Raw genomic sequence first — 144,179 nt, 5'->3', positions numbered from 1 at the left:
ATTTGAATACCTTCGTGATTGTGTTACCTCAATCAGGATGATGCTCTCCAGGTCCATCCATTTGCCTAGGAATTTCATAAATTCATTCTTTTTAATAGCTGAGTAGTACTCCATTGTGTAGATGTACCACATTTTTTGTATCCATTACTCTGTTGAGGGGCATCTGGGTTCTTTCCAGCTTCTGGCTATTATAAATAAGGCTGCTATGAACATAGTGGAGCATGTGTCCTTCTTACCTGTTGGGACATCTTCTGGATATATACCCAGGAGAGGTATTGCGGGATCCTCCGGTAGTACTATGTTCAATTTTCTGAGGAACCGCCAGACTGATTTCCAGAGTGGTTGTACAAGCTTGCAATTCCACCAACAATGGAGGAGTGTTCCTCTTTCTCCACATCCTCGCCAGCATCTGCTGTCACCTGAATTTTTGATCTTAGCCATTCTGAACGGTGTGAGATGGAATCTCAGGGTTGTTTTGATTTGCATTTCTCTGATGACTAAGGATGCTGAGCATTTTTTCAGGTGCTTCTCAGCCATTCGTATTCCTCAGGTGAGAATTCTTTGTTTAGCTCTGAGCCCCATTTTTAATGGGGTTATTTGATTTTGTGGAGTCCACCTTCTTGAGTTCTTTATATGTATTGGATATTAGACCCCTATCTGATTTAGGATAGGTAAAGATCCTTTCCCAATCTGTTGGTGACCTTTTTGTCTTATTGACAGTGTCTTTTGCCTGACAGAAGTTTGCAGTTTCATGAGGTCCCATTTGTCAATTCTCGATCTTACAGCACAAGCCATTGCTGTTCTATTCAGGAATTTTTCCCCTGAGCCGATATATTCTAGGCTTTTCCCCACTTTCTTCTCTATAAGTTTCAGTGTCTCTAATTTTATGTGAAGTTCTTTGATCCACTTAGATTTGACCTTAGTACAAGGAGATAGGAATGGATACGTTCCCATTCTTCTGCATCTTAACAACCAGTTGTGCCAGCACCATTTGTTGAAAATGCTGTCTTTCTTCCACTTGATGGTTTTAGCTCCCTTGTCGAAGATCAAGTGACCATAGGTGTGTGGGTTCATTTCTGGGTCTTCAATTCTATTCCATTGGTCTACTTGTCTGTCATTATACCAGTACTATGCAGTTTTTATCACAATTGCTCTGTAGTAAAGCTTTAGGTCAGGCATGGTGATTCCACCAGAGGTTCTTTTATCCTTGAGAAGAGTTTTTGCTATCCTAGGTTTTTTGTTATTCCAGATGAATTTGCAGATTGCTCTTTCTAATTCGTTGAAGAATTGAGTTGGAATTTTGGTGGGGATTGCATTGAATCTGTAGATTGCTTTTGGCAAGATAGCCATTTTTACAATGTTGATCCTGCCAATTCATGAGCATGGGAGATCTTTCCATCTTCTGAGATCTTCTTTAATTTCTTTCTTCAGAGACTTGAAGTTCTTATCATACAGATCTTTCACTTCCTTAGTTAGAGTTACACGAAGATATTTTATAATCTTTGTGACTATTGAGAAGGGTGTTGTTTCCCTAATTTCTTTCTCAGCCTGTTTATTCTTTGTGTAGAGAAAGGCCATTAGCTTGTTTGAGTTAATTTTATATCCAGCTACTTTATCGAAGCTGTTTATCAGGTTTAGGAGTTCTCTGGTGGAATTTTTAGGGTTACTTATATATACTATCATATCATCTGCAAATAGTGATATTTTGACTTCATCTTTTCCAATTTGTATCCCCTTGATCTCCTTTTGTTGTCTAATTGCTCTCGCTAGGACTTCAAGTACAATGTTGAATAGGTAGGGCGAGAGTGGACAGCCTTGTCTAGTCCCTGATTTTAGTGGGATTGCTTCTAGCTTCTCACCATTTACTTTGATGTTGGCTACTGGTTTGCTCTAGATTGCTTTTATCATGTTTAGGTATGGGCCTTGAATTCCTGATATTTCCAAGACTTTTATCATGAATGGGTGTTGGATTTTGTCAAATGCTTTCTCGGCATCTAATTGTATGATCATGTGGATTTGTCTTTTAGTTTGTTTATATACTGGATTACGTTGATGGATTTCCGTATATTAAGCCATCCCTGCATCCCTGGAATAAAACCTACTTGGTCAGGATGGATGATTGCTTTAATGTGTTCTTGGATTCGGTTAGCAAGAACTTTATTGAGTATTTTTGCATCGATATTCATAAGGGAAATTGGTCTGAAGTTCTCTATCTTTGTTGGATCTTTCTGTGGTTTAGGTATCAGAGTAATTGTGGCTTCATAGAATGAGTTGGGTAGAGTACCTTCTACTTCTATTTTGTGGAATTGTTTGTGCAGCACTGGAATTAGATCTTCTTTGAAGGTCTGATAGAACTCTGCACTAAACCCATCTGGTCCTGGGCTTTTTTTTTGGCTGGGAGACTATTAATGACTGCTTCTATTTCTTTAGGGGATATGGGACAGTTTAGATTGTTAAATTGATCCTGATTTAACTTTGGTACCTGGTATCTATCTAGAAATTTGTCCATTTCCTCCAGGTTTTCCAGTTTTGTTGAGTATAGCCTTTTGTAGAAGGATCTGATGGTGTTTTGGATTTTTTTAGGATCTGTTGTTATGTCTCCCTTTTCATTTCTGATTTTGTTAATTAGGATGCTGTCCTCGTGCATTAGAATTTGTCTGCCCTTACATTTGGAGCATAGATATTCAGAATTGAGAGTTCCTCTTGGAGGATTTTACCTTTGATGACTATGAAGTGTCCCTCCTTGTCTTTTTTGAAAACTTTGGGTTGGAAGTTGATTTTATTTGATATTAGAATGGCTACTCCAGCTTCTTTCTTCAAACCATTTGCTTGGAAAATTGTTTTCCAGCCTTTCACTCTGAGGTAGTGTCTGTCTTTTTCCCTGAGATGGGTTTCCTGTAAGCAGCAGAATGTTGGGTCCTGTTTGTGTGGCCAGTCTGTTAGTCTATGTCTTTTTATTGGGGAATTGAGTCCATTGATATTAAGAGATATTAAGGAAAAGTAATTTTTGCTTTGTTTTATTTTTGTTGTTAGAGTTGGCATTCTTTTCTTGTGGCTGTCTTCTTTTTGGTTTGTTGAGGGATTACTTTCTTGCTTTTTCTAGGGCATGATTTTTGTCCTTGTATTGGTTTTTTCCTGTTATTATCCTTTGAAGGGCTGGATTCGTGGAAAGATAATGTGTGAATTTGGTTTTGTCGTGGAATACTTTGGTTTCTCCATCTACGGTAATTGAGAGTTTGGCCGGGTATAGTAGCCTGGGCTGGCATTTGTGTTCTCTTAGTGTCTGTATAACATCTGTCCAGGCTCTTCTGGCTTTCATAATCTCTGGTGAAAAGTCTGGTGTAATTCTGATAGGCTGCCTTTATATGTTACTTGACCTTTCTCCCTTACTGCTTTTAATATTCTATCTTTATTTAGTGCATTTGTTGTTCTGATTATTATGTGTTGGGAGGAATTTCTTTTCTGGTTCAGTCTACTTGGAGTTCTGTAGGCTTCTTGTATATTCATGGGCATGTCATTCTCTACGTTTGGGGAGTTTTCTTCTAAAATTTTGTTGAAGATATTTGCCGGCCCATTAAGTTGAAAATCTTCATTCTCATCAACTCCCATTATCCGTAGGTTTGGTCTTCTCATTGTGTCCTGGATTACCTGGATGTTTTGAGTTAGGATCTTTTTGCGTTTTGTATTATCATTGATTGTTGTGCTGATGTTCTCTATGGAATCTTCTGCACCTGAGATTCTCTCTTCCATTTCTGGTATTCTGTTGCTGATGCTCATGTCTATGGTTCCAGATTTCTTTCCTATGGTTTCTATCTCCAACGTTGCCTCACTTTGGGTTTTCTTTATTGTGTCTACTTCCCTTTTTAGCTCTAGTATGGTTTTGTTCATTTCCATCACCTGTTTGGATGTGTTTTCCTGTTTTTCTATAAGGACTTCTACCTGTTTGGTTGTGTTTTCCTGTTTTTCTTTAAGGACTTGTAACTCTTTAGCAGTGTTCTCCTGTATTTCTTTAAGTGAGTTATTAAATTCCTTCTTGATGTCCTCTCCCATCATCATGAGATATGCTTTTAAATCCGGGTCTAGCTTTTTGGTTATGTTGGGGTGCCCAGGACTAGATGGAGTGGGAGTGCTGTGTTCTGATGATGGTGAGTGGTCTTGGTTTCTGTTAGTAGGATTCTTGCATTTGCCTTTTGCCATCTGCTATTCTCTGGAGCTAGTTGTCATAGTTGTCTCTGGTTAGAGTTTGTTTCTCAGATGATTTTGTTAGCCTCTATCAGCAGAGGTGGGAGACTAGCTCTATCCTTAGTTTCAGTGGTCAGAGTACTCTCTGCTGGCCAGCTCCCCTCTTGCAGGGAAGGTGCCCAGATATCTGGTGTTCGAACCTGCCTCCTGGCAGAAGTTGTGTTCCGTTCACCAGAGATCTTAAGATCCCGTGGAGGGTCCTGTGAGGACCTTGGGGGTATCCAGAAACTCCATGCACAAGGAAGTCCACTGCTGGAGTGAAGTGGAAGGGACTTGTGCCCTAGTTAATGCAGTCTCAGGTCCTGCGCGATTGGATTGGAGCAGAAGCTGTGTTCCACTCACCAGAGGTCTTAGGATCCCGTGGGGAATCCTGTGTGGTTCCTTGTGGGTGTCCGGAAACTCCGCGGGCAAGGCACCCTGGTGCTGGAGTGGGCTGGAAGGGCACCTATACCACTTCACATTCTTTCTCTTTCTGAAAAAAGTTAAAACTAAGCCAAGTAAAACAAACATCACACACACACACACACATACACACACACACACACACACACACAGAGAGAGAGAGACACACACGTAAACAAAAAGTCAAAACAACACATGGAACCTCTTTTGTCTTGGCTGTGAGGTTGATCCTTTATGTTCATTTCCCTTCTCAGTGCAGGGATTTCTGTCTGATTTGAACTTGTGCAGTTCTCGTGCATGCTGTTGCAATCCCCATGAGTTCATGTGGAAATCGGCTATGCCGTGTCTGAAAATATTCTTTCTCGGAGTCATCTACCATATCTGGCTCTTAGGATCTTTCTACTTTGTCCTCAGCATGGATCTTGGTGCCTGGAGGGAATCACATGTGGCACAGTCATTCCATTTAGGGCTTGTATTAGTTAGGGTTTTATTGCTGTGAACAGACACCATGACAAGGCAAGTCTTAATAAAACAACATTTAATTGGGGCTGGTTTACAGATTCAGAAGTTCAGTCCATTATCATCAAGGTTGGTGCATGGCAGTATCCAGGCAGGCATGGCACAGGTAGAGCTGAGAGTTCTATGTCTTCATCCAAAGGCTGCTAGTGGAAGACTGACTTCTAGGCAACTAGGGTGAGGATCTTATATCCACACCCACAGTGACACACCCATTCCAACCAGGTCACACCTATTCCAACAAGGTCACATCTTCAGATGGTGCCACTCCCTGGTCCAAGGATATACAAACCATCACAGGGCTGAATGCTCAAGTCTCTCATTCTCTTCATGTATGCTGTCCAGCTGTGGGTCTATGGGTATAGCAACATGCCATTGTGACTCATTTTATCACAATTTTTATTTAGCAGAATAATTGTAGTAGGTTTTGTTTTAGCGACATGACCTATCTAGGTTCAGGTTGCTTGCCATTTTCTCAGTATAGGTATGTCTTCTATCTCAGAGAATGGGCCTGAACTTTTTATTTTGTTAAAAAAAGTATACTTTTTAAATGAGGGAATTGTATTATGTTGTGTTTGGATTCTTTGTAATTTTTTTCTTTAGAAATATTTCTTTTTCCATAGCAATTACACAGGTGGCATTATGCTAATTGGTTTTTGCAATAAGTAGCATTGCCTCTAATGTCATCAGGAGGCATTTGTGTGTCAGAGAGTTGGAAATACATTCACAAAAGTTCAGGACACTTTCTGCAGTTAAATTTCTGGGGTCCCAGTGCTGTGTGGCACGTGGTGTGACATCTTCTGAGGTGAAGAGTAAGCTATTGCATATGAACTTTTAGAACCAAAAATAAACCAAATGTCCAGATGGCCTCTATACTCTAAAAAGTATATTTCTCATTTATTGAGTAAAATCTCTTTTAGATTTGAGTGAAGATTAGAATAAGCGAAATTTCTGCCACAGGTAAAGGCTACTGTGTGGATTACTGTGCTGGCTGTGTGATACCATCTCGAATATCCAATGATTCTTAAGGGCCAATGGTAGATGGTATTAGTATCTGGAATCTTTGACAGGTACCTACAATGGAACTGAAGCAAAGGCTTTTAGTATTTCTGAAATGATATGTACAATCTTCTAAATATAGGTATCCTTCTGAGAAATAGCTCTTGCCTAGATAACCGACCATAGCAGGAACTGAAGTCTTTTTGTAAAAAAACAACTTTAATTAGGGTTCTTTTTTTTTTTTTTGATATTTTCTTCATTTACATTTCAAATGCTTTCCCCTTTACAGGTCTCCCCTTTTGAAAACCCATCCCCTCCCTCATCCCCCTACCTCTAGGAGGGTGCTCCCCAACCCACTCCCATCTTTCTGCCCTGGCATTCCCCTACACTGAGGCATCAAAAACCTTCAGGCCAAAGGGCCTCTCCTCACACTGATGTCCAACAAGTCCAACTTTTGCCACATATGTGGCCAGAGCCATGGCTCCCTCCATGTGTACTCTTTGGTTGACAGTCCAGTCTGTGGGAGCTCCTGAGGGTCTGGCCAGTTGACACCGTTGCTCCCCCCATGGAACTGCAAACTTCCTCAGCTCCTTCAGTCCATTCTCCAACTCTTCCATCCAGGGCCCTGTGCTCAGTCCAGTGGTTGGCTGTGAGCATCTGCCTATGCATTTGTCAGGCTCTGGCAAAGCCTTTCAGGAGACAGGCATATCAGGCTCCTGTCAGCAAGCACTTTCCAGCATCCAAAATAGTGTCCAGGTTTGGTGGCTATATATGGGATGGACCCCCAAGTAGGGCAGTCTCTGGATGACCTTTTCTTCAGTCTCTGCCCCACACTTAATCTCCATATTTCCTCATGTGAATATTTTGTTCACCTTTCTAAGAAGCACTGAAGCATCCACATTTTGGTCTCCCTTTTCTTGGGCTTCATATGGTCTGTGAATTGAATCTTGGGTATTCCAAACTTTTGGTCTAATATCCAATTATGAGTGAGTACATACTGAGTGTGTTCTTTTGTGACTGAGTTACCTCACTCAGGATGATATTTTCAAGTTCCATCCATTTGCCTACGAATTTCATGAAGTCATTGTTTTTAATAGCTGAGTAGTACTCCATTGTGTAAATGTACCACATTTTATGTATCCATTCCTCTGCAGAGGGACTTTTGGGTTGTTTCCATCTTCTGGCTATTATAAATACGGCTGATATGAACATAGTGGAGCATGTGTCCATATTACATGTTGGACCATCTTCTGAGTATATGCTGGGTCCTGAGCCAGACTGATTTCCAGAGCGGTTGTACCAGCTTGCAATCCCACCAACAATGGAGGAGTGTTTCCCTTTCTCCACATCCTCACCAGTATCTGCTGTCACCTGAATTTTTGATCTTAGCCATTCTGACTGGTAGAATCTCAGGGTTGTTTTGATTTGCATTTCCCTGATGGCTAAGGATGTTGAACATTTCTTTAGGTGCTTATTAGTCATTTGAGTTTCCTCATTTGAAAATTCTGTTTACCTCTGTTCCCCAATTTTTAATAGGATTATTTGGTTCTCTGGAGTCTAACTACTTGAGTTCTTTTTATATATTGGATATTAGCCCTCTAACAGATATAGGATTGGTAAGGAGCTTTACCCAATCTGTTGACTGCCATTTGGTCTTTTTGACAGTGTCCTTTGCCCTACAGAAGCTTTATAATTTTATGACGTCCCATTTGTTGATTCTTGATCTAAGAGCTTAAGCCATTGCTGTTCTGTTCAGGAAATTTTCCCCTGTGCTCATGTGTTTGAGGATTTTCCCCACTTTCTTTTTTATTAGATTCAGTGTATCTGTTTTTATGTGGAGGTCCTTGATCCACTTGGAGTTGAGCTTTGTACAGGGAGATAAGAATGGATCAATTTGCATTTTTCTACATGTTGACCTCCACTTGAACCAATTCTATTTGTTGAAAATGCTGTCCTTTTTTTACTAGAGGGTTTAGCTCCTTTGTCAAAGATCAAGTGACCATAGATGTGTGGGTTCATTTCTGGATCTTTAATTCTATTCCATTGATCTACTGTCTATCACTGTACCAATACGTTCTGTACTCCAGCTTGAGGTTAGGGATGGTGATTCCCCCCAGAAGTTGTTTTATTATTGAGAATAGTTTTTGCTATCCTGCATTTTTGAAATTCCAAGTGAATCTGAGAATTGCTCTTTCTAACTCCATGAAGTTGGGATTTTGATAGGTATTGCATTGAATCTGTAGACTGCATTTGGCAAGATGGCCATTTTTACTACATTAATCCTGCCAATCCAAGAGCATTGGAGATCTTTCCATCTTCTGAGATCTTCTTCAGTTTCTTTCTTCAGAGACTTGAAGTTCTTGTTGTATAGATCTTTCACTTGTTTGGTCAGAGTCACACCAAGATATTTTATATTGTTTGTGACTCTTATGAAGGGTGTCATTTCCCTAATTTGTCTCTCAGCCCGTTTATCCTTTTAGTATAGGAAGGCTACTGGTTTGTTTGAGTTAACATTATCTCTGGCCACTTTGCTGAAGTTGTTTATCAGGTTTAGGAATTCTCTGGTGGAATTTTGGGGCCACTATCATATAATCTGCAAATAGTGATATTTTGTCTTCTTCCTTTCCAATCTATATCCCTTTGGCCTCCTTTTGTTAGCTTATACACCCAAGATGAGTAAATGGCAGGAAATAATCACACTCAGGGTAGAAATCAACCAAGTAGAAACAAAAAGAACTACACAAAGAATCAACAAAACCAGGAGCTGGTTCTTTGAGAGAATCAACAAGATAAATAAACCCTTAGCCAGCCTAACCCAGACACAGAGACAGTATCAAAATTACCAAATTCAGAAATGAAAAGGGAGACATAGCAACAGAAACTGAGGAAATTAAAAAAAATCATCAAATCCTACTACAAAAGCCTATATTCAACAAAACTGGAAAATCTGGATGAAATGAACACTTTTCTATACAGACACCAAATACCAAAGTTAAACTGTGATCAGATAAATGATCTAAACAGTCCCATAACCACTAAAGAAATAGAAGCAGTCATTAAGCCTTTCCCAACAACAAAAAACATAAAAGCCCAGGACCAGATGGATTTAGTGCAGAATTCTATCAGACCTTCAAAGAAGATCTAATACCAATACTCTTCAAATTCTTCCACAAAATAGAAATAGAAGGAATTGAACTCTTTTTAAAATTTAATTTATTTTTTATTTTTCCTTATTCTATTCCTGACTCACCCATCCACCCTCCAACTTTTCCACATCCGACACCTCCTCCCTACCACCTCTATCTCCACATGGATGCTCCCACCTCCCATAACACCTGATGTCTAACCTCCATGGGGCCTCCAGGCTCTTGAGGGTTAGGTGAATCATCTCTAAATGAACACAGACCTGGCATCCTCTACTGTATGTGTGTTGTGTTGGGGGGTCATATCAGCTGGTGTATGCTGCCTGTTTGGTGGTTCAGTGTTTGAGAGATCGTGGGGTCCAGATTACTTATGACTGCTGGTCCTCTGCCACACCACTCCAGTGGAGCCTGAATAACAAGTCCAAAAGCTTGCCCTCAGTCTTGAGGCACAGTTTCATGGAAACTGTTCTCCTGGAGAGTCTCTGGCATCCCATAAATGGATATGTTCCAGATTTGTCCTTGCAATAGTTGGTGAAGGGTTCTGCATGCTTTCCTTCAGTATTGTTTTACTATAGTTGTCCCCAAGAAATGATATGACAAATAGCTAGTTAGACTGAACATTGCTTCCTGCCCTCCACAGATGTCCCAATATCCTAGGCAGTCATTGAACTGACCCTAGGCTTGCAAATTTGTAAGAATGCTACTCATTCAGATGAAATGCCTCCAGTGTTGATGGTGAAAGAAATTAGGCATTGCAGTTTACTAGATAAGAGCTAGAAATCTCAGGGCTAGTTCAAGAAATAAACTTAGAATTCTCATTACTGTCATGTATAGCAGACTACATTACATAATAGTATAAAGAAGGTAGGTTGTGGTTTAAGGAGGAACTAGAGTATTGTATTATTCATGAAAATGTTAGTAGAATGGAACCCCCCTGGTGCATGTTTTTCACTAGGCCCAGAAGAATAGCATAACTAGGTATTTATTAAGTGACCTCTGGTGGTGGACTATACAGTAGACTAGAATTGCACCTGGGTGTATAGCCCTCTCACCTGGCTCCTACGAATAGCTGACTTTATATAGGGCTGATTTATCTCAGTTGCAAACACTGCCTGGTTCTATTATTTCTGCTGGCCCTCAGGGCTTCAGTCCTTTTCCCTCACCCAATACCCAAACCCAGATCAGGTTTTTATCTACCCTTCACCATCAGTCCACTTTCCCTCCCTCCCCACTTATGATTGCTTTCCTGGAGAGGATGTGGAGAAAGATGAACACTCCTCCATTGCTGGTGGGATTGCAAACTGGTACAACCACTCTGGAAATCAATCTGGAGGTTCATCAGAAAATTGCAAATAGATCTACCTGAAGACCCAGTTATACCACTCTTGGGAATGTACCCAAAAGATGCCCCACAATGCCACAGAGGCATGTGTTCCACTATGTTCATAGCAGCCTTATTTGTGATAGCCAGAAGCTGGAAATAACCCAGGTATCCCACGACAGAAAAATGGATACAGAAAATATGGTTCATTTACACAATGGAATACTATTCAGCTATTAAGAATAAAGACATCCTTAGTTTTGCAGGTAAATGGATGGAACTAGAAAATATCATCCTGAGTGAGGTAACTCAGACCCAAAAGAACGTGCATAGTATGTACTCAATTATAAGTGGATATTAGTAAAAAAAAAAAAGTACAGAATATTCAAGATACAGTCCACAGAACTCAAAAATGTCAACAAGTTGTAGTCCCCAAGTGAGGAACTGAACTTTTAATGGTGGACAAGTATGTGATATAATCTACTCATCATGTGTTGAGTAGATTGTATCACTGAACTATTGAAGTCAAGCCTGCACAGTAGCACTCTTCAAGGGGGAAGTGGTGTACAAGAGATCAGACCCATGCAATGCCGTGAAGGCACAGGTTATGTTATATGAAGAAGTAGCCCAATGCCTTTGATCTACACTCCTGATATACTACTTTCTCACAGCCAAATCAATGGCTTAGAGGGGATTTTCCTATCATAATCTCTATTCATTTCTGCCTTCCTCTTATTTTTAAAATTTTAAAATCTATATGTATATTAAATATCTTTATTTTCTTTCCAAACTCATTTCTTTACCATGTAAAGTAGATATATTGATTGTATATATCCACCTCATCATATCTAAGGATGATTCATTATATATCAGATATTGTACCCATTGGGATATCAGGGAGGAGGCACACCCTACTCTTTTATTTAAGTTGTTAATGTACTTTGTTTCTTTGCGGCATAGGTGTATCATATTAACCAGAACTGTGACTTTTAAATGTTTATTCTATAAGAATTAAATATGACTTAAGACCATACACATGGCTACCAAGTTCACGAAGGGCAGAATTACAATGGTCAATTTTACATGTCAATTTGGCCACTTGGAACCAAAATAACTTGGACCAATGTTATTCTGAGTATGTGTGTTAAATGTTTTATTGAATTAGTACAGTAGATTATAGAGAAGATCAGTACAGTTATATTTCCCTGTAATATTGATAGTGCTCACTGGATGGACTTCTGCTCCCCAGGCTGCTCTGTTGTCAGGTTTTTCTCTTCATAGACTGTCTTTTCTCCTAAGAAGTTGTTGTGTGCAACCCACTTTACAGAGTGGATGATATCAACATAAATTATTTGAAATTCTCCTAATGGCAACATTTATTTTTTCTCCTGAATTTATTTGTTTACCTAAACATTTTATATAGGCATGGACCTGTGGACTTACTTTAATATCTAGGCTATAATCCCGTAAGAACCTTTAAAAATTTGTTCAGTTGAGTGACATGTTGTTTGGACATGTCCTGCTCTATTTATTTGAGAACCGTACTTATGATTTTATAATATGGACCAAGCTTATCACATATACCTCATCCCTAGTTCTTCATTCAGGCATTTCCACACAGGTCACTGCCTCTTTTCATACAGAATCAACAATGGCATCAGAGTCTGAGATCTTGCTGTAAAGGGTCTTATGAATTTTGACTTTCATTCAGAGTGATAGTTGTAGAGTTGGGAAAGGAGAAAGATGGTGTGATGTGTCATTTAAAGTGTTTCCTCTGTATATGGTATTGATGATCAGACTACAGCATTTCAAAAATCAAAGGGACTAAAGGGCTAATGTAGGCATCCATAATGGAGGAAATTGCTTGGATAGGTGATAGCATCAGAGGTAAGGGAAAAGGCTTCATTATGACCCCTTAGAGTTTATCTCTATGACTATATTTTGATTTTGATTTTTTTCCTACTTCTCTTGGACATTTGCTTTCCATATATAAGATGATACTCAGTGGTCCTGTCTATATCTTATTCTTCATTTTCTGTCATTTTTTACTACATTAGGAGAGAATTTTTTTTAAATATTTTATATTACATATTTTCCTCAATTACATTTCCAATGCTATCCCAAAAGTCCCCCATGCCCCCCCCCCCCACTTAGCTACACACCCATTCTCATTTTTTTTTTTTTTTTTTTGGCCCTGGCGTTCCCCTGTACTGGGGCATATACAGTTTGCGTGTCCAATGGGCCTCTCTTTCCAGTGATGGCCAACTAGGCCATCTTTTGATATATATAATCAACCATTTAAATTCATTATATGATTGGTTATAATCTCTACGTCATGTATCCTATTTTATTCTTTGTGTTTTGTCTGACTGATAATATCTTCTAATTTGTGTTTTTATCAACTTATTACATTAGGTAAATGATACAATTTATTACATTATATTACAAATGTCTGTTTTTGTCACTGTTCTATTCCTATGACGAAACACCATGAACAAGCCAATATGTGAAATGAAATATTTCATCAGGGGCTTGCTTAGAGTTTTAGAAAAGTGGTCCATGATCATTGTGGCAGGAAATAGATAGGGATAATGCTGGAGATCTTTGCATCCTAATCTGCAGGCAGCAGACAGGGATAGAGAGTGAGACTCACACCATTTTGGCTTTTGAAACCTAAAAGCCCACTCCAAGTGAAACATCTATTCCAATAAGATCACATCTCCTAATATTTTCCAAAGAGTTCCACTAGTTCAAAGATATGAGGCTTCAAGCATTCAAAGATATGAGGCTTTTTCATTAAAACCACCAACGTATCTATCACTACCTTACTCTCTTAATGTCCTTTGCTTGGTTTTGAAATATTTTATATTTCATAGTTTTTCTCATTTTTCTCTTCGTCCATCTCGCCTGGTAATCTTTCCTCTTGGAGTGTTGGTTATTTTTATAATTTTTGTTTTATTTTTTACTGCTCTATCCTGGCAAATTGTTGTAGTCGATGAGCATAGTTGAAATTCAAGGATTGTTGAATGTGTGAAATGGTAGAAGACTGTTAGAAATCTATGCTACATTGAGAGTGGTATATGTCAATTATACACTGAGATGCAGGTGCAGCATCTATGTTTTGGAGCTTCAACTTAAGCTTCTTCAGTGACTAATGGTCACTATGTGTGTGGTCTTAAGCAGGGTTAATCTTGGTAACGTTTTGTCATGTAAGTGCTGTTTACATCCACCAGTATTTAAGGAAAAGGATGTTTAGTCTCTAGGATCGGTGCATGTGGATAGGAGGTGGAAGGTTCCTCTTCTGTTGAGTCTTTCTTCCTTCTGTTGGGCTTTAGGTTTGTGGCATTTATTTGCTGCATTTAGAGAGAACTAAATCATTAATGCCTTTTTGATTGTCTCCACATTGACTATAGCAATATTTTGGTAACTAGAAGAAAAAAAAACTTCTAGTAAATGCTACCTGCAAACTGTCTATTCTGTCTTCTTTTTTTCTTTCTTTTTCTTCCCACCTTTAGATATAAAGTATCTACTAAACTTGATACTCCTTTATTAACTAGATAGGCTGAGATCCAAGAATTCACTGTGTCTGAATCCACTCTACTAGGGCTATATATTTATGCAACCATACCTGTTTTATTTTAACATGAGTGCTAGACGTTTGAGCTAAAATACTAATGCTTGCATAAAAGACACTTTATCAACTAAGGCATTCTTTTGCTCCTACATCAACCTATTTCAATGGTGGTTAATATGAGATTCTTTCAGGTGTTTCAAAATCTCAGCACTGCAGACCACTAATTTTACTCAGTCTCAGACAGGTCCCACCACATCATCACATTCAGTTTATTTCTGTTATGTACATAGTTACATAAAGCAAGGCACGTATGTGTCTAGATCTTCGTGTCTTGATACCTCCAGTTTCAAATGGGTTTACGTTTTTATTTATGCAAAAAGTTTAAACAGGCATGCTTTATTCATCTGCACCTGAGCATTGATTTGTGTTTTTGTTTCGTTTTGTTTTGTTTTTTGCATTATCACCATTTCTCAGTGATTGCCAATTTATTTTTTTTTCTATGGCCTTGCAGTCCTAAAAACTGATACTGTTTGGGGGTCTAATTACCCATGCCTTTCCCAATTCCTTCTCCAATGTATTTCTTCCAAATTGCCTGCAGTTATGGCTCTGCCCCAAATTGCTTGTTCAGCCAAGATGCTTTCTCAGCACATCTTTCCACATTTCACCTTCAGTGAATTCTCTCTTTGCCCATGGGAAGCTCTGCATTTGCATTTACACATGTCAGCCAAATCATGCCCTTCTTTTGCACTTGGTGTTTTAATTAAGGGTTCTTTACCATGAAGTGTCCATAATTCAGAGGGAATTGGTCAGACAATGAAAATGAGAAACTAATGGCAAGATATGTTTTAAGATATAATCTAATTATTTATCTGTCCTCATGACTTTCTTACTGAACCACATTGTGTTTTTCTACATGAGTATTGTTATTTCTTAATAACTGAGCTTGTATAGGGTATATCTTAATTATATAACACATTTTTTTCTTAAAAGGATTAAAAACAATACTAGTCACATTCATTTCTTCCCAAAGTAAAGTTAAAGAGCTATTTTGGTGTACTCCATAGGAGTGTCACAGATCTTAGGAAAAAAGAATTCATAAATAGCACAAACAGCTTTGAGCATGAGTTTAGCTTCTAAACTCTGGAAGGTGCTGTTTTTACTCTGTTTATGTCATAACAACTCCCTGACCATGTCTCTATTTCAGGGCATATATTGTGATTAAGACATGTAGATTTTTAGATACCTTACTTAGTTAAATATGTAGCAATTTGAAGAATGAAATAATACTTACATATATTCAAACATGTTTCATTACAGTACAAAATATACAAAGTTCATATTTATTTCTGACATACACAACAGATCCTTCACACTAAGCATGCACTAGTTTCTCCACTTAGAGGACTTCCATAGCCTCTCAAAGATGTATAGATTCAATTATTTACCATCTATTGATATCCCACAGGACTGGAATGGATATTTAAAGCCATTAAATACCTGTGCCAACCATCCAGAGCTCAGTAGGATAGGGAGGAAGGATACACCAGAGTGTGTGAAATGTAACAGAAATTCTGAAAAAAAAAGGATGAATATATTTGATATTTTCAGATACCAAAAATTGGAAGAATAATTTAAACGTTCACTTTAAAAAGACACAAAAAGAGCATTAAACTGCTTCCTGGAAACCAGGACTATGGTACCTGTATATAGCAGCAATGAGTATCAGTTGCATTAACCAGTGTGACAGTAAAAGTTGGATAATATCGAATATCAGCAAGCACATTGGCAAGAGATACTCTTTTCACAGCTGCTGAGAAGATGCCTGAGAAACGAATCTGAACAGCTACTTGGCAGTTACTTTGTCAAGTTATATGTGTATATGCAAATTCTGTGCAATTCTATCTGGAAAGTAAAACCTCTCTAAGTCTTACAGAAAAACTTCCTGAGAAATGTGCAAGACTGTTCATTGCACACAAAATGAGGCCTGGGGATGCAACACACATGTTAAAAACATGTCAAGGCAACATTAAATACTTTTGAGGATAAACATATCTGAATAAATGTAGTTCATTTATTATATTAGTTTGAAAAGTAGAGTAAGATAATTTCTTAAAGAATTCAGATGCAAAGTGACACAAATAGAGCAGAAGTTTAGGTTTTAGGTGAAGATCTAGGAGTGAGGTGTCATATGTTGTCATCTATGCCTTACAAGGTCATTCCAAGGTTACTAACTCCATGGCCACTCACATCTTGGCTTCTGGAGTTAAGAATGCATACTTTCTTAGACCTGTGATCATTAATGAGAATTCTTTTTTCTTGGCCAGACCCTGAAGATTGCTTAATTTTAATGAGATGCAACCAATCTGCATGTGTATGGTGTATATAACTATGCTTTATTTTTATGTTTATATTTAAATTACATTTAAATGTAAGATCTGTAATTTATGTGACACAATTGTATATACTAATCTAGTTTGGGGACATAGCTGTGAGTAATTCTCCATGAACAAGTCACAACACAAATGCTAGGAAATGTATCTGTTACTCAGGCTTCACCAAGCAACACTGTATTTAATATCTCACTTTATTCCCATGGTTAAAATGTGTCTTTGTGGTGTTATTTCTTATTGTCTTCATAAGGCATACAGAAATTGATCCGAATTAGAAACCTCCCTGGTTGTCACAGACATGTCAAATGGATGTGACCACCGAAACCCTGATTTTTATAGAGGCAAAATTCGACCGTCACTGGCCATAACCCTATTGTGTCATAGTATCGTCTGCACGGTACCTGACATAAGTCCATAGTGCTACTGTCAACTCACCATCCAACCAGTCAACCAGCTGATGATTGTGCCCACCTCTAGTGGATAGAGTTAGAGTTTGCTCGATTCTCTGTGTCGATCCAATGTTAAGGCATCTTTACTGTTAGATAAGAAAGGTAAGACCAAAAAGGACATAAGAAGTAAATAGAGTTAAGGATCAAGGTACTGATACTTTGTGTATAAGGCGATTTAATATCCACCCACATTCCTGTATTTAGTACTACCAGTTTGTTTATTTGCTTTAGAGACCTTTTTCCCTTTGCGGTCAATGTAAGAATGATCACTATGACCCTAATTTTATTTATACTTGTGTCATGATTAATAGCACACCGTAGTCCATTTTGTTTTCTGTCATAACAATTTGTTGATTTATGGGTTGCCTTGGTCATATTATATGAATCTCACTACTCAATTTTCTGGGTCAGAATGAACAAAGTAGAGATTTGTTAGTGAGCTGTCAATCATGTAAATATTTTTTTAAAAAGTAACAGTACTGCTAGAGAGATTTAAAAAGTCTTTTTAATGTATTTCCTTAAACATGTAGGTAAATGTTTCCTAAAGTAAGGCTGTTATTGATTTTGCAATGAATTTTCTGTAAAAGCCATTACAAAACAGGAGCAATGGGGACTGAGGTGCTCCATTTTTAATCACGAAAATTAAGAGAGATTCTAAAAGAAAAAGATTCTAGGGTCTTTTGTCTGTTGCTATTGTTGTTGTTGCTGCTGCTTTATTTTTAGAGGTCACAGGTGCCTGATTCTGTGAAGAGCTTGAATTGGGCAAGGAAGCTGTACAGAGAACGGACCTGTGTGAACACTCACAGGAGTATGGGCCAGCATCTGGGAAATCTTTGCAAATCCTTTAAGCTTGAAAATAGGCTGAATTCCTACCCACAAGAACCAGAATGTCCTGAAAGTTTGCTGGGATAATTTTGTCCTTCATTCCACACTGGAAAAATGAAAACACTTCTCATACTAAAGGAGCTATTCTGTGTAATGGAGAAGTGTGGCTACCCTGCATTTCATGTAATAAAAACTTCAGTTGGGTTGGAGGCAGGAGACACAGCCATTCTAATGGGGACACTGTGTCTTTCTGAGATCTGATAATATGGTCTTTATTTTCCTAAGTAGAAACAACTCTCTTACCCACAGCCCAGGATCTATGGAGCTACATTGCCATTATTGGCCCCTTATTTATCCATAAGCTTGTCTTGAAGTGGCATTCTAGTGTTTAACTTGTGTATTACTACTAATAAAGTAATGAAATATGTGCATTTACTTGCTGTTCTTGTTGTTGAAGAAACAAATGAAGGTTAGCTGTTCCTAAAATCTCTGAACAAAACCTTCAGTCCCAGAGATGGGACACCCTTGGAGGAACTGTTGATCAGGGAGTTTCTAGAATGCCTTCAAAACAGAACATTCTTTAACCATTCCTCCTGGTTTTATATCAGAGCTAGCTGAGAAGATACTGTTGTTCAAGACACCATACACCTTAGTTGCATGGGAAAGAGAAATCAAATTGGAACTGGGATGGATGCTTGCTCTCAGCTGGGTAGCTTTTATAGACCAAGAAGTTGCCATGCTAACTTTTGGAGTTAAAAAGACATCAGTGGTTTTACCTAACTGTGCATTCTGTAACCAAGACCAACCATGCCAAGTGGGACATGCCTACTTATACAATAGTGACACTACTGTGATGAAGACAATCAACTAACTTCTGATTGGACTTGAGGCCCATCTCACAGGAGGAAATGCTGTTTTTATTGTTTATCCTGTTTATTGTTGTTTAGCTTAACTGATATATCAAACTTCCATCCATATATTTGTCTATACCCATAGACAAATGGAACTCTCAGAAAAGCCTCTCTTTCTAGAATGATGATGAATACAGAGATTTGTGTTTGTCCAACATACTGGAAATAAGGTAATAGATGAGAGCTCAGCCCAAAATAAGACCATCTTCTCTAAACCTCAGAGGGCAATGCAGAGTATGGGTATAAAGAACAAGACGTGGAAAAGAGAAAGGAAGGTTGCAGAGTGTCATCTTCTGGGCAAAGCATAACTATCACAATCAGTGATGCACAGTAAGTAGCTCCAAATGACAGCACTGGCTGTATTGAAGAATGGATGAGCCTATCAATAGCCAGGCATCAATGGAGGTTCCAGGTCACTACTCCTAATGCTGAAGTATTTGCTATTGATAGACTCATCAAATTCTCCCACTTGTTTTTTTAAATATCCAGAAATATAGAATGAAGATGTTCATGCTTTTATACTTATTAAAGACAGTGTGTGTGTGTGTGTGTGTGTGTGTGTGTGTGTGTGTGTGTGTGTGTGTTCCACCACTCTTGTCTTTGAAAACCTAGCAAAGGGGAAGATTGTAGGCTATTTATTAGATCTCAGAGTATGAGAACCAGGCTGTGGGTAGTGGCAAGATGGTATAATCAGAAGCCTGGAACAGTCCATGAGGCTGCAGGACAGTGAGAGCCCCTATGAATAAGCCAGGGTAGATCTGGATAAAAGAAGGAAAGTGAGCCACATTAGCAGCTTGCAATGACAGAGAAGTCACTCCGAGCTGACTTTGTAAGGAGTTCTGACCCAGCTACATGATACTGTGGCATAGAGAACCTTAACCAAAAAGGGGAACTGAGGAGGAACTCTGAGGTCCCAGAATACTAACCACTGGACCAGGAGAGTAACCAAGATATAGCCTTAGCATCAATTCCCAACAAATGGTAGGAATGGAAGGGAAAGCCTCTTATAAAGCAAGTTTCAGATGTATCAAATCATCTAGAATTAAATTTAGAAATGTTGAAATTGTAGCTAGCAGTTTAGGGAATATGTCAGCGGAGAGTTAAAGTTAATATGCTTCATTCTCTGAATGAATTTTAAGAATCAACTTCCTCCCTCTACTAGAAAGACACTTCCAGAAGACATGAATCTGTCTAACGAACATATCATCTATCTATCTATCTATCTATCTATCTATCTATCTATCTATCTATCTATCTATCTATCTATCTATCCATGTATATCATATATCTATATCTATATCATCTATCTATCTATCTATCTATCTATCTATCTATCTATCCATGTCTGTAATATATCTATATCATCTATCTATCTATCTATCTATCTATCTATCTATCTATCTATCTATCATCTACCTATCTATCTATCTGTCTGTCTGTCTATCTATCTATCCATATATATCATATATCTATATCATCTATCTATCTATCTATTTATCTATCTATCTATCTATCTATCTATCTATCTATCCATCCATCTGTTATCTTCTATTATTAGTCCACTATGTTGAGTGTCACCATTTACCTGTCTTATCTACACTCTATGAATCTGTCCTATCTTTAATTTTTTAAAAAAATATTTGTTTCTGTTGACTATGTCTCACTGATTCAAGGATCCATATTTTTATTTTTCAATTGTATACTTTAATGTCACCTAGGCTTACCCTGAGTTCATGATCCTCAGTGTCCTAAATTTTAGAATTATAGATTTGTACACTGTTATACCTTGCTCAGTACCTTAAAGCAATTCTGAACCTGTTTTTAGGTTTGAGGTTTCTGTTATCATTGTTTCTTGTCAGGTGTGCTCTATGCTTGAGAGTGTATGTCTGCTCTCAGTTGTTATTTTATATGTTCATATTTGCATCTCACTTTATCATTGGTGGGTTATTTAGACATCTAAGACTTATCGATCTGGTCACAGGAAGATTTTGAGAATAGTTACTTGTTACCTCACACATCCAGATCGTTCAGAATGTAGAAAATACATAAAATGTGTTGTTCTCAAACTCTGTAAGAAAATCCTTTCAAGTGACAAAAGAAATCTCATAGAGCTTATGGCCAAATCTCATAAATTTTACTTAGAGAAGAATCTTAAATATTGGGTATCAACTTTCCTAATATTGTGACCTTTAATTGCAGTTCCTCATGCTGTGGAACTCTACCATAAAATTATTTTTATTGCTGCTTCATAACTGTAATTTTGCTGCTGTTATGAATTGTAATGTAAATATCTGATATTCAGGATATCTGATATGTGACCCCTAAAGAAGGGTTCAGAGCCTCTGGCCTTAAGCACATTCTATCCAGACTTCATTAATATTTTTATACTTTTCATTCTGAAATTTTTCCTTTAAAATCCATCCCTTGGCCAAAATTGGTCACAGGAAAGACAGCTAATCTAGGCAGAGTAATTTTTTTAAAAGAACTGTCCTAACCTGAATTAGCATTCAGGTTAATACAAAATTAATTACATCATTTGCTTGAAGTTTTGCTCGACTAAATCTGTGAGGCTGTAATGGATGTTATTTTAAAGTTTGAAATGATAGCATAGAGTTGTCCAAAAGGCAGAGTCTGTTGGTCGCACCCTTTAAGCCTGTGTGTTCTAGCCAAGAAAAAACCCGACAAAAATAACTTCAATTCTGATGATTAATGAAGCTAGAAATATTAGCTTAAGAACGTATGAAATGGAGCAGTTAAAACTGCGCAATTAGCACGTTTTACTCTTGCCTGTTATTTAACTTGCTTTCCTATTTCTCTCAGTTTTTTTGATTACTGTTATAAGGTTTTTTTCTTATAGGATTTACCTCTTCTTACAATTGCATTCTTTTTACATTTTGGTTTCCAAATTTGTCTGCTTTATTTTTCTTTTTAAAACATTCATTTAATTTAAATATACTTCATTACTCTTTTGTCTCATCCTAGTCTCTCTCACTTATTTAACACCTTAGTGACTTTTTTTAAATGACAACCTTTCCAGAGCTGCATCAAGGATCAAATAAAACAAAACTCAGCAGAAACTCAAAACCAAAGATAATGCATTTAAACTGCCTCAAAGTGATATTTCACATCAGTTGGTTTGCCACCAGATCTCAAGGTCAGCTAGCTAGGTAATCTGCCTGACTGAGGAAGGCAGAGACTTGGAGAAAGAGTTGGGTTGTGGAGTTTTCACTTGTAGAAGTAGTCATAGGAGTGAAGGTGAAATTGAGTGAAACTTGATGAGGCTGTTTTGTGTTTATTTAAGGGCAATTGAGCTTTTGTGAATAACACTGCAGCTATTTCTTGTGACACTGCCTTTTTATTTGGGTGTGAGGATTCGGACTCTAGCCCTTGTGTTTACAGGACAAATACTTTACTGACCAAACCGTTTCTCCAGCCCACTGATCATTCTCATTCTTATAGTGGACCCTGGCCTGATTTCACATACTTATAACCTATGACACGGCAAGTCAAGTCGCGGTGCTGCCTGTGATGGAAACATGGAGCACACTGCTGAGCAGTGAGGGGGGATTGACCGTTGTCTGCAGTTTAGCGCTGCTTACATCACCTTTCTTCCCAAACAGAAGTCAGAGATCACGTGATCTCATCTTGGCTCTTACTTAATACAGGGGAAATTTTCTCCTTTGTAGAACGAGAGATCATAACATCACTTCAGAGGTTCTTTCCACATGTAGCATTTTTCTTTGATTGAAATACAACTGGCTAAATGTTACATTAAATAGTTTATGCTTTCTCATACTTTTATTTTTTCAAACCATGAATATGTTAAATGGTTCTGCCCCAGGACATAAAGAACACTTCCACTTGATGCAAAAAGACAGGATTTTAACTGGACAAAGCTGCTGAAGAGACACATTTCTTTAAAGACACACACACACACAAATGAACAATCAATATAAACTAAAAATAAAACACCCTTAAGTATGTTCATCATAAGAGAGGGGCAAAAATATTACATCAAGTTAATACTCTACAAATCCATTGTCTCCTTGATCTGGGTAGAAGGTGTGTGCATTTGTGCACGTAGCATGTAAAATAACAATCATTTTCTCCCTAGAGAAGAATTTGAGCACGTCTCCCATCTATGTCCTGGGAATGTAAAGTGACACAGCCACTGAGGGAAACGCTCTGTTAGTTCCTCAGCACATTTAAAGGAGTCGCCATGTTACCCATTCATTTCACGGTTGGATGTGCTCCCCCAAGACAAACAAAAATTAATATTCTCATAAAAGCTTGCACAGAAATTCCCTTAGCAGCATTATTTAGAATAGACAAAAAAAAAAAATAGAAGCAACCTGATAGCTCATCATCTGGTAATGAATAAGCAACCTTTAGTATATCCACAAAATAAAGCATTTCCCATAAAAATGGGAAATTAAAGCACACTGCAGTCACTGTTTTTTGAGCCATTCCATTTCTATATTCTGGAGGTCTTCCAAGGAGCCTCCCTCCATTTCTCCAACCCTGATTAATTCAGTGGGCCTAACTTAATTCTCTCATCCTTACACAGGGCCAAAGGGATATATGATTCTTCTGCTCTCCTCTGCTTCCACCACTGGCTCCCTGGGTGTGAGAAGCCCTAGACTGGCACTATAGATGTTGCTTCCCCATTCACCATACGGGTTGTTGGGGCAACTTTTAGCTGGGCAAATCATCTCCACCTTTAGCATGACTCTTTTTTTTTCATATTTTCCTTTTATTGGATATTTTCTTTATTTACATTTCAAATGTTATCCCCTTTCCCAGTTCCCCCTCCGAAACCCTCTATCCCATCCCCCCTTCTCCTGCTTCTATGAGGGTGTTCACCTACCCACCCACCCACTCTCCTTTCCTTCCCTGGCATTCCCCTACACTAGGGCATCAAGCCTTCACAGAACCAAAGGCCTCTCCTCCCATTCATGTCTGATAAGGCCATCCTCTTCTACATATGCAACTGGAGCCATGGGTCGACCAAATCCAGACACTATTGTGGATGCTAAGAAGTGCTTGCTGACAGGAGCTTGATATAACTGTCTCCTGAGAGGTTCTGCCAGAGCCTGATAAATACAGAGGCAAATGCTTGCAGCCATTCATTGGACTGAGCATGGGGTCCCCAAATGGAGGAGTTAGAGAAAGGACTGGAAGAGATGAAGGGGTTAGCCTGACTTTTGATGGAAAGAAATAGACCCTCCTTGCTCTTGGGGATACCTACCCTGGGGCAGGCTTCATTGTGTTTAACTGTGTTATTCTAATATGAATACTTTCCAGAACTTCCTTACCATACAGTTTTGCTTTCTGTTATTTTTTTTCTTTAGGAGTTATGTCTATGAGGAACCCAGACAGATCTCTCCTCCTGTTTTACCATTTTCTTATCTCCTCTAGGCTGCTTTCCCATTTTACAGACACTCTTCACATGCTGGTCTAAGTCACTGTTAATGCCCCATCTGCCTGTGGGATTATGGGTTTTCCTTATTTTTCTATTAATATTCAGACCTGAGAGGTAACTTGCATTGCTTTTACCATCTTTTCTTCATAATAGCATTTATCTAGCATATTTGCCAATCAGAGGTCAGCAAGAAGGATGCTGGCCTCACTTCTCTTTCTTGTTGCAATTCATCCTTTATTCAAACAAGTCATGACAGGTCACCCTCTTAGCACAAATACACACAACAAGTACAATTCTTACTACACACAACAGAGACAAGACAACCTTTGCCACTGCTTGCCCATAAACTTGATCCTTGTGTACTAAACAAAAAGACTGCAAAATTTCCTCTAAACCTTTAACTCTTTTCATAACATCTCCATTTTAATATAGTGGACCTACCTCACTTATAAAGCAGGCATTCTACTCCATACCACACAGAGAAGGCACATCATCCTAGAATTTCTCCCAAAGGCACTGATGGCTCAGCTTTAGTTCCATAGCTCACCACTCATAGCAAGAACCACACAACCACTGTCATAGCACAATGCCATTGCACATTAGCACATACCATACAGGAAAATAAAACTGGAAGTTCCTTTCTGGATGCTTCCCTCAGGCTCTTTGCCTGTGTGCCTATGCTATCTATAGTGAGGACCATGTTCTCACTTCTCCCTAGTTCATCTTTGGTTCTCTTGTGTTCCTCTTTGGGCACTAACAGGAGCTATGTTTCCTGGAGAGACACAACAAACACATCTATTCACTCCATATAGAAAGTCCATGATGGACCAATGTATGGATACTACTAAAGTCGAACCTGCTGAACCAATGAGTTTTATTGAAGTTATTTACAGGAAAATGGGTGAAAGGCTACTTACAAGAGCATCAACAACTCAAAGACAGCTGTATCACCAAGACCACCCCAGCATGGGCGACACTGCACAGCCTGCAGGCAGGTCAATTGCTCAGAGAGTGTCCTTTCCAAGTGCCTCAATTTGTCTAAACCTCTTTGAGCTGGTCTGGTCTCATAGTCTTCTTTGCATTATCATATCTGAGATTATTCTTTATAGTTTTCCTCTTCTAAGGAAGACTCTGCATCTTAGACTCTCAGCCAGCTTTACTGTTTATTCTGCATGGGAGGGGCCTAGTGAATAACATTAGTTTCAAGGACTTCATGAATGTATTTTGAGTTACTTTCTGGCTTAAGGGACTTGCCTACAAAAGAAAATGTTTAATTCTCAAGGCAACGGCTATAAACAGCTTCTTCTGATGATGTAAGGTAAGACGAAAAGTAAACACTTCCTGGCAACTTCAGTGTTTGGCTTTCACTCTGAAATGACACTGGGTGAGGGACCTCAGATTATCCGCAGTGGATAATGGAGAAATTGTCTCATTGTTAAAGGAGCCCTGGGCATGGCTAGGATTGGAAAGCTACTGAGTCACAGCTGAAGGAACAGAGGCACAGTGTGTGCTTCTTCCACAGTACAGAAAGTGACTTACTGGCTGAGCTGAGGACAGTGGAGACATTTATTTCTCAAGCCAGCCATTTTTTTTAAATGGGTTCCCTGGAGAACTGGAAATGAGGCTTGCATGTTGGGTGAGCCAAAGAGGATGTATAATACTCTCAACTTAACAAAGTATATCAGGCAATACTGTCCATCAAGAAAAGATTTAGTTGGAAGCTGAGAGCACATTCTTGAATTTGTAAAGTTTTATGGTACACCACAATGATTCATTCAGAGACCCGAAAAATATGTAGTTTCAGGAGAGAGAACATGAAAGCTTCTAGCTTAATTCAAGTCTTCTGTAAGTTATATTATTTCTTTGGAATTTCAAATGAAAGACAGAAACCAAAAATTACTAGAAGACAAGAAAATACTGGGAGTTGATCACACAGACTAGAGGGACAGAAGCCTACTATTTAAGGAACTCTGTCTGGGATATCCCATCTTTTGCTTTTGGACTCCATAGGCACTAGACACATAAGCAGTGCACTAGATAACATGCAGGTAAACTTTTACCACATAAAATAAAATAAGTGAATCTTTATAAAAATTATACATATTTTGATTCAGTTCAATTTCACAGTAGAAATTTAACTTAAAATTTATTTATGCTAATTTACATTTGCAGTGTTTGTAGGTGAAAATTGCAACAATTCAAATATTTATGGACGATTTGATATCATAACAATGGAAATTCTACCAAAATAGTATGAATTCAGTGAAATAGAAATTACTGACACTTCTTGAAATTTAGTTTGAAAAATACTTTGGGGGAGAGTTTGAAACAGGATCTTGTGTATAGCACAGGCTAGTTTTGCATTTGTTTCTTGGCCCAGTCTAACCTCAAGTTCACAGCCATTGCCTTGCTTTGACATGCTTCTCTTGTAAACTTCATTTGTAAGAGCAAATGTCTTTAAAAGTCAGTTGAAATGTTGGTGAAAAAGAATAATAATCAGAAGGCCTACTGCCAACGTCCAAATGAAATAAAGATGAGAGCTGAGATTGAATGGGATTAGTACATTAATGTGTTGCAGACTAATACAAGGTAGGGATGTCAGAGCAGCTTGTGTTTATATAGAAGTGCAATTTGTTCAAGGTTGTTTCATATCAGTAAGAAAGACAATATTCACTTAGAGGTAAAGAGACCCCATGCAATCTATTTGTGAAAGAATCAATTATTCCAGGGTGGTCTAAGAGCTACTTAGGTAAATTTCACATTCCTGAAATCGGTCTAAATCACTTAGTTAATAAAGACACATAGTTTGGGATCCTTTATGTTATTTCTTAGATATATGTGCAATATAATAATCACCTTGGTCTTAGACTAAGGAATTTATTGCTGGTCACTAGTTATCACAATGTAGAAGAATAAACTCGAAAAAGGTTAGGGATGCTTGTGTATGCACACATACATATACAGAGGCATGTGTATTGCAGGCGAAACCAGAGATGAAAATACAAGGAATTTATACATCATTGAGGCAAAATTCTATGTCTCATGTCCCCTTGCTGATCATCTCTCATGGGTGGAAAGCAACTCCCTCCACTCAAGTCACAGTCAGCTTTTCTCTGTTGCTTGTGTATCACTCAGGGACTCCAAGTTAAAACAAAAAGTTATCTTAAAAATTGTATTTATTATTTATTTATTCATTCATTCATTCATTCATTCATTCATTTATTGGTTTGTCCTGAAATTCTTTCTGTAGACCAGCTGGCCTCAAACCCTGCAGGTCTTCCTGCTTCTGCCCACTTGAGTGTTGGCCACCACTGTCTAGCCAGAGATTCCCGAGTTTTAATTCTTTCCTATCCTATTGGCCATGTTCATATTTATAATCTACCTAAGTGCCTTTGGCCAGCCGTCTCCTGAATGCAGGCTAGACGTGGGATGGTGTGTTTGCTGTGATGTTCTTTAGCTGCTTCAGCTTAGAGGTGCTTACAGGGAAGCAGGGAAAATTCAGAAAGGCGTCTTCAGCATTGTTTTGTTGTGAGCCTATCACCGAACTAAAAATAGCCTATCACATGAACATACGGATAAGGGCCTTGAGTGGTTAAGAGCATGCACAGCTCTTGCTGTGGAATTAAGTTAGTTAGTTCCAGAATCCATCAGGGTTACATTCCTCCATGGCCACATGCACTACACTACACACACACACACACTCACACACTATACTACATACACAATTAAAGATAATTTTTGTTGTTGTTGTTGTTGTTTGGTTTTTTGTTTGTTTTTCGAGACAGGGTTTCTCTGTGTAGCCCTGGCTGTCCTGGAACTCACTTTGTAGACCAGGCTGGCCTCGAACTCAGAAATCCGCCTGCCTCTGCCTCCTGAGTGCTGGGATTAAAGGTGTGCGCCAACACGCCTGGCTTAAAGATAATTTTAAAATTAAATTAAGTATAAGAAAGCCTATAGATGTTGTACTGATCACCTGGTACTTTAAATATACCCCCCAAATACTGTAAGAATGATGTCCCCCCAAATACTGTAAGAATGATGTCCCCTGAAATAGCACTGCAACCTTTAGTGCTCTTCCTGAGCTACACTCAAAATACACCCTGCTTTTACAAACTCAACTTCTTACGCGCTATCTTTTTTTTTAATTAGGTATTTATTTCATTTACATTTCCAATGCTATCCCAAAAGTCCCCCACACGCTCCCCTTCCCACTCCCCCACCCACCCACTCCCACTTCTTGGCCCTGGCGTTCCCCTGTACTGAGACATATAAAAAGTTTATGTGCTATCTTTGATGTACAGATTTGAAATGAAGTTTTATGCATAAAAATTACATGTACTGCAGAAAATGCATCCTGCAATGGCTCAGACACTCAGAAATGCAAAACTTGCAAGTTTCCTTAGAGCAGAATCTAGACAGGCTGCTATCCTGAGCCTTTGCATTTCTGGCTCCCTCTGCCTAGAGCACTGCTTTCCCAAATAGGTGGGTATTGATAGCTCTGTGCTCAAGTCTTCAGATATTCTGGTCAATGTGAAATTATTGGGATGCCTGGTGCTCTTTGATGTGCCATATAATTTATTGTGTCCTAATTGTCTTCAACAAACTAGGATGCAAGCTCCACAAAGAATTACTTTTCTACTTAGTCCATAGAATTGTTTTTGACAAAATGCCATAAAATTGCTTAGAAATAAATGACATAAATGACAAAAGTCCCATTTGGGTATATGGATCAGTGATGCCTTTAAAATAGCAAGGATCCTGTACTTAGAAAGACAAAGACAGTGTTACATCTCAGTTCTTGTAAAGCTTCCAAGGATTCCTCAAGGTTTTAGCTCCATGAATGAACAGGATTATGGTAAGCAAGTATGTAAAGATCTATAATACACAAACCTCAAATACTGAATCTCTTCAAACTGGCAAGTATTGTGGGTGCACAGGTAGATAAACACTGAGTTCTGACAGACTTAATCATTTTGATATTTAATTATTATATGAAAACATATATTAGTATAAGATTGCTTACTTCTGAAATAACCATTATATATGTGTAAATATATTTAAATAGCTATGCATGGGTTTGTTATAAATGTATAGATACAATCTATCTAAAAATTAATGGTTTACTAGTTTTCCTCTCTATATTTTTGAGTTTTACCTTTCAAATTAACTAAAATGATATGTTGAATATATCCACATATGTACATGTATATGTCTACATGTACACAGACACAGACACACACACACACACACACACACACACACACACACTCCACGGGGAAAGATTCACTCTATTGAAAAGCAATTCTATTCTAAGGCAAGGAGAACCAGACAGTCTCTTGGTAATAACTTTCTTACCTAGAATACAAAACAGGCCTTTCTGTTCTTTGCCAGATTGCAACTCTATCTGAATGCTGATTCACACAGTCAATAAAAAACAGAATGTAAATCATGCTAGATCTAAAACTAACCACACAAGTTTTCATGCTCACTCAGCACCTCTTCTCATTAAAAAAAAAAAAAAAAAAAAAAGAAGAAGAAGAAGAAGTTTTTTTTTTTTTTGCATAACATTAATTTGCTATTTCAAGCATTGGGTTGTTTTCTGCAGGCAACCATTGACTTTAATTAAGTTGATTGGCAGGTTGTACATGTAAGAAGCTTTTCAAAAAGTATTTGAATTAAATTAGACTCTAACCCTACTCTGCAAACCTTGAGTGGTTAAACACTATAAAATGATTGATTTTCCCCCCAATTCTTAGTGTAATGATTTTATTAATTAATTTAAACAATGTATTTTGATTCCACTTCTGGGTCTAGCATTAATGATGTTGAGTTCTAGGTTTGATTCCTAGAAGGGTGTGGCGTTTTTCAGAACGGAGCCTGCCTCATTCTCAGAAGGCCCTCATGAAGTCCTGTGATACTTTGCATAGTCTTAGTCTCAACAGCCCTTATTAAATCTCTGTAAGTTTTCTTATTCATCCTACTATTCATCATCGAGAAATGTCATAGAACAGGATGGACATTTCAGCTGGTTTTAATGACTTTACCAAACAGGAAGAGTTCTTTACAGCATAAAGAATAGACTTGTTCTTTGTGTAAGCAATATTTACTTCCTTTTCTGCCATTTTATATTGAATTCATTTCCTTGTGCATTAAGGTCCAGTCATACATACATATGGAGATTTCCAGCCAAGGCTTAAATTAACATTTATATATTTATGTGGTTTTACTGACCGCACCTAACTTGAAATTTGTTTCTTCTTATTCCCTATTTCAATAAATCATATTTTTGTTCTCACAGAAAGCCTGCCCTGCTCATTCTATCTTAAGAAGATTTGTATCTTGAAGCTGCAAATTTACTTTTATTTACACCTAAGGACCACAGTGGAAAGGGGTCCTTCCCTGTCATCCAAAATTGATGTCTGTTCAATGCAGAGCTATGCATTCTGTTTCAATATTTCCAGAAGGAAAATATGGTTAATACCTTAAAAAGTCCGTATATACTTGGAAGGACCTTCATTAGTTCATAAATTAAATGTGTTTCATTCTAAGCCCTTACAGTATGGACAAATTATCTTCTTGTTCACTCTATGGCAAGCATATTATTAGTCTCTCCTGGACTACAGAAGCACTCTTCTGATTTTGTTGGGATAAAACAGTTTTTGCTGTTCTTGACTATAGAAATGGCATACTGAGAATAGCCAGTTTCTAGAGAAACATAGTTAAAGCGTGTGCAAGGCCAGAAGAGCCTGGGAAAAGAACAAAGTAGTACAGGAGACTCCTATTTTCCACGGGAAGTAATGGGGGCTTGGCTAGTAAGGGTGGGTCTATGTTGGCAAGCAGGCACCTAATATGTCTCATGCTTTATGTGTGTTGCCTACAGAGAGCAGCTGAGGCTTTAGTTGCATTTTTGATAATATGATACATAGTTTTGATAATGTTTAATTTTTTATTAAGCAAATTTAAATCAATGGTTGCCTGCAGAAAACAAAACATAGTGTCAAAAAGACTAAAATTCTATCCCTTTTGGTGTCTGCCTGCTGAGAGCTCTCAAGCCTACTCTGTTCTTCCCTTTGGTCTTTAGTTCTGGGCATACAACTCAGCACCTAGGCACTGCCTCCTCTGGAACTACTGCTTTCATCAAGCTAGCTCCTGCCTGTTCATGGGACCCTTTACTTCTTTGGCAATGAAAATTCCAAGCATGATTTCAAGATCCTTTAGATATGGTTGTAAGGTTGCTCTGTTTTTCCCAGAAAAGCCTAAATGATAGAAGTAATGAACCTTGGAACATCCGCTTGGTATGTGACATGCTTAGTCTTCACATAATCTGAATATAACCTTGGTGCTTTCCAGATTTTTCCAAAAGCAAAGCTTTAACAACTAATGCTTAAGTTATACATTCTTCATATACATTTTAAGTGATTGGTATTTTTTTTATTTTTTTTTTATTTCGTATGTTCCTCAATTACATTTCCAATGCTATCCCAAAAGTCCCCCTCCACCCTCCCCCCCACCCCTCGCTCCCCTACCCACCCATTCCCATTTTTTGGCCCTGGCATTCCCCTGTACTGGGGCATATAAAGTTTGCCTGACCAATGGGCTTCTCTTTCCAGTGATGGCCGACTAGGCCATCTTTTGATACATATGCAGCTAGAGTCAAGAGCTCCGGGGTACTGGTTAGTTCATAATGTTGCACCTACAGGGTTGCAGATCTCTTTAGCTCCTTGGATACTTTCTCTAGCTCCACCATTGGGGGCCCTGTGATCCATCCAATACTTGACTGTGAGCATCCACTTCTGTGTTTGCTTGGCCCCAGCCTAGTCTCAAAAGAGACAGCTATATCACGATCCTTGCAACAAAGGCTTGCTGGTGTATGCAATGGTGTCATCGCTTGGAGGCTAATTATGGGATGGATCCCTGGATATGGCGGTCTCTAGATGGTCCATCCTTTTGTCTCAGCTCCAAAGTTTGTCTCTGTAACTCCTTCCATGGGTGATTGTTTCCAATTCTAAGAAGGAGCAAAGTGTCCATGCTTTGATCTTCGTTCTTCTTCAGTTTCATGTGTTTTGCATATTGTACCTTATATCTCGCTATACTAAGTTTCTGGGCTAATATCTACTTATCAGTGAGTACATTTCATTTGAGTTCTTTTGTGATTGGAATACCTCACTCAGGATGATGCCCTCCAGGTATATCCATTTGCCTAGGAATTTCATAAATTCATTCTTTTTAATAGCTGAGTAGTACTCCATTGTGTAAATGTACCACATTTTTTGTATCCATTCCTCTTTTGAGGGGCATCTGGGTTCTTTCCAGCTTCTGGCTATTATAAATAAGGCTGCTATGAACATAGTGGAGCATGCGTCCTTCTTACTGGTTGGGACATCTTCTGGATATATGCCCAGGAGAGGTATTGTAGGATCCTCCGGTAGTACTATGTACAATTTTCTGAGGAACCACCAGCCTGATTTCCAGAGTGGTTGTACAAGCTTGCAATCCCACCAACAATGGAGGAGTGTTCCTCTTTCTCCACATCCTCGCCAGCATCTGCTGTCACCTGAATTTTTCATCTTAGCCATTCTGACTGGAGTGAGGTGGAATCTCAGGATTGTTTTGATTTGCATTTCCCTGATGATTAAGGATGTTGAACATTTTTTCAGGTGTTTCTCTGCCTTTTGGTATTCCAAAAGGATTTTTGCATCGATATTCATAAGGGAAATTTGTCTGAAGTTCTCTATCTTTGTTGGATCTTTCTGTGGTTTAGGTATCAGAGTAATTGTGGCTTCATAGAATGAGTTGGGTAGAGTTCCCTCTACTTCTATTTTGTGGAATAGTTTGTGCAGAACTGGGATTAGATCTTCTTTGAAGGTCTGGTAGAACTCTGCACTAAACCCATCTGGTTCTGGGCTTTTTTTGGCTGGGAGACTATTAATGACTGCTTCCATTTCTTTAGGGGATATGGGACTGTTTAGATCATCAACTTGATCCTGATTTAACTTTGGTACCTGGTATCTGTCTAGAAACTTGTCCATTTCATCCAGGTTTTCCAGTTTTGTTGAGTATAGCTTTTTGTAGAAGGATCTGATGGTGTTTTGGATTTCTTCAGGATCTGTTGTTATGTCTCCCTTTTCATTTCTGATTTTGTTAATTAGGATTTTGTCCCTGTGCCCTCTAGTGAGTCTAGCTAAGGGTTTATCTATCTTGTTGATTTTCTCAAAGAACCAACTCCTCATTTGGTTAATTCTTTGAATAGTTCTTCTTGTTTCCACTTGGTTGATTTCACCCCTGAGTTTGATTACTTCCTGCCATCTACTCCTCTTGGGTGAATTTGCTTCCTTTTTTTCTAGAGCTGTTAGATGTGTTGTCAAGCTACTCGTATGTGCTCTCTCCCGTTTCTTCTTGGAGGCACTCAGAGCTATGAGTTTCCCTCTTAGAAATGCTTTCATTGTGTCCCATAGGTTTGGGTATGTTGTGGCTTCATTTTCATTAAACTCTAAAAAGTCTTTAATTTCTTTCTTTATTCCTTCCTTGACCAAGGTATCATTGAGAAGATTGTTGTTCAGTTTCCACATGAATGTTGGCTTTCCATTATTTATGTTGTTATTGAAGATCAACCTTAGGCCATGGTGGTCTGATAGGATACATGGGACAATTTCAATATTTTTGTATCTGTTGAGGCCTGTTTTGTGACCAATTATATGGTCAGTTTTGGAGAAGGTCCCGTGAGGTGCTGAGAAGAAGGTATATCCTTTTGTTTTAGGATAAAATGTTCTGTAGATATCTGTCAGATCCATTTGTTTCATAACTTCTGTTATTTTCACTGTGTCCCAGTTTAGTTTCTGTTTCCACGATCTGTCCATTGATGAAAGTGGTGTGTTGAAGTCTCCCACTATTATTGTGTGAGGTGTAATGAGTGCTTTGAGCTTTACTACAGTGATTGGTCTTAATATTTGTTATTTTTAAGACAAAGAGTGTGAGTTGTTAGTTTGAAATGACTTGCTTATTCTTATTCCACTGTAGCCCACCTGGTGATTGAGTATTGAGTTCCAATGGTCAAAGAAATATGAAGGCTTATTCTTATATTCTTATCTAAAGCACTTAACATAATATAGATGTTTTTAATGTCATATGTACAATCCAATAAATATTGGTGGCAACATTAGCATGGTGCTTGTTAATGGCAGATCTAGAATGTTAGTTTGTTTTGTTAAAAGTTCACAGATCATCGTCTACCCATGGATCAATGCAGGGTTCAATCCTCAGCTTACAAACTTCTATTGGTAGTAGATGATGACTAACCCAGAAACTTACCACTGGTCAATGTGCAGAGAATAAAAGACTCCAGAATGTTCAGTTTGAAAGAGAACATATATACCACACTTCTCTTCTAAAGGTTCTGTGATCATTGTGAAAGAGGGGACACCAAAATCCTAAGACCTAGCATTGTGTGTGGCTACAAGGAAATATTGGCTTCTAGATTCAGTAGGGCAGCTGCATAAATTAACTCATAGGGATTCCTAACAGCATGAAGAAAATCTATACAAAATTAAGCCAGACTAGATCTGAGCATGAAGAAAGGAATTGAACACACAATTCCAACCCTAGTAATGGCACTATCTGCAACTCTTAGCTACTGGGAAAAGGGGAGAGAGTTTTGTCTAAGAGAAAAAAAATCCCTCTACAGTGGAAGGCTACACATCAAAGAATATTTAGGTACCAAAAATTGGTCCTGAAGGATTAAAAAATGGACAGTGAAGAGGTGACCTGGACAGAGACAGGGAAAAGATTGAATGTAATCAAAACACATATGGAGCTTACAAAGAATAAATGAAAGTGTAAAAAAATGTTCAGAGATAACCTAATGGGACCAGTGTTTCCCCAAGAGATTTTGTGAGTTTAAGTTATGTATACTCAAGTTATTATACTATTATAACTACATATTTTCCACAGAATAAGCAACTGACATGTACAATCATTTGTGGTATTATTAAAAAAACAAACAAATAAAACAATAAACAAATAATAAACAAATAGAACAAATAAAATGATTCTTGTACCCTCTAGTCTTGGTCTAGGATCACACAAGTTGTCATTTGGAAATCAAAAGATCCAGCCTTGCCTGACTTTACATACTAATACCTGCTAAAGTTAATGTTGCATAAAATATATTCACAAAGAATCAAAGTGGCAATTTAGAAAAGTTATTCAATGTTTCATTTTGTCTTCATAAATTTGGATTTCCGTGTTACAAATTAACTCGTCTAAGTAGAAATATTCCTTCCCTTAAATTTGTTTTTGTTTTTGAGACAGGGTTTCTCTGTGTAGCCCTGCCTGTCCTGGAACTCACTCTGTAGACCAAGCTGGCATTGAACTCAGAAATATTCATGCCTCTGCCTCCCAAGTGCAGGGACTAAAGGCATGTGCCACCACGCCCGGCCCTTAAATTTTTTTAAAAAATTATAATGTTATATTATGAGAGCAATTCTTATTTTAGGATTCAGTAACTACTGAAAACACATGTACGTATTTTTTGATGTGTATACACATTTTATCAAAGCAGTACACACAACGTATCTATTCAAAGATCTTACAAAAACTGATATGAATCTCACATGGCTAATTGTTAGATTATCTTACAGCTTTAAAATCATTGTGACTCCATCCAACTTGAGGAGTTATAAAGGGAAAGAGAGCTAAAGTATCTTACAATGACAAAGAAAAGAGGAACCTTACATAGATTTCCTAAATGTGACAATTAGCCAAAAATATGTAAAATGTCTGAACCCATACTTTTACATTAAAATAAGAAAAACGATACAACCCCTCAGTCTGCTTATCATCAAACAGAAGATTTGACATTGGTGGGTTCATTGCCCCAGCTTCTCTGTGCCGGGGACCCTTCACCTGCTAGCAGTGGGACCCCAGTCACTCCTTGGTAAAGTTCCTCAGATAATTTCACTTGTACTTGGGATATCTGCTCTGCTCTATTGTAGAGCTGAAAAACCAAAAACTGAAACAAACAAACAAACAAACAAACAACGACAACAGCAACGCAATCCTCTTTGTATTTGTTCATGTGAATCTACAGATGTCTTTAATTTGTAATCAAGAAAAGTTAGGAATTCCCTGCAATCCATTACTAGTGGCATTGAAATTTGTGTACACTTGGCTTTTAAAGTCTATCTATCCACTTGGTAGATATGTGGTTTCTGTGGTATATTAATGAAATAACTGGAAATTCCAGACCTTGTGATGGTGCAGAGAGGTGTGGAATTTCAGGGAAAATAATGAACTTACTGCGGCTTGATTCCTCCTTTTTTAAATATAGTGATATCCTGGTGACAATAACAGGGAAAGTGGGCTCTGATCACAGAAGATGAGCAGCAGTCTGAATCCAGCAGGAGGGAAGCTAATTAGAAGAATGTCCTTGACTGCTGTGTAGAGCTAGAGAAGCTCTGGTTCTTGCTAGGAATTTCTTTGTAGTCATAATTTTAAAGAAAATAATCTTAGGTCTCTCCGGTTACCCAAGATGCCTTTGCCCTCGTCGGCATGGCATTGTCTTAGCTATGTGGGTTGTGTCCATAAAATGTAGTGGTTGATATTATACTGCATTGTGTTTGTAAGAAAAAGAGCTTGGAGCACCATTGCAATTAAGTTCAATTAAACCAAAATGTCACAGAAGTAATGGATGCAATTTCTGCTCTGCATGTTGCCACCTCAAGGCTTGCAGTTTGGCTCTCCACTCCAGCATCCTACCTTCATCCTGCCTCTCTTCTCACACCTGGGCTCCTCAGTGGTTATTACACATCTGTGTTAAAATTTTTAACTGCGGCTTCCCAGGGGCTGCCCTTGGTACATATTCCAAAAGAGACCCTGGTTTATCTCCTTGTTGTATCCATCTGCTTCTTTTACAGACTCCCATATTTTGTTCTCTTGGGTTTCCTTCTCCCCTCCCCTCCCCTCTCTTCCCCTCCCTTCCTCTCCTCTTTCTTCCCCTCCCCTCTCTCTATGCCCTTTTTACTACCACCCCCTTTACATTACATAACATCTTCAGTCCTTTTTTAATTATCTCTAAATGTCTTCAGTGAATGAGGCCCTCTTTGAGAATGATCCGTAAGTGGAACACAATTAATTATCTCTTTAAATTTGCTAAACATCACTGAACGTTACTGACAGGGAATGTGCTAGTTATTAAGTGAACAGGGTCACAGCGGTCAAGCAGCATGCCCAAAATAAAACTGGTGAGAGGATCAAATGAGGCTCAGATTCATATATTTTGATCATAAATATAATTATGCTCTGTTGTGTTGGAAACCAAAAAACAACAGCTCAGAGAAATGGATACCGGGACGGAGAAATGGATACCGGGACGAAGAGAAAGCAAAGCAAAATGAGGCTTCTGAGTACATTGCATCTACCCGAAAGCAATTAGCTCTGGAGGAGTTTGCTCCTGATACATTTTCTCCAAATGACAGGCAGCAGATTGTAATGAATACCTACACCACTGCTTCTTTTCTATATTGCTATTTTCTGTAGCTCAGTTTCTCTTGATGTCTTTAAATATTGTATTAACCTTCCAGTTGGTGTCAAAATGTGGCTAATTGGCAAAAAGGAAACATGCCTATGATATTTGTAATTGGAGCTTAAAGAAGTATATAACATCACCTCAACTTATAATTTCAATTCCTTTGAATAGACTTGCTAATATACATTCTCCACTGCTTAAATGATAGGATCCTTTACGTTTCCACTTGCAATTATATTACCTGAAAAGTTTTTCTTGTAATATCCAGAAGATGTCCCAACCGGTAAGAAGGACACATGCTCCACTATGTTCATAGCAGCCTTATTTATAATAGCTAGAAGCTGGAAAGAATCCAGATGCCCCTCAACAGAGGAATAGATACAGAAAATGTGGTACATTTACACAATGGAGTACTACTCAGCTATTAAAAAGAATGAATTTATGAAATTTCTAGGCAAATGGATGGACCTGGAGGGCATCATCCTGAGTGAGGTAACCCAATCACAAAGGAACTCTCACAATATGTACTCACTGATAAGTGGATATTAGCCCAGAAACTTAGGATACCCAAGATATAAGATACAATTTGCTAAACACATTAAACTCAAGAGAATGAAGACCAAAGTGTGGACACTTTGCCCCTTCTTAGAATAGGAAACAAAACACCCATGGAAGGAGTTACAGAGACAAAATTTGGAAGTGTGACGAAAGGATGGACCATCTAGTGATTGCCATATCCAGAGATCCATCCCATGATCAGCTTCCAAACGCTGACACCATTGCATATACTAGCAAGATTTTGCTGAAAGGACCCAGATATAGCTGTCTCTTGTGAGACTATGCCGGGGCCTAGCAAACACAGAAGTGGATGATCACAGTCAGCTATTGGATGGAACACAGGGCCCCCAATGGAGGAGCTAGAGAAAGCACCCAAGGAACTAAAGGGAACTGCAACCCTATAGGTGGAACAACAATATGAACTAACCAGTACCCTGGAGCTCTTGTCTCTAGCTGCATATGTACCAAAAGATGGCCTAATAGGCCATCACTTGAAAGAGAGGCCCATTGGACTTGCAAACTTTATATGCCCCAGTACAGGAGAACACCAGGGCCAAAAAGGGGGAGTGGGTGGGTAGGGGAGTAGGGGTGGGTGGGTATGGGGGACTTTTGGTATAGCATTGGAAATGTAAATGAGCTAAATACCTAATAAAAATGGGGAAAAAAGAATAAACAAACAAAAAAAAAGAATTAAAAAAAAAAGAAAGAAAAGAAAGTTCAAAATAGTAAAACTCTTACATAGTATTAAATCTAGGAGCCCCTGTACAACATTTTGAGCTCATTATTGTTTTAATCAGTTTGTTAATAGAGAGGCCTTTTTAAAAAATTCAAAAGCACAGTTTACTCTTAACTATAGTTGAAAATATCGTGAAGACATATATCCACCTGTGAATGCATGCTCAAAAAAGTATAATTGGATTTTAAGAAAATGAATTTAGGAAATATCATAGAAATTCCCCAAGAAGAAAATCTCAGTATCACCTTGTCTAGATCAAGTTTGCCACTGGTCTTGTCTTTGGAGATTATCTGATTATGTTAACTTAGATGGTCAGACATACCCACTACGGGTGGCATCATTCCCCAGATAGGGGAGTCTGGACTGTATAAAACTGAAGAAAAGGAGCTGAATAAAGCATGCACAAATTGTTCTCTGTTCCTGATTTTAGATGTAATATGACCAGCCCTTCAAGCTTCTGCTGTTGCTACTTACCTGCAGTGATTGACTAGAACTGAGAGCCAAATAAACCCTATCCACCCCCCCCCCCCCCAAATAGCTAAATTGTCACTTTCCTTTTTGTGGTCATTTGAATAAGAAATGGTCCTGAGTCTCAGACATTTGAAAACATGATTTAAGTTTGTGGTTCTGGAGTGGGGAACAGTAGGAGGTGGGTTAGATCTCAGTTGGTGGTTTTGTTGGGGGAAGGGAGTAGTTTATATATTAAGGGTTTGTTATAGACTGTATGTCACTGGGAACTGGCTTTGAGATTCAAACCCATGAATAGTTTCCAGTTCGCTCTGCTTCATGTTTTAGGTTCAAATCTTTCTGCATAACTGCCCATGTTTTCAGCCCACCACAAACTCCTGTCCCTTTAAATCCATAAGGCAAATAAGTTCTCTCTCTCTCTCTCTCTCTCTCTCTCTCTCTCTCTCTCTCTCTGTGTGTGTGTGTGTGTGTGTGTGTGTGTGTGTGTGTGTCTGTGTATGTATGTGTGTGTCTCCTTCCTTTGGTAATGGTGTTTTATCATAGTAACATAAACATAGCTAATACATTTTAAAACTATAGAATTTTTATTAATTCATTGAGAATTTCATATATTATCCCCCTTTGTCTTTAAAAGGTTGCATTCTCAACCTTCCTAGCTACTTTTTTCCAAATTTTTCTCTTTCCAAGTTTTAAAAACTGTAATTACCCAACATATTACATGTTTTATTCATTTATTTTCTTTTTTAGTAATTCATTAATTTATTTACTTTACATCCTAATATCAGATCCCTCTCCTTCCACTACCTCCTCACACAGATCCTCCTCCCATTGTTCCCTCCCCTTCTCCCCTGAGAAGGGAGAGCCCTCCACCCCTGGGTCTGGGTCCCTGTCCTGGAAATCAAGTCTTTGCAGGACTAGGTGCATCCTGTCTCACTGAGGGCTGCCCAGGTAGAGGAATGGGATCCACAGGCAGGCAACAGAGTCAGGGATAGTCCATGATTGATTTGTTAGGGGACCTGCATGAAAATCAAGCTGCACTTCTTCTACATATGTACAGGGGACCTAGGTCCAGCCCATGCTTGTTCTTTGGTTGATGGTTCAGTCTCTGGGAGACCCAAAGGGTCCAGATTAGTGGACTCTGTTGGTCTTTCTGTAGATTTCCTGTCTTCTTCTAGTTCATCATTCTTTTCCCTAACTCTTCCAAAAGACTTCTGGAACTCCATCTAATGTTTGTCTGTGGGTGTATGTGTTTCCTTTGGCTGCTAGGTGGAGCATACACTCCTGTCTGTAAGCATAACCAAGTGTTGTTAATAGTGTCGATTTTTTGACCGTTTGGGTAGGTCTCAATTTTGGCCAGTCATTGGTTGGCCATTCCATCCCTCTCTGTTCTCATTACCTCTGCACATCTTGTAAGCAGGACACATGTCAGGTCTAAGGTTTTGTGGGTGGGTTACTGTCCCTATCCCTTCTCTGGGAGTCCTGCCTGCCTACAGGAAGTGGCCAATTTAAGATCCATATTCCCCACTACTAGAGAGTTATTTAGAGTCACCTACAAAGCACCCTGCCGTCTCCCCATCCCTGTCCCAGATCTCTGGCAAGTCCTAGAGATGCCTCCTCCACCGATGATTTCAGTTTTATTCTCCCCTGTGCTCCCTATACTTGATCACCCTCGACTCCTCCCTCCTTGCCTCGCTCCCCTCTCCTCTCCCAACCATTTCTCTCCTTCTGTACATTCTTGATTATTTTACTTCCCCTTCGGAGGCTTCAACCAACCTCCCTTGGACTCTTGTTATTTTACCTCTTTGGGTCTGTGGATTACAGCATGGTTATGCTGTACTTTATAACTAATATTCACTTATAACTGAATACATACCATGCATATCCTTTTAGGTCTTGGTTACTTCACTCAGGATGATATTTTCTAGTTTTATCCATATTTGTTTTCTTAGTTCTGGTTCCTCTTGTGTGTTGAACAGCCTTTAAGGGCAGATTCTATGTTGTCTGATTTCTCTTCTATCCACAGTATGAAAAGTTTAGATCTTCGTGTATCTTCATGGTGTACCACTTCATTCCATGTGTCCAATGAAATAGCATAGAAAGAAAATAAATTTCCTTCTGCAATTGGATGAAAGAAATTAAGTTATTTTTGTCTAAAATAATAAATAAGTCCTTGGAACAAGAAACCTCTACATTCATTTAGATACATTGTCAAACCCCCTTTTTTTCCCCACACCAAAATCAATCCCTTTGCTGACAATTTTTACTCTGTGAGTTCTGATTAATCATCACATCATCTCAAAATGTTTAGTACCTGAGGTTTTAAATGTCTGGTTTTGTCAGGAAATAAATGCTTTTCTCAGTGCTGCCAAATCCCAGAAAATATAAAGAAAACAATATTTTCTCTTTCTTTTGGTACAAAGTAAAATTGCCACAGAAAGCGTGGGTTGATTTTGGAATTTATTATCAAGATATAGAGAAATTCATATGTCAGGAAGTTCATACCATTCCTTTTTATTCTTGCTTGCACAGAACTAGAAAACTAGCCCGGCTGATGACATTTAACGCTTTTCCTTTTCATTTCCCCTTTTATTTAATTTTTTACATTTTCATATTGATCTTCAAAAAACATTTCAAAACTTACTCTCTCCATGACACTGTAAACATAAGAATTTCAAAGTCAGGAGACTGTCAGAATTGAGTCATTCATCTATAACTATATTAAAATTATACAGAGCTTGACCTCTGGAAAGGCACAAAGGATTTCATGTATTCAGTAATTATGATCCAAGTAAATTTGTCCCTCATATGATATAGTAAGAAGGGTCACAAGCTTTGAATCCAGATGCAGATTTCAACCTCAATTTGGAGTTAAGTTAGTAATAGTAGTACTGAAAGATATTTGCTTGACTTTAAGATCATTAAATGTACAGTTTCATGCATATTTATAGGAATCATATTCACCCTATTGTGTTCTGTTATCTTCCTCCCACTTCTCCTGACTGCTTCTCCTTTCCAATTAGTCTTCCTCCTAGATTCACTTTTTTTTTTTTACTCACTGAGTTTAATTAGGGTTGATTAAAGTAGCATGAGTAGGAGTTATTTGTTTAGAGTAGTGGCACCTTACCAGTGACTACAACACTAAAGAAAATGATACTTGAACTTCAACTCAGCTATTAAGTGCCAATAGCTCCTTGAAGGGAAGTGGAACCTCATGAGACCTTCTCAGACCCATTATGGAAATGTTGAAGGGTCCATTATAAATGTTGCAGGAACTCAAATATGCAGTGTATTCATGACTGCGTGCATGGGACCTGAAGAAGACAGTTTCGTAACACTTCTGTCTCTTGACTCTTGCATGATTTGTGCCCATCAGTTTTGCCAGTATTCCCTGTGTTTTAGAAAGTGTGATAGACTGCACAGGACTGAGTATTCAACAGTCACTTATTCTCAGAACTATAACCACTTAGAAGTCTCTGTATTAGGTGGATGCTCACAGCCAACCATTGGACTGAGCACGGGGTCCCCAATGGAGGAGATAGAGAAAGGACTGAAGTTGCTGAAGGGGTTTGCAACCTTATAGGAAGAACCACAATATCAACTAAACAGAACACCCAGAGCTCCCAGAGACTAAACCACCAACCAAAGAGTTCATGGAGGTTTTCACGGCTCCAGCCGCTTATGTAGCAGAGGATGGCCTTGTCAGGCATCAATGAGAGGAGATGCCCTTGGTCTGTGACGGTTCGATGCCCAGTGTAGGAGAATACCAGGGCAGGGAGGCAGGAGTGGGTGGGTGGATAAGGAAACAACCCGCATAGAAGCAGGGGAGGGGGGTGATATACGGGGTTTCCGGGTGGCGTGGACAGGGAAAGTGGGTAACATTTGAAATTTAAATAAAGAAAATAACCAATAAAAAGAAAAAAATGAAGACGTCTCTGTATTAACTGATTGCCACTGAATCAAGAATCTTCTGACCAAGGGGTAGTCTGTGTGTACAAATAGAAAAGCTTCGCGTGTGTAGTTATTAAAACAGTAACTCTACTGCTAGGGTTTATAACTTGCCCAGCCATAGATTTTTTAAAAGGTTTATAGCACAAAGCATTCATTTCCTCCTATGGACAAGGCGTAAGATCGCATCATAAAGTGCTTGGTTATCCTCATACTGGTCCTGCCACTATTGCACTAGTGGGCACATCTTGGACCGCAGGTCATTACTGAGGCATGCAGGATCTAAAGATGAGTAAGATTGTTGGTGAGCTTCCTTCCCTGCAGCCTGTACGGACAATCTGGGACTGTGAACAGTGGCCTGCAGGGAGAAAGTTTCCAGCTCAGATCCAGGTTGACTTTCCTGTATCTTGTGTTATCTTCAGTAACAGGGTTTTACCATCTAATTCTGGTGGGTAATCAAAAGCAATGGCAATAACTTGTGTTACCTTGTCAGCCGTGGAGCTTCTTGGGACAACTTAAACAGAACTATCCTGTATCTGGCCCTGGAATTCTCACTGAAAAATTCATGACTTCTAGGAATTACATTGTTCACTTACAGGGCTATCTCCATCCACACTTGGTTTTTTTTGCTTTAATTATCTGTTTTAGATAGCTTATAAAGTAATCGCTTTTCCATAATTCATACTTTCAGTTAACCCCTTTTCAAATGCTCCTTTTCATATCTATATTTAAACCTTTCAAAGCCTAGTATTCCTCCTCTTTCTTTCCAATGAATGCTTAATGCACACACACACACTCATTCACACACACACTCACACACACACACACACACTCACACACACACACACACACTCACACACACACACACACACTCACACACACACACCACACACACACACACACACCACACACACACACACACACACACACACACACACACACACACTCACACTCACACACACACACACACACACACACACACACACACACACACACACAGCTTCTCTATTGATTTCTGGCTTCTGTAGGCATTCACTCCAGAGAAACACAGAAGCTCAAAGCTAAAACCCGCATGAGTGGGAACATACAGCAGTTATGTTACTCAGCATAATATTCTTCAGCTCTATCTATTTTCCTGGAAATTTTATTCTTCTTTGTAGTGCTGAATAAAATTTCTCTGTGTTTATTTTATCCATTTATCACTTGGTGACATTTAGTATGATTCCATTTCCCAAACACTGTGAATGGAATAGAAATAAACATGGATGTATAGGTATTCCTGTCCCAGGATATAAAGTCCCTTGGCTATATATCCAGGAGTGTTGCAGTTGGGTCAAATGGCTATTCTGTTTTTCTTAGTTTTTTGAAACACCCACAGTGATTTATAAAGGAGATGTGCAGTGTGCCTTTCATCCAATGGAGAATAAGATTTTTCCCTACCACTATTTAACCTTGCTAGCATTTACTTTCATTTCTTTTCTTGCTAATTGTCATCCTGAGTGGGATGATTTGGAGTCTCAATGTTTTTGAGGCATTTGTATGCCTTCATTTTAGAACTCTTTGTCCAGTCCATGGTCCATTTTTTAAAACTATACTGTTTGTTATCTTAATGTTTTAATTTTTTAAATCTTTGTATGTTCTAGATATATAACCATCTGTCAAATATATAAGTGGTAAAGTTTTTCTCCCACAATGTAGGCTGCTTTCTCACTCAGCTGACACTTTCTTTTATAGTATAAAAGGTTTTTGATTCCCTGTGGTCCCATTTGTCAATTGTTGATCTTAACTTTTTAATGGCCAGAGTCTTATTTAGAAAGTCCTTACCTATGTCTATGTCCTATAATGAACCTGTAATTTTTCTTCTAGAAGTTTGAGGATTTAGAAGCCCATTGTGGGTTTTTCATCCACTTGATTTTCTTATGCAGAATGAGATAAGAGGATCTTGATCCATTCTTCTACATATTGACACCCAGCTTTTCCAACACCATTTGTTGAACATGCTGCCTTTTCTCCAGTGTATACTTCTGGCTCCTCTACAAAACCTCAGGAGGCTATAGTTGTATGGGCTTATATAACTGTTCACTATTCTAGTCCATGAATAGATGATATAGATATAGATATAGATATAGATATAGATATAGATATAGATATAGATATAGATATAGATATAGATATAGATATAGATATAGATAGATATAGATACAGGTACAGGTATAGATATAGATGATATAGATGATATAAATATATTTTCCAGTACAATGTTGTTTATATTATAATATTTCTATAATATAGCAATGAGATCAATATTATGATATTCCCAGAAGTATTTTTTGTTCAATATTGTTTTTGCTACTAGGAATCTTTTGTTCATATGTTCATATGATTGTGGTTTTTTATATTTCTGTTAACAACAACACTAGATTAATCAGGGATAGAAAATTATATCTATATAGTACTTTTTTACATCTTCACAATATTAATTAATCTAATTAACTTCCACTCATCTCCATTACTGTGGAATTGCTAATTTGAGGAAGAGTAATATTATGCTGAATTTTTATAATTATTATGGTCCTACATTGGAAATTTGGCATTTGTAGTCAGTTTATTCTTTTGTAGAATAAACTACTTTCTCCTTGGGTGAATGTAGCTCAGTATCTACCTCAAGCTCAGGGTATGGAATGTGATCTCCTACACCATTCTGAGAGCAAATGACTACAGAAACACCAGAAGAAATGGATAGGTCTTTTATGAAAATACAATGATAGACAGTTAAAATCAATTGTTCCTCCAACTCTTGTAGTAACTTGGGGAGAATAATGGAACCAGGACTGTATGGTACATTCTACTAAATTATGTCTAATGATGCTAATGGAAATGAACAGGATGAACATGACAGGGGGTTTGTACTAGACAAAAAAAGAAAAACAAGGATTGGAAGGTGAGTAGAAAAAGAAAACCTGGAAAAGCAAGCCTATGAAAGCTGTCTAAACATTAGGAAAACTTGAGAAATTACAATTAAACAAAAAAAAATGTTCTGGTTAGTGTTGTGAAATTGAATTAATGTAAAAGTTTCTGTGAGAAGTGGGCCTCTGGGCATGCCTATGTTAATTAATGCCAAGAAGCCTATCTTAATTGTGAATGCCATCATTTCTTGAACAGGGAATCTATGCTGGTTAGCACTAAAATCAAAGCTTGCATTCATTTCTCTCTGCAGGTGCAATGTGGGGCAGTTGACTAAAGCTCCTACAGGCCTCATTTTCCTGCCATAATGAAATATATTTCTAATTGTGCGCTAAAATAAACCCTTCTATCCGTATGTTGCCTTTTGGTTAATTAGGTTTTGTCAAAAGAACAGGAAAAGAAACTAAGAAATTTGTCCTGAGAAGTAGGACAGTTGGTTTGATAAGACTGACCATGTGATTATTAGGCCTTTGCAACTAGTGCATGATGGCAAAGTAGAAGAATTTTGAACTTGCTCTTGCTCCTGCTCCTTTGCCTGCTTGCTGCGTGAGACTGAGTAACTGCTAGATCCTTGGACTTCCATTCACAGCTGCGACTGAACAATTGTTGGGAATTGGGCTGCCGACTGTAAGTCATCAATAAATTCCTTTACTATTTAGAAATTATCCATAAGTTCTGTGACTCTAGAGAACCCTGACTAATACAGAAGTTGGTATTAGCCATGGAGATACAGAGTTTGGAGTTTGCCCAGCTGGTTTCCTGCCTTGCTTTGGGGATTACAGTTAATTAAGTTGAATGAATCTCAGAAGAGACCTTGAACTTTGGACTTTTAACATTGTTGCAACTTCTATAGACTATGAGGACTTTGAAAGTTGGACTAAATGCATTTTGAATTATGCTATGTTTAAGTATGGCCCCCATAGACTCATGTTTTTGAACAAGTCTATGGGGACCAGGGAGTGGAATGTGATGGTTTGTATATCCTTGGACCAGGGAGTGGCACCATCTGGAGGTGTGGCCTTGTTGGAATAGGTGTGACCTGGTTGGAATGGGCGTGTCACTGTGGGTGTGGGTATAAGATCCTCACCCTAGTTGCCTGGAAGTCAGTCTTGCACTGGCAGCCTTTGGATGAAGACATAGAAATCTGAGTTATTATCAACTGAGCTTCATTGACCATGATGATGGGAGCTTGGAAATAAAGAATGCTGAGAGTAATGGGTAAAACGGGACCATTTCCTAAGGTTCTAAAGGGAACAAGGATTCTATCCCTGTCTGGACTGGTGGCCATCTGTGTGGTGCTTAATTCTTTCGGCCTGTATCCTGAAGCCAGTGAGAAGTGGAATTTAAACATAAATGCTAGGTCATAGACTTACTCTTTTAAATGACTGGATGCCACAACCCGATGAAATCAAACCATTCCTTTAGAAGTTTCTATCTTGGGCAGAGAGTTTAGAAACTCTACTATGTTTAAAATTTTAAAGCCTATAGTTTATGGTTACATCTGCTCCAAACTAAATAATGTGATATAGAACTTTCCATCATTCTCCTCAAAGTCAGATCTCTCTCTCTCTCTCTCTCTCTCTCTCACTCTCACTCTCTCTCTCTTGTGGCACTTCTCTGAGAAATCTCCTTTCTGGGCCCCTCTACAACATCCTGTCCACAGCAACTCCGTAAAACCCACACTGTGAAGTGTCATTTTTAGTGAAGTTCTTTTCCAGGTTGTAAAGGATGGTTTTTCTTCTATTTTAAGGCCCTGTTGTGCTCTTTCTAAAACATTGTGTGGGTCTATTTCTAGTAATTTGCCACTTCAAAGATATTTCTTTGTAATAAACCTCATTCCTGAAGGAAAATTATGTGTCAGGTTCCTTCATGGCCCAACACTGTGCTATTCCTTTCTTATTCCAATATTTAATAATAACATGTCTATCTATCTATCTATCTATCTATCTATCTATCTATCTATCTATCTAATTCAAGACAGGAGGTTAGTAAGGTTGGTATAAGAAAGTAGCTGTAATTCTACTTTTATTTTTAATTTTTATTAATTACTTATTTTTAACACGCCAAATGTTACCTCTTCCCAGTATTCCCTCTCAGAGTTCTTACCCACCTCCCCCTTCTCCTTTGCCTCCGAGAGGGTACCGCCCTCTGGTGTCTTCTTGCTATGGGGCATCAAGTCTCACTAAGATTAGGCACATCCTTTCCCACAGCCCTCTGCTACATATGAGGTACATATGGGGGTCTTGGACCAGACTATGTATGTATGCTCTTTGGTTGGTGGCTCAGTCTCTGGGAGCTCCCAGGCTCCAGGTTAGTTGATGTTATTGGTCTTCCTATGGGGTTGCCATCCCCTTCAGTTCTTTCAATCAATCCCCCAACTCTTCCATAGGGTTCCCTCCTCTGTCTGATGCTTGGCCATGGGTATCTGCATCTCTCTCAGTCACCTGCTAGTAGAGTCTCTCAGAGAACAGCCATGCTAGTTTCCTGTCTGCAAGCATAACATAGTATCAGTAATAGTGTCAGATATTGATGCCTGCCCATGGGATGGATCCCAAGTTAGGCAGATCACTGGCCATTTCTTCAATCTCTGCTCCATTTTTTGTCCCTACATTTCTATTAGACAGGAACAATTTTGGGTTGAATGTTTTATAGGTGGGTAGCTGTCCCCACCACTCCATTGAGGAAAAGATCTTCACTAACCCTACATCTGATAGAGGGCTAATATACAAAATATATAAAGAACTCAAGGAGTTAGATTCCAAAAACCAAAATAACCCAATTGAAAATGGAGTACACAGAGGGACCTTCCCAGAGCCTTCAGGACACAGGAACTGAGAAGCAGTCTGGGGCAGGATGCTGCCAGTTTCCATCTGTGCCAGGAGTTGATGATCCTTTGCCACAGTGTTCCAAACCCAAATACCATAGGGAGAGAGCTGGTTTTCCAGGAGTGTCAACACACCTGTGAGCACAGGTAAGACCACCACTTCTGCTCAAATTCCTGGCCCAAGAGGAACCTTCCCAGAGTCATCAGGACACAGGAATCAAAGAACAGCCAAGGACAGGATCCTTCTGGTTTCTATCTGCACCTAGGAGCTGACCCTGTGCCACAGCTTTCCATATCAAATTCCTCCTGGAGAGAACTGGTCTCCCAGGAATACTGACACATAGGCTTGCAGGAGGGAAAATCCACAGTCAGAGACAGCAAGACCAGCTAACACCAGAGATAACAAGATGGTGAGAAGCAAGGCAAGAACATAAATAACAGAAACCAAGGCTCCATGGCATCACCAGAGCCCAGTTCTCCTAACACAGTGATCCCTGTGTACCCCAACACATCAGAAAAGCAAGACTGATTTAAAAATCACATCTTATGATGATGCTAGATGGCTTTAAGAAGGGAATAAATTGCCCTTAAAGAAATACAGAGGAACACAGATAAACAGGTAGAAGTTCTTAAAGAAGAAACACAAAATTTCCTTAAAGAATTACAGGAAAACACAAACAAAAAGGTGAAGGATGTGAACAAAACCATCTAGGATCTAAAAATGGAAATAGAAACAATAAAGAAATCACAAAGGGAGACAACCCTTGAGATAGAAAACCTAGGAAAGAGATGAGGAGTCATAGATGTAAGCATCACCAACAGAATACAAGAGATAGAAGAGAGATCTCAGGTGCAGAGGATGCCATAGAAAGCATAGACACAACAGTCAAAGAAAATGAAAAATTCTCTCAACCCAACACACCCAGGAAATCCAGGACACAATGAGAAGATCAAACCTAAGGTTAATAGGTATGGAAGAGAGTGAAGATTCCCAACTAAAAGGGACAGTAAATATCTTCAACAAAATTATAGAAGAAAACTTCCCTAACCTAAAGAAAGAGATGCCCAGATACATACAAGAAGCCTGTAGAACCCCAAGTAGATTGGACCAGAAAAGAAATTCCTCCTGTAACATAAGAGTCAAAACTCCAAATGCACAAAACAAAAAAATAATATTAAAAGCAGTAAAGGAAAAGGGTCTAGTAACATATAAGGGCAGATTTATCCAATTTATACCAGACTTCTGACCAGAGATTATGAAACCCAGAAGATCCTGGGCAGATGTTATACAGACCTAAGAGAACACAAATGCCTGCCCAGGGTACTATGACCAGCTAAACTCTCAATGACCATAGATGGAGAAACCAAGATATTCCATGACAAAATCAAATTTACAAATGTCTTTCCACAAATCCAGCCCTAGAAAGGATAATAGACAGAAAACGCCAACATAAAAAGAGAAAATACACCCCTAGAAAAAGAAAGAAAGCAATCTTTCAACAAACCCAAATGAAGATAGCCACACAAACATAAACATAACATCAAAAATAGCAGGAACCAACAATTACTATTCCTTAATCTCTCTTAACATCAATGGACTCAATTCTCCAATAAATAGACATAGACTAACAGGCTAGATATGTAAACAGAACCCAGCATTTTGCTACATACAGGAAATGCACCTCAGTGTTAAAGAAAGACAATACCTCAGAGTAAAGGGCTGGAAAACAATTTTTCAAGCTAATGGTCTCAAGAAACAAGCTGGAATAGCCATTCTAATATCGAATAAAATCAACTTTCAACCAAAGTTATCAACAAGGTTAAGGAAGGACACTTCATACTCATCAAAGGAAAAAAAAATGTATCAAGAAGAACACTCTCAATTTTGAAAATGTAAATGCAAGGCCACCCACATTCATAAAAGAAACTTTAGTAAAGTTCAAAGCACACATTGTACCTCACACAATAATAATGGGAGACCTCAACACCCCACTCTCAGCAATGGACAGATCACATAAATACAAACTAAACAGATACACAGTGAAACTAAAAGAAGTTATGGACGAAATGGATTTAATAGATATCTATAGAACATTACATACTAAATCAAAGGAATATACCTTCTTCTCAGCACCTCATGGTACTGCCTCCAAAACTAACCAAATAATCAGTCATAAAGCAGGCCTCAACAGATACAAGAAGACTGAAATAATCCCATGTATCCGTTCAGATCACCAAGGACTAAGGCTGATCTTCAATATCAATGAAAACCACAGAAAGCCCACATATAATGATAACTTTGTCAAGGAAAGGAAGAAATAAAGACAGAAATTAAAGACTTTTTAGAATTTAATGAAAATAAAAGCATGACATACCCAAACTTATGGGACACAATGAGAGCAGTACTAAGAGGAAAACTCATAACTCTGAGTGCCTCTGTAAAGAAACTAGAGAGAGCACACACTAGCAGCTTGACAGCACACCTAAAAGCTCTAGAACAGCAAAAACCAAAACCACCCAAGAGGAGTAGATGGCAGGAAATAATCAGACTCAGGTCTGAAACCAACCAAGTAGAAACAAAAAGAACTATACAAATAATCAACAAAACCAGGAGCTGGTTCTTTGAGAAAATCAACAAAATAGACAAACCCTTATTAGACTATCCAGAGGTCACAGAGACAGTATTCAAATTAACAAAATAAGAAATGAAAAAGGAGATATAACAACAGAAACTGAGGGAATTAAAAAAATCATCAGATCCTAATGCAAAAGCCTATACTCAACAAAACTGGAAAATCTGGATGAAATGGAAGATTTTCTAGAAAGATACCAAATATCTAAGTTAAAGTCAGGATCAGATAAACCATCCAAATAGTCACATAATCCCTAAAGAAATACAAGCAGTTGTTAAAATTCTCCCAACCAAAAAAAGCCCAGATTCAGATGGGTTTAGTGCAGAATTGTACCATATCTTCAAAGAGTACCTAATACCAATACTCTTCAAACTATTCTATAAAACAGAAACAGAAGGACCACTACTCAGTTCATTCTCTGAAGCCACAATTATGCTGTGTATTCTCCCTTGGAAATGGAACAGTTTGTGTGTAATCAGGAACTTCTGACAATTTCCTTTCATAGAGGACTCCATAAGAGATTTTTTTCTACTTCTATAATGTTTAATGTTCCAAATAGATTTTTAAAACTGGTTGTTTGCATAATACCTTTAGCTTTAGTACATTTAAGAGGCATTTAACTATTATAAATTATTTTGATGACTTAAAAATGTCAATACTGAGTTGTATATTTTAAAATAAATTTTATTAGTTTAATAATAAACTAAAGGAAAAATGGAATACAAAGCTAAAAAAAGAGAATTCTCAACAGAGGAATCTCAAATGGCTAAGAAACACTTAAAGAAATGTTCAACATTCTTAGACATCAGAGAAATGCAAATCAAAACAATCCTGGCATTCCTCCTTACACCAATCAGAATAAATAAGATCAGAAACTCAATGTACTGGTGAGGATATAGGGAAAGAGGAACACCCCTTCATTGTTGGCAGGATTGTTAACTTGTACAACCACTCTGGAAATTAATCTTGCATTTCCTCAGAAAATTGAAAATAGTTCTACTTGAAGATTCAGCTATACTGTTCCTAGGCATATATCCTTTTGCTTTTCTACCATATCACAAGGACATATGCTCTATGATGTTCAAAGTAGCCTTATTCATAATAGCTAGAAACCAAAAGCAGCCTAGATGTCCCCCATGGCTCATTTACACAGGAATATTATTCAGCTATCAAAAATAAGGACATCATGAATTTTGCAGGCAAATGGATAGAAATATAAAATATCACCCTGAGTGAGGTAACCCAGACCCAAAATGACATGAATGATGTGTACTCATTTATAGGTGTATATTAGCCGAAAATTACAGAATACCCATGATATAATCCACAGACAATAAGAAGCTAAACAAGAAGGAAGGTCCAGTGGGGATACTTAAATCCCACTTAGCATGGAGAACAAAATAATCATGGAAGGAAGAGGGAGGGATAGAATTTGGAGGAAGTGGGGAGGAGAGGAAAAAGTGTGCCAAAATCAGGTATGGGGTAAGAAAGAGAGAGGTTCAGAGGTATAGCTGCAATTCGTTCAGAGTTGGGAGAACCTCTAGAAAGTTCCAGAGACCTGGGATGGGGAAGGCTCCCACAACTCAATGTGGTTGACCTTAGTCAAAATTTCCAACAGTAGAGATATGGAACCTGAAGAGACTACCTCCAGTAGTTATAATTCTTAAGGAGATTAGCTCTGCTGATCTAGGATGACAGGAAAGTTGCCCTATGAGCAAAACCCTCTGAAAGCAGAAGTTTGCAGTATCAGTTATGTGAGGTGGTTATGGAGGCATGGAACATATTTGTTGAGGTCATGGAGTCTTACTCCTCAATTACACAGAACAGCTGAGGCAGATGTGAGACACGATGAGTGTCCTTGAAAATAAGCTCCAAGAGGCCATTGTGTAGCGATTGGCAAGTGAAGATTAAGTTACAAGGGAGACCCGAGAATATTGGCGTGGGCATCCTGGAGGCCTTGAGTAGCATGTCAGAGAGTGCTTGCATTTACAGAGAATGCTTTGAGGACCATCGTTCAACATTATCACTGATAATTCCTATGTCTTTACAAGTCCCCATGCATGGAAGCTAACTTTGTAGACCCTTCTTTATACTCTGAGGCATGTTCCTCTTTTGCATAATCTCTAATTTCCTCTCAAGGATATGTGTCTCTTTTCAGTCATATAGGTACATGGATTTACCCATATGCCACTGAGAATAAAATATTTTACTTCTGACTGGACTTTAAGCCTTAATCACATCATGGTATTGTCACGAGGGCTAGGTTGTGAACCTCAATTACCTTAGTCAAGGCAAAAATAGTACTGCAATAATTCCCAAAGCCAGAACATTTGCAACAGGTATTCAAGTTTAGACTGTATAATTATTACAAGCAGATGAATTGTGTTAGGTTTTATTTTCAGTGATTTCATGTAGAGATTTATGTAAGCCTCAGTATGTCGAGGCTTACATAAATTATATAACTGTTAATTATATAATTTTGTCCAGTGACTGGAAATTTTTTTGGTAATGTGTCCAAAGAGAAGTTATCACTCACAAAATTGAAAATGTACTAATTTGGACCATTAGCTATTTGACAGTGAAATTCTTTTGCATTGAAGAAAAATACACAACATAGGTTTTTAAGAAATGTAATGTTTCTTATTTATAGATGCTAAGTGTAATTATGCTGTGTTTAAAGTAGTCTAGATACAGTATTTATTCTCAAGGACTCTGGCATAGTTAGCTTGGATACTCCACTTCATGGATGGTGGTAAGGAATAAAATCACAATTATCTCATACTATGGTTCCCTTGTCTATATGGTTTTCATAAAAATATGCAGGAGAAGATGGCTCAGCTGTTATAACCACTTGGTTCTATTGCTGGGGACATGGGTTCCTAGCACATGACAGCTCATACCCATATATAGTTCCCATTGTGGCATTTCTGCATCCTCTTCTGGACTCCCTGGGTGCTAGTTACATACAGGGTACCTACAAACATGCAGTAAAGCACTCGTTACAGGGACAAAGATGGAGCACAGAACAAGGGAATGGTCAAATAATCACTGGCCCAACTTGAGATCCATCCCTGGGCAAGAACCAATCCCTAACACTATAAATGAAACTGTATTATGCTTATATACAGGAATCTAGCATAACTGTCCTCTGAGAGGCTCCACCCAGCAGCTGACCAAAATAGATGCTGAAACCCACAGCCAAACATTAAGCCGAGCTTGGAAGTCCTGTGCAAGAACTGGGGGAAGGACTGAGGAATCTGGAGGGGATAGGCACTCCACAAGAAAATCAACAGAGTTAACTAACCTGGACCATTGAGGGTTCCCTGAGACTAAATCACAAACCAATGAGCATGCAAGGTCTGGGCCTTATCCCCGCCCACTTACATAGCAGATGTGCAGCTTGGTCTTCTTGTGGCTCTGATAACTAGAGTGAGCGCTTACCCTGACTCTGTTGCCTGCTAGTGGATTTGCTCCCCTAACTGGGCTGTCTTGTCTGTCCACAGTGGGAGAGGATGTGCTTAGTCCTGCAGTGACTTGTGGTGCCAGGGTGGGTTAGTACCCAGCGGGGACCTCACCCTTCTCAGAGGTGAAGGGGAGGAGGGGATGGAGGTAGATGTCATGTGAGGAGGACTGGGAAGAGGGCAGGACTGCATCTGGGATGTAAAGCTAATGAATAAATAAACGAAAGAATGAGTAGGAAAAATCAAAATAACAGTAAAAACTTCAAGAAAAGTTCATGGCTGTCTTAACTTTTGATTATCTAAATGCTAAAGTTTGTGATGAAGGTAGATTTTACATAGAAGCAAGTTTATTGAAAACATTTGTCAAGTAATTCACTTAAAAACATAGTAAGGTTTAATATTCATTAGACTTACTTTTAATTATGTTATTCAAGAATAATAAGTATTATCTGAATCTTAGTTTTCACAGCTTTTTGTCTTGAAATTAAATGATGCATTCCATATCATCTGCTGTAAAACAGATTTTAAGTTTCTAATTAAAACCTTTTATTCATCTGCCACAAACCTTCTGTATAATTTTAAAAAATTAAACATTTTAGCTTTAAGACACTGGTATTTTAGACGCAGGCCATCACTTAGTGTGACTAAGCTTCTCCCAAGTATGTTAAATGCCATCTTAGGAAGACATGATTCTGGGGACTTGAAGTTTCCAATTTCTTGAAACTATAAACACTGTGGAGTTTTCTAGTGAAGAGAATATGGTGAACGTGGTAGAATTTATACAAGAGTACCATGCTCATCTTGAGAACACACTCTCCTTTTCTGGCTTTGAGCAAACAGGATTCTTGCTGCCACATGGCAAGGAGCTAAGGCTGTTTAGCAAACAGTGGATCTCAGTCTGGCAGCTGGAAAGCCATTAAACTACAAATACATACATACGTAATACAATTGGGGGCCTATTTATTTGGTATCTTTCTAATTCAATTTGCAGAGATTTCACTGGTTTTGTTGCAATAATTTTAATGACTAATGAATTTAATGGGATGTATTATAAAATAAAGCATTTTGAGGACTTAATGCAACTTCAATAGTTTAGAGATCTTATATGTAAAATTTAATCAGTGACATAGGAGATATGATATTTAGTGACAAACACCATGGACCCTTTGGTTTTCTGGCCAGATGAATTATGCTGCTATGATTACTTTAAAAAGTATGTATCACTTAAGGAATTTTAGTGTATGGAACATAATATACAAGTTTCATTTTCATAAGCACCGCTGGCTCCCCGGAGATCGATGACTGAAAATAGGCCTTCAGATTTATATTGGATACTTTCATCATATGCATCTATCTGTCTATCTATCTATCTATCTATCTATCTATCTATCTATCTATCTATCATCTATCTACCCATCCATCCATCTATATACATATATGTGTGTGTATATGTGTATACACACACACATATATATATATACATATATATATATATATATATTTATTTATTTATATATATATTATTCAAAATTTGGCTAGACATTGTCCAGAGAGAGGGTTCATCAGTCGAGTATTGGCTGCCCTTGTGGAAAACCCAGGTTTAATTTCCAGTGCCTGCATAGTGACTCACAAACATCTGTACCTCCAGTTCTGGTGCCCTCTTTTGAACTCCATGGGTACCAGTCATGCATGGGGTACACATATGTACATAAAGGATTCAGTGCCCTCTTTGGTCTGCCACAGGCAACACATGCATGTGGTACACATATACTTAAAGGCAAAACACCCATACACATAAACTAAAATAAAAATATACAAATCTTTACAAAATGAGATACATGTATAAAAACAGTGGCTATATTAGTCTGACATATAGTTGCATCTAAAATTTTGTTTAGTTTTTGATTTTTACTAAGACATAGATCAAAAAAGAGTCAACACTTGTTGATAGTTTCGTCAGGATTTAGGATACAAGTGTCCTAGCACACCTCTCTCTCTCTCTCTCTCTCTCTCTCTCTCTCTCTCTCTCTCTCTCTCTTTCAATAATTTAACATTAGTTAAAAAACAGAGGTTTTTTTTTTTCATAGTTTAGATTCTATTTCAAATGAATATGTTTGGCCCGGAAAAATGGCTAAGTGGTTATGAGCACTGACTGCTCTTCCAGAGGTCCAGAGTTCAATTCCCAGCAACCACATGTTGGCTCACAACCATCTGTAATGGGAACCAATGCCCTCTCTGGTGTGTCTAAAGACAGCAATAGTGTACTCACATATATAAAATAAATAACTGTAACAACAACATCAAATGAATATGTTTTAATTCTCAAAGCAAAAATGTTTCCATAAATAAAGTTGATATTTGGTTTGCATATAGAATTTTTATATTTATATTTGTTTTTTGAATATTTATTATAATTGTCTTAGAAGTTCTTTTTTCTTTGATTTCTTTCTCTTCCTTCCTTCCTTCCTTCCTTCCTTCCTTCCTTCCTTCCTTCCTTCCTTCCTTTCTCCCTCCCTCCCTCTCTCTCTCCCTCTCTCTCTCTCTCTCTCTCTCTCACATTACTTTTGCTTTTTTATAGCCTAGTCATTAACCCCCTCCTGGTCTACCCTCCAACAGTTTCCTCATCCCATTCCTTTCACCCTGTCTGACCCCCCTGCACCTCCCCACACTACCTTACCTCCTCCTGGCCTCCCACTCCCTGGGGCCTCAAGTAATTCAAGGGCTTAGGTGCATCTTCTCTCACTGAGGCCAGACCAGGCAGCCCTCACAAAGCAGAGGCTTTGAGAACAGCATTTAATGTCACCTTCCTCTCAGCAGGAAGCACATCAGTCTCATAAAAATACTGTATGTCTTTTCCTTCTTTTATTTGAAAATTCCCTCTTTAGGGCAATTTTATTTTATAGGTCTTCTGGATTGAACTGTACCTCCAAGTACACTTATTTTTTACAGTCAATTATTTCGGTTTCTCACATATATTTAACTGAGCTGTTTAAGATATTTTCTTCATAAACATATGCATATGACCAGTTTAGCATTGGCTAATTCTGTTACACCCAATCTTTTGAGTCACCTATTTTTCAAAACATAAAATGTTGCTGGGGAATTGAATCACTGAGCAGTTTTTATTACTGACATTAGATCATGATTCTATATTTAATAAAAGGCCTGTTGTTATGCTCAGCCTGATGTATGATCCAATATATCTTTCTACAATCTACAGCAAAAGACCAGCTGCATAATATATTATTGTGGGATCCTGGGGAGAATGGACATGAATGTGCTTCCACAAATCATGAGGCTAAAGTCATTATCTTTCACTTTCTGTGCCACGTTGTCAATCTCATCTGAACCATAGAACAGTTATTGTGTCATTTCTCTGAGAAAAGGCAATTGATAACACTACTGGCATCTTCGTGGTAGGGAAGCAGCCATTTAATTTTCAGACTTTAAATTCATATCTTCGGAGAGCAAGGGATAGGAATATTTCTGCCAAGACAAGTGAATTCTCTCTCAAAAATAAAGAAATTGAGGAAGAAAATTTGGGGTCTTTAAATATATTTTCTGTGTTTTGTCCTCTATACACAATATAAATATACATATATATATATATACATGCATATATATATATGTATATGTGTGTATATTCATAAAAATAGTTTACATTTAAAATTCTTCATATTCATTTTCACATATCACTCTCTTATTCTGTAAGAAATGACTCAATTGAATTGGAATTGAATCACATCTGCTCATAAGTTGACCTCACTTTCCTGAGCCACTTAATCTCAAAATAATGTACATTTTTAGAAATATTACATTTTTATAAGATGACCTTTGTATCTATACTGTCATTTGTATTCATTTAAAACATAAGCATTCCTTTGTATTCAATAGTTATTGAATTCCAAAGTATTGCATGAAGATTACTTGAAAGAGGGTGATGTTGGTCAGTACTTCTTTTCTTTTATACTAATATTAATGAGACATATAGCATATGTTTGAAATATAATGTATTATATACATAAGTAAGTGCCTTTGGCATACCATCTAAGGGATCCTAGTACACAGAAAAATATTATAATAAATTTCCTTTTCATAAACATCACTAGATTCCCTGAAAGGAATAGGGAAGGAGAAAATAGGCTTAAAATAGATGACCATCTCTGCTGAAAGTCACAAATGATAAATGATAGATAGATTGATAGATAGATAGATAGATACATACATACATACATAGATAGATACATAGATACATAGATAGATACATAGATACATAGATAGGTACATAGATACATAGATAGATAGATAGATAGATAGATAGATAGATAGATAGATAGATAGTGTATTAGTCAGGGTTCTCTAGAGTCACAGAACTTATGGATAGTCTCTAGATAGTAAAGGAATTTATTGATGACTTACAGTCGGCAGCCCAATTCCCAACAATTGTTCAGTCGCAGCTGTGAATGGAAGTCCAAGGATCTAGCAGTTACTCAGTCTCACGCAGCAAGCAGGCGAAGGAGCAAGAGCAAGAGCTAGACTCCCTTCTTCCAATGTCCTTATATTGTCTCCAGCAGAAGGTGTAGCCCAGATTAAAGGTGTGTTCCTTAAACTTGGAGATTCAATCTTCTGGAATCCATAGCCACTGTGGCTCAAGATCTTCAAACCAAGATCCAGATAAGGATCTCCAAGCCTCCAGATAAGGGTCACTGGTGAGCCTTCCAATTCCTGATTGTAGTTCATTCCAAATATTGTCAAGTTGACAACCAGGAATAGCCACTACAATCCACCCCTTGTCAACTTGACACAAATAATATCTCATGTTCACATGAAACAATAACAAGGTTGTAAATACGCCTAACATGATATAACTATCCCTCGTACAATCGCAAACGCATTAGTAAATTTACAATGGGCATTCATATTACTTTATAATCCTCGTTTCTGCAACTGGTTACGTGGCCTTAATTGGTATTTATAACTACCTTCCTCTACTACCCATTCTGTATTTCCTTCACCTTCAGCCAGCACCTCAGCAGGTCTTGGCTCTTTTCCTGGAGGATTGACCCATACCTTCATTCCTGATGGGTCTGCGGCCTTTGTCATCCTGCTTGGATTAGGCTGTTGTAGTTTCCCATTGACTTTAATCACAGGACATGGTAGTACTAAGAGACACCCTAAGGGATCTCCTACACTCCAGACATAATCTTGCTTACCACCATTGTGAAGAGGTAATCCAATTTCCCCATGGTAATCTGGATCTATCACCCCTCCTAACACTGTTATTCCTTTTTTAGCCTGTTGGTTTAAGGGCATTAGTAGCCCAAAATGACCAGGGGGAAGTCTGAGCTTCCAGTTCAATGGAATGTTTGTTGTAGCTCCTGGTAGAAGCACTCCCCTCTCTGGAGCCAAAACTTCTAGGCCAGCAGAACCTAGAGTTATGGGGACAGGAAGCAAACATTTTCCTAGAGGGTCACTAGGAGTGATAGTAAGTGGAACTATTCCTTTTTCCACCCCTTGATTCCTGGACCCATGAATCCTGGCTATGGGTGAAACTGTACCATATATTGAGCGCTGATTCAAAGCATATACTGCCTTCTGAAGAACTCTGCCCCAGCCTTCCAAGCTGTTACCACCTAATTGGCGCTGTAACTGCGTCTTCAAAAGGCCATTCCATCTTTCTATCAGCCCAGCTGCTTCAGGATGATGGGGAATGTGGTAAGATCAGTGAATTCCATGATCGTGGGCCCACTGTCGTACTTCTCTGGCTGTGAAATGAGTTCCTTGGTCAGAAGCAATACTGTGTGGAATACCATGACGATAGATAAGACATTCTGTCAGTCCGTTAATGGTGGTTTTAGCAGAGGCATTACGTGCAGGAAAGGCAAATCCATAACCAGAATAAGTATCTACTCCAGTAAGAACAAAACGCTGTCCTTTCCACGAAGGAAGTGGTCCAATGTAGTCAACCTGCCACCAGGTTGCTGGCTGGTCACCTCGAGGAATGGTGCCATATCTGGGGCTCAGTGTTGGTTTCTGCTGTTGGCAGATCTGGCAATCAGCAGCAGCTGTAGCCAAGTCAGCTTTGGTGAGTGGAAGCCCGTGTTGCTGAGCCCAAGCATAACCTCCATCTCGACCACCATGGCCACTTTGTTCATGTGCCCATTGAGCAATGACAGGGATGGCTGGGGAGAGAGGCTGACTGTCCACAGAACGGGTCATCTTATCCACTTGATTATTGAACTCCTCCTCAGCTGAAGTCACCTTTTGGTGAGCATTTACATGGGACACAAATATCTTCACATCCTTTGCCCATTTGGAGAGATCTATCCACATACTTCTTCCCCAGATGTCTTTCTCACCAATTTTCCAATTGTGATCTTTCCAAGTCCCTGACCATCCAGCCAATCCATTGGCTACAGCCCATGAGTCAGTGAATAATCGTACATCTGGCCACTTCTTCTTACAAACAAACTGTAATACCATGTGTACTGCCCGAAGTTCTGCCCACTGTGAAGATTTCCCTTCACCTGTGTCTTTCAAGGTTGTCCCAGAAAGGGGTTGTAATGCTGCAGCTGTCCACTTCTGGGTGGTGCCTGCATAACGTGCAGAGCCATCAGTAAACCAGGCTCTAGTCTTCTCCTCTTCGGTCAGTTGATCATAGGGAACACCCCATGAGGCTATAGGCACATGTTTGGCAGCAGATGGCATTGTAACAGGAGTAGAAACCATAGGCATTTGAGCAACTTCTTCATGTAACTTGCTTGTGCCTTCAGGACCTGCTCTGGCCCGATCACGTATGTACCACTTCCATTTGATAATAGACTGCTGCTGTGCGCGTCCCACTTTATGACTTGCAGGGTCTGATAGTACCCAGCTCATGATGGGTAGTTCAGGTCGAATAGTAACTTGGTGTCCTATTGTCAAACGTTCAGTTTCCACTAAGGCCCAATAGCAGGCCAAGAGCTGTTTTTCAAAGGGAGAATAGTTTTCTGCAGATGATGGTAGAGCTTTGCTCCAAAATCCCAAAGGTCTTTTCTGTGATTCACCTACAGGAGCCTGCCAGAGGCTCCAAACAGCATCTCTATCAGCCATAGACACCTCAAGTACCATCGGGTCTGCTGGGTCATATGGTCCAAGTGGTAGAGCAGCCTGCACAGCAGCCTGGACCTGTTGAAGGGCCTTCTCCTGTTCCAGGCCCCACACAAAGCTAGCAGCTTTCCGAGTCACTTGGTAAATAGGCCTAAGTAACACACCCAAGTGAGGGATGTGTTGTCTCCAGAATCCAAATAGACCCACTAAACGTTGTGCTTCTGTCTTGGTTGTAGGAGGGGCCAGGTGCAATAACTTATCTTTCACCTTAGAAGGAATATCTCTGCATGCCCCACACCACTGGACTCCTAAGAATTTCACTGAGGTAGATGGTCCTTGAATTTTGGTTGGATTTATTTCCCATCCTCTGATACGCATATGTGTTACCAATGAGTTCAAAGTGGTTGCTACTTCCTGCTCACTTGGTCCAATCAGCATAATGTCATCAATATAGTGCACCAATGTGATATTTTGTGGAAGATCCAAACGATCAAGATCCCTTCTAACTAAATTATGACACAGGGCAGGAGAGTTAATATATCCTTGAGGCAAAACTGTGAAGGTATACTGTTGGCCTTGCCAACTGAAAGCAAATTGCTTCTGATGGTCCTTATGGACAGGTACTGAGAAGAAGGCATTTGCCAGATCAATAGCCGCATACCAGGTGCCAGGAGATGTGTTAATTTGCTCAAGTAACGAAACTACATCTGGTACAGCAGCTGCAATTGGAGTTACTACCTGATTTAGTTTTCGATAATCAACTGTCATTCTCCATGATCCATCTGTTTTCTGCACTGGCCAGATAGGAGAGTTAAACGGAGATGTGGTGGGAACCACCACCCCTGCATCTTTCAAGTCCTTGATAGTGGCAGTAATTTCTGCAATGCCTCCAGGAATACGATACTGTTTTTGATTCACTATTTTCTTTGGCAGAGGCAACTCTAAAGGCTTCCATTTGGCCTTTCCAACCATAATAGCCCTCACTTTACAGTTCAGGGAACCAATATGAGAATTCTGCCAATTTCTGAGTATATCTATCCCAATTATACATTCTGGAACTGGGGAAATCACCACAGGATGTGTCCAGGGACCTACTGGACCTACCGTGAGTCGGACATCAGTCAAAACTCCATTAATCACCTGCCCTCCATAAGCCCCTACTTTAACTGGAGGGCCACAATGTTTCTTGGGATCCCCTGGGATCAGTGTCAACTCAGAACCAGTATCCAGCAGACCCCGAAAAGTCTGATTATTTCCTTTTCCCCAGTGTACAGTTACCCTTGTAAAAGGCCGTAGGTCCCTCTGGGGAAGAACTGGAGAAAGGGTAACAGCAAAACCTTTGAGTGTCTTATCAAGATCCTTCCTCAGCGGAACCTGGCCACCCCTTCATTCAAGGGGTTCTGGATCTGCAAACTGTCTCAAGTCTGGAAATTGATTCACTGGCCGAGATTGCTGTTTACCACAATCTAATGTAGCCTTTCTTTCATTTGGCTGTTTACCACGATCTAATGTAGCCTTTCTTTCATTTGTTTGAGAATTTTTCTGCTTATACAGATCAAACAAATATGCAGTAGGCTTCCTATGTATTTCATTCCTGGAAACACCATGATTGGTTAGCCAGTACCAAAGGTCCAACCGAGTCATGCCATTATAAATTTCACCTCTCCTGTGCTGACCATTACTGGGTATGCTATTATAAACATTCTTTTGTCTACGCTGTCCATTATAATAACTAGAATCACCTTGTCTCCGGCGATTCAATGCTGCCACCTGGCCCTTGTTACCTCGGAATCCAACTAAACCCAGTGAATTTAATTCATCTAATTGAGCAGAAGCATCTCCAATGCTAAGATCTGGCACAAGGAAAAGGGAAAGAACAAAACCCTTCAAATGTGCTGGTGCCCCTCTCACCAATTTGTGTCTTATAGAGCTGGTGAAAGGCATATCTTCTGGACCTTCCCATTGTGGACAATTATGCTTTACACAATATATCCACTCTAGCATTGCAATTTCCCTAAGTCTTAAAATCCCTTCATCAACACTAAGCCACGGAATATCAGGCATCTCCAAGTCATTTCCAGTAGGCCATCTTTTGATAAACACCTCAGCCAACCATTCAAACAAACTTTTGACACCTTTTTTAACTATGCGAGCTTCTGTATTAAACCTAGAATCTCTACTCAGAGGACCCATGTCAATAAACTCAGCCTGCTCTAGTTTTATGTTCCTTCCACCCTTATCCCACACCCTTAAAATCCATTCCCACACATATTCACCAGGTTTCTGCTTGAATGAATTAGCAAACTCATTAAGCTCCTTAGTAGTGTAGCGAATTTCTTCATGGACTACACTTTCTACCTCCCCTCTAGGAGCCTGTTTTGCTTTGAGTCTGGTTACAGGTCTAGAAGAAACTATTGGTGGGCCTTGAGAAACATCAGTAGTGAAAGTCATTGCTGGTTTATCAGACTCTGCAAAATTAATTTCCTCATGTGGGGAAGGCATTATTTCAAGGGGTGGGGCTGAGGGTACTACTTCCTCAGGTGGGGCAAACCCTTGAGAATCTGAAGATTCAAAATTCTCAGCTTCAACATGGTCTTCCCACACATCCCCGTCCCATGTTGTAGGATCCCATTCTTTGCCAATTAGAGCCCTTACTTTAACTGTCGACACACTCTGAGGCTGAGACTTGAATTTTCGCTGTAGTTCAGCCAACCTTACAATGAGAGTTTCTGTTTGATTTTCTGCAACTTGAGCTCTATTGCTACAAGAGAGAAGATTCTCCTCAAGGACACACTTAGCAACTTTTAGATCGTTTACTTGTGTCTGGAGCCTTTTGATTTTATCACACAACTCCTTCCTTTCATTCATCATTTTTTCCACAGATACTAAGAGCAGCCAGCCAGTAAAATCATTTTCCGATTTTTTCCCCATCTTGTAGAAAGCTTTGTGCACTGAATCACCTAATTCATTAAGAAAATCAAGGTCATTAGCTTCTTTAAGTTCGGAATATAGTTTCAACCATGGGTCTTCAAAATTCTCTGAGCTCCCAGGAGGGAGAGAATCTGGAGAGGTTTCAATAGTTGAAAGTGCTGGTGGATCAACAAGCCAATTCCAGTATTTTAAAAGATTCATCCTTGTACTTCTGTTACTCTAGAACCACTCCTGGTACCAACTTCTGTATTAGTCAGGGTTCTCTAGAGTCATAGAACTTATGGATAGTCTCTAGATAGTAAAGGAATTTATTGATGACTTACAGTCGGCAGCCCAATTCCCAACAATTGTTCAGTCGCAGCTGTGAATGGAAGTCCAAGGATCTAGCAGTTACTCAGTCTCACGCAGCAAGCAGGCGAAGGAGCAAGAGCAAGAGCTAGACTCCCTTCTTCCAATGTCCTTATATTGTCTCCAGCAGAAGGTATAGCCCAGATTAAAGGTGTGTTCCTTAAACTTGGAGATACAATCTTCTGGAATCCATAGCCACTGTGGCTCAAGATCTTTAAACCAAGATCCAGATAAGGATCTCCAAGCCTCCAGATAAGGGTCACTGGTGAGCCTTCCAATTCCTGATTGTAGTTCATTCCAAATATTGTCAAGTTGACAACCAGGAATAGCCACTACAGATAGATAGATAGATAGATAGATAGATAGATAGATAGATACATAGATAGATACATAGATAGATAGATAGATACATAGATAGATAGATACATAGATACATAGATACATAGATAGATACATAGATACATAGATAGATACATAGATACATAGATACATAGATAGATGCATAGATAGATGCATAGATAGATACATAGATACATAGATATATAGACACATAGATACATAGATGTCCGATGTTAGAAAGAAAGAAAGAGAAAGGGGGGAGGATAGATAATGTTTGCAGTATTAGTATTAGTATTTGAACCCAGAGAATTTCACATAGTAGGAATGTGCTTCACCACTAAGCTACATTCCCAGCCCTGTCTTTTAATAAATAAAGAACCCATATGATGCCTTGTTTTTGTTTGTTTTCTGAACCATACAGGGCACCCTAGAAAATCAGAGGACTATAAAATTACATAAAGTTCAAATACTTATGGATATTTGTGTGATGGATACAGCAGCATGTTTTACACATACTATGATATGTTATGTGCATGGTAGCATATGAAAAATACAATACATTATGGTCATGCTATCATATGAATAACATAATGTAGCAGGGATAATTTCAAAGAAAACCTCCAACTTTCTCAATAGTGCTTAAAATGAAAAGGCTAATGAGACCTTATGCAAAGTATTCACATTCTTCTCTAAAGAGTGTCATAGCTTAGCATGTAGACCTCCAAAAACTGTGGAAGTTCAGTGCTCATGGTGGAAAGGAAGCCAGAGCAGAACTGAGTACCAGGAGTAATACAAAGAGCAGCAAGCTTGTCATAGCATTAGTGCAGAAGGCATGATCTCCAAGAATGGCCATGGAGGGTGATAGTCATTAGTGATTCTAAATTCCTGGTATACTTCTTCCATGCATTAGGTTTCTTTTTATTTAGACAACATCTGAGGTGAGCAACATTCCTATTTTACAAGTCCATAAATTGGTAATGTGATATTATCTATATTCTCAGTCTTTAAGATGTCAATTCCTGGCATGCACTATACATTAGCATCTAGATCCTGCCTTTTTACCACCTTGGTTCCTCTTACATTATCCTGACATTATAAGCTTTCTCAATACCACTTAGCAGGAACATTTTTATCTCTGATATTGTTTCTAATGACAAAGTGATCCTGTTAAAAATGTGTATCTTCTATCTTTGCCAAACCTTACATGAGTTACTGTTTCCATAAAAATATACACCTCAAATGAGATTATCTTCCTCATTTGACTTCTGGTGACTATGTGACATAAAGGCTTAGTCATTAATCACCTCTGAATTGTTGTATTGTGTAAAGTCAATGGGAGGACATGAGCTGGAGGATTAAAACCTTAAATCTGATTATTCCTTTGTCACTCCCAAGATTTAAAAGTTAAACTATGTTTACAACAATTATTACACAATGGCATAATGAGTAACTCTATTAAAAATGTCAGGTAAAATGCTGTGGACATTTTATGTTTATGTAAAAATGACATTGAGATGTTGACAAGTACAGTTAGTAAGTTAAATGAAGTGTAGTTTGCTTTGATCTTTATGAAATTTCTAAATATTAATCACTCTTAATCCAGGAACAGAGATGTCATACTTTTTAATTGAGTCAGCAATATTTCTCCATGGGTGCCTCATGTTTTCAGTGTACTGATCTTTCACTGTGTAAGTTGGACAGTATTTTATACTTTTTTGATATATTGTAAATGCAATTTTTTTTTCAGTTTTCTTTTCAAACGGTTTTGCTGTTAGTGTTAAGGAATGCCACTGATTTAGGGTATTGAGTTTGAGTCTTTCAACTTTACTGAATTATTTTTATTAGTTCTAATAGATCTAATTTTATTTTACATTCCATCCATTGCGACCCCTTCCCAGTTCTTCTTCCCACAGATCCTCATCCTACTCCTCCTTCCCCTTGTCTCCCAGAGAGGCTGCTTTTCCCCAGCTGGCCTCCCCTTCCCTATGGCCTCAGGTCACTGATGGATTAATCTTATCTTCTCCCACTGAGGCCAGACCAGGCAGTCCTCAGGTACATATGTGCTGGGGGATGGGGTGGCTTGGACCAGCCATGAATGCTTCCTGGTTAGTGGCTCCATGAGGTCTGGGTTAGTTGAGACTGCTGGTCTTCCTAAAGGGTTGTTGCCCTCCCCTTCAGCTTCTTCAATCCTTCCCCTAATTCAACAATAGGGGTCCCTAATTTCAGTCCTATGGTTGAGTGTGAGTATTTGCATCTGTCTCAGTCAGCTGCTGGTAGAGCCTCTCAGAGGACAGCCATGTTAGGCTCCTGTCTTCACTCTCTTCTCCATTTTTATCCTAGCAGTTGTTTTAGACAGGAACAGTTCTAGGTCAGAAATTTTGACTGTGGCTTAGTAGCCCTGTCCCACTGGAGGTCCTGTGTATCTACTAGAGGTGGACTCCCTCTCCCTAATGTTGAGCATTTTGAGTCCTGAGTCTCTCACCTCTGGATCTCTAGCACTTTCTAGAAGGTCTCTTCATCCCCCTCCCCCGAGGGAGCATATTTCCACTCATTCTCCTGGCTCTCTGGGCTTCTCTCCTGGTCCTCCTTTCCCCTCCCCCTCCCCTCTCCCACCTAGGTCCCTCCCTCCCTCTGCCTTTCCTGATTATTATCTCTGTCTTCCAAGTAAAATTAAAGCATACTTTTTAGTGCCTTTCTGCTGGTTACATTTCGTACGGTCTGTGGATTATATATGAGGTATTCTGTACTTTTTCACTAACCAGTGAGTGAGCACATACCATGCCTGGCCTTTTGGGTCTGAGTTACCTCACTCAGGATGATATCTTCTGGATCCATCCATTTGCATGCAAAACTCATGATGTGGTCTTTTAAAAGTATCTTTCTTCATTTTATTATTGGTAAGTGGCTCTTATCCTAATGGAAAATTTTTCATTAACTGTTCCTAGATACAGAAAAAATGCTTAAAAGCTAGACCCATAACACTTGGCCAATGACTATTTTTGAATAGAAATGGTTTTTAAGTCAGTGGTGGAATCAATTTAATTCATATTACCAAAAATGGATATTTTATATATAAATTGTATTTGTGTTGCTAAAGTCATAAAAATAGTTTTATGTCTCCTAATTATATATTTAGATCGACATTTTGAATAATTCATATTTTATTTTCTTGCCAAGATTCTGCTTAATAATTTTATGTATTAAAAATTAAATGTTTTTAGCATAACATTTAATGATTTCCACACCAATGTTTTTTATGGATACTAGTTTGATATTATTGTTTTTAGGAGATTTTGTGGAAGTAGAGACAGAAATTGTAAAATTTCATTGGTATTTGTTTAATTTTTTATTTTTGAAATAAGTTTTCTATATGTAGTGCTGGTAGCCCTCATACTCTCTATGTAGACTAGATTGGCCTTGAATTCCCAGAATTCTTCTGCTTCATGAATGTTGGGATTAAAACTGTGCGCCATTTGCATTTTAAAGTCGGGGATCCTTGATTCTTGACTATAGAACTTATTACCATTGTATAACATGATAATCTAAAATGAGTGCCATCCACATACATCTTTATAAATATAGTTTTACTAAAAAATCTTACTAAGTTAGGGAGAACCCACCTTCCTCAATTTCCAACCAACAATGATATTTACTTCCCACTATCTATCTATTAGGTAGTATCTAATAACATTTATTACCTTAGCTTTGCTTCAGTGAAACCCTTCTAGAGTTGTATTTTAGTTCCCAAGATTACTTTAGTCGTTGGGATCATTACCCTTGTTTATTGACTTAATTAGATTGACAAACACCTAGGAGACTATCTGCACACTCCATGTGAGTAGGAGAACACTTCAAGAAGTAATTAACTGATGAGGGAAGTGCTCACTGGATGTGAGTGGCAGGGTGGTGTCCCATCCAGCAGGACTTAAGTTATTCCGTGGATCGAGGAAGACCGAGGCTTGCAAGAGAAACCGGTGGAGAAAGGGGAGCGAGACGAAGCAAAGAGTTGTCAAGGTCTGTTTAATGAAGGCTAGGAGCCTGATTATAAGCACACAGTGAGAGAAAATAGGGAGGGGTCGAGGGGCCATAATAAAATACAGAGAAAGGGATGGACTTCTGGGGCAAATGTTGATTACAGGCTTCTCGCAGTTTATCTTGGGATGTTGGCCCCCTAACATTCCCGGGCGGCCTTCAAACATTCTGCAGTTTATCTTGGAGTGCCATAAACAGTCCCAGGCACCAAACGGAGACATGGAGGAGGAGGTGAAGCTGCCTTAATCTAAGCAGTTCTAGGTGCCAAGTGGAGACATGAAGGAGGGGGTGAAGTTGGCAGTCTTAGGTGCCTAGTGGAGACAATGAAGGAGGGGGTGACATAATTCCCTTCAAAGGGTCAGCCAGATCTTTAGGGTGAGTGTTACTGCGGGACCTAGTTTCCCACAGTTTGGTCTCTCACGGGGTGAACTGAATGCCTGGATGGGACAACAGGGAATGAAGTGGTACAGGTTTAGCGCTGTGTCTTCTGGTTGCTGGATGAATGGCTTTCCTCTGCCATGCAGTGTTGCCATGACTATCTGCCTCATACCAGGCTCAGAGAAAATATATCAATTGATTATATACTAAATCTATGAGCTAAAACATATCTTTACTTCTGTAATGTTGTTTATGTCTGATATTTTCCCACGGCAGTAAAAGTCTAACACAGACTGCAGAGCAGAAAGATTTTCAAAACTTGCAACTTTTTGACAAAATAAGCATGTTTACAGTTGTTATCAAGCCTCTAGTTCCCGTTCACTCAAACAGTGTCGGGAATGGGTCCCTTCTTTGAGAGTGGGCCTTAAGTCAAACACATTCTGTGCCACCACTGCCTTAGCAAATTTTGTTGGCAGACAGAATGTAGGTCAAAGATTGTGTGCGTAGGTTGGTGTCCACATTTCTTTTTCAGTAGCCTCCATAGTAGCTTCATACATTAAAGAGACTAGAACATGGGGTAAAGACTCCATATAGGCACCAGCTTGAATCCTTTTTGCTCAATGAGTTGTGTGGGCGTTGTCTTCAGTAATGGGGCTCTACTATTAGATTGCAGATAGCAATCTCTTGTATCAGCAACAGCCTGGGTTGTTTCAGGATTTCCATGGAACCTCCCATGGCCAACAACTCAATTGAATGCAACCTAGTCCTGCCATTGGAAGCCTTGCCTGGTTACAAAAGATGGCCAGTTGAGACTCTGTATCTAATCCTATTACCAGGAGTCCTCATTAGCCAAGGACCTAAGATAAAGCCAAAAGCTACTGGTCTGAAGAAAAAGTATCAATAAAATGACTCCTAGTGATATTCTGTTACACTCATAGATCAATGCCTTATCTAGTTATCAGAAGAGAGGCTTCCTTTGGGAACAGATTAGGACAGATGCACAGACCCACAACCAGACATTATAGGAAGAGACCCTAAGTATGAAGAATCTCTACAAAATCCTTCCTCTCAGAGCTCAGGAATACTGCAGAAAAGAAGGTTGAAAAGACTCTAAGACCCAGAGAGGATAGAGGGCAGCAAGATAGCAAGGACTTCTGAAGTAATTAAGTAAGGCACATAGAAACTGAAGCAACAAGCAGAGGAACTACACGTTAGCACCAAGTCTTCCGCATATACATTATAGTTATTGGCTTAGTATTTTCATGGGAATCCTGACTGTGAGAATGAGTGAGTTTCTAACTCTTATGCCTCCTCTTGAGACTCTTTTCCTCCATTGAGTTTGCTATGTTCAGCTCAGTATGATAGCTTTTGCTTTACCTCAGGATATTCCATTTTGTCATGTTTGGTTGTTATCTCTTAGAAGCCTGTTCTTTTCTTATGAGAAAGAGAAAAAGGGGATAGACCTGGAGGGGAGGGGAGTTACAGGGGAGGATTAGCATAGAGGAACAGAGGACTATAATCAGGATACATTGTATGAGAAAAGAATCTATTTTCAATAAAATGAAAAAAATCAAAAAGTTGTTATCAAAGGAAGGTAGTTAATGGGGAGACTAAATAAAAAACTAAGTATTCCACACAAAGACAATGAAAAGGAGACCTGGTGGACACCTTAGCAATCAACCAGAACCCAGTTGCCACAGGATCAAGGATGGGAAAATGTAAAATCATTTGGAAAAACTTTGCCCTGAACAGAGAACCCTGATGCCATCCGGTACATGCATAAGATCTCTTAGAGTAGTCTTTCCATAAGTTCATTTGCCCAGGCACTCAAGGCTACTAAAATTCTGGTCCAAAGAGATATGCTTACTCTTTGTAGTTCAACAGATAATGATACTAGCTTTGCAGATATACTAGAGTTATATGTATTGTGTGTGTATGTATACTCTACCATCAAACTATCATCTATCTATCATCTGTCTATCTCTATCTATCTATCTATCTATCTATCTATCTATCTATCTATCTATCCATCTATCTATCATCTATCTATCTACCTACCTATCATCTATTTATGCTACAGAAAAGCTTCCACATAGATTCCTAATGTTCGGATCACCAATATTGACTTGGCTCTTAAAGCTAGCTAAGTGGCTGTCCCCTTCCTCTCTTTGAATTCCATGTGCATCCCTCCTGAATCTACACACTTTATCAGAAAGTCAGAGATTCCTTGAATAGAGGAGGGCTATGTTTCCAGTTGAGAGGACATAAATTACTCCTCTCCCTTCCTAGAATCTCTAAAGAAGCTCCCAAATGAAAATCCCAGAGGCTAGGAAACAGGATACTGAAATCTCTATAATCAATTCGTGAGAGAATAATTTTTGAAACAGTGAGTGGAACCTAAGCTATAATGGAAATGCAGAAATTTACAGATGCTAATAGCACAGAATGTCTGTTGAGGGAATATTTAGGTAGAGACCAAGGCCAATCCAATCCAAGAAGGAGGCCATGTGAGTTGTGACCAGAAAGGCCATAGAAATAGAACTATCAAGCCCTTTGGAGATTATATCACAGTATCAATATCCCAGACATGGAAGGACAGGAGTTAATGTTTTCCCCGCTCTACTTAGATCTTTTATTTCCAGTCCTTTCTATTTTGGAACAGGAATGTTTAATCTGTGCTTTTGTGTCTTGTAAGTACAACATTTTTCAGAGTTTTCCATGAATCCCACAGGAAACTAGGTGACTGACATTTAAGTGAGGCTGGAACTTTTGAGATTGAAAGAATTAGTATTCTTTTTTGTTATATGGGGGGACGTTAGGCAGACGTGCAACTAGGTTGCATCTTTACTTGAGATGAAACACAATGTCAGGAGTGTGTGCTTAGGGTCAAGTAAGTGGCCTTGTGTTGATTAACCTTGACTGGGACATGATTAGATCCAGAAGGATCTGGGAAATTTATAAGAGCACGAATACAATTTAAAGGAAGGGCCAATGACTCTGAGTAATTGAAGTACAAATTACACAGGGAGCCTGGATGGAGGACAAACTGAAGAAAGAAGCCTAGTGCATCCTAGTTGTCGCACCAACAGGTCTCCTCCCTCGTGTTCTGCCTTCAGATAGACCCAGAAACAACAGCCAGCTAGCCCCAGGGAAAAGCATCTGTGACCCTGAGACTACAGAGATCATTCTTCTCTCAGGTTGATCATTCTTCTCCCAGATTGTTTACATTAGATATCGTGTCACAATGATGGAGTGCTTGAGAAACACATCCTTTATGTCGCTGTAATTTTCCACCCACTGAGCTCTACCCTGCTCAGTGACTGTAAATTTTTACTTGGCATGCTGTTTTTGGTATTGAGTGCAATCTTCTTATAATACTGTTTTCTGTGCATGTTGGAGTATTAAATAAACTGTCTTACTGTGTTTTAACACAAATATTCATTAATTATTTTCATTAACAATAGAAAGAAAGATTTCTTGGTAGGAAAGTAAGATATGCAAGAGAAGATTTTGATAGGATGACTGATGGGATTTTAGAGTCTTATAGTCAATAAAAATTATAGAGAGTCCTATCTGTTTAAAATAGATAATTACAGGCAATGTCTGCCAAGATGTACATGAGATGAAGCAAAAGGATTTCTTAGTTTAGGGTCTTCAGAATAGGAATTCAAAACTGCTGCCAAGATTTTATATCTCTTTTTAAAAAAAATGTTTATTGAGTCTTTGTGAATTTTATATTGTGTGCAGCAATCCCATTCATCTCCCTGTCCCTTCATATATGCCCTCACCCCTTGCAACCTCCCCACCTCAAATCAAATAAGATAGGGTAAAAAAAAAAAAAAGTCTTGTCATAGAAACTATAGTGTGTCACACAATATATGCTTTTGTTCACAAAATATACCCTTCTGTCCACAGATTTTTACTTGCAAATGTTCATTGCAATGAGACATTAGCCTGTTTCAAGGACACTGGCTTCAGCTATTCTATCTACTCTGGATCCTTACAGGGACTCCTGCCAGATAACCTGTTGTTGTCATGTGTCTTGGAGATTCTGCAACTTTAAATATGCAGGACCGACTCTTTTATGTGCTCTGGAAGATCATAGATAAGATAGATATTGTAGTGGGCCAACTCAAAGCCTTGGATCTGGGACTCAGAGGTAGCTAGGTTGGTCAGACTCCCAGCTCTCCTGCACCTCCAGGATGAACTCTCCAGCACTGCTCAGGCCAATTCACCCAAAGTCACACCCAGCAAGAGGCAGCATTTATGAGAAAAAGACAGTTTTTACAGACACTCCGATTTCTTATGTATTTCTGACCTCAGAGAGCTACTGAGATTTTTGAGAAATTGCACTAAAACAGCTTTCTCTCACACCTCTTCTTACACATGGACCTTGTCTCGCCCTGGTATAGTATCCCATGTTGCCATGTTAATTTTGATGGGTAACTTTTTCTCCTTCATGCCATTGTCACACTCACCCAGTCTTGGTGACAACAGGAAAGGACCAGGCTATTTAGCATATTAGGGAATGCCTAGTACATACCTAAGTGGATATGCACTGAAAATATGCCCACTCTCTGTGCCTGCACTAGCAATGTCCCCCAAAACAATCAACAGCAAGAACCACAAATACTAACCCTTGAACAGTGGACATTTGTTTTACCTAAACAGGTAGGTTGTAGAAAGAGTAACCTACTCTATAGCTAAATATTGATGTGGTCATATTAGTCACAGGCACATGGCTGCTGGTGCCACCTTGTCAATGCTGACATTATTGTTTCTACAAAGATGTAGCACATAGAAACATCCCATTTGCCACAAACGTCAAGAACAAAAGCAATGGTGTGTAATGACTTTGGGCTGAGAAGCAAGTGAATAGTAGTTCACCACCAATAGAACAAGTACTTTGGGTGAGATAGATCAAAGAGCTTAGGTTAGATTTTACAATAGGAGTTTTACATCGACATTTTTATTTTTTATTTTGTTGTGTCTGCTTACTTTATTTTGTTCTGTTTTTTGTTTGTTTGTTTTTTCATTTTATTTTATTCTTATTGGTTCAACACAGGACACAAGCTCTAAGGCCAATTCTCACTTCAGCTGGGAACTTTTCTCAGGTCTTCTTCCTGTGAACACTTGCTCTCAAAGGAGACCAAGTCCAATGTTCAGTTACACTGAAAGACTTCTAATATTTTCCATTGTTTTTAGAGTCCAGGCCTTCATTTATCCCCACATGTGCTAGCATTTTTGTTATTGTTGTTGCTGTTGTTGTTACTATGGACTCCCAAAGGTGACCTATGAAAGTTCTTAGGACTACTGCACCTTAGAAGTTCTAAGTTCAGCCAGGCGGTGGTGGCGCACACCTTTAATCCCAGCACTTGGGAGGCAGAGGCAGGTGGATTTCTGAGTTCAAGGCCAGTCTGGTCTACAAAGTGAGTTCCAGGACAGCTACGGCTACATAGAGAAACCCTGTCTCGAAAAAAAAAAAAAAAGTTCTAAGGACTACTGCAATTTCAAGGTACCCTGATTACACCTGGGCTACCATTTCAGATCACACTGTAAGAATTTTTTGGGTACAGTTCTTTAGTTTTACAGAACTGTGGATAAATGAAAAGTACACATAACAAAATTAAAATAGTATTTTTGTTACTATCTCATCCCTATATCCCAGCAAACTCATGCTTATCTTTTTGTCTTCTTCATAATAAAATATAGCGGCATTTATATTTATACTGATGATACATCATTTGGTTTTGCTCATACTTTAACATCATAAAAGTTATCTATGAATGCTTTGAGAATTACATTTTCTTTTCAGTAGCATATTTCTAAGATCCATTCATCTTAGTGCATGTAGGAGCTTTCCCCCTTTTCTTTGTAAGACTTTGGCTTTGTTACTATATACACAATTTATTAGATAAGTACTTGTTACTGTCAGTATTGTTTTGCTGTAAGCAGTGATGCTAACATTATTTAACACTACTTTTGTATTTGATACATACATTTTTGAAATTGTTCAAGGATGTGGATAGAATCATTGTTACATTTTAGAATATGTGAATGCTTACTTACAAGTTAAATTGATTTTCAGTTGATTTAATTTAATTTTAATTTATATATCTGTTATTTCTGAGGATAGCTTTTCATGTGTTTAATAATCCTTGGGTTTTTCTGTGAAATACCTACTTTTCCTATTTAGAAATTGGATTCTTTGAAACTTTTGTTTGAAATTTTTATTTCTATATTATTACTTGTGAAAGTGACTATATTTCAAATCCCTTGACCCAGCTTGGAGCCCAGGGCTTCTTCCTTTCCTGTGATTTGTTTCTTCCTTCACTTCTTTCTTTTCCACCCCTCCCTTCCTTTCTTCCCATCTTTCCCTCCTTTCTTTATTCCTTCCTTTGTGGATTAGAATCCATCAATGAATAGATGTTCTTAATTTTAAAATAAGCAAATGTGTAATGCTTTAAAGAAGAGCACTTTTGTGCTTTATTAAAAGGTTGGGTTTTATGCATACTAAATAGAAAAGGAATTTTCCTTATATTTCTTTATAAAAATTTAATGTTTTGTCTTTCATATTTAAGAGTTCATCCTATCTGAAGATAACTTTTGTATTTGTTTTAAGTAAGATTCAGATTCAATTTCTTTTCATTCCTCTTCTAATTAATGAACTGTTTCTCTCAGCAATCTGTTGAATATTTCCCTTCCTTATTGAGTGTCCTTTTGTACATTTATTTTTAAAATATTAAAATAATTATACATTAATATATAATATATCATACATGTTAATTATATATTTAAAATATTTTTATTTTGAATAATTTCATATATTTTATTTTGATAATATGTATCCCTCTTCCAACTTTTCTATGACTCTTCCTGTCTTCCAGGTCTACCCAACTTTGGGTGTTCATTCATTTTTTAACCCTATCATGTCCAGCTCATGCTGCTGCCTATATACTCTTGGCTGTGTGAGCATCTGGTAGAGCTTCTTAGACTTGCCTAAGACCATGCCATCAAAGAAAAAACTCTCCCTCTCTCAAAAGATATCATTTACCAATAACTCCATATATTTTTGTTCCCAATTAAACAAAGATCTCTGAGCTACTGGAGAAAGGGTATGTTAATGATGTCCCATTTAGGTCTGAATCTCGTCTGAAAGTTGTGGGTTTCAGGGTTAGTTATGTACTGCAGAAAGATGTTTCTCTGATGAAATTGGAGAGAGACAATTATCTATGAGTGTAACAAGAGGTCAGTTTAATACTATGTCTATTTAGCATAATAATAGTTATAGGTTCTTCCCTAGGATATAGGACCTGGTTAGCCACAGCTTCATGCACTCATAATGATACAAGATATGGTTCCATTCCACCTTGTGGAATAGGCCTTAACTATAATCAGAAAGTAGTTGATTACTCCTATTACCTCCATGTCACCATTGCACCAGTAGGCATATCTTGCTAATCAGATTTTGCAAGATCATAAGATAGAAAAGATTGATGATAAACTTTCTCCTCTTATGGTATGTGTAGCACCTTCCAAAACTTTGAAAACTAGGCAGTAGAGATGAAGTTTGACCAATGGAATAGAATTCAAGACTCATATATAAGATCACATTCTTATAAGCACTTTATTCTTGATAAAGATGACGACAATACACACTGTAGAAATGATGCCATCTTCAACAAATGGTTCTAGTCAAAATGGATAGCAATATACACAAGATCCTCACTCTATACAAAAACTCAACTCCAAATGGACCAAGACCCTCTATATAAGACCTAATACCCTGAACCTGGTAAAGGAAAAAAAGGAATATGCATGAATTTGAAGGTTCAGGAAAAGACTTCCTGATCAGGACTCTAGGAGTGCAATCATTAAGATAAATGATTATCATCCTGTGACATCATTTATCATAAAAGATTTTGTGCAGCAAAGTACACCATGATTCAAGTAAATAGGCAGTCAACAGGATTGAAAAATATCTTTATAAGCTGTACATCTAATAGGATTAGAATCTAAACCATACAAAGAACTTTAAAAATAAGTATCAAAGAAATTCCTTGGAAACCTGGGAATATATCTGCCTTAAGATCTGACTATAACACTCTTGGGAATATATACAAAGGAATCTATATCCTACTACAGAAAAACTTTCTTAACCATGTTGACTACTAATCTATTCATAATAGCAAGAAATTGAAATCATCTTAGTTGTCTGTCAATCAACAAATGGATAAATAAAACATGCTACATTTATACAATGGAAGCTCAGCTATTAAAAGAATGAAAATATAAAATTCACAGACAAATGGATAGAGCTAGAAAAAATCATCCTGAGTGAGGTAAAACAGATCCTTCAAAAAGCAAATACGATATCCATTTGCTTATATGTGGGTGCTAAATATTAAGCCTTCAAGCAGGCTACAATCTGTATAATCACAAAAATTAGGTATAGTGTAAGGGAGTACTAGAGAAACAAGGGTCTCCCCAGGAAGGATAACTTGAACAGATAGTTATAAATGTATTGGGGAGAGGGGTGGGAACAACTAGAATTGGAGAATCAAATGGCAAATGGGGAGAGAAATGTGGATTATGGGAGGGAATTTGAACAGGGCCAACTAAAACTAAGGACCATTTGAGTGGTTGAATGGAAACTTAATACAGTAGATGCTTCTTAAAATATATACATATCTAAATCAAATGGTTGGAGAGAAAAAGTCAAATTGGATATCTCTTATCATTGAATGACACTTTGAGTTCCAGAATTGGGTTACTTATAATTGAGTTGTTAGCCAAAGAGGTTCCATGGAAACCTCCAAACAACCAAGGTTATTGGTTGCTCTTTACAAATGTATGGTAATGTCCTATTGCTGAAAACAACACCTACATAACTCACTGAATGTGGAGAATTCGAGCTGGTACCTATTCAGAGCCTTCACTCTTACTGTCTAGGGTTCATAGAGGTGGAAGACAGTCTGTACACTATTGGAGGTAAAAGGAAAGTGATAACTCAGTTACAGTCAATCTACAATGGTGACTTGCCTATGAAATATGGTAGTGTAGTAGTGGTACAAAATAGTTGGTTAGGAGTAAGCAACCACTCCCTGATTGTAATTGTGGCCCACTCCTTGAGCTGGAACCAGTCCTGGACAGTGCCTGGTTGCCATGGACAAGAGATTAGGCAGGTCATGGGCCAAGAGGAAAACCAAAGCTACTGCTCTGCTAAAGGAACACAGTAACAAAATGAGCCCTGACAATTTCTTCTATACTCATAAATTAGTGTCATGATGAACTATCATCAGAGGAACTTCCTTCTGCAGTAGATGGGAACAAATAAAGAGAGTCACAACTGGACAATGTCCAGAGAATAAGAGACATTACAATACTTAATCCAAAACAGGATATCTCAGTCGAATCTCTGCCTTCATGGCTCAGGAAACTATCTAGAAACTGAGGTAGAAAGACTGAAGGAGCCAGTGGAGATGGAAGACACCAAGGATACAAGTCTTTCTAGAAACAACAGTGTTGGTGTATATGTGAACTTACAGAGACTGTGGGAACATGAACAGGGTTTGTACACATCTAAGCTAGATGTGGGCCCAGTGGTGAAAGGGAAAGTAGACCCAAGCACCCATCTTTAACCCAGAAGCAATCTCCAACTGATAACTGCTTGCAAAGAAAAATTTAGTTTTCTCCAATGGAGTCTCACTTAATATACAAACTACATTTAATAGCAGGCCCCATGTCCAGCAGTATTAGGACTGATTGGAAGACCCTGGAAGTCAGTAAAGGGAGCTGGAACAGAACATGAAAACCCCAGCTATCTGCTGCTATCTGTTCATGGCTTTCAATGGAGGGAAGACATAATAAAGGGCAAGAAGAATAACAGGACAGGAAGAATTCAGTGTGGTGGAGAATGGGAGGACAAGCAAAGAAGGAGATATGGGGAGGGACAACTAACATGTAGCTTTTGAAAAATGCTTGAAGGATTCTGTTTTGATCCTTCCTAAAATAAAAGCACATAGGGCTGGAGAGATGGCTCAGTGGTTAAGGTCACTGATTGCTCCTTCAGAGGACACAGATTCAATTCCCAGCACCCACATAGTGGCTCACATCTGTCTGTAACTCCAGTTCCAGGATACCTGACAGCCTCACATAGACATGCATCCAGGAAAAACACCAATGCACATGAAATAAAAATAAATATGCTATGAAATAAAAGCATATACAATGAAAAGTTTACATGGAACTACTCTATAACAGGGAAATCGTCCCCGGCTAGAAAACACAATTAAACTTCCTAGTGACAGGAATGGGATACTTTTTATTTTTATTTTTTATTTTTTTGAGTTGTTAGACACTGAGCTCAGAGAGACCTTCAATACGACTGGTGTTTGCCATTGCTCTGAATTGCACTCTAGAACTTGGTAGTAAATAAGACCCTACTACAGAAGACTCTACATCAGTGGCTCTCAACCTTCCCAATGCTGTGACCCTTTACAACAGTTCCTCATGTTGTGGTGACCCCAGCCATAACATTATTGTGTTGCTGCTTCACAATTATAATTTTGCTAATGTTATGAATCATAATGCAAATGCCTGATATGAAGGATATCTGGGTCACAACTCCGAAGTTGATAACTACTACTTTACAAGAGAGACCACGTGAAATCAAAGCAGCACTGACCCAGAAGCTACAGTATGTCTTTATCATGTATGGTGTCCGTCACATACATGGGCCTGTTCCTTGACACCCTTCATGATCAAGCCTTGATCTAAGACAGTCCATAGCTCATAGTGTTTTCTTGAGTAAATCTTATCCAATATTGCGTTACTAACTATATTATTCAAGATTTAACTTAGGAAGATCAATGGTGTTTTCAGTTCAAAGAACCAGAATGTCTACCTTTACATTTTTTCTTCCACACTACCCTTCTTTTGTACATTTGTATCCCCTTCCTCAAATTTTGAAGTCTCTGTAATTCACCTCTTGAAAAACATGTTCCCCTAACATAAGTAAAAGTTAAAGTGTGTGTGTGTGTGTTTGGGTATGTTCCTTACTATGAATTGTTACAAATACCTAATAGAGTTTCTAGGTAGAAGGAATTTATACTTTTCTTCAGACTCAGACAAAAAGAACTTGTCTAGTGCACTGCATTCCCCGGGAAGCTCTCATTTGTTTAGAAGCCCTTTATTGAGTGATGCTTTTCTCTTTGCTGAATGTCTCACTGCATGTGGCAGTAGGAATCAAGTGGGTGCAGAGACTTAATTGGTTTTGGAAAATGTTGCTGCAGAGCAGCTGTAGTCTAACAAGAATCTCTCAGAATATATGCTGATGAACAAGAACCTTTACTCACTACTGTAATTTTAAGGTGGCAGACTTCTTAAGGAAAGTGGTGAGGCAAATACAATTAAACAACTGTCTTCTGTCTACTTTCTGTAACATTTAGAAATGTTTCATTGAAATTCATAGAAAATAGGACTAGAACTAATCTAATATTAATAAAACAATTGCAGGTGAACATTGGAACCAAGTATTAATTCTAGTGTGTCCTGGAAAATGGCATCATTCCTAAACCTACAGAACCATCACTTTTCAGGAGCTGGCCAACAAAGCTCCACTTCTAAACACCTGGGAGGGATGCTTTGGTAAGATTCAACTTAATTCACCTGAGGCTACAAAGAATATTAGAAACTAAAAGCCACACATTGTCTAACAGACACTAAAGCTAAGCAAATATCTCTTCTCTGCCTGATTTCATGCCACGCCTTTATTCACTGGAGTTCAAGATCGATCTAGGTATTCCTGATCTAACACACCAGGTCCTGAAAGACAAATGCCAGTTGGTTTTGCATTTCCATTCATCTCCATTTTCTTGAGAACATGTGTCTGGTAACTATAATGCTTTATGGCTATACAGCTGCCACTGGTGTCTGCACATTCAATGTCTGATACACACAACCCCATAAACCATGCAACATGTGAACTCAAACTACACTGTGAGGTACCAAGTGGTTTCTCAAGTCTTCATATGACCTTATTCTGTTAGCCTTAACAACCATCAAGCACAGCTAATACATTACAGCCAACCAAAACCATAAGCAAATAGCAACCCAACTTTGTCTCTGCTGAAATGATTTTTAAAATCTGATAAATGGAGATGTAATTTATAAATAAATTCATGACTAAACCCAGTTGATGGATAATTTTTTCTATTTAAAAACTTTAAATATTAAAGTGGAATGTTATATAAATAAAAGGCTAAATATTGTATGTATACTGTATTTTGAAATATACATATATGTGCACTCTATTTGCATAATTTGTCTTCTTTATCCATCTCCCATGCCCCCATGTTCCTTATCAGATTCATAGTCTCTTTTTAGTTATTCTTCTCTCTCTCTCTCTCACACACACACACACCTGAATAAATACACAGTTATAACTGCTAAGTTCATTTAGTGTTGCCATATGTATATGTTCATAGACTGATTACTTGGAATTAGAAAGCAAATTAGAGGTTCATCTCCAGAGAAAGTTGGTTCTCCCTCCCTTAGCCCACATTTTGATAAAAGTATCTTACAAAGCTCAAAGCTAGTTCTTTATATTGGTTAACTTTCTTATAATCACATTGTGCTTCTTGAATACATAAAAACAAAAGCAGTGACAAACTGAAATCCATGATAATAAATTTGATCATTTCAGTAGTGCTTTAACAGGTTAGTCACCTGCAAGATGCTACAACAATTTTTGTTTACTTTTAATAAATTTTAGGGGTATATTCAGTAGTGTGCTAACCTAACAAGTGTTGTGATAGGTGTGAGTGCATGTGCTTGTAATTTGATTCTATGATGCTCTGCTACTGTGTAGAGGTTTCCTCCAAGGTTGAAACATTTTATCTTACAACAGATAGCAAACAAACAGGAAAGAGAACAATTCACAATGACTTCAGAATGTCTCTGAAACTATCCAGATTCTGTAGGACCCTCCCTAGCAGAGAAAGAAATAAATGGTACTGAAAGTCTTTCTCAGAGGAGTCAAGCTACAAAGGAGACTCTCAAATATGAAAAGTTTCAGAAAAGACACCAAGATGAAACAAGGTGCCTAGAAGAGCATAAACCAGCCATGCTGCCCGGAAAAGGTTTAGACAAATTGAGTCACTAGAAGAAGACACTCTCCAACTTGATGACCTGCCTGCTGTCTCTGTACTATGCTCATTTTCCCAGTATTTATGAGTTGTCTCCCATGTTGAGGTGGGCTTTAGTGATGCATATGTCTTTGACTAATTTCTGAAACTGTAAGCAACCTCATATCCACATTCCTGTAAGAATCCCTAATACAATTCATTGCTTCACTGTGTTGGACTTTGATGGTGTCTGCACTTTACTCTTCCCTGGGCCCTGTATCTGGGTTGAGTAGATATATCTGTGAGTTGTCTCTCCACAGGAAATGTCTTATCATGCAACATACATTTGTCAGGAATCCAGGATGATATTATTTTATTTTTAAGGCATATTTATTAGATATTTTCTTCATTTACATTTCAAATGCTATCCCCAAAGCCCCCTACACCCTCTTCCCTGCCCTGCTCCCCAACCCACAAACTCCTGCTTCCTGGCCCTGGCATTCCGCTGTACTGGGGCATATGATCTTCGCAAGACCAAGGGCCTCTCCTCCCATTGATGGCTGACTAGGCCATCCTCTGCTACATATGCAACTAGAGATACAGCTTGAGGGGGCAATACCGGTTAGTTTATATTGTCCTCCTATAGCAGGATAATTTTATGTTTGTGAACATAATATTAAAATTTATTTATAAAATACTGTCTTAATATATTTCAGATACGAATACTAGAGAAATTTGTGAATTATTTATATTTTTATAAAAATTTTATGACAGCCTTTGTTGTTTTTCTTTATCAAAACAGAACTTAAAGAAAACTTCAAATATTGAATTAAGGTCACACTAAAGATGGTTAGACACTATTAAAGAAAAGCATAGTATTTTAGACAAAGAGAGCTGATTCCAGAATTCTTGCCTTTTGTAAGAGAGACCATTAAAAAATGTCCTCCCCACTCGAGCACTGGGGTGCCTTGCCAGCGGAGTCTCCCGACACCCTCAAGGGCCCGCACAGGATTCCCCACGGGATCCTAACTCTGGTGAGTGGAACACAGCATCTGCCCCAATCCAATCACGAGGAACCTGAGACTGCATTAACTAGGGAAGCAGACGACCCGGGCCTGACCTGGGGCACAAGTCCCTTCCGGTCCACTCGAGCACCAGGGTGCCTTGCCAGCAGAGTCGCCCGACACCCGCAAGGGCCCACACAGGATTCCCCACGGGATCCTAAGACCTCTGGTGAGTGGAACACAACTTCTGCCAGGAGGCAGGTTCGAACACCAGATATCTGGACACCTTCCCTGCAAGAAGAGAGCTTGCCTGCAGAGAATACTCTGACCACTGAAACTAAGGAGAGAGCTAGCCTCCCAGGTCTGCTTATAGAGGCTAACAGAGTCACCTGAGGAACAAGCTCTAACCAGAGACAACTATAACAGCTAGCTTCAGAGATTACCAGATGGCGAAAGGCAAACGTAAGAATCCTACTAACAGAAATCAAGACCACTCACCATCATCAGAACGCAGCACTCCCACCCCACCTAGTCCTGGGCACCCCAACACAACCGAAAATCTAGACCCAGATTTGAAATCATTTCTCATGATGATGGTAGAGGACATTAAGAAGGACTTTCATAACTCACTTAAAGAAATACAGGAGAGCACTGCTAAAGAGTTACAGGTCCTTAAAGAAAAACAGAAAAACACAACCAAACAGGTGATGGAAATGAACAAAACCATACTAGAACTAAAAAGGGAAGTAGACACAATAAAGAAAACCCAAAGCGAGGCAACGCTGGAGATAGAAACCCTAGGAAAGAGATCTGGAACCATAGATGCGAGCATCAGCAACAGAATACAAGAAATGGAAGAGAGAATCTCAGGTGCAGAAGATTCCATAGAGAACATCGGCACAACAATCAAAGAAAATACAAAATGCAAAAAAATGTTCTCCCCACAAAGCCTCTCTGTGGTATGCTTTCCTACCAGCAACATAAACCTCACTGGGTACCAGTTAGAAAGTCAGGTCTTTAGAGACTTGAAGTTCTTATCATACAGATCTTTCACTTTCTTAGTTAGAGCCACGCCAAGGTATTTTATATTATTTGTGACTGTTGGGAAGGGTGTTGTTTCCCTAATTTCTTTCTCAGCCTGTTTATCCTTTGTGTAGAGATAGGCCATTGACTTGTTTGAGTTAATTTTATATCCAGATAATTCATTGAACCTGTTTATCAGTTTTAGGAGTTCTCTGGTGTAATTTTTTGGGTCACTTATATATACTATCATATCATCTGCAAAAAGTGATATTTTGACTTCTTCCTTTCCAATTTGTATCCCCTTGATCAACTTTTGATGTTGAATTGCTCTGGCTAGGACTTCAAGTACAATGTTGAATAGGTAGGGAGAAAGTGGGCAGCCTTGTCTAGTCCCTGATTTTAGTGGGATTGCTTCCAGCTTCTCACCATTTACTTTGATGTTGGCTACTGGTTTGTTGTAGATTGAATTTATCATGTTTAGGTATGAGCCTTGAATTCCTGATCTTGGCAGGATCAATATAGTAAAAATGGCTATCTTGCCAAAAGCAATCTACAGATTCAATGCAACCACCATCAAAATTCCAACTCACTTCTTCAACGAATTGGAAAGGGAAATCTCAAAATCCATCTGGAATAACAAAAAACCTAGGATAGCAAAAACTCTTCTCAAGGATAAAAGAACCTCTGGTGGAATCACCATGCCTAAACTACAGCTGTACTACAGAGCAATTGTGATAAAAACTGCATGGTACTGGTATAGAGACAGACAAGTAGACCAATGGAATAGAATTGAAGACCCAGAAATGAACCCACACACCTATGGTCACTTGATCTTTGACAAGGGAGCTAAAACCATCCAGTGGAAAAAAAGACAGCATTTTCAACAAATGGTGCTGGCACAACTGGCGGTTATCATGCAGAAGAGTGCGAATTGATCCATTCCCATCTCCTTGTACTAAGGTCAAATCTAAGTGGATTAAGGAACTCCACATAAAACCAGTGACACTGAAATGTATAGAGGATAAAGTGGGGAAAAAACCTCGAAGATATGGGCACAGGGAAAAAATTCCTAAATAGAACAGCAATGGCTTGTGCTGTAAGATCGAGAATCCACAAATGGGACCTCAAAAATTGCAAAGCTTCTGTAAGGCAAAAGACACCATCAATTAGACAAAAAAGGCCACCAACAGATTGGGAAAGGATCTTTATCTATCCTAAATCAGATAGGGGACTAATATCCAATATATATAAAGAACTCAAGAAGGTGGACTCCAGAAAATCAAATAACCCCATTAAAAAATGGGGCTCAGAGCTAAACAAATAATTCTCACCTGAGGAATACCGAATGGCTGAGAAGCACCTGAAAAAATGTTCAGCATCTTTAATCATCAGGGAAATGCAAATCAAAACAAACCTGAGATTCCACCTTACACCACTCAGAATCGCTAAGATCAAAAATTCAGGTGACAGCAGATGCTGGCCAGGCTCCATTGTTGGTGAGTTTGCAAGCTTGTACAGCCACTCTGGAAATCAGTCTGGCGGTTCCTCAAAAAATTGGACATAGTACTGCCGGAGGATCCCGCAATACCTCTCCTGGGCATATATCCAGAAGATGTTCCAACCGGTAAGAAGGACACATGCTCTACTATGTTCATAGCAGCCTTATTTATAATAGCCATGAGCTGGAAAGAACCCAGATGCCCCTCAACAGAGGAATGGATACAGAAAATATGGTACATTTACACAATGGAGTACTACTCAGCTATTAAAAAGAATGAATTTATGAAATTTCTAGGCAAATGGATGGACTTGGAGGGCATCATCCTGAGTAAGGTAACTCAATCACCAAAGAACTCACATGATATGTACTCACTGATAAGTGGATATTAGGCCAGAAACTTATAATACCCAAGATATAAGATACAATTTGCAAAACACATGAAGCTGAGGAAGAATGAAGACCAAGGTGTGGATACTTTGCCCCTTCTTGGAATTGGGAGCAAGGTACCCATGGAAGTAGCTACAGAGACAGTGTTTGGAGTTGAGACGAAAGAATGGACCATCTAGAGGCTGCCATACCCGGAGATCCATCCCATAATCAGCCTCCAAACGCTGACACCATTGCATACACTAGCAAGATTTTTCTGAAAGGACCCACATATAGCTGTCTCTTGTGAGACTATGCCAGGGCCTAGCAAACACAGAAGTGGACGCTCACAGGCAGCTATTGGATGGATCACAGGGCCCCCAATGGAGGAGCTAGAGGAAGTACCCAGGGAGCTGGGGGGATCTGCAACCCTATAGGTAGAACAACAATATGAACTAACCAGTATCCCCCCAGAGCTAATGTCTCTAGCTGCATATGTATCAGAAGATGGCCTGGTCGGCCCTCAGTGGAAAGAGAGGCCCATTGGGCGTGTAGACTTTATATGCCTCAGTATAGGGGAACGCCAGGGCCAAGAGGTGGGAATGGGTGGGTGGGGAAGTGGTTGTGGGAGGGTGTGGGGGAGTTTTGGGATAGCATTGGAAATGTAAATGAAATAAATACCCAATAAAAAAAAAGAAAGTCAGGTCTTCACCACTGCAGCATCAGAAATACTGAAAATATGACTCAGCCATATGAACTTTAATAACCCTTCCGCATGATTCTGAATTTCTCTAAATTTGAGAACTTCCTGAAATTATAGATGTATACAGAAGAAAACCTTCCCCAAAGATTCAGTGGCACAAGGCTGTGCTGATGATGCCGGCATCTTTACAACCTGAATCTTACTCCTTTCTTCTCTTTCATGTCACTGCTGTCCTTGGTTATTTTAACAAGCATGCTCCACACCCCTTAGGTGTGCCACTACCAAACCGCAGCACATCCAGCTGAAGCACTCAGCATGAATTTCTATTTCAAATGCTTACACTTAATTGGAAAGCAGAGGAGTAATCAGCACCCAATCATTTTGTGAAAGGTTGCACGGCAGCCCTGATTAAGTCACTCCAGGTAGCGTTCAACAACTGATAGAGGAATCAAAGCGGGAAGAGTACATGTTTATTCTACGGTCTTCAAAATGAAAGGCAGAATTCGTTGCATGCTGTTAGGTGAGGCATCCAATGTATTACCTCCTCCTTTACTGCTACGATTACTATTAAATGGAGAAGATACATGACCTTGTCCCTCAAATGTGGCTTAGGAACTAGAAAGTCACAGGTGCATAAGGAAGGCTAAGCAAAGATGCTTTAAAATAGCCAATTGTGAAGGGAACACAGGGGACTCTGGGAACAGGACCTAATCCTATCTCTATGACTGGTCAAGGAAGTCATTCATGGCACGCTATCTATTTCTCTTTATTTCCCTGAGGGTGAAGGTCCCCATGCTGCCAAAACCCACTGCCTGAGAAAGAATAACAGTAAATGATGACCAAATAAACCTTTACTTTTTGTAAGCTGGGGCTGATGTCTTCTGTTCCACATAAAAACACACTTCATACATACAGTTGCCACGTGATACACAGGAGACCTTTGATCTTCAGGAAATACTTGACAATATCTAAGCCACCCTTCCCATTTTCAAAATCAGTGACTTTTTCCAATTATTTATTTTTTAAGATAATACAATTACATTATTTATCTTTTCCTTTTGCTGCCCTTCAAATCCTCCTATATATTCCTTCCTGGTTATTTATCAAATCATGGTCTCCTTTTACATTAATTGTTGTTACAAGTATATATTTATATACATATATATTCCTAAATACAAACTGCTCAGTCTGCATGTTACTTGTATGTTATTAACGCGTTCTCACGCCCGGCCAGGAAGAACACAGCAAACCAGAATCTTCTGCGGCAAAACTTTATTGCTTACATCTTCAGGAGCAAGAGTGTAAGAAGCAAGAGAGCAAGGAAGAGAATGGCGAAACCCCATCCCTTTTTAAGGAGAATTATCCTCCACCTAGGACGTATTACTCCCTGATTGGCTGCAGCCCATCGGCCCAGTTGTCATCACGGGAAAGGCAGAACACATGGTGGGAAAACTGCCCCTGCATGTGTGCAGACTATGTTTACCACTTAGAACACAGCTGTCAGTGCCATCTTATAATGGCAAATGTGAGGGCGGCTCCTCACAGATCCCCCTTTTCTTTTAATAAGAGCAATAGGCCACCCATATTAATGAGAGTGGAGATAGAGGTCAAATCCCCAGTGTGCAGGTAAAGGAGCCGTACACATAACCTCCTCCCAGGCTCATCACCCAGAGGGGTCCTGGTCTGGTCCCGTGTTGTTTTTCCTGGGGGGAAGGACACTTGAACACTCAACCTTCTTGAAAGATGACATGTCTCCCTAGAATAGGCTCATTTTATGCCGCAGAGCCCTTCTATTGCAGTGCTTAGCCGTGCAACTCTCTCGGGCTGCTGAAGCACACTCACTCTATCCCGTGCAATGAGACTAGCCTCGTGGGATATAAGAGCTGAGTGGCCAGCGACCTATTGCCTAAGCATAGATATATCAGGGGAAGCTCCATGTTCTAGTCCTGCAAGCGCCTGGGCAATAACCACCTTGTCTCTCCTAGTTTGGGCCTTAAGCTTACAGACCAATCAAAGAAGCAACACTAATCCACAGCAAAGTGTATCTCCAAATAATATCAATCCCACCCATTCTTTAAAGAAGGAAAATGCTGAGGAGATCCAATTGGGTAATCCTTTGATCAGGGACAGGTCCAAGCGCTTGGAGTTGACCTGAATGATGGCAAGTCTCAATTCCCGAAGGGTCTGTTCAAATTCAGCCATCCAATTCTGTAACATATACTGAGAAAGACTTTTTAACAAATTAGCTGCCCTAGTAAATTTCTCATACTGAATGGAAGTAACGCATAATCCTGGAAACTTTTGTTCACATCCCAGCCACTTCTAAAAGATTTACTGCATTGACCACATAACAGGAATCTGACACAATATTAAGGGGTTCTAAAAAGGTTTTTAAAACTTCTAAAACCACTAAACATTCTACCACTTGAGGTGAATTTTCATTATATTGTTTGGATACCACTTTACCATTAGCCACATAGGCACCTATACCAGTTTTTGATCCATCAGTATATACCACAATCCCATTTTTAAGTGGGCTTCTTACCGTTATTTGTGGAAACACAACAGATTGATTTTGGACAAACTGTAAAAGTGGATGTTTTGGATAATGGTTATCTATTTGTCCTGAAAAGGAGGTAACTAAAACTGCCCAATCATTAGATATTAGGTGATATGGGCTCTGTCCTTCCTTGCTCTTGACGTCCTAACCCTTTTCCTTCTTTATAACCCATCTTTGCCATGATATTTTTTGCTTTAGCTGAATACCCTCTCAATGGGGCATTTTCATTAGACAAAATAAGTCCCAAATGCTGCATAATATCCCTTCCCCAGAGGTTAACGGGGAGTGGGAGCACATAAGGTATGAATTTCCCTTGCTGCCCTTCAGAGGATTCCCACGTCAAGGCAACGGAGCTTATAGTGGGACATGATTGATATCCTAGGCCCTGTAATGAATGAGATGACTCTGTGGTGGGCCATGCTTTGGGCCACCAATGTGTAGAGATTATACTTTTATCTGCTCCGGTATCAAGGATGCCTTCAAACTCTTTTCCGTTAATCTTAAGGCAGAGCTTAGGTCTATTATTCAAAGATACAACCAAATAGGCAGAATCATTTCCTGAGGAGCCCATTTTCTTTATCTCAGGTCCTGCAGATTTCTCCCTGGTATTATCAGGGAGGAGCAGCAGCTGAGCTATCCTATCTCCTTTACTAATAGAAAAAACGCCCTTAGGGCTTGAGCACAGGACCTGTATTTCAGGGGAATGTTGACAATCCATAACTCCAGGGTGGACTACTAAGCCCTGCAAGGTGAGTGAACCCCGGCCGAGAATAAGGCCCATGGTTCCAGGGGGCAAGGATGGTATAGGCTCCACCCTTGTGGGTCTTCCTGGGTCGCCTCTCTGACTGCTTCCTGGGTCCTGACAAACCGGTTCCCATATCTTTGAGGGCCCTGGGACCGAGGGCCCGATGACCCGTTTTTTGGCACATAAGCTGATTGACTATCAGGTGGGGGAAGAATTCTGCCCTTTATATCCCTCACAGAGCGACACTGGTCGGCTCTATGATAACCCTTGCCACACTTAGAGCAAAGAGTGAGAGTCCCCCCCTTTTTATCTGGAGCTCTGCAATCTTTCTTAAAATGCCCAGGCTTTCCGCAATTAAAACATGTCCTCTGATTATTTCTGCCCATGGAGCGGTTTTGGGATTGAAGGATGGCAGCCGCTAAACCTGCATTGCTGAGAGGTCCCCCAAGCTCCCGACAAACCCTGAGCCAGTCTTGTAAACCTTTGTTCTTTCTTGGGGCTATGGCTGCTCGGCACTCCTGTGTGGCTTGCTCATAGATTAGCTGTTCTACCAGAGGCGCGGCTTGCTCTGAATCTCCAAAAATACGCTCTGCTGCCTCTGTCATTCTGGCCACAAAATCTGAGAAGGATTCCTGAGGTCCCTGGACAACTTTTGTTAATTGACCAGTGGTTTCACCTGCTCGGGAGAGCGCCTTCCAGGCCCTAATAGCCGTGGAAGAAATCTGGGCATAAGCTCCCCAATGGTAGTTTGTTTGATCAGCAGAATAAGCTCCCTGACCCGTTAACAAGTCAAAAGTCCAATCTCTCTGCTCTGGAGTTAAAGCAGCAGCGTTTGCTCGGGCCTGCGCTTGTGCAGTTTCATGCCAAAGAGCTCTCCATTCCATATATTTGCCCATACTAGGGAGAGCGGCTTTTGCAATCATTTGCCAGTCGGCAGGAGTTAGTGCCATGCCGGCGAGCCTGTCTAACTGCACCAAGGTAAAATTAGCATTGATTCCATATTTACGGACCGACTCGGCAAGCTCTTTAATTTGCACATATTCTACCGGAGCGTGGACACGCCCACCCTCGGCTCCTTCAAAGACCGGAAATGCCTGTTGTATTTTCCTTTGTTCCTCCTTTGGAATGAACGAGTCTGCGCATTGCCTCTCTGTCCATTGCCTCTCTGCGCAGGGCTGATGCACTACGCAGGGCGGGGGCTCAGCATAGGGCGGACCTTGAAACCGACTGCCCTGAGGCCAATCAGCAAACTGGCCTTCGCCAGCCGCTTTTGGCTTCCTTAACTGATTAGCTAGCACTTTACCTGGCTGGTACCCTTTTTTCTCATAATGAGCTGCTTCTTCCTCCCAGTCTGTTTCTTCAGAGGAGAATTCATCATCTGATTCAGAGCTACCAAGAGCTGGCTCCCCGAGCCCATCCAGCGATGAGCACAGGCTCCTTTTCCTAGAGACCTCCGCTAATTGATCTTTTTTCTTTTCCCTTTTTCCTCTTTTTCTTCTAATCTCTCTCCAGGTATTCCTACCTAACCTTAACTTTTCCTCGGGTTCAAGACCCTTGGAAAGGCCTGTATACTTAGTTTGTGTACCATATTTTCTCTTTGCTCCTACTCTCTCTCCCCGCTTTACTTCTGATAGATTGACTTTAATTTCGTCTAGAATTCGCCCTGCCTTAACCACTTGTTGACATGTGAAAAGGAACAAAAGGGCTTCTAACACTAGACAAAGTTCAAGGCCAAACATTTTCCACTTTACTTCTGATAGACTGTCTTGAATTTCCTTAGAAAGTTCAAGGCCAGGCTTACCTCGTAAAGCTATACTCACTGGTACTCTCGTTCCCCAGCTGAAAAGTTCTGAATTCATACAGTTGAATCCTTCTTAACAGTCTGCTTTACGGGAACCTTTATTACCGCGACCCGCAGTTCTGGTTCTGGAATGAGGGATCTTCCTTGCGCCAGTCCCGAGTTTTTTCTCGTCCCGGAATTCGGCACCAATTGTTAATAGACGCGTTCTCACGCCCGGCCAGGAAGAACACAGCAAACCAGAATCTTCTGCGGCAAAACTTTATTGCTTACATCTTCAGGAGCAAGAGTGTAAGAAGCAAGAGAGCAAGGAAGAGAATGGCGAAACCCCATCCCTTTTTAAGGAGAATTATCCTCCACCTAGGACGTATTACTCCCTGATTGGCTGCAGCCCATCGGCCCAGTTGTCATCACGGGAAAGGCAGAACACATGGTGGGAAAACTGCCCCTGCATGTGTGCAGACTATGTTTACCACTTAGAACACAGCTGTCAGTGCCATCTTATAATGGCAAATGTGAGGGCGGCTCCTCACAGATCCCCCTTTTCTTTTAATAAGAGCAATAGGCCACCCATATTAATGAGAGTGGAGATAGAGGTCAAATCCCCAGTGTGCAGGTAAAGGAGCCGTACACATAACCTCCTCCCAGGCTCATCACCCAGAGGGGTCCTGGTCTGGTCCCGTGTTGTTTTTCCTGGGGGGAAGGACACTTGAACACTCAACCTTCTTGAAAGATGACATGTCTCCCTAGAATAGGCTCATTTTATGCCGCAGAGCCCTTCTATTGCAGTGCTTAGCCGTGCAACTCTCTCGGGCTGCTGAAGCACACTCACTCTATCCCGTGCAATGAGACTAGCCTCGTGGGATATAAGAGCTGAGTGGCCAGCGACCTATTGCCTAAGCATAGATATATCAGGGGAAGCTCCATGTTCTAGTCCTGCAAGCGCCTGGGCAATAACCACCTTGTCTCTCCTAGTTTGGGCCTTAAGCTTACAGACCAATCAAAGAAGCAACACTAATCCACAGCAAAGTGTATCTCCAAATAATATCAATCCCACCCATTCTTTAAAGAAGGAAAATGCTGAGGAGATCCAATTGGGTAATCCTTTGATCAGGGACAGGTCCAAGCGCTTGGAGTTGACCTGAATGATGGCAAGTCTCAATTCCCGAAGGGTCTGTTCAAATTCAGCCATCCAATTCTGTAACATATACTGAGAAAGACTTTTTAACAAATTAGCTGCCCTAGTAAATTTCTCATACTGAATGGAAGTAACGCATAATCCTGGAAACTTTTGTTCACATCCCAGCCACTTCTAAAAGATTTACTGCATTGACCACATAACAGGAATCTGACACAATATTAAGGGGTTCTAAAAAGGTTTTTAAAACTTCTAAAACCACTAAACATTCTACCACTTGAGGTGAATTTTCATTATATTGTTTGGATACCACTTTACCATTAGCCACATAGGCACCTATACCAGTTTTTGATCCATCAGTATATACCACAATCCCATTTTTAAGTGGGCTTCTTACCGTTATTTGTGGAAACACAACAGATTGATTTTGGACAAACTGTAAAAGTGGATGTTTTGGATAATGGTTATCTATTTGTCCTGAAAAGGAGGTAACTAAAACTGCCCAATCATTAGATATTAGGTGATATGGGCTCTGTCCTTCCTTGCTCTTGACGTCCTAACCCTTTTCCTTCTTTATAACCCATCTTTGCCATGATATTTTTTGCTTTAGCTGAATACCCTCTCAATGGGGCATTTTCATTAGACAAAATAAGTCCCAAATGCTGCATAATATCCCTTCCCCAGAGGTTAACGGGGAGTGGGAGCACATAAGGTATGAATTTCCCTTGCTGCCCTTCAGAGGATTCCCACGTCAAGGCAACGGAGCTTATAGTGGGACATGATTGATATCCTAGGCCCTGTAATGAATGAGATGACTCTGTGGTGGGCCATGCTTTGGGCCACCAATGTGTAGAGATTATACTTTTATCTGCTCCGGTATCAAGGATGCCTTCAAACTCTTTTCCGTTAATCTTAAGGCAGAGCTTAGGTCTATTATTCAAAGATACAACCAAATAGGCAGAATCATTTCCTGAGGAGCCCATTTTCTTTATCTCAGGTCCTGCAGATTTCTCCCTGGTATTATCAGGGAGGAGCAGCAGCTGAGCTATCCTATCTCCTTTACTAATAGAAAAAACGCCCTTAGGGCTTGAGCACAGGACCTGTATTTCAGGGGAATGTTGACAATCCATAACTCCAGGGTGGACTACTAAGCCCTGCAAGGTGAGTGAACCCCGGCCGAGAATAAGGCCCATGGTTCCAGGGGGCAAGGATGGTATAGGCTCCACCCTTGTGGGTCTTCCTGGGTCGCCTCTCTGACTGCTTCCTGGGTCCTGACAAACCGGTTCCCATATCTTTGAGGGCCCTGGGACCGAGGGCCCGATGACCCGTTTTTTGGCACATAAGCTGATTGACTATCAGGTGGGGGAAGAATTCTGCCCTTTATATCCCTCACAGAGCGACACTGGTCGGCTCTATGATAACCCTTGCCACACTTAGAGCAAAGAGTGAGAGTCCCCCCCTTTTTATCTGGAGCTCTGCAATCTTTCTTAAAATGCCCAGGCTTTCCGCAATTAAAACATGTCCTCTGATTATTTCTGCCCATGGAGCGGTTTTGGGATTGAAGGATGGCAGCCGCTAAACCTGCATTGCTGAGAGGTCCCCCAAGCTCCCGACAAACCCTGAGCCAGTCTTGTAAACCTTTGTTCTTTCTTGGGGCTATGGCTGCTCGGCACTCCTGTGTGGCTTGCTCATAGATTAGCTGTTCTACCAGAGGCGCGGCTTGCTCTGAATCTCCAAAAATACGCTCTGCTGCCTCTGTCATTCTGGCCACAAAATCTGAGAAGGATTCCTGAGGTCCCTGGACAACTTTTGTTAATTGACCAGTGGTTTCACCTGCTCGGGAGAGCGCCTTCCAGGCCCTAATAGCCGTGGAAGAAATCTGGGCATAAGCTCCCCAATGGTAGTTTGTTTGATCAGCAGAATAAGCTCCCTGACCCGTTAACAAGTCAAAAGTCCAATCTCTCTGCTCTGGAGTTAAAGCAGCAGCGTTTGCTCGGGCCTGCGCTTGTGCAGTTTCATGCCAAAGAGCTCTCCATTCCATATATTTGCCCATACTAGGGAGAGCGGCTTTTGCAATCATTTGCCAGTCGGCAGGAGTTAGTGCCATGCCGGCGAGCCTGTCTAACTGCACCAAGGTAAAATTAGCATTGATTCCATATTTACGGACCGACTCGGCAAGCTCTTTAATTTGCACATATTCTACCGGAGCGTGGACACGCCCACCCTCGGCTCCTTCAAAGACCGGAAATGCCTGTTGTATTTTCCTTTGTTCCTCCTTTGGAATGAACGAGTCTGCGCATTGCCTCTCTGTCCATTGCCTCTCTGCGCAGGGCTGATGCACTACGCAGGGCGGGGGCTCAGCATAGGGCGGACCTTGAAACCGACTGCCCTGAGGCCAATCAGCAAACTGGCCTTCGCCAGCCGCTTTTGGCTTCCTTAACTGATTAGCTAGCACTTTACCTGGCTGGTACCCTTTTTTCTCATAATGAGCTGCTTCTTCCTCCCAGTCTGTTTCTTCAGAGGAGAATTCATCATCTGATTCAGAGCTACCAAGAGCTGGCTCCCCGAGCCCATCCAGCGATGAGCACAGGCTCCTTTTCCTAGAGACCTCCGCTAATTGATCTTTTTTCTTTTCCCTTTTTCCTCTTTTTCTTCTAATCTCTCTCCAGGTATTCCTACCTAACCTTAACTTTTCCTCGGGTTCAAGACCCTTGGAAAGGCCTGTATACTTAGTTTGTGTACCATATTTTCTCTTTGCTCCTACTCTCTCTCCCCGCTTTACTTCTGATAGATTGACTTTAATTTCGTCTAGAATTCGCCCTGCCTTAACCACTTGTTGACATGTGAAAAGGAACAAAAGGGCTTCTAACACTAGACAAAGTTCAAGGCCAAACATTTTCCACTTTACTTCTGATAGACTGTCTTGAATTTCCTTAGAAAGTTCAAGGCCAGGCTTACCTCGTAAAGCTATACTCACTGGTACTCTCGTTCCCCAGCTGAAAAGTTCTGAATTCATACAGTTGAATCCTTCTTAACAGTCTGCTTTACGGGAACCTTTATTACCGCGACCCGCAGTTCTGGTTCTGGAATGAGGGATCTTCCTTGCGCCAGTCCCGAGTTTTTTCTCGTCCCGGAATTCGGCACCAATTGTTAATAGACGCGTTCTCACGCCCGGCCAGGAAGAACACAGCAAACCAGAATCTTCTGCGGCAAAACTTTATTGCTTACATCTTCAGGAGCAAGAGTGTAAGAAGCAAGAGAGCAAGGAAGAGAATGGCGAAACCCCATCCCTTTTTAAGGAGAATTATCCTCCACCTAGGACGTATTACTCCCTGATTGGCTGCAGCCCATCGGCCCAGTTGTCATCACGGGAAAGGCAGAACACATGGTGGGAAAACTGCCCCTGCATGTGTGCAGACTATGTTTACCACTTAGAACACAGCTGTCAGTGCCATCTTATAATGGCAAATGTGAGGGCGGCTCCTCACACTTGTATCGACATTTTTAGGAACGATGGTATAACCAATTGGTGTGTTCTTCTTTGAGGAAGATTATTTCCTCCACTCTCAGCGTTCTTTAGTTGCCTATTTAAGTCAGAAGTCAGCTTAAAATCAAACCTCCATTTGCAAGATTAACTACAAAGAATCCAGTTCTTTTAAAGCTAGGGAAAATTATTTTGAGTGCTAGAAGGAAGAACATCAGATGTTCATCTATCGATCATAAAGTTATGTATAACAATGTCATAACAAAAAATGAAAAAGCAAAAATACCTCTGAAAACACATCCAGTTTACTAGAATTCTCCAAAATAAAACCATCAAGTCAAAACAGGCACACTCAATGGTACTTCTCCACATGAACCATGTGAACCATGACATAATCTAAGCAACACATAAACTCAAGCTTTCAACTCAACCCAAACTGGGGGGCAGGACTACAGTATTTATTAAATTCTTTCATAAAAAGAAAAAAATTATGAATTAAAAGTCAGTTAACAATAGTCATGGTGGTGCATGCCTCTAATCTAAGCACTCAGAAGGCAGAAACAGAATCTTCACAAGTTCAAGACCAACCTGGGCTATACAACAAATCTTTTCACCAAAAGGAAAAAAAAAATTAGTGGCGCCTTTGTATATATGAATCTCCATCTTGTAAGGAAAATACACACATGCAGCTAATTCTATAAAAATTCATATCTGAATAGTGACAGCGTCAAAAATGTATAACAATGCAAATAGTATATACACATGTATGTGAATATCTATAGTTTAAATTTTATGTTTTCTTCATTTGTGCATTTACAGTTTAACTTTTAACATCTTTTCTAGCCCCAAAGTACTTTACAAGCTGGTAAGGAAAATCCAGGTCTAGAATCAATGCCAGAGCTGCTGACATATGATTAATGGGTTCATGGCTAAGTAGTAAAATCGTGCAGCAGCCTCACTTCCCATGTTTTCATGATGTTTGCACAGAATCCATAAAGACCCACATTTAGGCACTGGCTTTATTCCAAAGCTTGTAGCACATGAAATTCCCTAAGAGTTACATGAAGTAACAAATTTACGTGAGGGCTCGGCTTACATGTGCAATGAGCAAACCTTGAATAGATTTGGTGAGAGTTTTGGCCACCTGTCCAATTTCTAGAGAAGATGTCATTAGAATACTTCAGTAAGTCCACAGTGACCTCATAGATAAATATATTGGTGAGAACAGTAGCTGTCTGTTCCCCAACTTATTGTATTTTTAAGATGTAATTGTCTTCACATGGTCTTGACTATATTAGTCACATGTCCTTCCATTGTCACTGCTGATGAAGTTGGCTTTGAAATTTTCCTAGGAGATACTTCAAAATTCTTACTACTCTGTCTACCCCATTGTACTGGCTAGTTTTGTGTCAACTTGACACAGCTGGAGTTATCACAGAGAAAGGAGCTTCAGTTGAGGAAACGCCTCCATGAGATCCAACTGTAAGGCATTTTCTCAATTAGTGATCAAGGGGGAAATGCCCCTTGTGGGTGGGACCATCTCTGGGCTGGTAGTCTTGGGTTCTATAAGAAAGCAAGCTGAGTAAGCCAGTAAAGAACATCCCTCCATGGCCTCTGCATCAGCTCCTGCTCCCTGACCTGCTTGAGTTCCAGTCCTGACTTTCTTTGGTGATGAACAGCAGTATGGAAGTGTAAGCCGAATAAACCCTTTTCTCCCCAACTTGCTTCTTGGTCATGATGTTTGTGCAGGAATATAAACCCTGACTAAGACACCCATGTTGCTGTGTGTCTTGCTTGTGGCAACAAGAATAAGACTAATGTGTCTATAACGTGATTCTGGATTCCTGCCATATGTGGTAGAGCTAAAAAATCCTATTCTTCCATTGCTTTGTACATGGAAAATTCTCTCTCTCTCTCTCTCTCTCTCTGGAGTTTTCTAAGAAGAATTGCTTTCTTTTGTTAATTACCTATTTTCTTTTTATATTTCAAATGTTATCCTCTTTCCTGGTTTCTCCTCTGAAAACCCCCATCCCTTCCCCCTCCCCCTGTTCACCAACACACCCACTCCTGGTTCCTGGCCCGGGCATTCCCCTACACTGGGGCATCGAACCTTCATAGGACCAAGGGCCTGCTTGTCCAAAGAGCTTTTCCATGTTGCCAATAATATTTTCTGAGATATAGATTTAGCACAGCTACTTTGCTGCTTGATTCCAAATGAATTATATCTAGAAATATATACCATTGTTATCTTTTATGGCATATAAGTGCACTCTTCAAGCTACTGCATAAATGCATGGTTTAAATACATCTTGTGAAACTTACCTACTTTATCAACCAATTTTCATTCAATATTATATTCACAAAACACTGGTAATATGTAACATGAAAGTTAACAATTCCACAGCACACTGGTTCTCCAGCTGCTGGGCTAGAGTTGCGTTATAAAAGCAGAGTATAAGCCAGGTGACCAAGAATCTAAAGAGGTTCAGGGAAGACCTGTGTTAATGGGACCATTTGTTAGGAAAATGAATAGCTCACATAGTTCAGTAGAGTTTATTACCTTTTGTTGCTGTTGGCTGGAAATCATCTCAACATCCCCAAAAGTCTTCTGCTTAAGGTCTCATTGTCTGTTTCTTATTGAAAATGCGATGAACACATGTTCTGTTGAATGGAAACCAGGTTTCAGGTTCTAACACAAATCTGCCTCAGGGATTTATTGAATTTATTTTGAGAAAGTAAAAAGCTGTTAATCGATGATCTATTATATAAAGAAGTGAATTATAAAGAAGTGAAAATTCAAGCCGGGCATGGTGGTACACCCCTTTAATCCCAGCACTTGGGAGGCAGAGGCAGGAGAATTTCTGAGTTCGAGGCCAGCTCGGTCTACAGAGTGAGTTCCAGGATAGCCAGGACTATACAGAGAAACCCTGTCTCAAACAAAACAAAACAAAACAAAACAAAAAAGAAGTGAAAATTCAAAACTTTGCTTTTAATGCTAGCTAATTTTCCTACTTACTGTTAACAAGGAAATCTTTCATATTCTATTCCATATGATACCTTCCTATTCAGAAAGAAGCATTATCCAATACTACAAATTCAAATGCATCTTCTCTCTAATATTATATTCTTGTGAATTTCAGTACAGCTAAAATTCTTTACATAACTTACATTATCTTCTACTTGTTAAATATTTAGACTCCACACTCTTTTTTAGGAGACAACCTAGTATTTAAAAGTTATATTTTATAGTTATCTGGATTTACCAAAAATTGTGTAGTATAGTCAATAGAAATAAGTAAGAATATTTTCTATTTCATATATTTAAGCTATCTCATGTATCTGTATTCTATTACTTATATTTCAGGAAGTGTTTTTATTAATTGAACAAACAATTATAAATTGAAAAGCTTAAATAGCAAACTTATTATATGTACTTATGTTGGCCTGAGATCCAACATTTATCTCATTAGATTAAGTCAAGGCATTGAAATGCTAATTTTATTCTAGGGACTTGGATAAATTTGGTGTTCTTATATTTGTTTGTTTCTTTTCTACTTTCATAACCTTGAATTCCTTGTGTTTTGCCTCTCCTCCTTCTAATGTTGAACTTTTCTAACACAATATGAACTAATTATTAGATGAGGCTCAACTAGACAGTCTGAAACTATCTCCCCATTAGAAGGTCTTTACCGAGAGTTATAACTACAGAGACCTTTTTGCTATGTGAGGGACAGATCCACAAGTTCTGCATATCTTTGGAGTCACCGTTTTTTTTTTCTGCTTTCTATAGAGAATATCTTATTTATCTAAGTTCAAATGCACAGTTACTAGATTCAATTTAATTGAAACTGTCAACTTAACTTTATGAAAGCAGATAAAAGGCATCTTGTTTCCTTAGTCAGTAGTAATCTTTATCTCCCTCATCTTAATACATTATGGATGAACTATAAGTCAGCCAGCTCAGTGTTGGTACCACAGATGTTACAGTACCTCTCCTTCCCACATGTGCCTGCTCTTAACATAACCAAATCTATACATTAAACCTTAAAGGCAGTAGTATGTTGTGGTATATATTTCTAACTTCTTTCCTTTTCTGGGACCTTGCCAAGTTTATTTAAGGTTTTCCCATTCTCACGTCAACCTAGGAGATGCTGTGTCATTGGTTCTCATTATGTTTGACCATTCCTTTAAAGACATAATACTAAAGGAACTGGAAGGATTTGACTATCTGAGCTTTTGAGAATTATACCGACTCAGTTTTACCACTCTAGCATATTAATTTGTCATTGTCACCACTGTGAACACTTAGCTTCATTCCTCATGTATACAATTATTATAGTGATCAGCATTCAAAATGGGTTTATTCATTTCCTCTTTCATGTTTAATGTATTTCAGTAGAAATGGCCATTAGCATACTAAATCATTAATTACCATATTTTACTATTAATTTACTGCAATACACATAAACACTTAGGTTTCTGAACCCAAGCTTTTCTTCCTGCCTCTTCATTAATGTTTCTGTGAATTAATGAACAGCAAAATGAATACACACTTCTGTCTTTCCTGATTGCCTTGATCCTGGAACAACATGCCAAATAGCACTGTCTTTGGCAACTGACTAGAGTCAGACTATTTTGAACACTCCATGGTCTTTGAAGAAACCCCACTCTGGTTACAAAGACCACTATGGTCATGGGACTATTGAAACAAAATCATCTGCTTGAGAGGCCTTGATGCACATTATAGCTCCTGCCATCAAGCAATACATTTGGATGTCCATGCCTCAATGAGCTCTAGATAATTCTGCTCATTAGGCATATGTTCTCACCCAGGGTAGGAAAGGGGCACTTCCTCACTGACTTCTCAGAAAGCCCACAGCTGATGGAAAGCAAGGCAGCTTGTAAGGGAGGCTTGTGACTGGTGTTTGTGGATGGATGGTAACTGGTGATGCTGCATACTATGCCAGTGTAAGGCTATGATTAGTGGAGTTCTCAACTGAGCATTGTGTGCCAGGCCCCTTTCCTCACTGTAAAGCAGGCTATTTCTCAGGCATGGTGCTCTAGTCCTGGAGGTGTCTGCTATGTACTTCATCTTTGGTGTAGCAACATTAAGCCCAATAAAAGCCTTTCTTAAAAGCATTTTTATTGCTTACTGGAAGTCTTTATCATGTGTAGATCAAGCTAAGCAGAAACACTAAGACCTAAGACATGAGGAAATCCTGAACTTCTAATCTGAGGTCATCCAACAACAGGAAGTGGCAGGTGGCAGGTGACAGGCTAGAGAGGGACTCCCATGGTTGATGTCTCCTGGATTCCCAGGCCTGTGAATTCTTAGCTCACACAACAGCTAGTAGTTGAACGAAAAGTTCTAAGGAAAGGCTAGAAGTACAGATTGGGCAAATATTAAAAAAAAAATGAGAAGGGGAACGAGGAGCTAAGACTATTAAATGCAAGAAGCTATAAAGAACCAAGATATCAAGTCTCAGTTGTAGAAAGGATCCAGAGATTTACAAAACTTCTAGAGCCATGTGGCCTCTCTCTCTCCCTCCCTCCCTCCCTCTCCCTCCTTCCCTCCCTCTTTCCTTCCCTCTCTTCCTCCCTCCCTCCCTCCCCCTCCCTCCTTCTTTCCTTCCTTTCCTCCCTTCCTCCCTCCCTCTCTTCTTCCCTCCCTTCCTTTCTTGTTTTCCTTCCTCCCCCTCTCTGTGTCTGTCTGTGTCTCTATTTGTCTCTCTTTATCTTTCTCTCTCCTCTTCCTTCCCCTCCCTCCCCCCTCTCTGTGTGTTTGTGTGTGTCTGTCTGTCTTTCTCTCATACACAGCACACATACATTTATGCAATAACATATTATTCTGTTAAAAGGAAGGAAAGTCTGACATGCCTTAGCATGGATGAGATTTGAAATCATTATACTAATGAAATAAGATACCAACAAAATTACAAACAGTATTTATTTGGCTCTAACTATATGATGCATTTGTACTAATAAACTTCATAGAGTCAGATGGCTATGATGTTACACATCTGTGAGTCTGGCACTGGGAGACAAAGGATAGTTTTAGGCCAACCTGCATCCAGAAGAAAAGGGTTGTAAAGTATACACAGGCTGAACATCTAGATTTCAGTCTAAATACAGAAAATATTACGTGGAAATATTTGTGCTTTTTAATCTGGGTTTGGAATTCACCAAAGTTACTGTAGCAGAAGAGAAGATTAAGACACTACAGACTTCTAAGCCAAGTCATGTGGACAGGATAATGTGGACTCACAAGAAGTAATGACACATTATCTACTTTTGGTGTTTATCATATATTTCTCCCAGTTGCAACTCTGTGCTCTCTAATCAATATCTTACCATTGTCAGGACCCCATCTCTGGAAGCTAGCACTCTACTCTGCAATCTTTATCTTTGGGTTATATTTTAAGGCTGAAGAGTTTCTATGTGAACCTTCTACTGTAGGCCAAACTAGTCTCTATGCTTTGTTGAAATATTTTTACTTCAAATGCACATGAGTTTCCCACTATAAGCTATTCTATTACATCTACAACAAAATGTCTACTTTCTCCAAGAAAAATTAAACATTTTTATATTTAACTTTTAATATCATAGTAGTATGTTCATGTGTGATTTTGTGAGACAATAGGGCTATTTTGAGAATGCAATAATGAAAGTAGCAAAGTTATTGTCCAAGCCAGGCATCAGAGGAGTTGCTGGCTGTACCTCTGTGTGAAGGCTAGGGTTTGGTGAAATGTAGTATTTTCAAGATAATTATTATGAATAAGGACACAAAACTAATCATTTTCCTAGTTTTACCTCTGTTGTAGATTTTTGTTTGTTCGTTTTGGCATAAAGACACAATTTATAGAAGAGTGTAAAATACAGTGTGAAAAATCCACAGGTTAAGAATATGTGTTCTTTTTTTTTTTTTTTTTGGTTTTTCTTATTTTTTTTAAAATATTTTTTAATTATTACATATTTTCCTCAATTACATTTAGAATGCTATCCCAAAAGTCCCCCATACCCTCCCCCCCCAACTTCCCTACCCACCCATTCCCATTTTTTGGCCCTGGCATTCCCCTGTACTGGGGCACATAAAGTTTGCGTGTCCAATGGGCCTCTCTTTCCAGTGATGGCCGACTAGGCCATCTCTAACCCAGCCTGAGCAGGGGCAGAAGTCCCTTCTGGTTCACTCCAGCAGTGGAGTTCCTTGTGCGTGGAGTTTCTGGACACCCCCAAGGTCCTCACAGGACCCTCCACGGGATCTTAAGACCTCTGGTGAGTGGAACACAACTTCTGCCAGGAGGCAGGTTCGAACACCAGATATCTGGGCACCTTCCTTGCAAGAGGAGAGCTTGCATGCAGAGAGTACTCTGACCACTGAAACTAAGGATAGAGCTAGTCTCCCAGGTCTGCTGATAGAGGCTAACATAATTACCTGAGGAACAAGCTCTAACCAGAGACAACTATAACAACTAGCTCCAGAGAATACCAGATGGCAAAAGGCAAAAGTAAGAATCCTACTAACAGAAACCAAGACCACTCACCATCATCAGAACGCAGCACTCCCACCCCACCTAGTCCTGGGCACCCCAACACAACCGAAAAGCTAGACCCAGATTTAAAAGCATATCTCATGATGATGGGGGAGGACATCAAGAAGGACTTTAATAACTCACTTAAAGAAATACAGGAGAACACTGCTAAAGAGTTACAAGTCCTTAAAGAAAAACAGGAAAACACAACCAAACAGGTAGAAGTCCTTAAAGAAAAACAAGAAAACACATCCAAAAGAGTATGTGTTCTAACTTTCCAGAAGTTCCCTGAGATGTAGCAATTGGATTTGACTAATTTCAGCGTATAATGTTTTTATTTCCAAATTTGTATAACAAAATTATTTTAATTTTTGTAATTGAGCATTTTCTGGTTTTTACTAAACATGCAAACCATTTATGAAAATATTATACAATACTGTGTATGAAAAGTAACATTTAATTATAAAAACGCATTGCAATTTTTTCAGTAATTACTACAACTGCTACATTCTAACTATTGTTTAACGTCTTGTTCAAGAAGTATCCAAATGGTATGTTTCCCAATGTTCTGTATCTGGAATTGATCCATCCAATTAATATACCCTCAGTTAATGACTGCAAAGTTCTTTGGGAAACCTCAATAGTGTAATTGTCATTTCCTTTATCACTTGTTGCTAAGAAGAGAAATCTCCCAGCAACCTTATTTCTACTGAGGATGTAAGCACTGAAGGTTTTCACAAGGAAAACCTTTTATAAGGTTATAACTATTCATATATCAAAACCAGGACCTGTTGCTGATTGCTAATCCTGACTGAGCTGATTCTGTGTTCACAGAGATTTATAAGGAAAAGCACTGTAGATGTGACTGGGTGAGTCCCCTCCTCATAATTAGGAACACCATCATGTCACTGTTTCTATGAGTCTCACTGAGACACAGATAATTATTGTGCCATCTCCTCTCCCTCCTTTCTTGCACTTTATTGATTTTTTTTTCAACTTACAGGGGGAAACAATGGTTTTTATAATCATGATAAAGTTGACTATGGCATTGAAAGTTTAGCATTGCATGCATGGTTGGGGATATTTTAGATGTCTTATCACATAAGAGTCTAGACTATGGCAGCCATGTCTTGGTTATTGCCTGACACTGGAATAAGTTAAGTATTCTCGTTGTCTTCCAAAAATAAATATAAAATAAATCAAATTAAGCTTTCATATTTAAATCACCTTAAAAGGTTTTTAAAATAAAGACAAAATAAGCTATAAACATAAATTCAAGGGAAATGCAAGCTTGCTTTCAAAGGAGAGTAAAGCAGGTTAGAAAGATAACTGCCTGAGAACTGACACACAGTTTAGAATGTCTGGGTACAGAACTGCAGTTAGACAGTGAGCAGTTCAGTGCATCTACTCCTTGAAGATTACACTTCACATATGATTGTGCTGGAAGCACGGTCCCCATTCCCCACCATGGATATTGCATTGCTACCATGCTCCTTTCCTGCCCTTACTCCTCCCCACAAGCCCAGTTTTTGTTTCAAATTGGATTAAAATGCACAATACTGAGCAGAGACAAACATCATTTTAGAGGTGAGGTACCAATCCCATAATGAGAAAACATTTCCATGTACAAATGGCACCCCAAATGAAGTCTCCACACACTTAGACTTGTGGGAGCCTGAGAGTCAACATGACTAAAATCGCAAGAAGGAATGACAGCATGCATCTGTTGTGATGGATTCCAGAGGTTTTCCCAACTGAACAGCTGGATTGTTCTCTATAATCCCTCCCTTCTTGCCTGGAACTCAGAAGTCAGCAGCCCAAGACTACAGGAACCGTGTGGCTCTCAGCTGGATTTGAGAACATAATGTCAGACTGGTTCAGTTCTTATGAAACAGAAATGAACTTTCCTGAACAGGTCTGTCTTCTGCCATTCATAAATGACTCTAATCCCAAACTGTACACACTGCATCAAAAACAGAGAGCATGTATTCAAGAGGATCTCCCAAAAACAGTTATCTAGATTTTTTTATACTATATATATTTTTAATTAACACACTCCAGCCTGTGGGTCATCCACATATATAAGTAAGCATTTTTTTTTATTAGAATCAGATATTAGACTAGAGAAAATTGAGTAAATAGTGTCCTATAATCGTTGAATTTTGTTATTTAAATTGTGATATCTTATTCATGTTTTAAAATAATTTGCATTTATGTTATTACATTCATATGCCATTATTTTGATCAATGGACCACCTTTATCTGTACCCACAAAACTTTTGCATCTATAGTTAGTGTTTCATTGAGCTCATCACACATGCACATCTACTACAGATCTGTGAAACCAAGACACAATTAAAATATAAAACATGCCCACCATCCTCAAAATTTATTCTTGCCTCCTTGTGGTCCCTCTCTTCTGCTACTCTTGGTCCAGGCTCCTCTAAGTCATCAGGCAGTGACAAACTCTGTCACTGGTTGTTAGCTTGCATTTCCTAGAACTTCTTATAACTGGTAATATAGTGTATTCTATTTTATTGATTTCTTTAACACAGCACATTGTTACAATGTTTTATAACATCTTCACTTCCTTTTAATACTAAATATTATACTATTATTTTGTCTATTGGGAGGCATTCAGGTCATTTCCAGTTCTGAGGTACTTCAAATAGGTGACTTGGGCATTCATGAAAGCAGTACTTGTATACACAAAGCAATTAAAAAATAACAAGTAAAAGCAATCACAGATTTCAGGAATTGCCACAGTGCATCTTGGCTTTGTTCTTTCCTTCCAAAGAATTTAATCATGTGAATATACACAACTTCAAGACTGAGTAATATTCTTCATTCTGGGTGGCCAATATGCAGAAGTAAATATTATGGAGTTAGTAGCTACCTCTCCTAAAATTATGTATTTAAATTCAATCGAAAACAGAAATGGACCTTGTAAGTAAATTTCCAATAAACAGGTTAACAATAGCCCAGGAGAAGGGAGTCATAGCTTATTTATCTGTCTCACAGATAACTATAGCTCAGTGACTTAGTCAATAGACACTGAAGGCTGGAGAGATGCTTCGGTGGTTAAAAGCACAAGGTGATGCTGAGGACAAAAGGTATTTAATTGCCAGCACCCACATTAGGAAGTTTATGACTCCCTTTAAATATAGGTATAGGTAATATCACACCCTCTTGTGCCTTCAGTGGACAGTGACAAGCACATGTGTGTAAACACACAGCACACACAAATACACACACACACACACACACACACACACACACACACACATTTAAAAACAGCCCAGATGCATATTTATCACAGTTTCTATGACTCAGAAACATAGGTATGACTCAAATGAGTCCTTTGCTTGAGGCAAATCAGTCACCTGGGCCTTCAGTACCATCTGATGCTGGAGGGGATATTTTTCTCATTGCTGTGATAGAACAGTGGTCAGAAACAACTTAAGGGAGAAAGGGTTTATTTTGGCTCACAGTTTAGAGAGTACAGTTCCCCTTACCCTTATGGGGAAATTATGGAGACTAGTGCTGATCAGTCTGCTGTGGTAGGCGTGTAAGGCAGCTGATGAAATAGCACTGACAGACTTGGGCTGGATGTTGTCTAGCCTAGACCTCTCAAAAGTGAACCTCCCAAAGACCCATCCATTCTACCAGTCGTGATTCACACCCCAAAGTTCCAGTCACCTCCCAAGACTGTGCCATCAACTAGGGACCAAGTATTCAAACACCTGAAAATGAGGAATATTTCATATTTAAATCCCAGTTGATGCTCTTCTATGGTCACAGGACTGTTTAGTGAATTAATTTCTTTATAGTCATAGAACATATAAGATTCATGATGGCTGCTTCATGAACTGCAATTTTCTACTTCATGCTCAGCTGTTTTGAAGGGCTTTCTCATGATTTATAGAATCTAAGATTTTTAAACACAAGATCAGCCTTTATTTAGTTTGTAAAACTCTGTTTACTTTTACTATGTTCTTAAAATGTTATCTGGTCAAGCTAGTAATATCCTTTGTGTCCATGAGTTCTACACATATGTCAGAGAGGGAATTTCTAGAGGTCAATTAAAAAATGTGTAGTAGGACTCCTAGCTGGTCTGCTCCAGTGAAGACACCTTATCCTTACCCATCTGAGAGGATCCCCTGCACTCAGAGCAGTAGACACCACAGCTTAAAGGCATGCAGGGCAACTGACACTACAGACTGAAAGCTTTCCTGGAGTTCTGCTTCACACAGAGAACCAGAAACTACAGTGTGTAGGCACCCCTGGAGAACATCTTCACACAGTACAACAGCTTGACCGCTCCAGTGAAGACCCAACAGTCTGAAGACCTTCCAGGAGATCTACTGCAGTCAGGGCAACAGATCAGCAACTTCTCTGCCCCTGTGAAGATCCCCCAGTTGGAAGGTTCCACAGCTGGTCTGCTACAGTCAGGGTCACAGGCTTACCTGGAGACCTGAAGCAACCCAGGGACAAAATAGACAGACTACAGACAGAGTCACCCAGACCAACAAACACCAGGGATATCCAGATGACAAGAGGCAAGCATAAGACCATAAGCAATAGAAGCCAATATACGTGGGCATCATCAGAACCCAGTTCTCCCACCACAGCAAGCCCTGAGTACACCAACACACCTGAAAATCAGGAATCTGTCCTAAAATTTTATCTAATGAAGATAATAGTGTCCTTTAAGGAGACTATCAATAACTCACTGAATGAAACACAGGTAAACAGGTGAAGGAATTGAATAAAGTGATCCCAAACCTAAAAGTGGAAGTAGAAACAATAAAGGAAACACAAATGGAGGCAAACCTGGAAAACGTAGGAAAGAGGTCAGGAAGTACAGATGTAAGGATCACCAACAGAACACAGGAGATAGAAGAGAGAATCTCAGGTGTAGATGATACCATAGAAGAGATTGACACAACTGTCAAAGAAAATTCTTTTTTTTTTTATTTTTTATTAGGTATTTAGCTCATTTACATTTCCAATGCTATACCAAAAGTCCCCCATACCCACCCACCCCCACTCCCCTACCCACCCACTCCCCCTTTTTGGCCCTGGCGTTCCCCTGTACTGGGGCATATAAATTTTGCGTGTCCAATGGGCCTCTCTTCCCAGTGATGGCCGACTAGGCCATCTTTTGATACATATGCAGCTAGAGTCAAGAGCTCCGGGTTACTGGTTAGTTCATAATGTTGTTCCACCTATAGGGTTGCAGATCCCTTTAGCTCCTTGGGTACTTTCTCTAGCTCCTCCATTGGGAGCCCTGTGATCCATCCATTAGCTGACTGTGAGCATCCACTTCTGTGTTTGCTAGGCCCCGGCATAGTCTCACAAGAGACAGCTACATCTGGGTCCTTTCGATAAAATCTTGCTAGTGTATGCAATGGTGTCAGCGTTTGGATGCTGATTATGGGGTGGATCCCTGGATATGGCAGTCTCTACATGGTCCATCCTTTCATCTCAGCTCCAAACTTTGTCTCTGTAACTCCTTCCAAGGGTGTTTTGTTCCCACTTCTAAAGAGGGGCATAGTGTCCACACTTCAGTCTTCATTCTTCTTGAGTTTCATGTGTTTAGGAAATTGTATCTTATATCTTGGGTATCCTAGGTTTTGGGCTAATATCCACTTATCAGTGAGTACATATTGTGTGAGTTCCTTTGTGAATGTGTTACCTCACTCAGGATGATGCCCTCCAAATTCTAAAGGTATAAAACTCCTAACACAAAGCATCCAGGAAATTTGGGATACAATGAAAGGGCCAAATCAAAGAATAATTGGAATAGAAGAGAACAAAGATTCTGAGCTCTAAGGACCTGAAAATTTCTTCAATAAAATTGCAGAAGAAAACTTCCCCAACTTAAAGAGTAATAAATGGCCATAAGGGTGCAAGAAGCATATAGAACACCAAATAAGTGGGATCTGAAAAGAATCCTCTTGTCACATAATAATCAAAACACTAAATGCACACAACAAGGAAAGAATATTAAAAGATGCAAGGGAAAAAGGCCGAGTAACATACAAAGGAAGATCTATCAAAGTTACACTAGACTTCTCAACAGAGACTATGAAAGCCAGAAGAACCTGGTCAAAGGTCATGCAGACTCTAAGAAAACACAAATGCCAGCCCAGGCTATGACACCCAGCAAAAATCTCAATCAACATAGATGGAGAAACCAAAATATTCCAGGACAAAACAAAATCTATCTACCAATACAGCCCTACAGAAGATCCTAAGGAGAAAAGCCCCAAAACAAGGAAGATACCTGTACCAAAGAAAAGACAAGATATTAAGCATCTCACAACAAAGTCTAAAGGAGAGAAACACAAGCACATAAATCCATTTACAAAACAAACATATCAGAAACCAGCAATTATCTATCTTTAATATCTCTCAATATTAATGGACTCAACTCACCTATAAAAAGATATAAGGTAACAGACTGGATACACACATAAAATCCAGCATTTGGCTATATACAAGAAACATGCTTCAATAACAAAAGGAGACACTACCTCAGAGTTAAAGGATGGAAAAGGTCTTCCAAGCAAATGGTCATAGGAGACAAGCAGGAGTTGCCATCCTAATATCCAATAAAATAGAATTTCAACCAAGAGTTATAAAGCGTGATAAGGAAGGACACTTCATATTCATCAAGGGGTAAATCCACCAAGAGAAAGTCTCAATTCTGAACATCTATGCCCCATATGCAAGAGCACCCACGTTCATAAAAGAAATGTTACTAAAGCTCAAAACACACATTGAACCTGATACAATCATAGTGGGATACTTCAACACCCCACTCTCAAAAATAGATAGGTTATTGAAACAGAAAGTAAACAGAGACACAGTGAAACTAAAAGAGGTTATGAAACAAATGGATTTAACAGAAATCTACAGAATATTTCACCCTAAAACAAAAGAATACATCTTCTTCTCAGCATTTCATGGTGCCTTCTCCAAAGTCAGCCATATAATTGGCCATGAAAAAAATCCTTGACTAATAGAAGATGATTGAAATAATCCTATGCATCCTATCAGATAACCATGGCCTAAGGCTGGTCTTCAATAACAGCAAAAATAGCAGAAAACCCACATACATGTGGAAACTGCACAACTCTCTACTCAATGATAACATGGTCAGGGAAGAAATAAGAAAGAAATGAAAAACTTCCTGAAATTTAATGAACTGTTGACACATCATACCCAAACTTATGGGACACAATGAAAGCAGTGCTAAGAGGAAAGTTCATAGCACTAAGTGCCCTGGTAAAGAAACTGGAGAGATCTTACATTAACAGCTTAACAGCACACCTGAGAGCTCTAGAATAAAATGAAGCAAACTCACTCTAGAGGAGTAGACTAAAGGAAATAAACTCGGGGCTGAAATCAACCAAATAGAAACAAAGAGAACTAACAAAGAATCAACACAACCAAAATCTGGTTCTTTGAGAGAGTCAACAAGATTGATAAACCCCTAGTCAAACTAACTAAAGGGCAGAGAGGCAGTATCTAAATAAACAAAATCAGAAATGAAAAGGGAGACATAACAACAGAAACTGAGGAAATTCACAAAATCATCAGATCCTATGATAAACACCTATACTCAACAGAACTGGAAAATCTAATTGAAATGGATGGTTTTCTAGACAAATACCACATTCCAACGTTAAATCAAGAGCAGGTAAACTATCTAAACAGATCCACATCACACATGGAAATAGAAGAAATAATTAAGAACCTCCCAACCAAACAAAGACCAGGGCCATATGAAATTAGTTCAGAATTCTACCAGACATTCAAAGAAGACCTGATACCAATATTCCTCAAAATATCCCATCAAATAGAAACAGAAGGAACACTACCTAATTCATTCTATGAATCCACAATTACTCTGATACCTAAACCACACAAGGACCCAACCAAAAAAATATAACTTCAGGCCAATATTGCTTATGAATATCAATGCAAAAATATTCAATAAAATTCTTATGAACTGAATCCAAGAACACATCAAAACCATCATTCACCATGATCAATCATGTTTCATCCCAGGTTGGTTCAATATGTGAAAATTCATTAATATAAACCACTATACAAACAATCTAAAAAAATTACATAATCGTCTCTTTAGATGCAGAAAGAACATTTGACAAAATACAATAAACTTTCATGTTAAAAATATTGGAGAGGTCAGGAATTCAAAGCCCATACCTAAACATAACAAAAGCAATCTACTGCACACCAACAGCCAATATCAAATTAAATGGAGACATACTTTAAGCAGTCCCACTAAAATCAGGGATAAGACAAGGTGCCCACTCTCCCATATCTATTCAATATAATCCTGGAAGTGCTAGCTAGAAAAATGAGAGAAGAAAAAGACATCAAGGGGATACAAATTGGCAAAGAAGAAATAAATGTATCACTATTTGCAAATGATATGATAGTATACATAAGCAACCCCCAAAAATTTACCAGAGAACTTCTCCAGATGATACACTTTAGCAAATTGGCCATATATAAAATTAACTCAAATAAATCAGTAGCCTTTCTTTATACAAATGATAAACAGGCTGAGAAAGAAGCTAGGGAAACAACTCCCTTTACAATAGCCAAAAATATTATAAAACAACCCTGAGATTCCAACTTACACCAATCAGAATGACTAAGATCAAAACCTCAGGTGACAGCACATGTTGCTGAGAATGTGGAGAATGAGGAACACTCCTCCATTGCTGGTGGTTGCACATGGTACAACCATTCTGGAAATAAATCTGGTGTTTCCCTCAGAAAATTGGAAATATATCTACCTGAAGAACCAGCTATACTACTCTTGAAAATGTACCCAAAAGATACCACACCATGCCACAGAGGTACGTGTTCCACAATATTCATAGCGGCCTTATTTGTGATAGCCAGAAGCTGGAACAACCCAGATGTCCCATGACAGAAAAATGGATACAGAAAATGTAGGTACATTTACACAATGGAATACTACTAGCTATTAAGAGCAAGGACTTCCTGAGTTTTGCAGGCAAATGGATGGAACTAGAAAATATCATCCTGAGGGAGGGAATTCAGACACAAAATTACAGGCATAGTATGTACTCACTAATAAGTGGATAGTAGCCCCCCCCCCACCAAAAAAATACAAAATACCCAAGATACAGTCCATAGAACTCAAAAATGTCAACAAGCTAAAATGTCCAAGTGAGGACTCCTCAGTCCCACTTTGGAGGGAGAAGCCATTACTAGTGGGGATGGAGGGAGGGACCTGGGTGGGAAAGTGGACACCAGAGTCCTGGGAGGTGAGAGACAATGAAATGCTTGACAGTAGGGAGAGGGAATTTATTTATAGAGGCCACATCCAAAAGGAAGACAGGACATCAAATGAGGGAGGGGGTTGCCATCAATCAAAACTCTGACCCATAATTTTTCCTGTCTGTAAGAACTACAGGGATGGAAATCGAGAGGAGCCTGAGGAAAAGAAGGTCCAGCAACAGGCCCAAAGTGGGATCCAGCTCAAGGGGAGGTCCCAAGGCCTGATGCTATTACTGAGGCTATGGAGCACTCACAAAAAAATGACCTAGAATGTTTCTGTAAGAAACCATTGTATGCTTTCATAAAAATGAAGGCAATGTGTACAGTTCTAGGAATTTATTGTCCTCAAGGAAGGACAAAAAGAATGCATATAAATTAAGCTTGTTTGTAACTGTTTATACCTACTTGGTTTCTAAGCATAAAGAGAACGGACATATGAAATTCCAAAGTCAAAGATAAGTTTTACTTCCGGAGTGGCTGTGTAAAAATACAAGGACAAATGGAAAATGGACACAAGATATGGACCTGGAGTTTCTGACATTCAGGTAGACTTACATCTCCTTAGTGAAAGATATGTCCTGGGACCAAGATGGCCAGTACTGCTCATGGGGAAGGTCACTCCATATTGAGATAAAATTCTCCCCAGGGAGAAAGTTATGATTTGTAGCATGAGGTGTTGGAGGATGTTTTCATTCTCAAGTACATGTTTATTAGTAAGTTTTGGCCAGAAAATATACTGGGATTTATGCAAACCTGCACAGAGCCCAACCAGTGATTAGAATGGCTCTTTGCGGTTTTATAAAGTATTGATTCTAAAATATGTTTACGTAACAAGCATGAAGCCAAGCAGAGCAAAGTAAAAGCAGTAAATACAGTGTAATCAGGAAACATCTGATCTCAGCTGCACGAGTAAACACAGGATCTCAATCCAAACTTCACGGTCCTACAGAGACTTCCGGACCCAGCATCATGGAAACTTATGCTTCCAAAACTCATGGCTCTTTCTCGTTCTCAAAAGATTTATATGCTCCTTACAACATATGCATATTTACTTGAACATGATTATCTTGAGAATTAAACATGGATTTGTCCAACAAGAGGTTTACACAATGGGTTCTCCTGTCTCTGGAATAAACAAGATGATGTCAGGAATAAGAAGAAGATAGAGACATTTTACTGATGTTTAGTTGTTTTGTTTTGTTTTTTATTTTAATTTTTCAGTACTAAATTTTGAACTGAAGGTCCTATGCCTTACCCTGAGATACATTGTCTGCCCTTTAGTGGTTTATTTGTTTCTTGGTAATAAAAAAACACATTGTTGCTTTATGTCTTTAACTTTGTGATGACTTCTTATTTATTAGCCATGTTTGTTAATGCTTTTAAGAGAATCTATGGTACATGGAACCGTGTAGCCTATCAATTCCAGTATTCTTCAATTGGTGTGGTGTTCTTTTCACACTGTCCCTGCCTCTTCCTAGTTCTAAGCTTGCTGTTTCCAGTGTTTGATAAAGAGCATCTATCACTAAGGAAAGAAGTCATAATAAGGGCATGTTGTGGCTCTGGGATCTCATCCGCTGCTCTTTCAAATATTGCCCAGCATGAGTTACTCTCCAGTACTACCTTCACTAAATCTGTACTGGTCAGATGTATGTCACATAAATACATGCAGAGAAATGGAGGCAAAACCACCACAGACATAAATGCTGAAAGACAGTGTCTACCCACAGACTCAAGAAACACAACAAAGTCCAAGCAGGATAAACATGCTAATTTATAATGAAAGTATGTTCTTTTTTTTACAAATGGCCCCCCTAGTTAAATTTTTTGTTAACTCCATGACACAGATGATTTTAGAACTGTCTCTATCAAATACCCTTGGGGATATGTTGTTATTATTCCAGTAAATAAATCACCATGAGCTTTGATATCCTTTGAAAATATAATCATATAACTTTCATTTTTATTTAACATTAATTTTGGTTTTTGTGAGTAAAATATTTACTATGTTGCCACAAAGCTGAAGTGTACAATCCATTGGCTTTTCTATGCCATGCCGGATGTATTCTCTAATGTCACACATTGATTACACAAATAAAAGCTGCCAGGTTAAAAAAAAGTTCTATATATAATTTTTATAGTAACTATCACCACAGAAAACTAACAATAAAGTCCTCCCGTAACAACCCCAACTATGCATCTAAATATTTATTTATACAAGTAAAATCAGGAATAAGATAGATGACACAGCAGTTAATAGCATCTATTCTTTTAGAAGATCTGGGTTCGATTCCCGACACCCACATAGTGACTCACAACTATCTCTGATGCCAGTTCCAGGAGATCTGACACCTTTTTCTGACTTCTGCTGGTACATGTGGTGTGCATTCAAACATTAAGACAGAATATACATGTGCAACACACATATACACACATATACATACACACACACACACACACACACACACACACACACAGTAAATCTTTGAGAAAGGAAAATGGTAACACAAACCTAGACATATGTTGGCACTGTACTGGAGAAACAAGGTTATCAGGATCTGCTTCCCTGGGAGGAGCTGATACAGTGAGTTCTCCTCACATTCACAGGATATGTCTGACTTTCCTCTCTGTGTTCTTTGTATTGAACATTGCTGTTCACAAGGCTAGGTGCTGCCAAGAAACGGTATAAGTGAGTGTGACTGTGAAGTGAAGGACTTTGTCTCAAAAAGCCAGGACCTACTGAAGCAGCATTGATCTAACATTTCTTTTTCTTTCTTTCTTTCTTTTTTTTTGATTTTTTAAAATTTATTACGTATTTTCCTCAATTACATTTCCAATGCTATCCCAAAAGTCCCCTATACCCCCCCCCACTTCCCTCCCCACCCATTCCCATTTTTTTGGCCCTGGCATTCCCCTGTACTGAGGCATATAAAGTTTGTGTGTCCAATGGGCCTCTCTTTCCAGTGATGGCTGACTAGGCCATCTTTTGATACATATGCAGCTAGAGTCAAGAGCTCCGGGGTACTGGTTAGTTCATAATGTTGTTGCACCTACAGAGTTGCAGATCTCTTTAGCTCCTTGGATACTTTCTCTAGCTCCTCCATTGGGGGCCCTGTGATCCAACATTTCTTAACATCGTTTGCTAGACTGCTCCATGCATTCCATTTGAAAACTGGAACATATTTGTGTGACTGAAAATCATGTCACAGATCTGCAAAAATACTATTTCCCAAGAAATCCTGAAATCTGTAATTCTTACATCCAACAAACTATCAAGGCTACATATTTTTTCCTGTTCATGGGTCTATGTTTATCTGGGTTGAAATGCATAAAATTATTTTCCTAAAATTGAGTTTGTCATAGTTTCTGCCTCATTGGCACCTCTGTTCTGATTTGAAGCATTCTGTTGTTAAGTTAGGTTTCACTTTGAAGAAATTGGTTTAGCTCATTTAAATGAGCTGTTAAATCCATGGAAAATACTAGAATTGTAATCCAGTTCTTGTGGCCAAGTTCTGACACAGATTTTGGGTTTGATAACATAAACACCTTGATGGTATGTAACTCATTCAACAGTCTTTTCAACATTTGTCCTTGTCTTAGCCTTATTTCTAAAAAGTAAATGAAGTTGTCATAGTCAATGTCAATCTCGTTTTTAAAATCTTTGTGTGTGTGTGTGTGTAACTACATGTATGCATACAGCTTTGTGTATATGTAGATGCCAGAGAATAACCTCAGGTGTCATTACTTACCTTCCATCTTGTTAGAGAAAGAGTATCTCGTTGTTTGTAACTAGCTGGGATAGCTGGGCCTGAGAATTCCCAGAGATTCTCTTGTCTTGGCCTCACCATCACTGCATTCTATTTATGAAGTCATTGAAAGTGCAAATATTTGATAGTTCTACTCCCCACTCTCCATCAAATCAATGGCCTCTTTTTTTCATTGTTACTGCATTCATATATGTCTATCTACATAGATATGTTCTTAATATAACCTGTTGAGTTTGTTATATATATGAGTAATTGACACAATTGGTGTGTTTCTGGGTAGGACAACCTCTCTGTTCTCACCTTTACTAAGTTGCCTATAGTTTTTGCGTAGGGTTGTAATCTTGTGAGTCTTTATTCTGTCCAATTTGGCATGTGCATTGGTTATTAAAGAAGAATATGTGAGCGCTAATCAACTAAGCCCACCTATAAGTTTTTTCAGTGTTTTCTGGAGGATTCTTGGCTTTGGGTTTGGTGAACACTAGTAGTCTGCTAAGAAAATATTTTAAAGGTCTTATCTGAAAGTATAAAGGATATTCAGTAGGCACTGAATGACTAAGGGCGCTAAAGAAAGCTCAAGGTGACTTACCTTTCTGTAGCTGTAACATTTCAACTCTGCAAAGTTCTAACCAATGGGAGTTACAGAGTCTTCACATTAGTATATGTTACTTTGGGGGAAATGTGGTTATAGTCTCCATTCTTAGGTCTGAGTGAAATAAGAAACAGAAGGCAACTGAGTAAATAGAATCTTACTCTAGCCCTTGTTAGACTGCTATGTGTGTATGTCTTCAGTTATCAAATTATTTTATCACAGATGAATAGAACAGGAGAGAAAAATGATACTTCTATGAATATTATTTTCCAATGTCCTCACAATGTATCTGATTTCAAATGCAAATATCATTTCACTAAATTCTAGAAGAACTATCAACATGTGTAGAAAAATCTGGTTACCATAGAGATGACTGTGATTTTTTTTCTACTAGCTGTCACCTTTCTATAAATTGACCTCATTACATTTTTTTTATTTTAAAATTCTAGTTACCTGATTAAATAATTTATAACTCCAGGCTAAAAGTGATTACAATTTTAAAAATTGATTATAGTTTTTTTTTAATTGGCTGTCATTCTCTCCTCTTACTAAATGCATTTGAACTAGAAAATGAGCAAGGAAACTCCAAATCTGAGGTTGCATTCATGAATCCAGCATCAGGCTTGCTGTAGGCTACAACAAAATTAAGTAACCAGGAAAACATCTTCCTTCAGCTGCCATGTATTGAGAAATCAACCAGGAGCCACTTTGCTGGATTATCTCTAGTTTTTCCTCTCCATGAATAATTTCCACGACCACTGTCTGAGCCCAGTTTACTTTCTGGGCAACTTTAGTGGTAGTGTGAGACCAGGAGGGAGTGCATATCCAGTGTAACAATGTAGTCATTGGCAAATCCAAACTTCTTCCAAGGGAATTTGAAATAAGACATTCAAGGAATTTGGATTGGTAGCCACACAGGCTGTTGGAAACTGTGCAAACTTTTGAAATACCAGGCTACTTTGTCGCAATCACTGATCATATTACTGAAAGAAAAATGAAAATTCAAGACCTGTAAATCATATAAAGTACTCAGAAATTGCTGGTTGTTTGTGAACCTAGAGGCTGCCTGGGGCTGAGAATAAAGAAAAACAGACCAGGGTATGCCCCGTAGTTAAAACATTCCTGGGAACAGCTTGACCATAAAGATAAAGAGGAATGTGAGGACATAACAGGGCTATCTGAACTGAGTCAACAACTCACAGAACTCTGACACCCTGCACGTACATGTAATTTTTCTGCTGATGTTTGAATAAGCCAATAGTGTGTTGCTATGCTGAATTCCACACCCCTAAGCCCCTTACCCCATAAAACCCCCTAGCTTTCGAGCCCTGTGACCAGCATCCATTATCTCCTGTGTGGGATGCATGTCAGTCCAGAGCTCCGTCATTAAACTATTTACATATTACAAATGTAATTTACATCAAGATCGTCTATTCGTGATGTTTTGGGTGCATGCCAAATCGGGACCTGAGTGGGGGTTTCCCCACTAGGTTCTATCATTACAAGAAAGGACCAAGAGAGAAAGCATGGGAATCTAGACAAATGAAAGGAAGGATTTCTTCAGACTTGTTCCTTCATAATCTGTGGTTTACTTCAAAGAGGCTTGGTTTTCCATTTTCCCACTCTCCACCTACAATTTCTGTCCTAATTTGAATGGACTTCTTTTACTACCAGGAAGTCAATACATGATTCACACTGGTACATTTTGCAATACGATTTCATAGAGCCAGGAATTCGATGTCATTTCCAAAAGACACTGCACATCTGTACTGTAGACGCACCGATCTAAATGTTTTCTTCATTGGCTTCAGTTGCAGGGTTTAATGACTAGAAAACTGGCAATAGTCTGATACTTTCTTAGGAATTAACTGGAAGCTGAGAGACATTCTCTGGATTTGTCTAGTAAGGTGTTGAGATAATTCCATAAAACAACGCAGCGGCACTAATGAGAACAGCTTTTTAATTCCAATTAGTTTAGATACTCAAAATCAAATGCTAACCTTTTACTTGTGCATCTCAATTACCAGTATTCTCTTATAAACCAAATGCAGCGTCTAATAGGAAACATAATTGTGTAATAAAAGTTGAGGTATTTCTTTTTAATATTGAGTTAGAATAAATATGTCATACTTTACCATATGAAGGTCCTTCTTGCCTTCAGGCACAGGCAGCACAAATGCTGTAGCTAAGGAAATAGAGGTTTTGCTTGCTCTGGAGACAAAGCATCCTAGCATGCCTATTTAGGTGCAGCATCCTTACACTCCCTGGGCTGTAGGCATGCTCTCTAGACATAGGATCACTTGCAATTTGCCCATACACTGTGATCTGACCATCCCATCCATTGAAATCACAATTTCTCAAGCTCAAGTATGGAGCTGTCTACTGCAAAGCATTTGGAAGCAAACTATTGTAAAAATAGGCAGAAGAGTGGGATAAAATTTGACAGGTCATTATTTATAAGAGGTAGTCATCTGACTGCAGAAAAAGTTTAGTTGGGGTCTTCCTGTAAGGCAACAAAGATCACATTGTGGCCAAAGATATGTATTTGTTTTCTTGCTCTTCTGGGATCCTGGTATGGGAAAGATTGACACTTGCTAATAAATGACTACATCCACCATATTTATTTTCTTTTCTTAGTTTTTTTTTCCTTAAACAGGAAGAAGTTGTCATGTCCAGATACTCTCTAGTGGATTAAGCACAAAAAAGTCTTTAGCAGCACCTGGAATTGGTAGATTGAAATAGAAGTCTGAGAGACTGTAGCTTGTTAATTACTGAGACGTTCTCCACAAGATTTCCCCTTTCTAGGTGGGGTGAAGCAAATGACTGTATCTATTTTTGAAAACACAATCTACTTCCAAATGAAGAGCAAGCAAGCTCCGATGATTCCAAATATAAAATCTCTGAAAAGATGAGGAAAAAATTAGTTGAAGATAAGGAGAGTTCCTTATCTCTTTTATAAACACAACACTTTCTGTTGAAAATGCTCCCTGGAAGAATTACACAAGCTTAAAATCTTCTAAGGATATGGTATTGAAAGAATATCGGTAAAGTATCAGGTAATGCCAGGTCCAGGAAGTAGAAATGCGTGGGTTGGGGAGCAGGGGGAGGGGTGAGAGTATAGGGGATTTTTGGAGAGGAAACTAGGAAAGGGGATAGCACTTGAAATGTAAATGAAGAAAATATCAATAAAAAAAAGAAACCTGCTGAGAAGGATAAATTCAGGCAATGGTGGTAGTGAAGAGAAGGGCACAGAAAGATCTGATGGCTCAGTTTAAATCTTTAGATCAAGGCAAGCTATAACCTACTCTGTCACAGGACAACTCATTTTCTTAACCCACATTGAAGTCCTGGTTGTTACCATCTTGTCTCAGATATTTTCTCATGAGAAGTTTGTTTTTCCTCTTGGAGGATTGATTCTGCAAAAGTTTCCTTGTTTCTCTTATCTACTTCACATGTTGAAATAGGACAATATGAGATTTGGAATTGAATTAATTCAGCCTTGAAAATATGACAGATGTTGGCTGATTACTTTAGAGATAAGTGGAATGAAACAGACTAAAGAAGTACTCAGTCCCTTGAGCTAGAAACTATTCACTGAGAGGAAGAAAACTGAAGAGGGGCTGGAGAGATGGCTAAGCCATTGAAGGCTAGGCTCACAACCAAAGAAAACCGAAGGGAGGGTAATTTTTGATTTTATCTTCTTTTATTATAGTCTGAAATGAAAAATAAATTTAAATTTTAGTGAAATTTAATAAAAAGGCAAAGACTTCTATTTAGTAGCCTTTCCCCTCATTGCCATCACAGATGAGCTAAGGCATCATTTGGTATTAGGATACATGTCCTGTGGATGTGTGTTAGTGTGGCAAGGCATGCTTCACAGATACTGACAGATTAAGAATGAGATTTCAAACTACTGTGTGCTGCAACTTTGGATAAAAATGACTAATATATGATTAGATCAATTTCCAGGCAAGTTCCCTGTCTTTCTTCTAGGACAGAACAAACGAAGTAGCTGTGCCAATTACAAGAATGGATAGTAAAGGATGAGAACTGAATTAGAGGGCAAGATCTCATCAAATCAAGTGGGTGTAGGAGAGATGAGAGCTGCCAGCCTTCTTTCTCTGTGGACCACCCACCTTCCCTGAATTCTGTAAAAGATAATGCATAACACAATTTGAGGGGATGGTCTACATGTAAGTGTACACCTATACATACATATAGACGTTTGAATACACGTATGTGAATAAAGAGATAAAAGACTCACAAGCTGACATTGGATATTTTTATATCCCACATTTGTGCATGGGGACAGAGCATTGAAAGACTACATTGCCTGTCCAAAGACACCATTCATTAGAGATAGCACTCGGATTTGAACATGGGTGGTTTGGTTTCCAAGTTCATGCCTCTCTAAGAGGAAAGGAAGTAATCACATGAACTTGATGAATTTATTCAGTTATACAGATATGAAATTTTTAGCCAGAAATTAAGTTTTTGTGACTCATCTGTCGTTATTTCATGCTCTCTGCAACTATAAGAAAAAGGATGCACACAGCCATTTTGTCTCCTATGTTTTCTCTCTCTCTCTCTCTCTCTATCTCTATCTCTCTCTCTCTTTCTCTCTGTTTGTGTGTGTGTGTGCACGAGTGTACACATGCGCATGTCTACAACTGATACCTCTATGTCTTCTTTACCAGTAAGAGACATAGAAAATCAGTGAGTCCAATATTAATATCTAAAGCCAAAGCAGGGATCTCCCTTGATTTTAAATTTATACTCTTTGGTCCTTAACCAGAAATCTGCACTGGTTTTTCAGATGTGAGATAAAAAGCTCACTGACCATTTTTCTTATATTTTTGTTCATAATTACTTGGAAACCAGACAAGATTGGTTGTGAGCGATTTTTATACTCTATAGAAATTATTATATTATGTGGGATCAACTAAATGCTGTCAAGACTCTATTTGATTCCTGTATAATAAAAATGACCGTTTGCTGCCTTGATTGTATCGCAATGCAGATAGTTCACTTCATATATGATCATGTACGGTCTCAGTGGAAGATAAGTAGCATATGAATGTAATTCTTGCACTTGAGTATATTCATATTTTTGAAAGGATCCTGGAAGGGTGTTCTTGGATGATTTCTATTATCTTACAGATATGCCTTATTTATCAGATAATGAAGATTTACAGAACATTATTTTGTGGACTGAAAAGATCACTTAGATGTCCAGCAGTTGTTTCTATAGCAGGAGATCCAGATTCAGTCCCCAGCATCCACATGGTTTCTGGCAACCATTCATAAATCCAGTTCCAGTGGATCTGACACCTTCATATGACCTCAACAGGCACTCGGTACTCAAATGTTATAATATGCACATGCAGGCAAAACACCCTTACACATAAAATAAATAAGAAAAAATTTCAAAGCAGCTTTTTTGTTCATCAAATAGTGCTCAAAAAGAATGTTTTATTAGTAGATCAAAGAGAAGCTGTTTATTTAACAGGTGAGGAATAAAGAGATGATAAATGAAAAAGCAAAGCATATAATAATGGAATAATTGCTCTGAAAACTAAAATATTCTGCATCAGTGAGAACAGCACACACAGTTGATATCTGCTACCAAAGACCACCAAGAACATGCACAGCAAAGAGAAAACACCAGACAGTAACTATAGGGTTCTGCCAGTCCTATGGTATCAAAGCTTCAATCTTGGAAATTTTATGCTGAAGCATAGTCTCTAGTAATCAGTATTAAGACATCAGACTTTTCCAGAAGTGATTAAGTCATGAGGGCTCTAACTTTATGGATCAATTCATTTATCTTTGGAGGTGTTTTTAAAAACTAGAAGACTGCAGCCCTTCTAGTTCCCTCTGCACAACCACAGAGTCTGATAGCTCATTGACCTTGAACTTATCACCCTTCAGAAGTACAGGAAAGAGATTCTTACAATTTCTATAAATAGCTTGATTCAGGTATTTTGTTATAGCAACACAGATACATTGATGCCCAGTAATAATAAAATTATTTGGGAATGGGTGAGGTTATATAGGGAAGACTTCAAGGAAAATGACTATTTCCCTGTACTGGTCACTGTCTGGTAGGAATGAGACTGCTATGACTATGCTGATACACTGTTCCTGCTTAGGTTTAATGCCAAAAGGATGAGAGAAAATCAACTACCACAGCTTCTTGGGTGATGCTGCAAGCATAAATAGAAAGACAATTATCTTCAAAAAATAACGAAATCAACAGCAGCTTTGTATACATTTCGTATATTTTGCGTTTTAGAATGCCCAGATTTCTAGCTGGCTCCAACATTTTATCTTGATTTCATTTTGCCATGCTCCCAGAATGGTCTTGGGTGACATCTCTGGCCCATGAGAATGCCCTGGCCTCTGTGTGGGGGGCAGGTTAGCCCTGAGAAGCCTGCTTCCAAAGAGTAGCAATAAAAGTGAAAAGGGGAATAATTACTATTACTTTTAAATATTGAAATTAATTGTTTTCCATCGTAAGAAATAAGAACAAAAATGTTTGCTTGAGACTTGTAAAAATTATCTAATTCAACCAAATGTTCAAAAGATTTCTCCTTCTGAGAAGTGTATGTGTCTAGGTCTCTAGCCCAAAACAGCTATGGTAAGGATCATATTTTTACTTCTCAGACGTGAGCAAAAGCAGGGAAGCCAGCCCTTAGAGAAATAAGGAGCAAAAGAAGAGCTTTGGGTAAAGCATAAAACATAACATCTCACCATGGAGCTGTGAATTCAGCAGTGGGATATGAGATTATTCCAGAACCTTTCCATGTTTATTTTATACATCTCTATGTCTTCTACCTACAAGAATATTGAGTAACTGCCAACTGTGCACTCAATTTCCCCACAGGACAATGTGGAATACAGGCATTTCTGTACTGGTGTTAGTTCAGAACAAGGGGTAATTCAGTGTAAAACACATTTTTATGTAATATAACTACCAGTTTCCTCTACTCACAATCCTGTTTATCAGGCTGGTGTTTGAATTTTTTTCTAAGCACATTCATTTTCTTCTTTTGTGCCTTCAATAATAATTTCAAAAATAACATAACAATTTTAGCTTCTTATTTTTAAGACTTCTACTGAGCACCTTTATTCAATAGAATTTTTAACTGGATCACATTGAAGCTGACTCAAACCCATTACAGTTAACCAGAATATGCTTCTTTGTTTAAAATCTATTTAGACATACAATGGGTGTACTTGACCTTCTAATCTAAAATTTTGTATGAATAACATACTTACCACTAAACAATAGTAATACAAAAGGGTTTTGAGGTAATTAGTCATAAAAATCAGTTTCAAAATCATAACCACTCTCAAAATTATTTCAATGGGTCAACTTTTTCCTTGTATTGCATTGCACTTCTTTGCATGGGTAGCAGACTGAATGACAGCCCAATTCATGGCAACGTACCAGACTTGGCTCCCAGCATCTACAAACTCCAGAAACACCTAACTCTTACAAGAAAAAGGAGCCTCTTGGGTCTCAAACAATATTAATTTTGTTGAAAACAACTCATTCTTTTTATACTTGGTACAATTTTTTACTTGAAGGTATAAAGTTGTGCTTTTTTTCAACAAAAGCTCTAAATCCTTAATAAAAGTATCGATTTCAAGCTACTCCAAGGAAGAGATTAAGTTTGATATCTTCTATCTACTAGAGGAGCAAGAACAGAACTACTCACTGGCAAATATTGAAAATGTTATTTTTTTTTTAAACTAGAGTTGGTCTGGGCTATTTTTAAAACTCTACCTTCAACTTGCTTGCATTAATTTCACACGACTGCCAAATTCTGCCTTGTTGCACTGTAGATGTTTTACTAATCTGAAGGAAATTTTGTTATCTCCTTATTTCAAGTCATTATGCTTCATAATTCATAGAGAAATATTTAAATTATAATATTTATTCAATCCACACACAAATGCTACTGTATTTTTTAATCTATAGCCTGTTAATAATGAAAGCGACCCAACATGAAATTCTAAAACATGCTTAAAACAATGAGATGTGGTGTGTGTGTGTGTGTGTGTGTGTGTGTGTGTGTGTGCAGCTTTTTTTTTTTAACTCCACTGTAGGTCTCTTGAATGTGAACTTTGAAGAAACATCATCTTATTGGAATGTCAAAAGTTAGACATAACTACATACAAATGCAAAAATATACTTAGATGACCAGGTATTTAAAAAATATTTACATGTGCTTAGTTCATATGTAAGAGTGTTTTTTCTGCGTGTATGTTTATGCACAAACACATGCCTTCTGCCCATGGAGTCTAAAAGAAGGCATTGAATTCTAGACTGGAGTTATAAATGGTTGTGAAGGGCTATATGTGTGCTGGGGATTGAACCCTGGTCCTCTAGAAGAGCAGCTGATATCTTAACTACTGGACCATCACCTATGCCACCTATCCCCAAATTTATCACAATTTGCAAGTGAAACTGAAGACAAAGGAGAAGTTCAGCCATTTCTGTTAGGTTGTAGGATGGAGGTCAGCATATGACCTAATTATGCCAAGCAGATTATTGTCTTTATCAATTTAGAATTCATCACTCCTCAGCCATTACCCTCAAATATATAAAATATTGTCTTTAGAGATTGCTTAATAGAGATGAGGGATTCTCATTAATCACAGTATTATAACATCATTATTATGCTTTCAACAATGAACAGGATTTATTACAAGATCACACTTTCTCATACCATTGCTGGATTTCAAAATAATAGATGAAGAAGAGATACAAATCATACTACAGAGTAGAAAAAGATTAAGTACTGAAAAATTTTATTAGAGCTGGCAAGACAAAACAGAAGGCTAAATACTTGCTTAACAAGCACCATGACTTGAGTTAAGTCTTTGGAACTGACTCTCAAATGGTTGGAAATTTGATTTCTGAGCCCTATACACATACTGTGACACACACATGCCTTCATTCAAATAATAATGGTAATAATATATTTTCAAATTAATGTGCTATCAATGAAAAATAAATTATACTAGGAGATATAGATAGGAACACAAAGAAAGGTGAGAGAAATAGTAACAATTATTGATTTAGGAAAGGATATGAAGGTTATAGAATACAAGGAGGTAGGTGGAGTCCTCAGGTTTAGAACTGTACCAGTTGGTTTTTGTTTTTTGTTTTCTTTCTTTCATGTTTTCTGCTGAGGTACAAAAAGCACTTAAAGACCATTTTATCCTCACTGGTCCCATAATTATACTCCTGGACAATGTTAATTGGTTTGTTGTTATACTATTTATTATTATTATTATTATTATTATTATTATTTTGCAATGTTTTTGTTAGTTTTTTTGAGAACCTCATACAATATGTTTCAGACATATTCACTCTTTCACCCCAGCTTCTCTTATTCCTTCCAACTCTTCCCTCACAGTTATGAGATTACTTCTTTCTTCCTTTGTGTTTTTCTTCTTTCCACATGGAATACAGCTTGTGTTAAACAGCTAGTTTGGGGAGTGGTTCTGTCCTGGCATTTGATCACCCCACCAGGGATCTTGTCTCTAAAGTAAACTGACTCTGTGTATTCCAGCAGCTGGAAAACACCAATAAGGTCCCAGCTAATGGTTGGATTTTCTGTCTACCTTCTCCTCTCCGTGGGAGGATTTTGTCTGGCTGGAGCTTGTTCAGTTTTTTTATTCTGTCATAACGGCTATGCATACTCACTGCTGTCTCTGCAAGACCCTGTATCTAAATCTAAGCCTATAAATAACACTAGCCAGGAACCCTGAAGGGAGTATAGTTGAGATATTGTCAATTTCTTTTAGGACATTTGATTAAATTTCTTTTTAAATGTATATATGCATATGTATACATTTCTTGAACCCTTTATGGAAATAGGGCTTCTGTATGAGATTATAATTTAATTATATTTTTCTCCTTTTTCCTCCCTCTAAACATTCCAATATATCCCTCCTTGTTCTCTTTCAAATCCATAGCCCTCTTTGTTCATTAGTTGTTGATAAATGGATATAAAGATATTTTCTATATATCTATTTCTATCTATGATGTGCTCAATCTGTGTAATGTTATGTATATGTGTGTTTTCAGTCTTGACCATTTAGTGTTGGATAACCAATTAGTGTTCTTTGTCCCTGGGGAAGACAGTTTCACTCCTGCTCTGCACTTCTTGGTTGGTTGTAATTTCTTGTGTAGGGTTGATGCTCTTAGGCACTTCCTCATCCACTTTGACATGTCTGTTGGTGTCTTTCTTGTTCAGTTCATGTTTAGGCAGTCATGGTGTTAAGACTTTGTGTTGGTGAGACTTGTTGGATGTGGCTTCTGATTTCTAGGAGACACATTCTCATAGCAAACCCGCTGATCCTCTAGCTCTTACAATTTTTCTACTCCTTCTGCAATGTCCCCTGAGGCTTTGATGTGGGAGTGGGTTGCAGATCAATGCACTGGGCTTGGCTTCAAAACTCATCATTTTAATTCGTTGTGGTTTCTATAGTGGTCTCTGTCTCTTGTAAAAAAGTTGTCTTGATTGGGATGAAGAGTATACTTGTATGTGTGAATAAAGAAAATATTTAGATTGCTTTTAGGGATTATGTTGGTTTAGTAGAGATTATAGATTCTCTTCCATGATCCATTATTTCAATAGCACTGAATAGGTTTCCAGCACCAATCATGGTTTCCTTCTTTTGAGTATGTCTTAAATCCAGTGAGAAGGTTGCCCTCCTCTATTGGAAATTTACATGGACATTTTTGTACCATGAAAACCAGTCCTCAGGGAGGAGATATTCAGATCAGCTCCAGATCAGGCTCCTCTGAACCCTGTTTCTGAAGTGCATGGAGTCTTTAGCATCAGAAGCTTAATTTCCCCCTCTTTGGGAGCAAGCAAGGGCAAGGGCTTTATGTTTTGAGAAATCAAAAGAGAGCTTTCCGTTTTATTATGCTTTTTGTTAGGTGGTCTTTGACTCTTGGAGGAAGCATTGTCAGCCTATATACCAAAAGTTCACATATATAGTATACACACATAATATATATGTATATATATTATATATGTGTGTGAAAAGTTCACATATGTATACACATCACACACACACAACACACACATATATGTGTGTGTATATATATATTATATATATACATATATATGTATATGCTACATTACAGATATATATTTATATATATATTATTCCATAACATAAAACATTATAGCAAGTCTTTAAAGATAACAGTTAATAGTATGAGTATATGTGATGTTTTTAGATACCCTTATTGTTATTTTACCCTACTCCTTTCTTCTTCTGTACCTTACTCCCACTTCCTAAAGAGCCTCCCTTTCCCATGTCCCTGATCACTTACACCGTGCCTCTTCTCTTTATTGCTCCCAGTGTCCCTGCCCCTTCCATGGTCCAGTTTTACTCTCCCGATCTTTGTAATTACCACAGGATAGGTACCTCACATCTATAGATTTGAATCTAAGAGCTTTGGACAAGTCATATTTGTCTTTCTCAGTCTGAGTCACCTCATTCAATATGATCCTTTCTAGTTCTATACATTTACCTGCAAAGTTCATGGTTCACTTTAATATATATTTCAATAATATTTCATAGTGTATAGATAGCAAATTTTCTGTTGTGATCAGTGGAAGAGGAACACGTGGTTTTAGAACTCATGGAATGTAAGCACAGTCGTGATGGGAATGTCTCAGAGAGGCACATCCCAGAGGACAAAGTGCCCTGGGAACTTTATGCTGCTATAGAGCATCGTTCTGCTCATTGTACTCGCAAGCATCATTTCTTTCCTAATCTATGTGCTGTGTAAAGAGTTTTAGGCATTTATCTTTAACACTCACAATAATAATGCTGGATTTTTTTCAGGCATTGTTACTGGACCAAATTAATGTAGGTTGTCAGCAGTGACCACTATCCTTAGAAAGCATTTGGAAAAATAAATCATTAGTGAAGCTAGGTTAAGGTGTTTTTGTTGCTCGTTTTCATGAAGAAAACCTTAGGGAGTGATTTGGTATTCAGAAAAACACACTCTTATTAATCAAACTAGGAACTTTTTGAGGTCAGGGAACAAGAACAATGGGAGCCTAACTAGTATTGACTGATTTTGACTCTTACAGAGGCTGCTCTGGTAATGAGTGATTTCTTCTACCCGTTTCCTCCCTCAGTTTCCTGATATTATTTAATAAAAATTGCTGATGAGTAGATGTGCATTCTGAGGATTTAAAGTACAAATGACTGATTGTTCTGTATATAAAAGTTTAGATTTGTGATTCTTTAAGCTTTTTATAAGATTACTTTTTATTAAAAATAATAAAATAATTGATCATTTCTTTTTTATTAGATATTTTCAAATGTTATCCCCTTTCCTAGTTTCCCCTCCAAAAATCCCCTATCCACTCCCCTCTCCCCCTGCTCTCCAACCTACCTATTCCCATTTCTGATCCTGGCATTCCCCTATACTGGGGGCATACAGCCTTCATTTCTTTATAACTGCAAGTTGCTGCCTGCCAGTAAGAAAAACTGGTTGAGAAAATTACCTTACTTGTTCACACTTTCCCTGTATTATTATGTAATGTCTTTTCATGTGAAAAGGTGTTGGAGAACATACTGGTTTTTCATAATCATTCACTAGAAAAAAGAGAAGAAAATGCAATCACTTTGTAATTTTATACTGGTTAAAAGGTTTTGCTGGAATATATGAGCTATGGGGAAAAAATAAAGTTGTTGGAGCCTACTAGGAATTTGTGTCACCCACCAAAAATGTGTGTATGTGGATATGTATAGAATGGTTGGAGTTTTGCTCACTCAATCAACTCAATATTTGTGACTGTATGTGTCTGTCTGTCTGTCTGTCCATATGTGTGTGTGTGTTTGTGTGTGTGTGTGTGAAGTTGTTGGATCTTACATGTCAGAGTTTGTTGAACTTTGCTTCACCTGTCCAATGTGTGTATGTGTGTGTGTGTGTGTGTGTGTGTGTGTGTGTGAGTATATGTGTGATTCTTCCCTCCCCCACCCCAATTTATTCTTTTTACAGATCATTTTTGGCCCTCAAAGAGTTTTTAGAACTGTCTCTTGCTGCACCCAAGGAATTTTTGCACTGACTTTTTGTGGGCCCACAAAGGAAATTATTTTGTCAACCCCCCAGGGAACATTATCACCAGCCCCAGCTAATTGCTGACACTATGACTTGCCTCAGTTTACCCTGCATGTCAAATAAGGTTTTGGACAACTTTCGCTATCTATTCATTGGTTTAAGGGCATTTCATTGTTTTCATATCTTAGCAACGGGTAAATGGAGCAGCAGTGAACAGATATGTGTGGAATAGGAGACTAAGTCCTGTGGGCATACACTGAGGAGTCCCGTAGCTTGGATCATCTGGTAGACTCGTGTTTTATTTTATTGAGAATTGTCTACACTATTTCCTTAGTTTTCAATCTCAGCAAAAGCGAATGATTCTTCCCTTTTCTCAGCACCTCCTTCCGCGTTTGTAGTCGGTTTTGTTGATCTTATCATTTTGGGTGGGAAAGATGAAGTTTCAAAGTTGTTTTGATTTACATTTCCCTAATTTTCAGGATAATTTTTTTTTTTAGATTTTTCTTAGCCTATATGGATTTTTAAATGGTTTTTAGTTGTCTAATTTTCATTCCATCTGGGGGACCATACACTGTCCTACATGTGGAATGATTTTTGGTTCAGCATGATTAAAAAACACAAATGTCTGTGTATTCGTAACTGGATGTTTCATCAGTAAAGTATCTTTCTTGTTATCTTATTAGATTTTCATCAACCTGTGCCCTAGTCCTAGTTAATGTCTCCCTGTTTCATTTTGTTTTGTTTTGTTTTCTTTTCTTTTCTTTTTCTTTTTGTAAGGTTGGTCTTATAACTTGTGCAGAAGATTTTTTTTTGGTCTTGAGTTATGAAACTACTATATCAGAAGGTACAAAACCAACTCACTAAATAATAATAATAAGTGATGATTTTTTTTCACTTTTGGATGACATAGGATGATTTGTATTTGCGAAATAGGTTAACGTTGCCACACAATACTATCGTTGGGACTAGAGCTGCATTCCTGTGTCCACCCAGTCTTCAGTGTGTCAGCTTCTTTATAAGGCATGTGTTCTAGTGAGGCACCACAACCTATAAATCATGAGTTATTTGAGCCTTTGCACAATGAAAATTAACTTCCTACTCACATCATTATCTGGACAAGAAAGATCTTCATGATATTCTTCAGGGACACAATTACTCCAATTCCTAAGTCCTCAGACTGAGCATCACACAGCTCCAATGCAGCACAATGAGGTGGCTTCTTGCTACTTGTCTCAGAACAGCATTACAAATGCCTAAGTTTATTCATATGGGCATGCACTATCCTTGAGTACACACAGTGTGTTGAATGTCCTTTTGAAAACTCATGTTCGAAGTTAATTTCTTTCTTCAATGCAAGTGTTGAGATAAGGAATAAAGGGGCCACTTAGGAGTAGATTTAAGCCATTATCAAAGGAGTGCATTGATTATAAAAGGGGAAACCGACTCTGATGGTGCCCTCCCTCCTCTTCTTCCTTGTGTTTCTCGCTCCATTCTTTCATTACTTGTTCTTTGTGTCCTCACTCATTTATTTAATTGTCTCATTAAGGGTTTCTGTCATCTTATGACATTGTCAGAGGCAGCAATAAATCTTGGACTTCCCAATTACCAACAGTGAGACAATAAATTGCTAGTATTTATGTTATTTTATACATCTGACAATTTAAGAGCAAAAAATGGTATAGAAGATATCTTATAGTCCCAGGGAGAAAAAGAAAGTAGTGTTTGCACACCATTCTTAGCTTTTGAAACTCCCCAGGGGACAGGAAGACTGGCTGTGGTACGTTCACAGCATGAGCATCAGAGACAACATCACAAACCAAATCAGAACAGTTTCTGGCAACCATGGAAGAATGGAGAAGTGTCTTTCCCAAAAGTCCTAATATGTCCTCATTTGTCTCTTAACAGAGTAAATAGCTTTAAGTCAAATCCTGACACTGATGACAGGGAACTACTCTGTGTTATCTCTTTTTCACTAATTCATGTAAAAGGGGATGAGGCCACATCAGTCAACCTTTTATGTGAATCTAAGCATAGATCAGCTTACCCTGGAGTACATGAAAAGCAAATAGAACTCCATGCTTAGCAACCCACAGAAAGAGAACACGCTAAGTTGGGAACCTAACATGCCTTGACAATGCACACATTTCTATCTTTATAAGCCTGTATTCTCCCACACCCACCAGTCATTACCCGGTGCACTTTTAGTCATCACGGGACTTTCAGTCAACCACCAAAGTTCCTGTCTGTGACTATCGTGTATAAATTCCATTATGACTTTTATGTTAGGTTCTTTAAGAATTATATTCTGGTACCTGGGAAAATGTCTGCTTCTGTTCTGATAGTGTCTGCAATGACAAGCTCTCTTTTACTCTGCTAACATTAGACAATCCTTTAGATCCTGTACTCATACTCCGAAGGAGAGACCATATAATTCCTATCTTGTATTCAGCCTTGATTCATGGTCTCTAAATTTAATAGGGGCTATAGAATCAAACACAAGAAAATTGAAAGAGGAACCATCAGGGTTTCTGTGCAATAACAGTGCTTATAGTAACTTTTTGGCTTTTATAGATAATATAACAAAAGAATATACAATTTTTGCCGTATTGATTCTTTATGACAGATTTATATAATTTAGTGTGTATTTGATATTTAATAAATGAGAACAGAAGTCCAAGGACGCTAAATATCTTTCTCAACATACTTATACAATAAATGGTAGGCAATTAGATACTCCCAGCATGCATGACTATGACAGTGGAGATGCAGAATGCCGGGTGAGAAGATGCAAGCCAGTAAGCAGCATTCTTCCATGGAGACCACTCAGTTCCTGCCTATAGGTTCCTGCTCTGCTTGAGTTCCCGCCCCAGCTTCCTTTCATGGTGGACTGTAAGCTTTAAAATGAAATCAACACTTTCCCTTTCAAATTGCTTTTGGTTACAGTGTTAATAACAACAAAAGAAAACTCACTAATACAAGAAACAAGACAAAGCTAGAATAATAAAAAAAAAAAAAAAGCTTATGGAAACTTGAAAAGAAGAGATGATCTGTGGGTTTTTTGAAGACTGGAAAAAAATCATTCAGTAAATGTTGTTTAATTCTCAAATATAGAGAACAAAAATAATAATTAAAAAAATAAACAACTCTCTTGTTGCCTGAAGTTCTAAAAGAGAAACTTTCACCTAGGGAGAATTCAGTAGAGCATGGATAATGAATGCCAACCTAAGTAGCAAAACAAACAAACAAAACAAAAAACAAAAAAAAAGTTCAATGTTGAATTTAATTTAAGAGTGTTTTCACTTCTGTGACATTGGTACTACTGAACTATATAAAGGAGCTGAAATCAACAGCTTGCAATTTATTCACATTGCAACAGAGTACTACAAAGCAGTTAGAGATTGATTGTGTCTTTTCTTTATCTGTAATTCAATCTGGGTTAACCAGTTACAGGACTTGCTTAGGAGAATAGACAGAACATTGTAAATTAAAGACTTAAATCCTGAAGAGATGCTTACCTTCCTCTTTTACTCTTTGACTTGACTTCAACTTCACCAAAGCAAATCAGGGGATCTCTTATGAGACTAGGAAAGAATCTAGGTTATAAAAGGTGGCTTCAGACATTGCAAACGAGGCACTGAATGTGCAGGGGAGACATCTTAAAACCTCAGCCTAATAAAGACCCTAGCTAGCTACTGGCCATGCCAGAGTAAGCCCAGGCAATAGTGCAATGAGCAGGCATAAACAGCCATCTGGGTCTTGGCATAAGATTAAGACTGAAGAATAAGGAGGTGTAATGAACACATAGTAGTGTTCACTGCTGGAAAGGCTTTGGTCTGTGAGTATAAATGTGACATCTCAGCACAATCAGCATATGCGTATCCATCATCTCGCAAAGGTTTTTTGGTCCTTTAGTAATAGCTCTTCCTGATTCGTCCTCATAACACTACCATTGGTACCAAACAAATGAGCTGCTCTCTTGTATTAAAAGTTAGTGAGTATTTTCCTTGAGTTTGACAGGTAAAATCATACAGTTTGTCTGGTTTGGGGTGATAGGTCGACTTTTTATGTAGCTTATTTATTTTCAACTTTTTCTGTATTGTATTGATAACTCAGTTCACTGCATTACTGAGTATGGCTCTGTCTCATTGATATACTAGAGATTGGCTCTGTGTTTACTCATTAATGGACTTGAGGCAAAAGACAAATACAGAGAATTACAGTGACATGGGAGAAAAATGAGGAAGATGTACGAGGCTCTGCCTTGGGGATCTGATCTACTTTGAATGTTGAAGAAGGCAGAAAATTTCAAATTCATAAATGGCACACACAATGCATTATTTCCAAGAGATAATGTGTCAAGGATAGTAAATAAACTGTACTGACCTAGGTTCTGATGCTTGTCTTCACTCTTGCAGTGTATGGGATATTAAAGTATCCTCCATTCACAGGTTGAAGTCCTAACCCTCAGCTTGCTGACATATCAGCACTGCCTTCCAGGTGTGACATGATACTTGCTGTCTTGAAACTGAAACAGCTCTGAATACCCAAAAGTTTGGCCAGCAAACACTTCTTTTTGGCAGAGTGAAGCTGTAGGAGGCCTCTTAGGACACAGCATACAAAGTACATGAGAAACAGAAGAATGTCTGTCCCTGAGGATGGAGACACAGTTAACAGATAGCAGTAGAAGGTTCTCTTTCAGCAGTGGGGCTACTTATACATTGTTCTTAACCCTAACAGACCCCTATCAACACTTCTGTAACTATATCTTATTTAATCATATTGATTCACGAAACTAAACTTGGGTGGAATAATTTTCTTCATCCCTCATTGCTAAAAAGAAATTTGTTCACATACCCTTCCCAGGGGGAATATGTCATAGTTGATGAGTTTGAAAGTGGAAAGTGTGGATGAGATCAATAAACAGAGAAAGAGAATGAAGCTCTCCTTTCGTCACTATGTGAGGATACAGCACACAAGCAAACCATGATGGAAACTATAAAACTAGGAACAGAATCAGCAGCAGATTGGTCTCTGGACACTCACTTGTCAGAACTTTTAGAAATAAACTTCCCTAATCTGCTTGTCCTTGGTAGTTTCTTATAGCTCTTCTAGCTGGCTAAGCCATCTACCAGCATAATGTTTTGTGATTTTGCATGTTTTGATAAATTTATTGTAATGAATTCATTATGTGGTATGTGTATGAACTTTTTATTGGGGTTTATTTTGGATGGGAATTGTCATAATTGTATGCTCTTGCACGTAAAATTTTCAATTTAAATTTCAGACTGTTTATTATTAATGGATAAAAAGACAACAGATTTAAATATATAAACACTGTCATATAATCTAGAAAGCTCATTAATTTTTTTTACAGGTTAATTAGTATTTTCTATATAAACAGGTTCTACAGAAGGAGTTTGTTTCTGCCCACCTTCAGATCTAGATGCTTTCATACTGTTTAACTCATCTTTGCTGGGGACAGATTCTCTAACGTGGATTGGAATAGAAAGGACTGGGCACTTGGTTTCCTGACAAACTCAGTTGTTCCTCACTGGGGATTAGACTGTTCATTCTCTTTCATTGTTGTTGTTGTTGTTGTTGTTGTTGTTGTTGTTGTTGTTGTTGTCAGATTTGTCTAATATTGTTCAGCAGCTGATGAGGTCTTTATATTGTAACAGAACAGATTAAAATTATAGAGAAAATAAAAGTAAATTCATGGAAAGGAGAACAGTTTCCCCAGGAATTGAGAGCTTTCCTTGGCTGAACACTGCTGTGGTAAGAAGCCAAAACCCCATCAGATTCACCCCTCGCCTCCTCTCCGCTGTTATTCTCATGTAAACGAATCCTCCTCTAGTGCTCTATCTCCCAGAAGCACCTTTGCTTTACCTGTTACTAATCAGGGATGCAGGATGACTCAGGGTCTGACAGAGAATGTCCCCACCCTTCAAGAGACTTCCACTGGGGAACAAAGTATTTCCCCAAGCCTGGAAACTTTCTATCTACAACCTTATAAATAAATAAAACAAAACCAACAACAAAATTTAAAATAAATAAATAAACCAGACTTCTCAGCCTTCTTTTTTTTTCCATTTTTTATTAGGTATTTAGCTCATTTACATTTCCAATGCTATACCAAAAGTCCCCCATACCCACCCACCCCCACTCCCCTACCCACTCAGCCTTCTAATACGAGGGTTTAAACTGCTTTTCTATAAGGTATATAGTCTCTATACTATTTTTGCAAACTCAAACTTGAATTAAGCAATATCTCCCACTCCTCACTGTCTTCTGGTTTGATTGGGTAGAGGCAGTGGGTAGTATGACCTCCAGACAGTATAAAGTTAGGGTAGATTTGAGGTCTCCTAACACACTGGATTTTGGGGACCAATTTTGGAATAGTAAAAGTATATTCTCATATCCCACTGAATCATGTACTATCATTCTCATAAAGGATTTACTAAAATGATGAGAATGTTAGCATCTTATCTGTAAGGTCCTGGAGTTCAATCTTTCTTTCCTGGTATTATCATGAGTTCATTCCATGGGCAATGACATATTTTCCCCTCTTAAGGTTTTTATAAACTTAGAGGGTTCATTTTGTTCTTTTTTAAATAGTCACTGGAGTTCATCACTGAAGCGAATCAACTTGTGGGTTCTCTAAGAAAAGAATTATAAAGCTAATAATTCAGACACTTAAATTAATATGAGACAATTTAGGAGGACCAACTCTCCCTGAGCTCTCCTGCAAGCTTATCTCTCAGTGAATTTTATGTAATTTGTCAAGTTTATTTTCATCAGTTTCTCCCAATACTTTGTTGTTGTTTTTTTTTTCAACATCAAAAGGCCTCACCTCTAACTTTCCTGTTGCTCATTTGTGACTTCTTTGATTTTTTTCCCTCTGACTAGTCTCTCTACACTTGTCACAGCTATTGATCTCACCGCATTCTGTTCCATTGATTTTTCTCTATTGTTTTTCTGTGTTCCATTTTATTGATCCCCTTGTTCCTTTGTTATTTACTCTCCAGCTTAATGCGGATTTAATTTCCTTTCTCTTTCTTTACTTTTAGCTGAGTCACCCACTGAACTCTTTTCTAATACAGACCTTTACTTTGAATGGTTTCTTTGTAAGTAATGATGTGTTCTCTACTGCCCACATACATCGTGTTTTCATTTTCACTTAGATAAGACATGACTCCTGATTTTTATTGCAAGTTTTGCTTTGACCCTGGTTTGTCTAGAAATCTGCTATTTAGTTTTCAGAGGTTAAGAGTTTTCTGATATCCTCAAATTTATTTCTATTTCAATTTGTCTTTGTTGTGATTTTGTTGTATTATATAGCAATTAGGTAAGTAATGAAGATTTTATACATTCTGCGAAAATGTTATAGATACAGTGCTAGTCTTTGTTTTATAAGAAAACAGGAACTTGACATATAAGTTAGGGCATGTATGCATTGCTAATTTTCAAGTAATATGGAAGGTGAACTCAAGAGCAGAAAAAATTATGTGAATTCTAGTAAAGCACTGAAAATATGTGAGTTTCCTGCATGTAAGCAGTCGACTCATAAATAACTTAAAACTCCTTTGGAATTCTCTTTGTTGTCTCTTGTGTGCACATTGCCTGGCTGAAGACAAATATTCCATGAGAATTCTCAGTTATAAACCTAATTAATTAGATGATGAAATATAAAATAGTTTATAGGCCTTAAGGATTTAGAAAAACAATGGAATACTATAATTTAAAATCCCTCTTCTATGAAATATCATATAGTAAGATAAGAATTCACTATCTCTTTCTTGTCTTGCCCAAGGCTATCTTCCTGAGCCTTTCTAATATAGTGGCCATACTGAGAGAAACAAGATAAACCAGCATTTCAGATGTCTTAGTCAGTATTCTATTGCTCTAAATAGACATCATAACCACAGTAACTCTTATAAAAGAAAGCATTTAATTGGGGCTTTCTTACCGTATGGCAGCACACAAGCAGACATGGTGCTTGAGACAGTGAGAGTTGGACATTCACAGGCAGCAGGAAGAGAGAAAATCATTAGCCCTGGCATGGTTCCTTGACACTCAAATCCCATCCCCAGTGACACACATCCTGCAAAGAGAACACACCTACTCCAAGGAGGCCATAACTCCTACTCCCTCTCAAGTATTGCAATTTTCTGATGATTAAGCATTCAAATATACGAGCTTATAGGGGACATTTTTATTCAAACCAACACAATAGACTAGGTACTATGGTGGTTAAAATTACATTTAAAGTTTAAAATTACTATGCAAAAAGAAGAAGGAGAAGGAGGAGAAGGAGAAAGAGAAGGAGAAGGAGAAGGAGAAGGAGAAGGAGAAGGAGAAGGAGAAGGAGAAGGAGAAGGAAAAAAAAGGAAAAGGAAAAGGTAAAGGAAAAGGAAAAGGAAAAGGAAAAGGAAAAGGAAAAGGAAAAGGAGGAGAAGAAGCCTCAGACTCTCAGAATATAAGCCCCTACAGTGTTACAGTGTACAGACTGTATCCTGGCAGCCTTCCTATTTTTCTTAGATGTTAAAGACTATTTTTAGGCTGATTGATACTGTAAATTTTTTTTCCTGCAAGATAGTAGTTCATAAGGTTAACTGTTAATTCTGCTTTTTAAAGTCAAACTTGATTAATCTGCTCAAAAAATTTGGCAACTACAAGACATATATGTTTAAACAAAAGACTCTACGTTCTTGTGAGGGTTGCCTTTATAAGCCACAGACAGATATGGCTAAATATTGCATTTTGGGAGTGCAAAATCAGGTACATTCCTGATCCCACATTTAATGCCAGTACCCAATTAAATACCTTTTTTATTAAAATTTATTTATGGTCATTGTGAGACTCTGAGCAACTCCAGACCCAAAATATTACAAACACTGGTATTTTTTAACCACAGTGCCCTAGCACATGTCAGAGTATTTCTTTTAGTTGAGTTCTCTAACTTCTCTTCATATGCAAATTGCATGCTGTGCAAAAAACACACAATGCTGCACAATTCCCCTAGTTCACAAACTAACAATCTGTGCATTTAAAAAGCATGCCAGAGAACGAAGTCCAAAGTGTGGACACTTTGCCCCTTCTTAGAATAGGAAACAAAACACCCATGGAAGGAGTTACAGAGACAAAATTTGGAAGTGTGACGAAAGGATGGACCATCTAGTGATTGCCATATCCAGAGATCCATCCCATGATCAGCTTCCAAACGCTGACACCATTGCATACACTAGCAAGATTTTGCTGAAAGGACCCAGATATAGCTGTCTCTTGTGAGACTATGCCAGGGCCTAGCAAACACAGAAGTGGATGCTCACAGTCAGCTATTGAATGGACCACAGGGCTCCCAATGGAGGAACTAGAGAAAGCACCCAAGGAGCTAAAGGGATCTGCAACCCTATAGGTGGAACAACAATATGAACTAAGCAGTACCTCGGAGCTCTTGTCTCTAGCTGCATATGTATCAAAAGATGGCCTAGTCGGCCATCACTGCAAAGAGAGGCCCATTGGACTTGCAAACTTTATATGCCTCAGTACTGGGGAACGCCAGGGCCAAAAAGGGGGAGTGGGTGGGTAGGGGAGTGGGGGTGGGTGGGTATGGGGGACTTTTGGTTTGGCATTGGAAATGTAAATGAGCTAAATACCTAATAAAAATGGAAAAAAAAAAAGCATGCCCATACATACCTTCTCATTTGAGTCTTGAAAGAATTCTCAATGTTAGCAAGAAAAGCATTACAATCTCCCAAAACTTGGAAAAAATGTTTCATATTGTGCCACAGCATATCAAAAATATTAAATTAACCCCATATATCTAAGTTATGATTTTGGGAACATATTGGCTTCAAAAATTTTAATTTAGCTTCACATTATTAATTCTGAGTTATTTGTCCTTCTCTAATAAATTACACTTCTCTATATATTTTTCAAGCTCTAAAACACCAGATGAATCCACCTTTAATATATTTTTCTCTAAAGATGACTAGCAAAGTTGATTGTTTTCTAAAACTATGGCATAAGTACAGCTTACAGTTGATGAGAGCACAAAGAAAAAAAAAGATCAATCAAAAGAAGAAACTGCTTTAAAAGAATTTTTATACGGCCAGCATTTTTAGGTGTAAAATTTATTTCATAAGTTTTTAAGCTTCAGATTTTTTAACTGCCTTTCTTGAGAAATGAATGTCATTGTAAGATGAAGAGCTAGGCTCAAAATGCCTTGAGGAACTTTCTGGTTCATGGTTGTTTTGGTAATAACTATAAATTGTATATTTTTAAGGTCTGAATAATAAATGAAAAGTAAAATTGAACTCCTACAGTAAATGGTGTCTAAAATGAATTCTAAACTTAAACGATGAAAAACAAGCCTCACATTCATCTTTACTGATTAAATACTTTAGGAAATCATGCATACAAAATGCTTTTGCTATTCAGGACATTGCCAGATTTTTAAGGTTCATGAAGAGTAGCTATAATAAGATAAAGATACCGAATTCTTACATGTAATATTATATGTGACCTTGAAATAATGATAAATAATTACTAGAGCATTTTTATTAGACCATTTTTATTATCATTTTCTGTGAAATTGAGTTTATTTTACATGCTATTTTAGGGAAAGTGTTTGGCCTTGAACCTTGGTTCTCTACCTTCAGTTTTGTAATAGCAGATAATGACCAATTTAGTGTGTATGTTGTTTTTAGAGATGATGTCAATTGCTGTCATTAAATTTTTCCTGCAGACTGGCTTTGCTGATTGCGTTTGCTTCAGCTGAGGTTGAGATGACCTTCTCGGGTACACAGTTCTCTCAGTAAGCCTCAGTCTGTTTACTGTGTAGCTGTAAAGGTCTGTTTTGATTTCATAACATAAAAAGTATTATTTGCTAAGTATTTTCCAGAGTCCGTACTGTCAGTTACTATTACATAACACCTATATCAGGGTAAGAAAATAGGAACATTATAGGGGAATTTCTCATAGGACATACATCTAACTCAGCAAGACAAGTGTTTTTGTGTAGGTTTTGTTCTGCTTTGTTTTTGATGAACAGTTTTCTAATGTAAATGGCTTGAGTCTTCAAGACTCTTACATAACATTACATATATAAACTCACATAATAACAGAGCACACAATTTCATGGATTCATAGATCTTTCTTGAAGCTTAAGGTTGATCCATGATTCACTTTTTAGTGAAGGTACTCTAAAGTATACTGATAACCTAGTAGGCCTACATTCTCAAGCAGGTTTGGGTCTCTAATTAAATCTCTTGCATCATTAGACTGTGTTGACTGTTTGTGTTTATTCTTGTAGATGTTGCCACCAGGATATGTCCTATCCTAAATTATAAAAAGTCAATGTTTTTATACTATGCCTTGATCTAACAGACTCCATTTTACAAGCAGCATTTAAGGCCATTTTGAGGATGAAGGGTAACTCTGCACCTTGATGAACACAAAAACACCAGTATCTGCCTGACATAATCCATATGGCACAAGCTGATAAATAATTTTATGCATTGAAGTAGAACGAATGCTACCTTATCAATTCATCAAAGTAAATTAGGACTATTAGAACCCATGTGTGTATTAAAAGCATATCAGAAAAAAAAAAAAAAAACAACCATGCCTGATAACTCAGAAAAGCCCACCCCTGGGTTCTAGGAATGGAGGGATACCTGACCCTATAATAATAACACTCCTAGAGAGCTGACATCTGCCTAGCTGATGCCTTTGCCAAGGGACCAACAGTTATAGAACTCCTCATAATCCCAAGGACTTCATCTCAGCGTGGTCCCTGCTATTGACTTATTATCCTCAAATTCCCCTTCTCCATATGCTTGTTTGTCCATCTGGACCTACCATCCATCTGCCTAGTTTGTCTAGCACCAGGCCTGCCCTTCACTTCTCCATCCTACATCACATCTCACTTCTTCAGCTTCACTTTGACTTTGTAGAGGGACTGTG

General features: G+C 38.7%; 1 long non-coding RNA gene across 1 annotated transcript; it reads right to left on the bottom strand.

The window, feature by feature from the left end:
- Positions 1-41,538: 41,538 nt before the first annotated feature.
- Gm40146 lies at positions 41,539-118,545 on the bottom strand. Its single transcript, XR_867626.1, has 4 exons — positions 118,495-118,545; positions 117,258-117,415; positions 100,432-100,532; positions 41,539-41,593 (listed from the first exon to the last, which is right to left on the bottom strand). It is a non-coding gene; the product is annotated as a predicted gene, 40146 (long non-coding RNA).
- Between the last annotated feature and the right edge of the window lie 25,634 nt (positions 118,546-144,179).

The sequence above is a fragment of the Mus musculus genome, chromosome 3 (assembly GCF_000001635.26).
Source record: "Mus musculus strain C57BL/6J chromosome 3, GRCm38.p6 C57BL/6J".
NCBI lineage: Eukaryota > Metazoa > Chordata > Mammalia > Rodentia > Muridae > Mus > Mus musculus.
Note: the sequence above shows the minus strand (reverse complement) of the source record. Positions and strands in the feature narration are given on the sequence as shown.